Raw genomic sequence first — 143,720 nt, forward strand, 5'->3', positions numbered from 1 at the left:
CAGACATGCAAAGCCTCAACAGTTCTCTTCCACACACCTTTTCTCAGGAAGCTGCTAATGGAAAATGTGCACTATAGAAATGAGGGAATAAACCAAAGAAGTAAACACAAAGTCCAGCAAATGGAAGGGCCAACCCAGGAGAAAAAAGAAAGATGGCAAAGAAGTTCCAAATGGACAGCTTCCTGGCAGCTGGGAGAGCAAAACAGAGCTTCCTCAAGTAATGTCTTGAGACAGAGAGTGGGCGAGGAGATAGAGAGGAAACCAACAGAATTTCTGTTGGGTTTGAATATATGAAAAGAATTTTAGTTCTATTGGAGAGGAGGAGATAAGATGGTATTACGGGAGAACTGTGTCCCTTCCAAATCCATATGTTGAAACCCTAACCCCTGATATCTTAGAATGTGACTGTATTTGGAGATGGGGATTTTAAAGAGGTTATTAAGTTAAAATGAGGCATTATGGTGGGGCCCAATCCAATATGACTAGGACATTAGGACACAGACAGGCATGAGCACGGAGGAAAGGCCATGCGAGAACATAGTGAGAAGGCAGCCATCCGCAAGGTGAGAGGCCTCGGGAGAAACCCAACCTGCTGATACTTTGACCTTGGACTTCCAGCCTCTGGAACTGTGAGATACTACACTTCTATTCGTTAAGCCACTTAGTCTGGTATTTTGTTATGGCAGCCCTAGCACATTAATACAGATAGGTAGGTGTATAAATGGGTACACAGAAATACAGATGGGTATACAGAAAACAATACAAATGAAAATGTGAGGCTCTTATTAACTTCATAAAAAAATAAGAAGTTGTACAAAAATGAAATGCAGTCATCATACAGTAAGTGTCTCAGCAGTGAATAATATCTGCAGTCATAATCATGTGAAAACTGAATACTGATTTAATTTTATTGAAGGCTAGGAGGAGGGGAAGTGTGTATATACACGCACACACATAGGCACATGCATGTGTGTTAAACAATCCTCCTCTTCCATAATAGGAAGTCAATAGTTAACTGCCTATGACTTAAAAATCAAGAAATAAATATATACTAAAAACATGGAGATTAATTTCAGAAGAAAAAGCTAAAGTAATTTAAAAGTTGTTCTCTCTGAAGGAGCATAGAATAGAGGGAAGATTTTATCTGCTTTTTTTTTTTTTTATCTATATCTTGTTAACTAGATCCTGTATTACTTTGATGGAAATTAGTTTTAATTTATGGGAAGAAGGAAGGGGTCAATCTTTACACTGGCAGTTCCCTTACAAAGCATGTGTATATGACACACTCTCCAGGAACCTACAGTTCAGCTGGGGAGAGAAAATGCACACGTGAAAAGACATAAGGTGTTCTGGAACAAAAAAGGGTAAATTGATATTGGGGTTCTTTCTCAGGGACGCTTCCTGGGAAGTGAGCTGTGGGCAGTTGCTTTCAGGATAGATGTGAGGGAAGTGAAGTGACATTCTCTATACCAGATTTTGGTCCCATTGTCTTCCTGATCCTTCCGATAACCTTGTTTCTCTGAGCCTTACCGTAAGGGGTAAAATGGGTGTCAGATCACCTTAAACTTTACCTTCACTCAGAGACGTCACCACCCTGTTCACAAAGAACCCCCCCCTCCAAGCCACTGCTAACCCCTTATCCTGCTGCTGCTTCTTCACAGCTCTTACTTGGCACTGTGGTATATATTTAGTGTTCGTCTGTCATGGTGGAATATAGAGTCCACAAGGGCAAGGATTTGTTCTGTTTAGTTCATGGCTGCCTTCACAGATCCTAGGGCAGTGCTGGCTCAGAGAAACACTCAATATCTATTTATTGAATAAATGAATGAATCAACAGCTTTATCTCCTCAGCCAGTCTTGCCAGAGGAAGACATGAGCTATGGTTCAAACTCCTCTTGTACACAAGACTGAGAATATACATTTCTTATAGAATCATTTGCTGCCTTTACCATGGAAAGAAATGTTTCATCCACTGAGTCCTTGGCTTCCCCATCTGTAACATGAACCTTTCTCCCCTGCCATCCCCGAATCATAGCACCAGAGGCAATTGGAAGCCCATGGAGACAGGGTCCCAGCTCCCCACTTGGAGACAGGACCCAGGTTGGCCCCCAGTCCTCCTCGTCCCCCACTGCCCCATCCTGCAGGGGAAACAGAGCTGATGGTCCCACCCTGCTGCTGCCGTACATTTCTGGATCTCCAGGACCTCGCTGGGGTACAGCTCCACCTCCAGGCGCCCATCGGCCTGGTTCTTGTCCAGCCAGCGGTTGGCAGGGAAGGTGTACTGCTTGCCTTGGCGGGGCACGCGGATCTGGACGCTGCCCAGGAACCAGCCGGCGTGCATGCCTGTGCCATCATGCCCGACCACCAGCCTGTTGATCTGGAAGGAAACTCAGGGTGTGAGCAAGCAAGGACCAGTGTGTAGAATTATTCAGACACAGACCTCGCCAAACACTAGTGCCAACTGCTCTCCTAAACCTGGGCCTCCAGTTACCGCAGAAAAGGTAGACTCAGCAGGAGGAGGCTGGGTCCCAGTCCCATCACTGTCAGGCAGCTGGGGGACAAGGGCACCACCTCTCCTGCCTGGGGGCTCCATTCCCTTCTCTTCAGTCCAGCTCACCCCCCAGGGAAATTGTGAGAAGCAAGCTGGGGAGTGAGTGCAGCATGAACTTTGAAATGTACTTAATAATGTTCAGTGGTGGCTATACAAGAAGGCAAACATTCAAAGTGTTAACCATCTGCTTCCGACCTATGTTAGTAATTTGGCATTTTTTTGCTCTGAACAATACCCTACTGGACCTATTTCTGCATTTCTTCTCTGACATGCTCCTCCTAGAGGTGACAGTGCTCTCAGGACTCTGTAGTTCTGTGCCCAATTCTTCTCACTCTTGGACCCAAGGAACATTTTTCTCCAATAACCCTCAACAGTCTACCTGCTTTGCTATTTTACATTTTAACCTCTTTGTCCATGGGCAACAGAGATGACTGCGTAGATGATCACGTTACCATCCTTGTAAGGACTTGGTTTTTCAGTGTTCAAACTGCTTTAATGTTTTTTTTTTTAATGCTGTATATAGGGCAATTCTAACCTCAGGTGGAGCGGTCATTTGGCCTTTGAGATTCCTTCTGTCCTCCATATTTTCTCTGTGAAGGTTTGGAGGGGTGATGCTAGTAGCCATGAGTTTGTTGCTAAAAGGCCAGATTTAGAAAATTGTCTATGCCAGCCCTGCTCTTGCTCTCAGGAGTAGTAAGTGCCTCTTTGCAGCTGGTAATGGAAATACCATCATAGCTGAATGCATGTATCCCAAATCCCCTGGAATCTTCAGAAGGAAACCAGCCATGTTTATAACATCTAAGAGCCAAGGACACGAGAAAACTTTGTCTTTCTGTAATGCTGGGATTGTGTTAGTCCTCTGGAGGGACTGGCTGAAAGGGTAAAGACAGGGACAGATGGCTTCTATCTGATGTGACAGGAAGCTCGTTAAGGGCAGGGACTAGTCTTTCAATTCAACAGTTAACATCTGACACAGAGCAAACGATTCAAATAGCATTTATTGAGTACTTACTTCGTGCATGTGGGCGTTACTAACATAGTCAAGTGCTAATAACAATCCCATGGGATCCCTTGTTGTTATGAATGAGGAAACTGAAGCAAATAAAGGTAACTCATTTATTGGCTGGCTGCTGCCAGAAATTCTTAGTGACAGGAACAGCACTTTACTCTACAATTATTAATTCAGCTTAAGATGGAAATATATTTTGATCAAGGAAAAACTTAATTTAAGCTCCATTACCATCCAGGTATAAATGACTGATGTGAGAGCTTCCCCCAGAGTGCATTTTGCTGGAGTACTTGAAATAGGGTAAGGCTCACAGAGACGGGCAAGGGCAGGACAGGTAGGATTTCAGAAGGGAGCTTGTCACCAGCTCAGTCCCTGCAACCACACCCCGAGCGGGGCAGGTAGGGGCACAGAGTCCAGCTCAGACATCTCTAGAAAAGTTTCCAACACTCAGGCTGGACCAGTGCTCTGCCAGATGAAGTGCTCAGACACCTTGCAGCAGGGCCACCTGCAGCCTGGACAACGGGAGACTCAGGTGCCATCTTCTGAAGGGTGGCCTGGGGTGTGCACTGCAGGAGGCTGCCTGGGGGCACTCTGGATGCACACTTGGGTGTAGAACTGGAAGTAATTTCAACTCCCCTTTCCAGTTCTTCCCTCTCCTTTTTCCTTCCCTGCATACCAGTGTCCCCTCCACTAGTGTTGGGGACCCGGGTACATTGGTCCTGGCTGTGAAGGTAAAGGAATGTTGGGACTACAGCCACTAAAAATGCACATTCCATCCCCAGAGAGACTCTGGAAGCCTAACCACTGCTCGCATATCTTCTGCTGCTCTAGATCATGCTGGGAAACAACATTCCTCGCTAACCCCCAACTGGGACATTAGTTTTCCTTAAAATGGATTCACCTGTGTGTGTGTGTACTCATGTGTGTGTATGTGCGGAGGGGAGGGGTGGGTGAGAGATGTCCCAGGGTCCCAGGAAGGAGACTTACAGTTCCAATGTTCAGGGTTTCAAGGGTGAACTCGTCCACTCGGTGACGTTCAAAGTAATCTTGCAGGTTGTTGTCAGAGACAAGAAGAACTTGCTTGATGGTGTCAGATTTTTCTCCATAGAGTTTAATGTAGACTCTCGAATCTGTGCTGGCCCCAGAGACATCCCCAGTCTTCAAGCTGATGTGATAGCGAAAGTCTGAACAGTCAAGGAAGCAGGAAGGGAGGGGTTAGTGCAGGGCGAGTGGCAGAAAGCATAGGGTAGGAGGACCCTTGCTCTCTTATCTAAGTAGCCCTGAGACCTGGGCAGGACTCCCACCATCCTCGTCTATGGTGTTGAATTCTAATACCTGCTCAGCCTGTCCACCAGGTGTGGAAGTTCCAAACAGGAAAGCAGTCTGAGAATATTAAAATGTAAGGATCTAAGCAACCATCTTGTCCAATTTCTCATCTGATGGATGAGGAAACTGAGACAAAGGAAGCATCAACCTTTGCAGACAGTGTTGATTAACATGATATATACACAGTATTATTGCTAAGTATTCAAATCTTGGCTTTATAGGTGAGGAATCTGAGCCTCAGAAGGTTACATGTTTGGCCTAAGATGTCAACAGTTAAGAAATAGCCAGCTAGGAGTAAAATCCTCATGTGACCTAAAGATACTGTTCTAACTGGGACTTCATATTGATGTTACTCCCTTTATCACCTGGAAAGGTCTGCATTATCAGTGTACAGGGATGATAAAAACATCTGAGTAAAGGCTCAACCTTTTAAACTACTGTTATTGTTTTTGTTGCTCTTATTAGCAGGGGCCCATCTGTGTTCAGGGCCCCACACTCAAGGCCAAAAGAGACTGCACACAGTGCAGACAGATGAGAGCATTTCAGATCCTCCCTCAGAGCTCTTCCTCTCCACCTTCCCCATCGCCACCAGGATCATGGGCTTTCTCCACGGGCTTGCTTCTCTGCAGTCAGGGGAGGACGCCTGTCTTGCCAAGAGGACACTCACCTCCTGGTCATCAAGAACACTTACTCTTCAGGGTAGCATTGCTGTCACTGGGCAGCAACTCTCGGACCAACTGCCCATCATCCTTATCCTTGTCCAGCCATCTGGTGGGCAAACAAGGGGTTGTTAGCTCTTTAAGTGGGGTAGGCCTAAAACCAACCAAACACAATTCGTTCAGGGCCACCAGGGAGGCCAGAGCTTTGAAGTGAGCAAAGGAAATGGTTCTACAGGAGCTCAGAACAAAGGGTCCCAACCCAGACTGGGGAGGGAAAACTGCCCTGAGGAGGTAATATTTGACTGAGCTGGGGAAGAAGATCAGAAGTTAACCAGGAGAAGAGGGAGGAACATTCCAGTGGGAGTAGCATATGCTGGGATGGAGCAGAGCCCTCAGGAGTTGACTAAAGGCCAATATGATTGGAATGCAGCCAAAGAAGGTAGTGTGCCCTGGTGAGGCTGGAGAGATAGAAGGGTCACAGGATGTGGGACCTTGGCAATCACATAAAACATTTGCCTTAAAAGCCATAAAATACCTGTGTCATCATTATAAAAAACAACCACCTCTTTTTCTAAAAGCCTACCATGTGCATGGCACTGTGCTGAGGGCTCTAGAGTAGACAGAAGGCAGAGAAAATACACTTAGATCAAGAAGACACAACCCAGCCCTTAGAGAACCTGCCTAGTCAAGAAGCAGGAAAGACTGGCCGAGGCACTGAAGAACAAGACAAGGATGGACGTTGGACCAAAGAAAGTGCAACAGGAACTTAGATAAATGAGAAGGGCTCTTGGAAAAGGGGGCTTTGATCTGAATCCTAAAGGATAAACAAGATTTGACAAAAAGGAGAAGTTGGGTCTAGAGCCTACAGAACTGGGCTTCACAGCTATGACTCATCAATACACCAGAGTGGACCATGGCCCCAGCTCTCTGCTGGTCATCCACCAGGAAGAAAGACGTTGGACTATCTGCCTAAAAAGCACCATTCCCACTGAGCATGGAGACCCAGCCCGTGAAATCAACAACTGTGCAAGGATGAGTTGTCCAGACCTCACTGCTAAGATGGTCTGTGATATGCAGTGATGGCAACAGAGGAGACACTCCCATCCAATATTTTCCAGTGCAATGGGGAAAACAAGATACTTCCTCTTGACCATTGTCTTGCCTGAGGGTTTCAGCCCCTGGCAAGTTCACTATGAATTCAGTGAGACTGGGAAATGACAACGGAATGTTCTTGGGGTAAAAGGGTTTATACCTGGCTTTATTCTCACAGTGGTAGGTTGAGCACTAGAAGCACATCTGCATCCAGCAGTCTGCAGGTCCATAATCCACCTCCATCTCTGCCTCTGCCCAGAGCACTGGGCAGAGCTCTTTATATAGTGACTCAGTCAATAATAACACATTGCTAACAGATGTGGAAGCATTAGCCTAGCAGTAGGCCAATTACATCATGAAGTAGTTTAGGGCCAGGTGAGGATCCTGGCCATAGGAACTTCCATTTATCCCACAACTATCTTTGTCTATGTCTTGGTTCTTGTCTTTGCAGCTAACCCCTATTATTTTCCCAAGAGGAAGGCAATTTCTGGGCCACAGAACCTATCAAAGGAGTCATGGCACTGCCTCCTCCCCAGCCCTCCTGGCATGGAGCTCAGGGCTCCCTAAACCACAGTCCTCTCTGCCAATAGACCCCCACCACTCTGGAGTCAGTGCAGACAAGACACAGCTGTGTTCCCATCCCCTCTCCCGCCCACCCTCCTCAGGCACAGGAGCACACATTCCCCTGGGACCTTGCCGTCAGTGGGCTGTTAACTAGCACTTAAATGTTACCCTTTAGTGGAGTTGTTCTACTCCCTATGGGCTTTGGTGCTGTGAGTCTAGAACACCAAAAAATGTTTTCTATTTCAAGACATGTAGGTATAATTGTGGAATTCTTGGCATTGGCAAAGAGAAGGGAGAGATATTTGGGAGAAAGGGCTGTGGAATAGAGCCCCTCTGATGAACCTTTTAGGGGCCTCCCCTTTGCCCTGCCCAGGTCACTCCGGCATCTCCCACAGACATGGAGACCTCAGAGCAGGCTGGGATGCAGCATGGCCACGGACTCACGGGGGCGGGAGGATGGAAGTCAGCCAGCCCCTGGCCACTGGCAAATCCCATCTGCTCCCCTTCATTTCCTCCACCACGTGCCCATCCCCAGGCCCTCCCCAGCAGTAACAGGAAACCATGACTTGTCATTTCAGTCTCCACCTAAATACTTGCAGGGTATTAATAGATATTTCCAAATATAGCCGTTTTCTTTCAGCTTCAAATCCTTCAGCCCAGTTTCAGAGTGAGGTGTTGCTAAATGGATAAGCCAGTCTGCTGGTGATTTTATTACTGTTCCTCTGGGCTCTCAGGAATATACAAATATGCACATGTGTGTGCATACACATAGACACATAAACATGTACATGCTTGCCATAGCTAAAATGCTTACCACTACCTGATTCTGGCAGAGAAATTTTGATAAATAGGCCTGGTTTACCCTCCTTTCTGTTTAAAATACAGCTCAGGTGAAAAAAAAAGCAGTGTGTGAGCTTAAGCTCCATCTCCAGTTTCTCCAAAGTCATCCTGGGTCCTGAGTCGGCAGCCATTACCATATATCTTGGCAAGATATAAGAAACTATTTTCTAAGAAGTGCATGAACTCTTTGTGTTTGGGGACAGGGAAGGCTCTAGGGTATTTGGGGGCTCAGCTCCTGTTCTGCTTTGCTGTCAGCATCACCTGGGTCTTTGGCAGACTTCATTCCTTTCAAAGTGCAACCACATTTCACTCCAACTATCACAAGACACTTGCTGGTTGGAAAGGCACAAAAGACCAGAGAAGTTAAGAAATGTGCCCAGAGTCACACAGCAGGGAGGTGGCTAGACTCCTGGTCCCACACTCCCCCTTTCTCATGCATGTGGCAAGCAGGCAGTGTGGACATACCCACTTCTTCCTCATCTCCTTTCCAGGTTCCCCTTCCTCTTCCTGACCTGTCAAAGGGCTCACTCCTCACCATTTTCTTTATCCCCACTCTTCCAAAAGGATCCTACCCATTTCCCTCACTTTAAATTCCATCTTTTTGCTCTCATTTTCTGAATTTATTTCTCAAGGACTGCCTCTGCCTACGCCATTGACACACATCTCAAACCTATGATGGACTCTACCTCCAGGAGCCATCTCTGCAGTAGCCTCTTCTCTCCACCATCACTGCAACCATGCAGGGCCAAGCTTCCATGTTACTGGTTGAACTGTGTCCCCCAGGAAGATATGTTGAAGTCCTAATCCCTAGCACCTCCAAATGTGACCTTATTTGGAACTAGTGTCTTTTCAGGGGTAATCAAGTTAGAATGAGGTCTTTAGGGTAGGCCCCAATTCAAAATGACTGGTGTCCTTATAAAAGGGAAATCTGGACCCAGAGACAGACATGTACTGAGGGAAGGTGATGTGAAAAGACACAGGGAGAATTCAGCCATCTACAGGCCAAGTAATGCATGGGGCTACCAGAAGCTGACAGGCACAGGGCGGGCCCTGTTCAGAGCTCCTCCAGAGGGGGCGTGGCGTCGGGCTCAGCAGGTCTACTGACCCAGGTCAAGCACATTGCTTCAGCCTCCCAGTCACTGCTGCATGTAAACTGAATGGCCGACCTAATGGTGCAAACAACACTGTTATCGCTCCTCATTCCAAAAATTCTCTATTAGGAACTTCTAGAAGTTGATGGGAGCCCAAACTGGCTATGAAAGAAATCCAAATGCTTAAGAAAAAAGAGAAAGGAAACCTTACCTCACCAGTAAGCTGGAGACAGGAAATGAAAACAAAGATACCTTGAAAGAGTATTAACAGGGGAGAGATGTGGTCAAAAGGCTATCCAGAGGGAAAAAACACCTTTGATTCAAGAGTTTAGTTTGGGGTGTCACTAACAAGGTGACTCTCAGTTAAGCTCTGAGGTGTTCCTATTTTGTCACGTTTGATGGACACAGTAGCAGTGTGCCGGTTGTCAGCACACCTGGTGCTGGTGTTGCATTGCCTGGTTGAGGGGGTGCCAGGCCTGGCCTAAGCACCACCAGCAGGCCCACCTCTTTCTTCTACCAGTCACATCCTTAGGCCACTATTTTGCTCCCTTGTCCTGGTAGTAGGGCCGAGTCTTCCCCCCAAAGCTAGGGCCCATAATCTAAGCCACAGAAAATCCAAAGCAGGCAGGACTCACATACCTGAGACATGGGAATTCCACGTTGTCACTCTCAGGCTGTCCTTCCTCCCTCACGAGGACCCGCTCCAGGAACCAGCCGCTGCCCACGCCTTTGCCATCGTGTCTGATGCGCACCCTCCTCACCTTCCGCATGGTGACTGACTCAATGGTGAACTCATCAGCCTTCAGGGGAGGCGAGGGGAGCACAGTCAGCTGGAGGGCGGCTCCTCTGGGACCCAAACCCCAGGGGAAGACACGGGCCCAGGACTCAGCAGAGCTGGGTCTTCCACTGTGGGCCGGGAGCTACTTGGAGAACACAGGTTGCAGCCCTGCCCCTTACTTCTCCCACTGGAATAGCATTTGATGTCAAATTCCCAACAAGAGATCTGTATTTTTTGGTTAAACAATGGCCATTCCCTATGATCTCCTTCTGAAAGGCAGATCCCCCAGAGAGATGAACATGCCAAACTGTTATCAGGGACTAACCATTAGTCATGAATTAATTTCTTAGCTAATCTCCTGGGGCTTCTGGCACAGGAAGATTCTGTCCCCCTTCCCAGGAAGGGAATGATCAGAAATGACAGGGGGTGAGGGGCACCAGTAGTTTTGCTAATTTCACAGTTTTGCCTGCCACTGGGGCACCAGAAATGCAGAGGGCCTGGAGAATTGCCCAGCCAACAGGACCACACCCAGGGGCCTCCAGGGCCAGAAATACAGAGGGTGGGATTGGTGGATGAAGGAGCCAGAAGATGTACAAGGAAAAGAGTAGGAAAGGGTGGAGAGGAAGGTGGGTGGGACAGGGAAGAAGAAATTTATAAATCTATGGTAAGTAAAGTCCTTCCCTCCTCATCTCCCCAAATGAACTGAAGTCCACCCACAGTACTCAGATTATTTTTGCCATCACAGCCTTCTTGTGCCCATAATCCCAAGAACTGGGCCAGCCTGGGATGGCCTTGGGGACAGACCTCTGCTCACATTCCAGGGCCTGCACCGCTCTCATCCAGGATGGGGCAGCAGAGGTCCACATTAATGTGAGGACAGTCTGCAAGTCCCCCTCACCTGGTGAGCAACCTTGAGCATCACGTTACTGCAGCAGCTCTCTACTGAGCACCTACTGAGTGCTGCGGGCCAGGTCTGCGGGCAGGGGCAGTGCTCCTGGCATCCCTAATGCTCACAGCAGCCTCTCCTCCCTCACCTTAGACCTGAGAAACTGAAGCTCCTGAGTGGAGTGACTGGCCCTAGGCTGGGTTTGTCCCCAGACCTGCCTGGGGGCCCCACTGAACCCAGATGGTTGGGAAAAACCAGCAAACACCCAGCATATGTGTAATGAGGCCACAAGCAGAACCCAGTTCTCCTATCACCACATTTAGTGTCTTCCCTGGTTTCTCTTCCAAAAAGGAAATGAATACATTGTCCCCGGGGTTCATGCCTGGTGGAGAGGGCAAAGTCTCCAGGTTTGCCCTCAGGTGTCCAGCTCTCCGCTGGCCTTGGTGCGTCATCCTCCCTGCCTGTCACCCCTGAGGGAAGCAAGGTGCTGTTCCTGCCTCCCCCAGTGGCCTCCTGCCCTGCCCTGCCCTCTTCCCACAGCTCAGGGGCAAGTGGGGACCACGACCCTCCTGGGGCGGCTGTCCAGGCCCCAGACGGATAGTCCCAGCTGCCTAACTGGTGTCACGCATGTTAGTTCCCTGTTGCCCTCATCCAGAAAGAGCCTCTCTGGTGGCCGAGGCCCCAGTGCTGGAGTCAGCTCCACTAAGCAGAGCAGGGAAGTGAGGGAAGGGAGGGAAAGGGGCGGGGTGGGGGGCATCACTGCCACTTACGTTGCCCTTCTTGAACAAGTCGGTGTTATTCCTGCAATTGTAGAGTGGCCGCTCCCCCGTGTCTCCCACATCCCCAAAAAGGCAGAGGTAGACATTGGCATCGGTTCCCGCACCTTCAAGATCCCCCGTGCACACAGTCACACGGTATCGGGCCACTGGCAGGCAGAGAAAGGGATGCCACTGGCTGTCAGCCCCATGCTCCCAACCCTGGCCCTGCCACTCCCTACCTCTAACCACTGTCTCCCCTGCCCACCAGCTCCCACCTGGGCTGACCATGCTCCTTCTCCAACTATCCAAATTCTGCCTTTCACTAGCCAAGGGTCAGCTCATCTACAAATCCCTTGCCCTAGACAGACCAGAGGTTCCCAAACCTGGACAATCATCACAATCTCTTAGGAAACTCTTCTAAGAATTTAAAACTGCTATTTACCAGCTCCACCAGGGGACTGTGGCAGTGTTGGGGTGTTTGAGAACTACAGGGCTAATTAAAACATTTTGGCATTCGATTCCATCCAACTTTTGGCTTGTTGTTCTCCAATTCACTTGTGTTTCGTCTTCCCAAGTAAGACAACTTTCCTGCGTGAACAGGACTGAACTGCCCTTTCTCTTTAGAACTTGCCAGTGCTAAGGACATGCCAGGAAGGGAAGCAGAGAGAAGGCATGGAGTGTAGCCCCTGTGGGAGGGCAGGAACTTTTTCCCAGGTTGAACATGGACAATGGACGAGAGGCAGACCTGCGTTCTTGCACATCACAGCCTTACTTCCCACCTAAAATAAGCTGGAATGTGAAATTGATTCATTCATCTACTCCTTCCTTCATTGGTTCCTTATCTGTTGACTGAAGCCTTGCAGGTGTTTGGCACCATGATAGGTACAGAGATTCTGCAGTATTTGAGCAAGATGGGCAGACCCCTGCTCCTATGGAGCTTCTATTAGATTCAAGAATTTTTGAGTGGAGAGGAGAGATGAGCAGTAAAGTCCTAAGGAAATTATGAACAGGAGCGTTTCTGAGTTGTAATTGGTAACAGACAACATTCCGGTGTGATGCCAAGGAGGGGAATGGGAGTGGGGAGGGGTGTGCTGTGGAGTGGAGATGATTTAGAGACGGAGGAAGGAGCCTCTGGAGGAAAATGCTAATGATGGGAGCCAGCCCCAGGAAGCTCTGAGGGTGCGGAGGAGTGTGAGACCCCAGGTGGGGAGGAGCAGCACGTGACCCAGGAGCACGGAGAAGGCCTAGACGGCGGAGGGTGACAGGAGGCCCAGAGGTGGACAGGGTGAGACGGGTCCAGGTAAGAAGTGGGGATTCCCTTGTTTTGTATTTTTTTAATACAATGGGAAGCCATGAGATGGCTTTGAGCAAGGAAGTTCTGATCTCTGTTTTAAAGAGCACTCTGACTGCCATGTGGTGACCCAACTATAGGGGAGGAGGAGCAAATCCTGAGAGACAAGTTAGCAGAGCAATTACATTTGTCTAGAGAGAGGCACACAGGACTGGGGTGCAGTGGAGCTTCTATCTCCACTGGTAGAATCAACAGTACTTGCTGACGGATCATGAAGTAATTGACAGAAAGAGAGGAATTGGAGATGACTCCAAGGTTTTTGGCTTTGACAACTAGGTGAATACTGTTGCCAGCAAGAAGCAGGGATGCCTCAGGGAAGAATGGGCTTGGAAATAGCAATCAATGGTTCTGTTTATTACAAATTTGAGATGTCGATCAGATGTTCCTATAGGGTCTGTAGCAAAGCACTTGTTAGAAAGACTTTTCAGAGGGCCAAACCCTCAAAGGTCAACCACAGCTGCCTTCTCCAATCAACTCCGCTAAAATGCAAATGCTAAATGTTTTCAACCTTCAGCCTTCACGTAAATGTAGCTGACATATTTGCGTTGAGCTCCCAATGACAGAATGTGTCCCCAGGAGGAAGAGGAATGGATAGTATTAACTGGGGTGAGCAGTGAACAGGGAAACACAAACGGAAGGGAGAGAACCAGCCTTGCTTACTCTTCATTTTGGAGAAGGGCCGCCTGCTCTTTCAGCTGTGACTATTAGGCAATTCCCGGAAGCAAGCTGACAGGGGAATTTAGAAATCCCTCCTCCTGGGAATTCTGGTCCTCTCTGTTCAGCAGCAGTAAGGTCCATTTGGTGGAAAATTCTCAGGGGTCCCGATCCTCTCTAGGGGCCCCTCTCAGCCCACAAGCCACTGAGGTCCCAAGCTCCTTCCTGGCAAGAAGGGTGTAGACAATTAAAAATAATTATATTGCTAGCCATCAATACTGATGTTAGGAATGTTAGATAGAAAGACAGACATGAGCACCTGGAAAGGGAAGCTAAAAATTTAAAGAAAAAGCCCCCCAAGCCCTGCCCAGGTAGGGGATCCCATGTGAAGACAACGGCTGTGCAGGGGAATAACGTCCTTCCGCACCAGATCCCAACGGGGGCATAATGGAATGGAACTAAGAACCGCCCACATCACCCCTCAGCGTGGGGAAAGGACATGCTCACAGCGAGGGATGGCGATGTAGATGGACCTGTAAATCAAATTACCCCACCTTGTCAGTCCAAGAGGCGCCTCGTAACCAGAATGCAGTATATAAGCCTCCCGCCTATCAGATCGAGCCTACCTTGACTCTAGCCCGCCCCTTCTTTGGAGTGTACTCTAATACAATTTTCACTCTGCTTCCCTAGTGTCTCTGTCTTTCAATTCTTTGTTGTGGCGGGGACAAGAACCGAGGAGAACAAACTCAACCCGTAACAGTGAGAGACTTTAAACAGATGGGTAAGTACCAAAGCCTCTTGTACTTTAATTTAAAAATTACAGCTCAGCCTGATTAACAAGAAGCTGCGGTTTCCAGCACTCGAGTCCAGGGCTACCCGCTCCTCAGTGGTATGTAATCACTTCTGCTGGGCTCACAGTGGAGAATGCCGAGCTCGTTGGTCTTACTGTCTCACGGAGCTCCTGAGAGAAGGGCAAGGGAATTGTGTGTGCGGCTGTCCACATCTCCCGGACTATGTTAATCAGTGGAATCGCTCCTGAAAACCTCTCGGCTCTTAGTCATGGCATTAATTGCTTATTTGGCTGGCCCTTACTTTTTAAGTAAACTAGAAATATACAGTTTCAAACTCAGAGAATTGGCTTTAAATTGGTATTTACTCATTTTATATGAGCCCAGGACTCTCCACTTGAGGGATTTTCAAAAGCTCTGCACATTATTCACTTTACCCTTGTACCAACTGGGGATGTGGGACATCGCCACCAGCTCTATTTACTGTTACTAAGAAGAATCCAGACCAGGAAAGGAGATCTGATCTCCTGTAGAGGTGAGGACACAGGTGTGTTCCAAGCACAAGAGAAATTTATGTGGACCAGAAAAATCATTTGGAAGAAAGAAATACAAGTTGGTATGGGCCCCAAAGTACTGCTAAGAACCCCAAGAAGCCATCACATTGCCTGTACAGCCAGGACAGGCAGCCCTTCAATCTAATGCCATTCACTGGAGTATTTTTTCCAATGAAATGGGTTTCTAAGAATATCATAGAAGAGAAAAACAACAGCTATGGTAGCCCATCTTCTATACTGTTTGAAACCTTACGAACATGTTTACATATGTAACCTGTAGAAAATCTCTTCCTCCCCGTGCCTCCCACCATGATCTCTCCTTATCTGTCAAAGCCCTGCTCAGAGCAGACCTAGCTCAAGGGCCACTTCATCTGCAGGTGTCCTGACTTCCTTGACAGGAAGTTTATTTTGCTGCTGTGTTCCCACCGCATTCATTCACCAAGTCCTGACAGTTCCACCTTCGAAATATTTCTTGAATTTCTCTTTCCTTCTCCAGTCTACCTGAGCCCTGCTCAATTTCAGTACCTCTTTTTCTCTCCCCTGGATGACTTCTTACAGGTTTGCCGCTAGAATCCATCCCCCACACATCCATGAGACCGACCAGGAGAAGCTGGGGAGGATGGATCTGGAAAGAGTTCAAGGACGGGGCAGTGTTTCCAAGGTCATGAGAGGCCTGGGTGATGCAGGAGCCTGAGTCAGAGGTGTGGCGTGCTGCTCAGAGGAGCAGCAGCTTCATGGGATGATCCCATGAGGTTCCAGGGAGGGGGGACAGAGTGGATAAGGGCCAGGATGCAGTGACAGGGTCTCCCACATGGACATTGAAAGATGCAGGACAGAGGAACAGAAGTTTTGATACTCATAAAAATTACCTGGTATGCTTAATAAAAATACAGATTACCAGGCACAGGCCTCAGACAGTCTAATGAGCATATCTGTGGTTGGGCCCAGGAATCCTCATTTTAAAAACACGCCAGGCACTTGTGATAAAGGTGGGCCCTTGGCCACCCGTTGAAAGGTACTATCTGCTTTGGTCTGACTTGTGTCCCGTCCGAATTCATGTAGAAGTTCTAATGCAGAGAACCTCAGAATGTGACTATATTTGGAGGTAGGGCCTTTAAAGAGGTAGTTCAGGTAACATGAGGTGATGTGGGTGGGCCCCAATCAATATGACTGGTGTTCTTCTCAGAAGAGGTGGCTTTGCACACGCAGAAGGAAGACCACGTGCGGACGGCAAGCAAGCCATCATCCTTAAGGCAAGGAGAGAGCTCTGAGGGGAAACCACCTCTGCCAACACCTTGACCTTACACTCCCCACCTCTGGAACTGTGAGAAAATCTATGTCTGTTGTTTAAGCTCCCCAATGTGTGGCATTTTGTTCTGGCAGCTTGGACAGTCTGGTACACTGTCCTGGGACAATGGTAGGAGTTGCGGTCTAGCAAATGCCCAAGGGACACGTTATACCACTTCGGTGAAAAAGGCGAGTGACCAGAGGCCAACAGAAGATGGAACTGACCTGGGGCAGAGGCAATATTGCAAGATATGTGAGCCTCAAAATTACAGAGGGCGTCAGGTACAGAGGGCATCAGGAGAGGCCCCACAGTTTGTGAGGAGAGAAAACAGGATTTGAGGAATGGCTTCGATCCAGGTAAGGAGGAGGTGAAGGTAAAGAAAATTCTGGGCATTCTAATTAAAATGGTATATTTCTCTCTGGAAAAACCTCACTAAAATGCAATATACAGCTACTTAAAGTGTTAATCAAATGAGGTGGTTTCACCAATAAGGCTAGGGGAGACAAGTATAGACAATAGTAACAAAATTCTGGAAGCTAGAGAGCATCTAGAAAAGTGATTAATGCCTTAGCACATGGTTCTTCACCAGTAGTATGGACATCACCCAGACATTTGTTAGACAAATTCCTGGGTCCCACCGCAGACCTACTCAATCAGAGACTCTATGGTTGTGGTCCAGCAATCTGTGTTTTAATGAGCCCTCCAAGTAATAACACACATGGGAGCTTGAGGATCCCTGGCGCGCATGCAGAGGTTTGAGGATCCCTGATGTAACAGACCAGAGAGAACCGTCAGAGCCATCAGTTTTGAAATTTGCGAGGTGACTCCTCAGGGAGGCTCAGGAATGACAGTGCTAAGTAACTTTAGATAGGGGGGATAACAAGGTACAAACTTCCAATCAGGAAATAAATACATCACAGGAATGAAAAGGATAGTATAGGGAATGTAGTCATTAATATTTAATAACTTTGTATGGTGACAGATGATAACCACCCTTGGTGAGCATTCTATAATGTAAAAATGTGTCCAATCACTATGTTGCACACCTGAAACTAATATAATACTGTATATCATCTATATTTCAATTACAAAAAAAGAAATAGCAAATGAGAAGCTAAAATCATGAGAATTTGTGAGAAGGGTTTAGAAAGCAGTAGGTCTCAAGAGCCCTTCCCCAGCTGTTCATGTCTGCAGGCCCAATTCTGGCACACAAAGGATACAGATCAGAGCAGGCACATTTCTGCTCTAATAAGCCCATTTCATAATTGGGCTACATATTACATAAAATCCTAATTTGGAGCAGAATCATGTTCTTCATCATTTTTACAGGGAGGTGACTGCCTTGTTGCCAAAGAAAATAATACTGAATGTGTAAAGAAAGAGTACCACCACTGACCCAGAAAGCAGGAGACCCTGTTCTAGGCCCAGCTCTGTCTCCACCTAACTGTGCAATCAGGGCAAGAACGTCCTCAGTTTCCTTATGTGCATCTAGCTATTTTAAAGGTTTTTGAGCATGAATATTCTATGGCCATATTTTTAATTAAAAATGAAGAAGAACCATAAAACAGAAGATACATAGTGTTAATGGCAAGAATTGCCTAGATTAACAAAGTAGGTAATCTCTTATTATATATTTGCTGTTTGGAGTTTCTATGCTTTTGAGTATTTAACTCTATCCAAATCAATTCAACAAACATATGCAGAGCTTCCTCTGGACATGCAAAAAGCCTGAAAAGTGACACCATCCAAATATTTAGGAAGACTGCTGGAACTATGAGTGATATCATTTTCAATATATTAACTTTCTGTAATTTTGCAATATACTATACTATTAAAAAAATTAAGGACTATCACAATGACAGAAAGTAGGTTAATTATCTCAAGTGTCAGTTCTGATCAGTTGCTAATGTCTGCTTGGAGTGCTCTACTGAGGGATCTGACACTTATTTCAGACTCAATGGGAGAGAATGCTGTGATTACTCAGTAATGTCTGCCAAGCGAAAAGGATAGGACATATGCTATATATTTGCCAACACTCTGCTACTATAGCCTAGAGACAAAATAGTCCCCCTTTACACCTTTGAATGTGGATACTAGACTCCAGATTAAAAGCTTAGTCCCTCTCTTACTAGCCTTAAATAGAAACAGAGGACTCATCAAGAGCAGCCAGGATCCAGCCTTCCTTTTGGGGGAGCACCTCATGCCTAATTTGAAGAAGAGGTTTCATTTAATTTCAGGGAGGCTTCTGGAGAAATATTGCTTAGGGTGGATTCTTTTCATCCCCCACAGCCTACCTGAAGGCCTGTGAAGTCTCCCTTCCCTCTGCCATGTCCATTAAAATAGAGCTCCAGCATCATGACTTAGAGGTGGGTCCTTCAAGCCAGTCTTGAGGCTGGGACCTTCTAAATCCACCCTGGCTTTCAGAGGGGGCCTGATGATGCACAGTGGACAAGACCATCAGCACATGGGCCAGAACGCACTGGCACGCCAACTAGGAGTTCCATTGCCTCTCCCAGGATGGAGAGTGGTCAGTACTCACTGCCCATTATCCTCCGCACTGTGGGGCCCTCTGCAGTCATTTCCCTCACAATCTCATTGTCATCCTCATTGGCATCCAGCCAGCGATTGCAGTTGAAGTTATACTTGTCCTTGGTCAGAGTGTTCATCAGGGTCATCTGGAATGAAGTCCTGGAGTGAGCAAGTGGGTGCACCAGAGATATTCACGCATGTCCTGGGGTCCCCCTTCTGCTATCTCACTTAGGGCAGGCAAGGCCATCCCTAGAGATGGCCCTTGGGGAAGGTGTAGTGCCAGATTAATACATATCCCTCTGGTCCCTTGAAGACTCACACCTATGTAGCACTGGGGCAGAATGCAAGTCTCCTGAAAACCTGAGCATCTCTTAGTCTACTTCAGAAGCCCTCTCCTTGTCAGGAAGTCCCTGTTTCCTATATCCAAATTCGGGTCTCACTATAACCCTTACCTAACTCCACTCCCAACAAAGACAAAGGCAAATTTACATGCATGACAAGATCATGTAAAGGGACCATTCAGGTTCCTCTCCTCCACCTGCCAACCTCCAAGGTAGCACATCTCACCTTCTCTAAATGCCATCCAGAACCAGGACTCCTTTTATTGTGCCATGTCCGGATCTTATAAAACCTGCCGAGATCTGGAAGCTCAAACTACGGTGAAAAATAACAAGATTTGAGTGGACATAACCAAGTGAAATATGTTTATCCTCATAGCTGACCCCCTGCCGGGAAGTCACCCACTTTGGGCTGTTTCTTCCGCAGTGAGGATGGGTTTGCTTCAAACCACCCTCATATACTCCATCCTCTCAGACCCTTGGAATTGGTGGCATGTGAGGGCAAGACAGCCACAGAGAGCTAAGGTTCAGTCAAACTGAACAAAAATAACTGACCCACAGTAGGATCCAGATTAAAGAAAATCTTCCAAGCAATAAACTTCCAGTAACAAAATCCATATGGCAACCCTGCAAATTAGCACAGGCCCACAGCCCCAGGACTCTTTTGGGCTCTGAAACAGACAAAAAGATCAATACAGTGGTCATGCCCTTTCCCTAGGGGCTCACAGTCTAGCCAGGAAGACAAATACGTAAAGAGCAATGGACCGAGTGGTGTAACAGAAGCACTGGTGGGTTGCTCTGGGAAAAGAGCTGAAAATTACAAATTATTTTCACCTAAAGGTCAGAGCACATATCTATTGGCAAAATAAGCCCTGTTCTAGTTATATACATACTGGAAACTGAAAGCTGAATTTCTTTAAAAGTGTTCTAAAATTTATACTTTCCATTTAATTTGCCCCTCACTTCCTAATTCAGTCCAGATTGGGCAATTTGACACTAACTGTGTTCAGAGGCTTTGTTCTATAATGATTCCCCAAGTTGCTAGGCTCCTGGATACGCAAAACCATCCCATATTTACCTCTTCTCCAGCCTTGTTTATGGACCATTTGACTGAAATGAAGGGCCAGATCTAAACTGAACCCCATTCAATACATTGCCTCAAATTTGCCACTCCTTACAGAGACCTGAAGTCTCCATTGTACCTTTTTGTCTTCAAACTTGATTCAAAATCTGGCTTAGATAACCAGAATCCCCATGACAAATAACTTTTGCACCCTTTCTCCTTCCTCCCTGTTATCCAATTACACTTCCATCCTACCCTGAACTTCTCGATTACGCCAGGTCTGAACCACTTGTTGTTGGGATTCAAGAGGATTTCTTCTGTCCGCCCCTTCTGCCCATAAATCTGGATGAAGATAGGAGAGTTGGTACCAGCTTTCTTCAAGTCAGTTGTCCAGACCCACAGGGACCAGGGAAATTCTGCAGAGACAGGTCAAGTTTACTTCAACAAGTAAAGAGATTTTCATGTTATCAGTGGGAAAAAGGAGCAAATCAAAGGTTTCAAGACTGAAGCAGAGGTTACACAAAGGTGTGCCTCACTCTCAGAAACCCATTATAACAAGTGCCAATTTTAGGAAGCCAAGAATTCCTTGCTATTTGAAAGAAGGTGCCTGAATGTTCCTTTCAATGGCAAAAGCCTACTCATATGTTTTAAATAACGGAAGTTGACTCCATGCACCCTGTGAAAGTCAATTATGGCAACTCATTCAGTCTGGGGACACTGGAATACCAGCCTTCATGCTGGTGTGTAACTCTATGTGGTCTTTACCTTGAAGAACTGAGCTCCCTGGAAACCTTTTATCTCCCTTTGTGGAGGAGAACTGAAAAGCAGGAGTGGATCCCCTCTAACCTCTTGCCCAAGTGGTCTGAGATTCTGGCCATGGCTGGGCCCCCTGACCAGGCTCTGGGTCCCCTCCACCTACTTTTCAGCCTCTTTTTCCTGAGAGACACCATCTCATAGAGTTGCCTCTCAATCAGCCCATCCATTTTCTTCTCATCCAGCCAGTTGCTGCAAGGGAAGGTCTGCTGGATGCCGGTGAAGGGGCACAGAATCACCACCTGTGGGGGGCAGAGCCCAAGAGTCTCTTGCAGCAGGTCCCTGGTTGGGACCAGCCTGCAATGCTCAGCAGCTTCCTCAGCCCATGTTAAGGGTCATCTGCATTAGAATCCTCCAGAAATGACATTTTTCTTCTAGTTGTCTATCTCATTATTTTAGATCAAGAAATACCTCCCCAAATATATTTCCAAGTGATATATCCAATAAGGGGCTAACATACAAAATACATAAAAAACTCTTAAAACTCAACAACAAAAAACCAGAGAACCCAATTAAAAAATGGGCAGAGGATCTGAATAGACATTTTTCCAAGGAGACATACAGATGGTCAACAGATAAATGAAAAGGTACTTAACATCACTAGTTATCAGGAAAACACAAATGAAAACCCCAATGAGATGTCACCTCATACCAGTCAGAATGGTCAGTATACAAAAGACAAGAACAACAAGTGTTGGTGAGGATATGGAGAAAGAGAACCCTCCTACACCACTGGTGGAAATGTAAATTGGTGGAGCCACTATGGAAAGCTGTATGGTGGTTCCTCAAAAAATTAAAAATAGTGAGTATCATACAACCCAGTAATTATACTTCTAGGAATTTACCCAAAGAAAACAAAATTTCTGATTCAAAATGATATATGCACCGCTATGTTTAATGCTGTATTATTTGCAATAGCCAAGATATGGAAGCAACCAAAGTGTTCATCAATAGATTAATGTGTAAAAAAGATGTGGTACATACACACAATGAATATACTACTCAGCTGTAAAAAAGAAATCCTGCCATTTGTGACAATATGGATGGACCTAGAGGATATTATGCTAAGTGAAAAAAGTCAGGCAGAAAAAGACAAATATGATTTCACTTACATGTGGAATCTAAAAACAAAACCAAACAAAACAGCAATAGATACATAGACACTGAGAAGTGACTGGTGGTTTCCATGGGGGAGGAGTAGGCATGTGGAGGTGAAATAGGTGAAAGGAATAAAGAGGCACAAAATCTCAATCATGATATGAATTAGTCATGGGGATGAAAGTACAGCATAGAGAATATAGTCAATAATTCTGTAACATCTTTCTGTGTTGACAGTAACTACACTAGTAGGGATGAGCTTTTAATAATGTAGATAACTGTTGAATCACCATGTTGTATACTTGAAACCAATATAAAATTGTGTGTCAACTCTACATCAATAAAGAAAAAAAAACAAAAGAAAAAGAAAAAAAAGAAATACCTCCCTAAGTAGTCTTCCCAAGTAGGTATCATCTATCCTCCACTTTACTAGCCCAAATCTTAAACCTTTTCATCCATACATAACACCTTCTTTAACATCGTGTTTCTTTATGCACCGAGTAAAATCTTGGTCTGAACCAAATGAACTAGAATACTAAATTAATCCCCTATATTTGTCTTGCAAAAGTCAGTCACATAAAAGGTGATTACTACCTAGAATTTAATACAAAAACTAACTGCCCTTTTCTAGGCTACAGCCACATTCAACCTTCTCTCCTACACCTTCTCCATGTATGAACTCACAGGCTTAGAACATGGAAATCTATCTAGCTCAGGCCACACAGTGTAGATGTTCAAGGAATGTTCCTGGAACACTACAAAATCTGCTATCATAAAGAAATTTTGACTATTCACATTATTAAATTCTCAGCTTTACCTCCTTTTTAAATTGAAACTAATTTCACCCTACCATTGGTCAAGCATTTTGACTAACTGCTGTCTTACTGGGTGTTTGTTGTCAGTTGTTCATGGTTACTACAGATTACTATAATTATTTGAATTATTACCCTTAGAAGTAACCAGATATCTCTGAGAATTCCTACTACTCACTATCTGACCATCACAGCTACAAGAAACCTTAAAATAACTTATAAGCACCAAGAATAAGGAAGACAAAAGATGGATGGAGGGAAGCATGCACTCCCCCAGCCTCCCAGAGAAACTCTCCTCCCTGGAGATGAATGATGGCTCATAGCCTCAGGCAGAAGCCCCCTCAAATGTTTTCATCCTGTGTCACTAAAAGTATTGGCAAATAATACAGTCCACTCCAATGTGCACTCAACATATGAGAAAGTTGAGGTCCACAAAAGGGAATGAAGTGCCCAAGTTTACTCAGTTAATGTCAGAAGTATAAATGCTCTTGACTCCTGGTTATCAGTCTTGGGCCCCTTATACCCATCAGCAAGAACCTCAGAATTCTTATTATGGCTGAGGTCCACTGGGCTCCACTATAGTGCTCCATCTTTATGCTGAAGATTCTCAGTGACCATGTACTCAGAAGTGGACCTCTGCATAGGCAAAGGTGGGGGGCACACATGCAGGGTGATCCAAAGACTCAGAAGGGTCTAACTGCCCACAATTTATTTAAATGTCTTTCTTTCTTCTGAACAAATCCTGAAGTTGTTTCCTCCTAGTTTACTCTTGAGTTGCTCTAATTACTACATGAGTATTGGTTAGTCCACCCCAAACTCCTGAAAATCTAAGGCTGTGTCTTCTCACACCTTGTAGTTCCCCTGAACATAGTTCTAAGCACATAGAAAGCACTTATAAATACTTGTCAGAAGTTCTACTTCAGGACTAGGTAGTCCAGAAAAACAGGTAGTCAGTCTGAAAAACCTCCCACCAATGCAAAATACCTGCAGGCTGGATAAATAACAGCAAAACCCTTTTATAAACATTGCTGAACTGCCAAGAACTTATAGAAAAGTCACAGAGTCAGCAAAATTTAGTGAGCAGGAAGCTCTTGAGAGAATGGGTAATTGTGAATGCTAAAGTTGGTGCTACACCAGAAGCAAAAGGCAATACCACCCGCCTCAAGGCCAGGAAATTAATAGCCACCTGAGCAGCAGGAGATGAGGCCCTGGCCTTTGCAAACGGGCATCTGAATTGTAAACCTTGGATGAGCAGAAATGCATGAAGAACCTGCTCTCTTAGACAAAAAGTAGATAGGGAAAGATCTGCAAAGCAAGCTTCCAGGTGATTCTCAACTTTACTCAAGTTTTAAAAGCCCCTCTATAAATGTTGCTGAGACATTTGGATATCTATAAAGAAGAAAAAAATGATCCCATCTCACACAAAAACCAATTCCTAGTAGATTAAAGATGTAAATATGTCAGTGGGAACACCAAACTTTATAATTTTTAGAAGATGATATAGGCAAATGTCTTTTTAGCTTTAAGGTAGGTATGATTTCCTTCAATAATACAAAAAATATTAACCACAAAAGAAAAGATTGGTAAGATAGATTACTTTCAAATTAAATCTTATCTTCCTCAAAGTACACTGTGAACAAACTATGAGCAGATATTTGAACATATACTATCAACAAAGGATTAATATTCAGGTTTAATAAAGAACTCCTAAAAATAAATCCAAAGATAGATCAGTTTTTCCAAAGAAGACAAAGATGGCCAGCAGGCACATGAAAAGATGCTCCACATCACTAATCATCAGGGAAATGCAAATCAAAACCACAGTAAGATATTACCTCACACCAGTCAGAATGGCTGTTATCAAAAAGACAAGAAATAACAAGTGTTGGCAAGGATGTGCAGAAAAGGGAAGCATCCTACACTGTTGGTGGAAATGTAAATTGATGCAGCCACTGTAGAAAGCTGTATGCAGTTTCCTCAAAAAATTAAAAATAGAAATACCATATGACTCAGGAATACCATTTCTGGGTATTTATCTAAAGGATACAATACAAAATATTGTATCAGTAATTTGAAAAGATATATATATCCCTATGTTTACTGCTCCACTATTTACAATAGCCAAAATACAGAAGCAATCAAAGTGTCCATCAATAGATGAATGGATAAAGAAGATGTGGTACATAATGCCACGGAATATTATTCACCCAAAAAAAAGAATGAAATCTTGCAATCTGTGACAACATGAATAGTCCCAGAGGGCATTATGCTAAGAGAATTAAGTCAGACAGAGAAAAACAAATACCATATGATTTCACTTATATGTGGAATCTAAAAAACAAAACGAATAGAATAACAAAACAGCAATAGATTCACAAATACAAAGAACACACTGTTGGTTCCCAAAGGGGAGGAAGTAGGGGGATGAGTGATATAGGTGAAGGCGATAAAGAGGTACAAATTTCCAATTATAAAGTCAGCAAGTCATAAAAAGTACAGCATGGGAATATAGTCAACAATACTGTAATAACTGAATAGTGACAGATAGTAACTACACATCATGGTGAACATTCATAATATGGTCAAATCACTATGTTGTACACTTGATATAATATTCTATATCAAGTATACTTTGGTTTTAATAAAATATCAGTGAGTAGAAAAATCAGCAAAAACATGAACAGGCATTTTACATAAAAGGAAACATGAATAACCAATAAAGGAATGAAAAGGTGTTCAACTTCAATAGTAATCATGAAAATAAAAATTAAAACCACAGTAAGATCATTTTACAACCTCTGAAATAGCAAAAATTAAAAATTCAGGAAATATTAAGTGATGGCAAGGATGTATGGAACAAAATGTCTCTTACTTATGGCTGATAGGACAGTAAAATGATCCAACTGCTTTGGAAAACAATCTGGAATAGTTTGGAAATACAATTATCCTGCAAAGCTGAAGATTCACTTACCTTATGACCTAGCACGTCCGTCCTAAGAAGCTTCTGCACATTTGTACAATGATGTATGTACAAGAATTTTGTGGTAGCATTGTTTACAATAGGAAAAATCAAGAAAGAAGCCCAAAATGTCCACCAATAGAAGAATGGACAAATATTTCCAATTTATTCATGCAATGGAATAGCTGGGAAATGGATTCAACTGTTATCAATTCAGTTGAATCTCTGAAGTATAATGTTAAGGTGAAAACTGCTAGTTACAAACAATATACACACAGACAAAATTCATAATAATGTACACTTTTTGGGGGGAAAGAGGACTATATGATTGGGGAAGGACACAGAGGAGTTTTAAGATCATTGGAAATGTATTTCTTAAACTGGATTGTAGACGAAATCGATGTTTGTTTTTTACCATTCTCTGTGCCTTGTATTATGTATATTCTTTAAAGTGTGTAAGTGTTCCACAATACGAGCATTTATTTGAAAATACTTGTTGATTGAGAGATATAAGCTGAAGTGAAACACCACATCAGGAATCAGAATAATCTATAACCATCAACTGAGCCCCTCCTGGTCCCCTGTGTGTAGCCCTCAGACACACGTGCACAACAGCCCTCATTCCTGACCATCAGCAAAGCCAGATGGGTGGGCACACTATGCCCAGTGAAAGGGCCTGCCCATGAGCTCTGTAACTGGTCCAAAGGAAACAGGAAGGAGGATAGAGTTCATATTTACAAATTTAAAAAGAGAGGGGTTGGATGGGGAAAGGGTCTTCCCAGGGGCATCCCTTACCTTCTCACAATACCAGCCTCTGTTGACTCCAACATTGCCATGCCCAATGGAGACCCGACTCAGGGGGCTGAGGAGGACAGCCAGCTCGATGTGGAAGATGTCTGTGCGGGCCCGGTCAAACACTCCACCCCCCAGGAAGATCTTCCCGCTGTTCTTACTGCCTTTGGCTCCGTACATGACCAGGTAGATTTTGGATTTGGTCCCAGCCCCCCGGACATCCCCAGTGAAGACGGTGACAATATACGAGATAGCTGGTGAGGAAAGAATGGGGCGGGGAGGATAGGGTTCAGTGCCAGCTGCTACCACGTCCTACCCCTTCTCCCTTCCTGGCTACCACCTCCCCGGCCCTCCCCGTCGTACAGCCTCATTCCACCCTCCACCCCACCCCCCGTCCTCCTCCGCAAGCTGCCGTTCAATGCTCCTCTCAACCTCACTGTGTCTTTTTTCAGTCTGTGTGTCATTGTATCTGAGTTCAGGAATATACTGCAGGTATTATTACAGGAAGATGCCAACCCTGATTACAGGAAACTAACAAAGAGAAGGAGGAACTTGAATAGGCTAAGAATAGTACTTATTAATGTTAATTACCATGTGCATATTATTAAAGCTGCCGGATGAATTCTGTTATGTCTAATTTAATTATAATAGTCAACTCCATTAATGGAGATTTGTGTTCAGGCCTATTTGATTCATTTAGCTTGCTCTTTTGCTCATAACTTTAAAACATAACTTTTAAAGAGGTCACTAATGTCACCCGTCTCTGCCCGACATGGTGGGACAGGGGAAGACTGAGAGAAGGAGAGAACACTGTGGGTTGGCCCGTTTGGGGTTTTGATCAGTCAGGAGGCTGTATGAGGACATGGAGTTCTGGGGAAGCACCAGCATGGGGAGATTCAGCTCTGAGGAGACAGAGGAAGAGAAAACACCAAAGACAAGCATTCAGACAAGAAACTGCTGAGGTCTGGCCTCATTCTTTCAACAGGTCCTGGAGTCTAAGGCAATGGAACTTTCGTTCCTGTTGATTCTCCCCACCTACCGCAGACCCAACTCTCATCCCCTGACCCCAGAGAAATAAAAATCCTGGGCTTCTTTGGGAGCTAGCACATGGAACTACACGGATTCCTTATGCACTCATACATTTATACCTTCCTTTGTTCAACAGCTTGTTGCCAAATGCCAGGCCTCAGGGAGAACACGAAGATATAAATGAATGGCCACTGCCCTAAAAGAATGGGTCTCCAGCTTTATTTCTCCAAAACACACAGGTAGATGGTGTTCTCACAGAAGACATGCCACTGTGGCCTAGATTATTGGCAATTCCCAGCCTCTGACTCTCATTTCTGCTCTTCTTCCACTGGAGGCAAGTAATAGTAATGTGGTTAAAGGGGTCATAGGAAACCCATTCTAGTTTATGTTTTTAAGTAAATAATTTGCCAACTTTAGTTACAAATGACTTGTGACACACCCAGCAATGGTCAGTCCAGGCCAGAGTGCCACAGTGCTAAGACTGGAAGTGCTGGAGCAGAGGAACTACTGGTTTCCTGCACAAGGGCAGTCAGGGTCTGGCCAAGATGTCCGGAGCAAAACACGGGAGAGCCTTCTCTGTGCATAGGAGGTAGGGATGGCTAACAGGAAGGGACTAGAAGCAGAAAGAAGGGAACGGGCATTACAGGCTGAGGAGAAAGCATGTTCCACAGATACAGGGAGAGAGAGATGAAGACAGGCAGCTGAGGGAGGGAGAGAGGGAAGGCATGCAGATGAGGCAGGGTCAGGGTGTAGGTACAGGAAGGAGCGGAAGGTATGCAGATGAGGTGCAGGACACGGAGGGTGTGTGGCAGTGATGGGAGAAGCTTTTGAGTCTCTGATACAGGAAACTGGAACCAAAGTGTGGAGCAATTTGTAGACTATACCCCAGAACTTGGACTTATTCTCTATGCAGCAGTGAGCAAAAGAAGGTTCTGCAGCAAAGCACATTCTCAGATGTGCACATTCACCAATGCCAATTTCCTGGAACATTCATGCATTTCCATGCTGGGAGTTGTAGGTTTTCCATGGAATTCACACAAGGTAGAGATTTTGAAGGCAGCCCCAATCCTGGATCTGTCACTTATTAGCTGGGTGACCTTGAACAGGTCTCTTAACAGCTATGTGACTCAGTTTCCTCAACTGTGAAGTGGAAACCATAACAGTTCCTATATTATAGGGTCATTGTGAAGATTAAAGGAGATGAAACTGGTCAGGGCCTAGTAGAGGGCCTGGCACATAGCAAGCACTCCATAGTAGGAGGACTTAAGAGTAAATCAACATCCTCATCAATGTCCACATGCATGAGGAGTTCACATCCGGGCTTCATCCTGCAGATGCTTCTTCTGCCCTGGGAAGTTAATACCTGCTCAGGGCACCTCCCCTTCTCTTCTGGCATCCCCAGAGCCCCAGCCTCCAGCGCAGAGAAACAGTACAAATTCAAGAGCAGGAGGAATGTTGTCTGTAGACCCAGATGCCTCCCACTTGATCGCAGGCCTCGAAGCACACAGATGAGAACATCAAGCCTCAGGCAGAAAGGGAAATGTTAGCTAATTGGGCCTCCCCTTTCTTTCATTCTACCTGTGGTCTCTGCTCCACCCACTAAGATATCCCTTTGGATTTTGCCATCGTCCTCATCCAAGGCCAGCCAGCGGTTAAGAGGAAAGTCATATTTTCTTTTGTTCCCAATATCTTCAATGACAATCTGGGAAGGAGAAGAAAGGGAGGGAATGTTAAGTGTCACTGAGGCCACATCTTGTGATTAACTGCAGTTCCCCCATCACTTGAGTGTCCTCTGCAAATACACTCTTGTTTTCTTAGTGGCCCAAGGAAAGCTTATCAGAAGGACACACCTGTTGCCAGGAAAACCTTGCTAAGTCACCCTGGCTGACTGACAATTACCCTCTACTTGAATTGCTGAGCCACTGTTCCCTCCTCTGCTGCAGATCGTTTAAAGAACCAAATGCAAGGAACCTGGCAGGACGTGCCTGTGAGACAGGGTGTAAGCCCAGATCTGCAGTTGGCAACAAGCTCACCACCTTCCTCACCTGCTGAAGGTTGGGAGGCTAAGCTTCTCGGTGAGAAACAGAGTCTACGTACAGGGAACTGCAGGCCCTGAATCAGGCACACAGAACCCCAAGACCTGGTGATCAGGTCAGAAGACAGGCTAGTGGAATTGCCCATCTATGAAGCTTCTGTGGGGGACTCACACGTGGGCTAAGTTGGCAAGGCTGAGATAAGTGTGTCTTCGAGAGCTTGCCAAGGAGCTGAGAAGCCTTCCCAAAATGTCCTGGGGAAGTGCAGCTGAGAACTCACTGTAAGGTAAGTGGAACCATCAATCACTAGAAAGGGTCCTCTAGTCACAGCACTGTGCAGGAAGAAGCATCTGGTGACAGACAGGGTAAGCCAGAGAGGAAAAATGTCTGCCCAGGTGTCCCAAGGCTGCCTGAGAAGGGAACATTTTGATTGTCAATGAAGGACTCACTTCCTAAGGTCAGAGTGTCTGCAGTGTGGAAACAGGGCATTTTGGGGCTGCCAGAAGGCATCTCACCTTGTTCTGATCTAGTACATAAAGGAAACTTCTGCATTAAGAACTGTCTTCCTAAGAACACTGCCTACCAAGTGGAACAGTGACCTGAGCCAATGACTGGAATCAGCTATCCTACCAGGCTTCTCTGCCCAGATAAATCAGCATTCCGGCTCTGGTTTATAAACCAGCCCCTTGTGAGTTTTGTTGGTGTGAGTCACCCTGCTGATTTTATTATCTATACTTTTAAAGCTGAGGGCCTGAAGAGCACTGTGGCATTACCCAGAGGAGGTTCTGCCACAGAAGTCCATCCTCTCTCAACTCATGTATCTGAGCAATCTGGGAGGCTGAAGGGTCTCCTCCTTACCCGCCATGTGCCAACATGCCTGAGATGCAGATAATCTCAGCAATCCACAGAAGGAACCTCTATGTGCCGGCCATGAGGGTGGGGAATGAATGTAAAACAAGTCTCTCTTGTCAAGGAGTTGTCATGGCTTCTTTTTAAAAGTACACTAATGTAAAGCAGTAAAAATGGCCCCTAACCCATGGGCAGTCATCACCACATTTCAAGAACAACCACTGAATTGTGTTTTCCTTTTAGAGTTCTATGACCATAAGGCAGGGAATGAGTATGTTTCTATACAGGAGTGAAAAAGGAAGACTTGGAGTTTATGAACCCACTTCAAAGTAAATCCCAGAATCCAGGAATTAGCAGGAAAGACCTGGGCTCAGGGAAGAGTAAGTGGAAACTGAGGCCCACCAGAGGAAGACAGCTTCTTCTCCTCCCTGTCAGGAGGCTGTTCTTCCCCACATGCTTCATGTCTCACTCATCCACTGAACTACTATGTCATATAATATGTGACATACCATAAATATAAGTAACTGTACACAGCAGCATTTGAACGGTGACACTCATTATTTCCTCTACACTGTCTTCCTCTCCTCGGTGCCCACCCATACACCCACTCCCTCATATCATTAGCCTCCATGAAGACCTTGGCGGCTTATTATCATCAGGGACTGCTGGTGGCCTACTTCCCTAACATTATCTCCTGCTTCTCAACTCTCTGAGCCCTTGTCCTCCGCCCTGATCCATTCGATAACCCTGCCCCACCTACCACTCTCTCTGCCCAAAGGAGTCCTCCCTGCCAGTCTCGGCAAAGCACAATCCATCTTCATGGGCCATTCCCCTGGCCCCCCGAGAAGCTCACCCCCAAGCTTGTTTGTTCCTTGTGCCTCCTCTTACTTTGCATGAAAATTGTGGTGACTCTGTTTTCTGGTTTTCAAACTGGGAAATTTGGTCTGGTCAACACTACTTGTGGGACCCTGACGACAGAATGTTTGTTCATTGAAAGCTGGACTGTCCCTGAAATTTTGGTATGTAAGGTTACAGCAAGTGGTATTAGATACTTGTTATCTCTTTTAGAGGCAGAACCGTATACATTGTAACAGTGGCAGTTGGAGCCTAGTATTAACTGGTTACATGAGGACATGTTGAGCTTAACATTCCTGAAATCAACTCCAGGAACCTCAGTCTCGTCTTTCTATCACAGGCAGTGTGCACGGTGAGTGTACACTCCCTACAGCATGAAGCAGGTGATCCACCCAATTCTGAGCTTTCTAATGCATGGCACAGTGGAGAGAATCCAGACTGGAGCCCAGAGGATCTGGGGTAGGTACCAGTCTTGCCACTGAAGAGCTGTAGGCCTTGGACAAGTCTCTTTATTGAAGCCGATGGACTGAAGAAAGGCCCACTGGCAGCATAAAGTTCCATTGTGTGACTGTTGCTCTTTTGGAACGGTCTCTGAACTAAACAGACCATTGGAGTTGATCACAATCATTAGAATAACCAGACATGGGGACCTAAGCCATGGTGGGGAGGGAAAAGCTGGCGGGGAGGAGAGGATGCTGGCCCCTGGGGATGGTGAAGAGCAGGGGAAGGGGTATGCCAGTCACCCTGAGGCCCTCAGCTCGGCTGAAAAACACACCTGGGAAGCTGACCTATGAAGTGGTTAATGACGCTGGCTTTTAGGTTTATCCCTATCCCACAGACCCTTAAACATAAATACCAAGGAGTCATTGTCATGTGAAGTCCAGGGCAACTGGCCTGGCAACTTCGAGGAATGAGAGCACTTTCTGTGCAAGTGTTAAGTCTAGAAAGGTGGTGGATTTCACAGCCCCTTTAATTGGGTTCCCCGGGGAGCTGAGGGCAAACTGGGGAGGCGCAGTGGTGAGGCTGATGCAGGGGCCGCAGGAAGTTAGGGCGGCTTTCCATGGGACAGTCACAGAGTGGCGACAGGTGGCCCTGGGGTCCCCAGGCTCTGGTTTTCAGCCTATGCCCACCTGCCTGGGACCAAAAACCCTCCTCTCTCAGCACAATTCTTTCCTCAGAAAAGTATCTAGAAATTCAGTTCACTGACCTACAAAATGCTTGAATTATTTTTATGTCTTATCCCCTGGGAGCATTTTGGTTTGACTTAACTTAAAAGAATAGGCTGTTAGGAATTTTGCAGAAGCCCATGAATCCTGCTACCAGGCCCTGAACTAACCCCAGTATATAACATGGGCCCCAAAGACAATAACAAATCTCATGTGGAATAGCCTGCTTGGCCTTCTGGTTTAAAATAGTGCTTGACTAACAAACAGTAAGGAGAAGAGAAGAAGGAAGGGAGGGAGGGAGGAAGGAAGGAGGGAGGGAAGAGGAGAAAAGGGGAGAGGGAGGGAGGGCTGGGGAAGGGAGGAAGGAAACATCACTCTTAAGAATTGGAAGAAGAGCAGAACTCTGGAAAGGACATAATACAGGACACAGAAAAAGAAGTCAGAAAATGGGTATGCTTAATAGAAGAAGATTTGGTTTTTATGAAACAGGAATAAACATCTTTAAGGAGAAGGGGCTGCAATGAAAAGGCAGTAAGATAACATTAAAAGAGCATAAGATTAAATAAAGACATCAAGAAAAGTGAGACTATATAGCGGCACATATGTCAGAGTTCTTACAATTCTGCATGCTCTTAACTAACTCCTAGGAATTTATTGTAAGAAGTAATCATAGATGTACATAAAGATAAGTGACACAAATGTTTGTCACAGCACTAGTTACAGTATCAATAATTTTAAGGAAAAAAATGTTCAATAAAGGAGGATTGGTTTAGTAAGTTATGGTATGTCTGCATTGAAATACTATTGTAGTGACTAAAAAATTGCATTGTAGAATATTCACGTCATTCCATTTAAATAACATGGGAAAAGATGCATATTCTGTTTGAAAGTGAAAATGGAGTTTGTAAAACATTGGGTTTACTATGCCCCATTTAAAAAAAATTGTATACGTATATTAATTCATAGAAAAACGACTAGAGGATATGCATCAAAATATGAACACTGTCATCTTTGGGTGGTGAAATTATGGTGGCTTAGAATATCTTATTTTTTGTTTATTTATATTTCCCAACTTTTTAGAATGAATATGTATTACTTTTGTAAGAAGAAAAAAATAATTAAAAGAAACACTGAGAATTAAAATGCACAATTGACAGGAGAAACAAATGGAACTAACAGTATGGAAGAGCAGATCAGTGATGTGTTTGGGGGAAGTGAGGAGGCATTTGATAAGTTATCCTGGAATTCAAAGAAAATACAGACCAAAGGAATAAAAGGGCAGCTGAGAGTTTTGGAAAACAGAGAATGGAGATCCTATAAATGGATGACTGGTGTTCCTGAAGAGATCAGAACAAATGCCATCAAAGCAAGAATCTAGTATATATAGTAGATCTCTTTCTGAGCTATACATAAATAAAAGTAAATTATAAATAAATAAATATCCTATGCAACATAGACAAGACTCATCATGTTTCAGAGTAATTAAAAACAAAAAAGGAGGGAAAGAAGGAAGAAAAGAGGAAGGAAGTGTAGAAGGAAGGGAGGAAGGATGGAGGGAGGGAGAGGGGAGGGTAGGATGAATGAACTAACATAGGCCCCACTCCTAGACATTGTCTGGCAAGGCTTGTAAATTATAAATATAAAGAAAAAAATTCCGCAAGCATCCTGGCTGAAAAAACAAAACAGATTATCCAGAAAGAAATAAAAGTCTTTGTGGCCTCAATATCAAATATCATAAGGCAATGGAACAAGATTTACAGCGTCTTAAAGGCAAAGAATGTTCTCACCCGCAGGTGTCGCATCTTGCTCAGCTGCCCTTTCCTTTGAGCAGGAAGATAACAAAAGTGCCTGTACTGATGTTCATGAACTTTCCAAGCCCTCAGACCCAGGGTGCACTGGTGCAGCTCCTTCCACTAAACCTTCCATTTTCACTCAGCCTGTCTTTCTTCCCAGAATGAAGGAACTGGGCTTCAAGGTACCTGCTCTGGATCCCACCCTGACTGAGGTCATAAAACACATCTGCCTTTTCTCCCTCCTCTGCCCTGAAGATGCACTTCTGCTTGCACGTTGGCTATTTGGGTTCTGGACTCCTACTCCATTTACTCTCTAATCCCAGCAGCATTTAGCCTCCTGGAACCTTGTTCCACACCAGACTGGCTGCTTTTAGGGTCAGGCAAGTCCCTCCTTTCCAAAGGAAACTTGACCATTCCTTGCTTCACTGATTCATGCCCACCCCAGGGCAAGAGCTGGGGAAGTGCCCTCACAGAACTTTCAGGTTAGTTATGGGGAGAAGTGTGACAGACACTTTAGGATGCTCACTCAACATTTTTCCTAATCACCTTTTAATCCTATTTCTACGATAAAGGCTAGAAAGCTAGCCAAGTGATGTCCCAGTTTGCAGTGCAACTAGGGTGGCCCCAAGACACATTTCTGACCAGTGAAATGTAGGCAGAAGTCCCAAGGACGGCTTTACCTCTGTGGCTAAAATTGCAATATTTCCAGAATCTCTCCCCTGGCTTTAGTGCATCTCCATATCAACAGGTGTTTCAAGGGGTGGAAAGAAGTAGACCATTTCCATATCAGTGGGTAGTTACATGGGAGAGCAAGTGAGGGCTTATCTGGACCTGAGAGGTTGGAGGGAGTATGCGCCGGTTTCTGCACAGGAGGAAAGAGAGACATGGGGCAACTGCTTGTAAGCAATAAACGGGTTTTAAACTTTATTTCTCCTTTTGGTGGATTTCAGTTTCAGCTAGGTATTTTGCCCCAGGATTTCCCCTCCCCAGAGTTACACTTCTCTCAAAATAAAGCAAAGCTTTCTGGGGAGAGGGGCGGGGGCAGTTGTTTTCCCTTTTGGTTTTCCCTTATTTTTCTTCTTGGAACACAGATAAGATGCCTAGAGCTTTGGCAGCCATCATGTGATCATAAGGCAACAAGTAAGAGAGGATGAAAGTCAGTGCTGAGGATGGGGACACAGAAAGAGAGCAGTCGTCTCAGCAGCTGCACAGCCCTGAGCTGACCACACCTGGATTTTGTGTGAGATGAGAAAAATAAGCCCCTGATTGTTTAACACTGCACTTCAATTTTCTGATACTTCCAACTGAATACTGCTGATGTAACAAGGTAAATGAAGTTAAGCAATAACAAAATCTCAACTCTCAGAGGTTTTTCTATTCTCTCAACCTCACTCTCTATAGTCAAATTGTTTTAAATCTGAGGGTTTTCTGTTTTAAGCAGTAAGACCTTTTACAAATTATTTTTTAAAAATATATTACACAAGAACCTTTTCCTATCATTCCACAATGAGCTGAAATATTCTGATAGCCTTGTAGTGAAGGGAAGTCTTTGCAAAGTGCTGGTAGCCTATTTTCTAAGTGACCTCAGACTTCTGTAGATTTTAATATTCATTTGGCCTTCTATATGTTTCCTGACTCTCCATTAGGAGAGTTCCATAGTTCTCCATAACCCTACCTATTATAATGCCTCTTTCCCTCTCTTATTTTCTGCTATGGGCTTAAAATTGCAGGTAGAAAGTTTGTTGTAGGTAAGCACTAGGCTGTGAGTGAGAGTCTGAGGAGTCTTTCCTTCAAAATAAGGTCAGGGCAAGACCGAGCCAAGGGCATGAGCTTTCCTCCCAAACTTTAAACCTGATATGTTTTAGCTTCTCAGAAGCCTTTTTGATTCTTAACTTTGTGCTGGGTAAGTTAAAATCATGTGGCACCTGAGATCCAGAAATTTGAGGTACAAAGCCACAGCCCCAGATATGTCACAAGAAAGCTTATGATTAAGTCCAATGAATGGTCTAAGCACGCATAGGAGGGAGAGATCCTGGTGGGCCAGAGTCAGGGAAGGCTCCGTGGCAGAGCCTTGAGGGGTGATCAGGCCCAGGCTAGGTAGGTTCAGACAAGAGAACAGGGCTTTCCAGAAAGGTGATAACGTGGCCAAAGTCTTGCGGGCTGTAAAGAGGGCAGCATAGTTGGCCAGCAGGCTTCGGAAGAAGAGTGGAGACAGACAGACCAAGAAGGGAAGTTAGGGCTGACATCTAACCTCCCAAGGGCCAGAATCCCCCCTTCCAGGCCACAGGGACCACAGAGAGGCAGCCAGACCCACCGTGGACAGGAACCAGCCTGCGGACGCCCCCTTGTTGTTGTGGCCGACATTGATCTTCATCAGCTGCCCCAGATCTGGGGCATCCAGTGTGAACTTGTCTTCAGCTCCCTTTTCAAAGTTGTCCTTTTCATTCTCCAGCCTACGTTCCCCTGTATGCACAGACACGCAGATAAAATTACAAAGGAGTCCAGAGGAGGAGAAAGAACCAGTCACAAACCTGAATGGTCCACCCACTGAAGGATGGTCTCAAAGTCAACAAGGGGGAAGGCTGTCCAGAGGAGGGGGACAGGCAGTATGTGGGCACACCCTGTACTTCAGTTTTGCTGTGATTTGTTGTGAACTTAAACCTGTTCTAAAAACAGATTTAAAAAAAAAACCTCGGCAAAGATGGCTTCACCCTGAGATCTATGGGCACCTTAAACGCCTCTAATCTCCAGTCAAGGCAAAGGCTTATGTGTGGCTTCTGCCCAGGTGTCCTAAGTGGGCTTCTTATTTCTGCCTTTGTCCAGCATCCCCATCCTAGGAAAACAGTTTGCATCCCCCATCCCAGACTGCGGAGTCCCTGCCTGGTGGTACCAGTTGCTTGTCCTGAAATGGAAGCACAGCCGAGGCAGCTGGTGTGGGGGATGTGACTGGGACCCTGACATCAGCCAGCAGGCCTCCTTAGGCCTGAGTCCTTTCTGGAAAACAGTGCTGATAACTATCATCAGACTCTGCTGGTTGTTTAACATAGATTTTTTTTCTGTTCTCACTTATTCATCGCCACAATCCAAGAGGGAGATGTTATTAATTCTGTCTCGCGGATGAAGAAACTGAGAGAAGTAAAATAATGTGCCAAAAGTCACACAGGTATTAAGCACATACTTAGGACTCATTTTAACCTCTTTTTCTACTTTCAACTTCCCATTATTATTTTCCCAAGTCTACAGGTCACATTCATCCTTATAGCCCCATCTAAGCACCAACTTTTTGCTTACACCTTTCTGTTTTCCTTCATTTCTAAAATGTAATTCTTCAAATTTTTCTAGATTTTAAATTGTGACAATGCAAACATGTAGAAAACATAGACATTCATGTACCTCCCACCCGGATTTATGGGATATAGCAAATGTTAACATTTTGTCTAATTTGCTCAGAATTTTCTCTTTTTTAAAGGAAACGAAACATGACAGATGGGTCAAAAGTCTCACAGCTCATCCCTTTCTCCCGCCCATTCCCTTCCCTAAATAAACACTATCTTTCATTGGTTTGTATTGTTCCCATAAATTTTTGTTTGCACATGGATCTATCCATTTAAAAAAATATTATTTTTGCACATTTTAGAATTTTACATAAATTCTGTATAAATAGAATTACAATACATAAATACCATAGTGCACATTGCTCTGTCTCCAGTTCCTCATTTACACAGCGGGGATGATGACAGCACCACTGCCCAGGGTCCACTGTGAGGATCAACTGGTCCGTCATAGTGCTTGGAGCACAAGTCCTATCAGCGGTTTGCTGCTATCGCTCCCGTCATCATCTCATCGCTATCACATACCCTTGTGCAACTTGCTTTGGTTCAGTTAATATTATGCTTTTATATCGATGCTAGTAACTTTATGTGTCCAACAGCTGTACAATAGTCATCAAATGAAGGAAACACTGTTATGTACGCAGTCTTCTGCTGACTGACATTTAGGTTGCTTCTGGTTTCTTGCTCTTGTAAATAGCACTGAAATAGACTCTTCTGTAACCACCTCCTGCTGCACATGTACAAGAACTGCTCTGAGTAGACACCTGCAAACAGAGCTGCTGGGTTCTGGGGTGTGCTGCTCTTTAGTGTATGAGATGTTGCAAAACTGCCCTCCAAAATAGTTGTACTACACTAATTACCACCAGCAGTATATATGAGGGTCTCAATTCCCTACAATTATTAATGTACGTATTTTTAAATTTTGTTCCAGTGTGTACAATGGTATCAAATTGTGCTTTTAATTTGCATTCCCTTGATAATGGGAAGAGATTAAACATATATATTGTTCATATATATTTTTTGAGATTGGTATATATATATATGCCATTTAGAACTTGCTCTTCTGTAGTTTTTCTGTTCACATACTTTACTATATATTTATATTATTTTTCCTTTGTCTATGGTGTCTTTCATCAGACATTTTTCTTGTTTTAATGAATTCATCAATATTTTCCTTTGTTGTTTGAGACTTCAGTGAATTGTTCAAGAAATGTCTTCCTAAATTAAAATTTAAAAGACACTCTCTTAATGTTTCTTCTAAAAATTTCATAGTTTTTCTTTTTCACATTTAAGACTTTAGTCCATCTGGAAGTTATTTTCATTCATGGTGAAAGGTAAAAAGATTTTAACTTTTTCATATGGTTAGACAATTGTTTGCATACCAGTAATTGAATATTTCATCCTTTTCCCTCTGATTTATAATACTACCTCTATGTGTGTTTCTAGACTTGTTATTCTGCTCCATTGATGTATTTGTTTATACTTCCATCAATATCACACTGTTTTAATTTTTAGAGATCTGAAATGTGTCCATATCTGGCAGGGTTAATCTCATATTATTAATATTGTTAATATTATTTTCATTATCCAAAATGGTCTTGGCAATACATAATCTTTAAGGACATGAATTTTATTAGCAGCTTAAGTTGTGGGATATTGCCTTATGGAAATGTGACTGAAATTACATTGTATTTATAGAATAATCTGGGAAAATTTGACTTCTCAATGAATTTGAGTTTCTTCTTATTCATGAGTATAACATATTTCTCCATTTGTTTAAGTATTCTTGTATATTCTTATGTAAAAATTTATATTTTTTCCAAAATGCTCTTTATAGAGTTTTTCTTAGGTACTTTATAATAGTTATTACAAAATATATATTTTAAATTAAATGTTTGCTTGCTATTTTTATTAATATTTGTATATTAATCTTATACCCAGCATCTCTACTAAACTTTCTCTCCTTGGCTCTAAGGATTGTAAATTCTCCTGGATTTATAGATGATCATCCTTTTTTCTGAAAATTACAGTTTGTTTCTAAGGAGCAAGAAGGTGAAGTTTCTTCTAATTTCACTGACTTATGAACAAAGAATGTTGTCTCTATGTTATTGATTCATTTGAGTTTATTAAGATTTACTTTGTGGCTTAGTATGTGGTGATAATGTGTTTGAAAGAAATGTGTATTCTCTACCAGTTGGACACAGGAATCTACATGCTTACATTAGATCAAGCTTATAAACTATAGCTAAAATCTTCTGCACCCATACTAAACTGTTATCCCTTTGATTTATCAATTTCTGATAGTGTTGTATTAAAATCTTCCACTATGATTATTTGTCAAATTTCTCCAAAAATTTTAATTTTTGCAGAACATATTTTGAAAATATGTTTTTAAGTTTATACAAATTGCATTATATCTTCTAGGTTAATTGTTCCTTTTGTCATTGCCTGGTATACTTTTATTTCTAACAAAGTGTTTTGCCTTAAAGTTTAATCTGCAGATGTTAATATAGCTACACCAGCTTCTTTTCTATTGATGTGTTCCTGGCATACATCATCCAATTTTACTTATTCTCAGCCTTCTGTATCACATATTTTATTTCCTTTCATTTAGTATGACAATATCTCTTCTTTACTGATGAGTTTAGTTTATTTCTATTTATTGTAATTATTTATACATGTATCTTACTTTTCGCTATTAGCCATGCTCTTCCTTTGCTTCTCTTTCTTCATTTCCTGCTTCTATTGGATTGACTGAGTCTTTATCCCCTTTTATTCCTTCTACTGGTTTAGAAGTTATACCTTTCAAATATTTTTTGGTGGTTACTTTTATAATTGTAATATGCATACTTGGCTTATTAAAGCCTAAGTTACTCAATATCTTTACTCTTGTAGGGGCTGAGGAATAAGCTGGGATCTAGGAACTTATATTTTAACTCTCATTATCTACTTCCCTTTTCAATGATGTTTGTTTTTTTAGTGTTTGGGGTCCACATTTCTCATGCCCTGATAACACTCATTATTAATTTTTTTTAATATAGTCAATGTTTTCTTCACATTGTTACATAATTATCCAGGGATTTTTGCTTACCTTTGTTTCTTGCACCCCACTCCTTTCTTCTTGGTACAATTTCCTTTTTGTTAAAGTATATCCTTCAGTGGTTGTTTAAACATAGATCTGAGTGGTGAACCCTATTTCTCTTCGTTTACATGGAAATCATTAATTTGCCCCCACTCTGGACCAATAACCTAGCTGGACATAGAATTCTAGGTTGACCTTCTTGCTCAGAACATTGAAGGTATTATTTCATGGACTTATGACCTCTTATTGGTGGATAACTGGAATTTGCTATCAATCTAATTTTGTTTTTATAGAAGATAATCTGCCAAATCTAGTTACTTTAAGATCTTTCTCTTTGCCGTGGGTTTTACCACAAGTATATATGCCACATGTATCTAAATGTAGATTTGTTTTTATTTATCCTGTTCAATGACTTATTTTGTTATAACTGAAATTCCTATCTTTGCTCAATTTTGAAAAGTTTCAGCTATTATCTGATGAAATATTTCCTGTCACCTCTTCTATATTCTCTGTTTGGACCTCCTATTCAACATCTACCAGAACTTACTTTCTCCTCACAACTCATGGCCTCTCATTTATATTTTCCAACTCTTTTATCTCTCTGCTACATTTGAGTATTTTGATCATACTCATCTTATAGTTTACTAATTCTCTGTTCAAGTTTCTGATTGTATTGTTTTATACATCCATTAAGTGTTTTATTTAGTAACTATATTTTCATTTCCTATATTTGTTTGCTGTGTTTTTCATGGTACCTTGTTATTTTCTTTGATCCTTTCATGTCTACATTCCATTTAAACATATTTAAGTTACAGCCCTTCTCATAATACTCTAGTATCTGAAATTCTTGAGGATTTTCTCTTATTATTTGTGTGTCCATTCATGTTTAGTGATCATGCATTGTGTCCTTGAGTGTTTTGCAGTTTGGGAAAGTGAACTCATCTTCAGTACTTTATCTGTGGAAATCTCATACAGACTTGCAGATGCTTCTGCCAAGCACTCAAGGATATTACTGGCACCAATTTTCAGTACTTCAGGGGAGAGGGGTTCCCAAACCACACTTACATTGTAAAATCAGACCTCAAGCCCACAAGCAGGCAAACCTAAGGTATCAATTTCTTGGAATTGTCTTTTTAGTCTTGAGCTCTTGCAGAGATAAGTTTACTCTACTGATGAGCGTATTTTTTTCCTGGTCTATTTTTTTCACTTGAGATGTTCCCATGAACCATCAGGGCTCCTAGCATTATGCGTAGTTCTAATTTCATATATCTTGCCTCATGCAAGACGAAGATCTCACTTTCTGACCCCAAATGGGTAAGAAAAACCCATTCTGTAGATTGTTGAACATGAAAGCTCCCTCTTTCCAAGAGTCACAGCATCAATTCACAACTAATACTTTGGTTTTAAGGTACCTCTTCATTTCTGGCACCTGAAGATCTTTTTTCTTAAAAGTCCAGAAACACATTTTGAATTCTTTAATATACTGTGTCCAAATTCACATATTCCAGTAGCTTTTTCAACTCCTTTGTTATTCCGTTCAATTGGAAGAAGCAACAGAGAACCAACTGCCCAGTTTTACTAGCCTGAGAATCCTCCTTACACCTGCAGTGGGTCTTTGCCCTCAGTTCCTGCTTTACCTACAAGGCCAAGTCTAATTCTATTCCCTCCCATTCTGGTGTGCCCCAAACCACTGCACTGAACCAGGCCATTCCCAGCCACATCCCAAAATACAGCTCAAGATGGGCATGCTGCTTGGGGAGATAAAGAGCATAAGTGAGAATAACGTTACCTGGTGATATGGACCTTGGTTCAGTTCATAGTCTAGGATGCAGGACAATTTCAGATCAACCCCAAACCCAAGCACACTTTATTCTGAAAACACATCACACACATAAGTTTTATAAGATGGTCACCTTGCTGGCCAGGGGAGGCCATTACAAACCACATCACATGAAGAACAAGGTGTTCAACAGAGGAGACCGGCCCTGCCTTCCTCTGCCAGGAAGGCATGGGGGAAACAGCCCACCTAAGAGGCGTTTCCAGGCATGGCTCAGGGAGAAAGGACTTCAAACCCATTACCTGTGTCTCCATACTCTCCAAAGATGTTGATGAAGACATCAGCATCAGTCCCTGCACCAATGACATCGCCAGTGTACACCTTGACTTCATACTTATTACCTGGAAATGAGGGCAGAGAAAGCCTCAGATCATTAAGATTCTGAAGACAGAAGAACAAAGCCCTGAAGTGGGCCTTTTCACTTCCCATGCCACCCACCTTTCTCTCTAGCAATGCATGAATTACCACCATCCATAGCTATCAACGGAGCAAGAACCAAGTAGCCTGACATTGTTTCTAAATGGCCATTGATAACATATAAGTGTATCAAACCAACAATTATATACCTTAAACATTGTATGTTTTATGTCAGTTACAGCTCAGCAAAGCTGAAAAAAAGCAAGACAAATGGTCATTGCTAAACTGCATGCATAGCATGAATCAGTAGGGGGGCTTCTGTTTTCACCTACTAACAGGTTGCCTTGGGATGCATACACCAGCCCAGACCCAAGGTACTGCACTGAACCCACCCAACATTATCTCCCTTGGAGAGTGAAATGTCTCTAATTGGGCCCCCTACATCTACTCTACCCCTTCTCCAATCTGTTCTCCACACTTCACCACAGTGTAAAAATTCTAATACACTGGGGGAAATGGATTCTGCAAATAAAAATGAAAGTATATGTGAATTGTCAAGGTCATAACCAATGCAAAGTCTAGAGGTACCAGTAGTAGCCAGCAAATGAATGTTTAGGGCTTGCTTCATTTGAAGACCTGTATCTGCTTGCTGAATATTTTCTGCATTCATTGAACAGAAACTGACTCTCTGTAACCCCTAAATGCCTGAGCCTCAGCCATGGCCTTGAAGGGGGATGGAGCTCAATGTAAACTTGACAACATGCTGAACCCTGCCCAGGTTCACCTGAACCCACACAGATCTGAAGGCTGGTCTTTGACCTGCTAAGAGCTGGGAGGAAGCAATGTCTTCTCTTTCTCTCTTCGATCCTTACTCAGTGAGACACATCATGAGGAAGAGAAGACCTTCCAATCCTTGTCACCATCCAAAGGCCCAAGATTCCTACCCCCTCTTGCTTCTCATGAAGACCCCTCTGAGGCAGGAGACAGAACCAGGGCCTTCAGAAGAGGCCAGACCTAGGCAACCGCAAGATCATGGGCCACATTCAGGCTACTTGGGGAGCTTAGGAACGAGGCAGACTTCCAGGTTCTCCCGCAGAGATCCTGAGATGCATGGTTATAAAGGACCAGGGAGGCCCTGGCCAGGATCACCCGGCTCTTGCTCACCTTCCAAGCTGCAGAGACCTCCCTCCAGAGACCTGGTTCTTCTGCCCATGGCTGCCACGGCCTCTGAGAACCATCATTTTGGTTCACATCCTTTTCTAGGTCCAGTCAAGGGCTCAATTCTCACTGAGGCAAGACCTCTCTGCAGCATGACAAGATGCCCGGGACCCCCTTCACCAGTGATGCCAGGCTGGGGTAGGGGCTGGGGGTGGCCCTGAAGTCTGCTGCCAAGCACTGGTCAATCAGGAAGGGCATAGGACTCCAGTCAAACTGGGCACAGTGAAGCAGAAGAAAGGATGAGGGGGCTGAGGAGCATGTGTGCAAGGAGCAGCAGACATTCTGAATCATTTCAGAAGGCAGAATTAGAATTAGTGGGTTGAATTATAAAGAGAGATATTTTAACTCACCAAACCAAACATTTTCTGGTAGCTAGGGCTATCTAACAAAGGAATAGAATGCCCCTGGGGAAAACGAATTTCCCATCCCTAGGGATATCCAAGAAGTCACTCTGTGCCCAGCACACTGGTGGAGAGCCATCTGTCAGGGAGGCTGTAGAGCAAATGCCAGAGGTGAGACTGTGAGAACACTCAGGGTCCTTTTCAATCTGCAATTCCATGACAAGTGGGCAGGAAAGGCAGACCTGCAGACACAGAGGGAGACCAGATCAAGGACGCATCTCAGAAGATGGAGGAGGTACCCAGGGTCCGTGCTGGTGAGGTCTGGGGAGCAGGAGCCCACCTAGGGCTGGGAAACACACATCATCCCTCCCAGAGAAGCAGAGCATCAGGGACAAAGTGAGGCCAAGGGTCGGAGATCAAGAGGCCAGAAAGTGCTGGAAGGAGCTTCCAGGGCTTTCTGGCTGAGATGGACAAGGGATCCAAGCCCAGGGCGGACAGAGTATAGGAGGAAGTCGGTTCTGTAAGGGCTGACTTATAACCTCTGTGTAGCTTTCTATGGCAGGATGGGGCCCTGGGCCCCCATGTAGATGACCTATGATCCCACTGAGGAGCGGCTGAGAGCTGCAGTGGGGGTGCACAGCACACCTTACAAAACCACCCTTTAAAGAGCCCTGTAGATGGACAATGAGGCCTATTCTATTACTATTCTCCCTCTTTTGTTTCCACATTTCCTCTTCAAGCAAAAGCCCCTACTATCTGATTAGCCATTTCCCAAACAAGGCCTAGGGCCCAGTGCCAACCCTAAATTGTAGTTAAGTGCATATACTGATGAAAGAATAAGGCTGAATAGAAGCAAGGCTTCATTCTCTCATGGTTGGCAACATGTCAACGCAGGCCATCAAGCCTTCTCCCTAAAGGGTCATCTGAGATCCCCCCAATTTCCTGTGACCAGAATTTCAATGATTACAAACTTGCAATTCCAGTCACAAGCGGTTTTTAAAGGTGAATTCACCTCTTAGATCTGGTGATCAGTGAGAAGGCAAAATGCCCACATGTGAAACATGGCTGCCCTCCTGGTAACAGGAACCAGCCAGAGGGAAAGATGAAGGGCCAGTAAAAATCCCTGCCTTAGAGGCCAGAAGGAGCAAGGCAGGAGAGAGAAAGATGGTGAGAAGAAAGTGCTGATAGAGCATGGCTGGGGCCTGCCTTCCAGGACCAGTAATATTCAACATTCACACAGGCCGTGCAGTTCAGAAGGCACCTGTGTGTCCTTGCTGTTACCAGATCCTCACAGTGGCCACATTAGATAGGCAGTGCAGGTACTGCTGACATTCTCATTTACAGATGAGAAAACTGAGGCTCAGAGGGAAGGTGGCTCTCCCAAGGATACACAGCTGCTAAATGAGGCAAGAGGGGCTCAAGGCTAGGTCTCTTGTCTCTAAATCTATGGTTCTTTCTTGAACACCTCATGGCCTCTGAGAATCTAGGCCAGGGATCCAAAATTTTTCTGCACAGTGACAGACAGTAAATATTTAAGCCTTAGAGGCCACTTGGTCTCTGTTGCAACTACTTGACTCTGCTGATGTACTGAAGCAGCCACACACAACACCGTAGGCCTGCCTTATCCTCTGGGGGATGCCTTCCAAGACCCCCAGTGGATGCCTGAAAATATGGACAATACTGAACCCTATATGTATGGTGTTTCTTCTTTTACATACAGACCTATGATAAAGTTTAATTTATAAATTGGGCACCGTAAGAGATTAATAGCAGTACCTAATAATAAAAGAGAATAATTATAACAATATGCTGTCATACTAGCTGTGTGCATGTGTCTCTCAAAATATCTCACAGGACTGTACTCATCCTTTCTGTGACAAGGTGAGATGGTAAAATGCCTATGACAAGATGAAGTGCAGTGAATGACATAAATGTTGTGAAGTAGTTAGGCTACTGTGGACGTCTGGTTTTGACCCCCTGGCAGGGGACTGAAACGGAGGAAAGTGAAACTGCAGAAAGTGAAACAACAGATAAGGGGGTGGCAATACCGTGTAAAAACAATGTAAACAAATGGGCGTGGCTGTGTTCCAATAAAACTTTATTCATGGACACAGACATCTGAATTTTAGATAACTTCCCTGTGCCATGAAATATTCTTATTTTGATGTTTTTCAACCCTTTACAAATGTAAAACTCTTTCTTAGCTCGAGGTAATCACCAAAACTGGCGGCAGGCCAGGTTTGACCCACAGGCCGCACTTGGCCACCCCGTGCCCTGTGCTGTCTTGTGCTCTTGGGCACTGTTCTTTGTGTTTTCAGGCAGGGGACTGTGGTGGTTCCGCACTCTGTGGCCTGGAATGGGAGCAGAGCTACCTGGAGCAGGGTTGGTCAGCCGATGGTTGCGGGAGAATCACAGCACACTCTAACCCCCTTCTAAGGTTCGAGGCTCTGAAGATCAGGGAACTACTGCCCTTCCACTGTTGGACTGCAAGGGGTGGGAAGGAGCCTGTCCTCCCCAGTGTGGGCAGCAGGACCAGCTTCCCCTGTCTCTGTGCTGTGTGACTGGGCTGAGTCTGATGCCCGCCTGAGTCCTGGAGAGAAGGTGGGGACTAGGTTTCCTGAAGGTGGGGACAGGTGGCAGGCCCAGCTCTGCAGCCTTAGGCATTTTGCCTTCAGCTCCTTGCCTGGCTGAGAGCATGCACAGAGCAGAAATGGGCAAAGAGCAGAAGCCACGGTGGAGGAGGGGCCAGCAAGGAGTTCATCACCCTTCCTGAGCAAGCATGATGAACATGGGCCTCATGAGGGGTCACAGGAATTGTTGTCCAAGCCAGCTCTAGGGCTGGCCTGAGCTTTACCCATCTGACATATTATTTGTTACAAAATTCTCCCTAGGACTGACTTTTCTCTAGCCTTTCAGCCAGGCTACCTTTAGCTGACAGGGTGCCTTTGTGCAAATTAGAGAAAAGGATCCCTTCCTTGAGACACTTTACTGCCATCTGTTGGAGGATTGTCATAATAAATACACAAATCTACAACCTCTATAATGTGAAAAGTGGCTCTTTACATAGTTGAATTTGTGCAGTGCACGACCTGCATATCTGAACCCAGCAACCCCACCTTTCAACCTTATTCCACTAAAGGTCATTGTGAGCTCACAGAAGCCAAACTAATTTGAGATTAGTTCGATTGTTCATCTGAACAATATACAATAAGGGATATAGACCAGAGATTAAGCTAATCACATGGTGCTTTCCAAAGCCAAACAGAATTGAGATACTTTATAACCTCAAGATAGTTGCAACCTAAAGATAGATTGCCCCTCCAGGCTGCAGCATAGGGTTGTCTGTGTCCTTCTTGCCCTGCCAGGAGATACACAAACTCAGCCTTTCCCTTTCCCTCCTCTGCAGGCCCCACGGCAGAGGTACAAGGCCAACCCCTTCAAACAGGAAATCTGTCCCCCTTAGGAACAGCCGGAAGCTGCCTGCGTGGGCTTCCAGAAAAGGCAGGCACTGGCAGGCCCAAGTGCCAGCCGCCTCCACAACCTCCCCTGCGCTGTCTGGAACAGTCAGCACACAGCAGCGATAGGACACATCTCCAGAGAGCCACGCTGGGCGGTGGGGGGAGCCACAAGTGTGCCAGAACCCCCATATCTTGGTGCTGCTGAGCTGCTCGTCATGTTCCTGATAAAAGAAATTAAGCAAATGCCCCATAACTAAGCCTTCAATCCTCTTGCCAAGGAGGGGCCCATCCCGCGCCCAACATGATTTGAGCCTCAGAGATGCTCACGTGGTCCGGGCTTTTTTAGGAAGCAGACTCATGAATGAACCGATGGTGAACTGACGCACAGTGTCTTTCCCTTGCCTGTCATCCATTCCCAGATCCCGTGTAATTAGAACAGGGCTTGATTTTTTTCAGCAGGTGAGAGGTGGGGAGGGGGTGTTGGAAGGAGGATGACTGGACTTGATTTTGCCCCACCCAAATCTGCACTGTTCACACCCTGACACCCATCACTTCCGCTCACTGAGAGTCAGAAGCTGGAGAAGTGAGATCTCACAGGCACTGCGTAGGAGGAGATGAAACGGTGAGGACAGGATTTCAGCGGGTCTGCCCTGGGGATGGGGGATGAGGGGGAATTTTCTCCTCCAGCCAGGTGTGGGGAAGGGGTAGTTTATGGAACCCAAGGATAGATGGCAGGGAGCTGGGTGGTGGCCACGGACCAATCAATGCCCCCCCAGGCCCAAGGACGTGAGCTCTCCCTTCCTCCATGCTGCTGCAAAAGGCTTCCTCTTCCTCCCCTCAGGTCCAGAGAACTGAATCTCTCACCCAGATCTACCCTATTCTTCAAATAGGACTGGACCTTCTCTGCTCCCTCTAGACAAGCCCTCAACCTTATTGCCCTTCAGACACACCCACTTATAAAATAATAAGAGCTTCTGATGCTTACGGAGGACCTACTGTAGGCCAGTCATACCTATTGTCTCACGTACTCCTCACAGAGACGCCCCTGTGGCCTCTGTCGTCACCATTACCTGATGAGGTCATGGAAGCAGGTTAAGAAATGTAATCAAGTTCCACAGTGGGGTGAAGCCCAGATGTGGGGTCAAGGGACTGGAGCAAGAAGGTTCCTCTTGGCTGTCATTTCACCCCCACCCCCACCCCTGCCAGCTCAAGTCAAGCTTAACCCCCCTCTCAGGCAACTGTGCTCCAGTCCAGAACTTCTGGGGCCTGTATGGCTCATGTGGCACTGAGCCTGAGCTCAAACACAGGCCATGGGTTGAACTCAGCTGAGCCTGGTCATGCAATGACATCACCCAGTCATTAACAGTTGCTCCTAGGTGGTAACCAAGACAAAATGCTGTCCCTTTCATCATCCCCAAGTAAATATTTAGCTCCCATGTTTTCCTAAGAAACTGCAGTGTCAGCCTGGTATCATCAGGGGTTGAAACAGTATGGAGCAGGTAAGCTTTCACCCCTTTGAGCTCACCCTGCTCACCCCCTCGTCCGGTTCATTGCCAAGCCCCACAAAGCTGTTTCCACCTGCTCCCAGTCACTCATCTTCCTTGGCTTCCCCCTCCTGCTGCTCCACAGAAAACCCTTCCCTTCACCTGCACCCCAGCAATCTTGGCTCCATTTCTTCCCTTGCCAACCCAGATTCCACTCCACTGCCGGATGTTATCCTCTGTTGGCCATCAGCGTACTTTCCTCTCAGATACTTCTGGAGGAGCCAGAACGTCATGCAGCCTTCCCAGAGGGCAAGAGAGTAATATGTGTCAAAAGCCTTAACATTCTGCAAAAACCCTGAACCAGCCATTTAATCCCTGTGCATAACAATCAGTTTATACTAGAAAATAATTGTGTTCATAGGTTGCCTATAAAGATGTCTGTCACAACATTGTTAATAACAAAAAATTGAGAACAATTGAAAAATATCCAAAATGAGGGATTTTGTGGTGAATTATGAATTCACAGAATAATTTAAAATAATGTTCAGAAGATTATTCAATGTTATAGTATTAAATGAAAAAACAATGTTGAGTATAATAACATTTTTAATCAATATATATAATCAATAATCAATATAGAGTGTGAATACATTTGTTCATAAAAAAAGAACAGGAAGGAAGTTCACCAAAGTATTAACAGTGGTGTCTCCAAGGATGTCCTACACAGTTATTAAGTTCAAGTCCCTGGGTTCACCCTTGACTCTGTCACTTATACTCAAATTACTTAACCTGTCTGTGCTTCAGTTTCCTTTACCTGTAAAATGGGAACAATAATAATACCTCCCTCACAGGATTGTTGTGAAGATCAGATAGATGATAGATAATACATAGATAGATAGATATCAGAATGATGCCTGACATTGAGTAAATGCACAGTAAAAATTAGCTATTATCATTTTGGGGTGATGGGGTTATGGAAGATTTTATCATTATTATTATTACTGCTTATTTATACTTTTGAAATTTTTTACAACAGCCCTATTTTTTTCCCCCTGTAATCGAAAGCTAAAGATTGAGGTCACTGAAAATCAATGCTTGAAGAAGTCAAGCCCATTGTGGTCCAGAAGAAACTTTTGAGGACCCCTGTGAGTCTGTGGGATGCACCTAAAGATAATCTATGCACATGATAGAGACTCTTACACCCTCAAGCTGGCTCTGTCACCAGAGACCTTTGAGATGGTCAGAGTGGCAATGAGGCTAGACAGGATTGAGGACTGGCTAAAGGAAGAGAGAAAACAGCAAGGACCACCAGGTAGACATCCAGCCCCAGGCAGGTGGGAACTTCTCTGATACCCACCCGGCTCACTCTGGCCAGCCTTGCAGCTCAGGGGAGGGGTCCAGCAGGAAAACACTGGTGGCTGAAATAGACGCCCACAGCTGAGTCAGGGCCAAGGCAATGTCTGTATCATTAGTTCAGATTTCCATGCATACAAAATGCAGTTCTGAGATAGTAATATCTCCACAAACAGAAAAAAAAAAGGCTATTATGAACACCTATTTGAACATAAAAATGACCACGTATGCAAATACCCAGTCTCATGCATTTCCCAAAGGTTCTGGCTGCTGCGTTAAAAGAGAGCATAACTAGCAGTGGTCCTAGGGGGCCTAAGGCCACAGTGAAGCTGTGAGCTGGAGGGCTTGTTCACAGCTGTGTGCATGAGACGCTGTGCCATCAGAGCCCATCAGTTCCCCAAGCATCCTCTCTGAAAGCCTACCAGACTCCTCAACCGTGACATCTCAGCTTGGGCATCACCTCCTCTAGGAAGCCCCTTTGATTTCCTCCTTGCTCTACACTTCCACTGGCCTAGGTCATCCCCCACTTAGAACATTCTACCCTTTTGCACTGTGATTATTTACTGGCCTCGCTCTCTCCTCTTTGGACTCTAAGTTCCTAGAGAAAAGGGCCTGTACATATTTACCCTGAGCAGAAGATCTGGTGCATACATGATTCCTAATAAATGCCCACTGAATTACTGAATGACCGTGGAGGAGCACAAGCTGGCATCTTGAACCTGGGGCTCTAGTTCCGCCCATATTAACTGTGTGACCAAGAGCAGGTGGCTTAACTTCCCTGAGCTTCTGTTTTTTTCCTCTATAAAATGGAGGAAGGGTATATAAGGTTCCTTTTGGTCCTGAAATTCTCTGATACTCCTCACTGGGGCCTCATTTGAAATAGTTCTCTTCTTCCCACTCTTTCCGGAGATGATTTTCTGCAGTGCTAGGAGGGAGCAGATGGGGTAAGACGGAAGCTGCTCTGAAGTTCAGGGAGTTGAGCACTTCAGGACTGATCCACCCTCCCCACCCCAAAGCCCCTGCCGCCATGAGTCTGTGGTCCAGAGGGTCTGAAGGAACCATGACTCCCAAGAAGCACCCACAGCAAACAGACCTCAGAGGGCCCCAGAAGGCTGAGCTGGGGTAAAGGGAGAGGAAAGAGTTGGGAAGAGAGGTGCTCCCTATGAGCTTCAACTGCCGTCAAGGTCGTGAGCCTGTTTCCAGTTATCTAAATGAGCCTCCCGGATTCTAAAAGGTATCCTGGCACTGAGTCCAAAGTCCTTCTCTATTCTGTGAGCCTGTGCATATCAGAGTCAGAGCAGGCCTAGCCATAGGGGAAGAAGAAGGGGAATTGTCAGGATCATAGCGATAGCAGCAACCACTACAAAACCTGAGTCACTCAGGGAGCGCCTACTCTGCACCCAGCACTGCCTTAGGTCCTTCGTGTTCATTTCCCCAGGTAACCAGCTCAGCCACTTTACAAAGTGGGAATTAATGTCATCCCCATTTTACAGATAAAGAAATAGAGGCTCACACTCTCAAAACTGACAGAGTAGCAGAGCCAGGTTTTGACCCCAGAGAATGTGGGTCCAGACCAAACTCACGGTGCAGAGATGGGAGAGATGGGCACTGAGCAGAAGATGGATGTATGGAAGAGGGTGAGGTGAGGAAGAAGCACCCACTGCAGAAGGGAGGGCACCGACAGCCAGCCTCCTTGCACCCGGCAGGCAAGGGCAGCTACTAGACCCGCCCTTCTTCCTCTGGTTGGGAAGGGAAACAATCTACTAATCCAAAAATGATTCCAGGAGGCCACCTAGGGTGCCTGCTCCACAGAGGAAGAAACTGAGGATGGGAGCGGACCTGGCATCTGCCCCAGGACTCACCCCTACTGGGAGGCAAAGCCAGAACAAGAACTCAAGAGTGCTTTCTGACCCAGAGAGTTGTATTTTTCAATGAATGATTTAATTACATTATGGTATCATCTGTAGAATGTGGGAATAAGCCAGGGCTGCTGGTTCATATGGCAGAGCCCTCATGACACGCCCTTTTTACATCAATCACCCAGGCTGCTTTCATTTTGCATTTCCTTTTCTACCAGGCAGTTCTCTGGCTGGTCTGTAATATGCTGCAGGTCCACCCAATTTGCACATGTCCTTAATACATTAACCACAATCCCTTTCTTATCTCATCCCTTTATCAAATGCACCCTGGGCACTGGGAGCAACATGGTCTTGCCAAGAGAGGGTGCACATCTGGAGCTGTGTGACAATCATTATGCAGCACCATGTGGACTGTAATGAAATTACAACCCATTTACCTGATGAGATAACTGGGGACAGAAACAGTGGTTGGTAGGACAAGCACAGTCTCATTTCTACCCCTTCCCCAGGGTCTGTCCCATTTGGTTTACTTTAAAAAACAAAGCTGATCTAGACAGGGAGTCTGGTTGACAATGCTGTCTGCCCTCTCCAAAGCCCTGTGTGCTCCCAGCCCGCCCAGGCATTCCTTCTTGTTTTGAGCTCTTTTCCTTCAACAACAAGCCCCTGGGTCTCCTTGGAACACAACACAAACTGGCTGCAGCCATTTTTATTATGAACCCACCAAAGAAGATAAATGCTCCTTAGAAGAAGGGTTGTACCAAATGAAGCCTATGGGAAAGACCCAGCTGAGAGCAGTGGGGGGGAAGGGACCCAAACGAAATGGGGCCCTTCTGAAGGCAAGCCCCAGGCATGTAACATTGATGAGCTGTTGGGCCTGGGCTCTGGCAGCCCTGGGGTATGCACAGCCCCCAGACCAGCTGGAACTCATCTCTTGGCTTCAGACGCCTGTCTCATTGCCAAGCTGGAAGAGCTTTCCTGAAGCGATATGGTGTGGGTCCAGCACCCACTTACACGACGTGATCATCCTGATGCTTTTTTAGGTGGGAGGGTTTGTGGGTTGGTGATGGAATGTGGGCAATGACTTGGCCAGAAGGCAGGAAATGACATCATATCAGCAGTGAGAAGGCCAGGCAGGGTCTGCCATAAACAGGTCTGGCTCGCCCCTGTCAGGGATGGGCCCTGAGCCTCCCTGGGCCAGAGAGGGAGGTGTAGCCTGGCCCTCAGCCTGTGAAGCCCTGCAGCATATGGATCAATTGCACCTAGGTGCTGTGCCTGTGAATGACATCCCCAAAGTGACAACATGAAGGGAGGGGTAGTGAAATCAGGGAGGAACCTGGAGTCAGGAAAGGGAGACGACGAGGCACTTAGCTAGCAGAGAACCAGCAAAAGCCAAGACTACAAGGGACCTGAGAGAACATCCAGTCCAACTTTCTGGTAAGAAGAGCAAGCAGCCCAGAGAGGACCAGTAACTTACCTGCCTAAGGCACACAGTTATGAGGTGAGACTAGAAGCCAGGTCTTTGCCCCCGAGTAGAGCCCATTTCCACCCATCTCTGCTGCTGGTCTTAATAAGTGGGTGTGTCTATACTGACCCCACCCCCCATACACACACCAGCACACTCACCAACACCCTTGTTGGGTTTGATGGACCAGGGCCTAAAGCCCAGAAACTGCTGTCAGCAGTCTGGCTTCCATTCCACAATCTGGGGGTAAATGGGGAGAGGATGTCTCATCCTTGGTCCCATTTCCCATGGGTCCCTTGAAACCTCTTCATGGCTTTATAAGTGCTGGAGAGAACAGCTTTCAGAGCCACAGTCTGCCAGACACGGGAGCCAACACAATCCAAGCAAACAGGTGAGAAATGGGATCTGCTAGTCTGAGACCAAGAAACAGAGGAAGAGGGTAAAAGATGTCCTATGCATGCTCACCTCAGCCTTCACTGCAGGTGCAAAGTGGGGATAATAATAGACCTTACCTCCCTGGGGTACTATGGCTTGTAAATTAGATACTAACTGTAAAGTGTATGTGCATGAAAACACAAGGTTATGGAAGTATTTGTCCAAAGGTCACATAGGAAGTCATTTTTGGGGGGTTTGAATCTAGGACTGCATGATTTGAGACATGGAGCCTGATGCCCACCATCCTTGAGGGTAGCTTGTGCTTTGGCAATCTGTGTCCCCACTGGATTGTGAGCACCTTGAGGGTAAGGACAGACCTAACATTTAAAAGCAGCTCAGGGGAACATCACCAATGGCAGTTGCTAAAAGTGATGCTTCAATTCAAGGCCTAGGAGACTGTGCTCACATTCTGGCCAGAGGCTGCCATCAGCGTATGAATGCCAACACAGCTGCTTTGGGTTCTGTTGTCAAGAGGATGAACCATTCTAGACGGAATGGAAGAAATCATCCAGGAAGTGAGTCAGGCATCCATGACAATGGGGGATGGGGGTGGATACCAAAGGCAGATGGCAGGAAGGAAAATTCACTACACTTCTGGAGATATTTGATAGCCAAGACTGTGTTCCCAAGGATAATCAATGCAGATATGCTGATGAAGCAGCTGCCAAGCCCCAGAAGGCGCCAGGACCCCCGACATCCTCTCTAAAAGGGAGACGAGCATAGAGACAGCTGCTGACTCCCTATTAGGGTGCATGTATGTCTGAGATGCTTATCAGGAGGTATGATGTCTGTCTGGACCATTCCATTGAGATGGGGGTTGGTGGGGAGCCAACCAAGATGCAGGCATCCACGCCTGCTGACTCGTATGGGCATGGGTCAGGAGAATCCATGATGTTTTGCCAGTAACCTTGAAGTCCCAGGCAAGAACTGAGGACGTGGGGGGAAGAGGGCATTTTCATCTTCTCTTCCAGGTGAATGAGAGCCCTTTAATCGCAAAGTCAATGTGGGGATATGGGGTGTTATTACCATTAAAAACAGCTAATGAAATTAAGGATGTATTTTAGGAAGCAGGATATCAAGTATCCTTGAATATCCAAAATAATCCTAAAAGAACAAAGTTGGAGGTCTTATACATCCTGATTTCAAACTTCCTATAAAACTAGTTATCAAACAGTGTGGTACTGACATAAGGGAGGGCATTTAGACCAATAGCTGTGTCTTTAAGCATAATATCTGAAATCCCCTGTAGAGGAACCATCTAGAAACCTGGTCAGGGTTCAGTCCTCTTTACCCCTGCTACTAGCTGCTGATCACCTTGCTCAAAGGGTCAGTGGTCAGCCTAGAACACTTACCTTCCCCGAGGAGCAGTAAGGAAAGAAGCTTCCAGCTGATTATTAGCCAGAACTTTGGGAGATGCTCCTCAGGAGTGGGGAAAGGGGAACAAAGCTACCTACATAACTATCTGCCCTCCTTTGGGAGGATCATGATGGGGAGGGATATACACTGAAAATGTCCCCTTTCCTGTCTCCTCCTCCCATTATTGTTTACATCCCATGGTTTCAAATATATATACATATCAAGTTACACAGATGAAAAAATAATTATTTTCCCCATTCTGATCATTAAAGACCTCCTGTAGTGACCAAACATCAAGTTGGTATAATTCCAAGGGAAAAACAAAGCAAGTTAAACTCTGTTTACCAATGCAGTCATTTGAATATCTGTAGATTCTGATTTTCACTCCCTCTTGCAGAATCCAGCCTGGAAATACTAAAAACCCAATACCCTTCAGCTCATAAAGGGGCAGGGGGCCAAGGCAGCCAGGGACAGGCCAGCACATGTCTTTGTTCTTTTAAGAGGCAAGCAAACACTGCCTTCGATGATTCTTATAGAAAGTGGGAGAAGCACTGGGTTGTATTAATTCTTTCTCAACATGCTCTTCTCCCAACACTGGGGCCATAGATTTTCATATGACCAAAGCAGAAGGTAGGATGAAGAGCATGGGTGGGAGAGGCCAAGAAAGGGGAGACTAAGCGAACAGGGGAGGAAGATGACAAGCTTGACAACTTGCTAAGAATTGATCCTGATAAAGAGTCAGAGCAAAAGTTAAAGATGCTTAAGGTCTATGATGAATCTATGAATTTCACCCCAATCAAAGAGACAGGCACAGGGAAAGGGCAGACATCTCACAAGCACACAATACAAATGGCCAGTATACAAAAAATCTTAAACTGCACCAATAACCAAGGAGAGAAATTGAAAGGCCCCTTTTCCTATCCACTCAAATAATTAAATAGTACCAAGTGTTGATGAGGGCAAGGGTGGTGAGTGCTCTTGCACAGCTGGTGGGGTTGTACATTGATGGATCCTTTCTAGGGTAATTTGGAAATGTTCATCAAAAACCTTAACCATGTGCCTTCTGTTTGGCTTAGAAATTCCACTTAGGCATTAATCCAAAGGACAGAAATCATTTGTCTTTGCAAAGATTTAGGTGTATTGTTTATAATAGTATTATCTATAATAACAAAAAAAACTTAAAAGGGACACAATATAAATGCCCAACAATAAGGGATTTGGTGAATAAATGGTGGTATCTCCCTCCACCAGAACACAACACTGCCATTACAAGTAGGGGTGTTGAACAATATTCACTGGCATAGAAATACAGATGCTCAAAAACAGGAGATATTTTGTGAGACCATTCTTTCAAATTATATATGTATAGAAAAGACTAGAAATGAGTATACAAAAATGTCACCAGTGATGTTCACCCAGGTGAAGGAATATAGGTGTTTTTTTTTTTCATGTTCTATTTCCTAAATTGTCTGCAGTGATCAAATCTGGCTTTTATAATAAGAAAAACAATGAGTAACATAACTTTTTAAAAAAGGAATCAATGAAGTTGCCAGTTGTTATGATGGGGATCACAGAGGAACAAGGCAAGTCAAAGCCGGCTCAAAGCCAGCTGCGAGATGGGAAATCAGACAGAGAAACTGACAGCTGAAGCCCACAGGGACAGAGGACATGTCTATTTCTGTCCAGATGGGTTACAAGAGAGGGTGGAACTTGAAGACCACAGGGTGCGTGTTGGAGGCAGAATCCGAAGTGTGTCAGTTGTGTCAGCTTTCTGTTGTTCTACTGAGTGACCACGGGAAAGTCATTTCTCCTGGCTGCCAGGTGCCTTACCCTCCAATGACCCATGCCTCTGAACAGGGTATTTTGATGATAGTACCACATGTGATGTCCCTGATTTTGGAAAAGCAGGTATGTTCAGTAATGGGGTGAAGTGAGGTCAGAACTTTGAGGGACAATATTGTGATAAATAAGACATGGGATATACTGTGTGGTTTTACATGCTTTGTTCCCCTGCCTCCTGTTGAGCCAAAATGACTGAAGTTAAGGCCTTTAGCCAGAGATGCACTTGAAATAAGTTGTTTCACTCTATAAAATCAGGAGGAGTTGGGGGCAGCACAGAAGTTGTGAGTTCTGATTACCATCCACTGTACTGTGGCTGCAACTCTTCTTCCTTGAGCATCAGGAGAAAGGCAAGGCAACAGGAAGACAGGGAACGCTGCCTGTGAACTTGCACAGAACCCTTGGTAGACACCCATCATTAAGAGCTGGTGAAAGCACAGGACAGGCTCAGGGTTGTGCCTGTTCCTCCGCCACACCCTTCGGCGCTCCTGCATTTCCCACTTTCTTGAGCCCTCAGAGCACATAAGCCTGCCCTTGGGAAAGCCACACAGAAAAGATGGTGCTTCACCTGGGACCCAGCCAACAGGAAGACCCTAAGTGTGCAAGGGGAGATGGGACAGCCCAGAGCAAGACAGAGGTCCAGCCCCGGCAGGGAGGGACAGCAGGCAGCCTCCACACTGACCTCGGGGCATGTCCATGGGGTTGAAGCTGGCCAGCAGGTCACGGCACCACTGGCGGTCACCTTCCACCTTGCTCAGCCAGTTGTTGCAGTTGAAGTAGTAGCGGAGGTGGGGCCGCTTCATGTCAGTGACAATCACATGATCCAGGTACCAGCTGGCATTTAAGCCTGTGTTGTCATGCTCGATCCTGGGGCAGAAGCAGACACCCACACCATCTTTGGGAGAATGGAGACAACGCCCCTGCCATACTGGAACACCTGAACATTTACTCCAAAGACAGGTTCCATCATTTTGCCTTTGTTTTTACTTCACCTCTTGAACCTCAGTTTCCTCATCCACAACATGGAACACCTTGCCGGCTGGATGTGCTTATTGATGAGTGTCACATTGTCTGAAAGGAAATACTGCCTTCCACAGAAAACCCAGGATAGCCAAGGCTTGCTCTCTCCCTGACTCCTAGGCCGCCCCCAGATACTCTCTTTAGTCCCACCACCCAGAGGACCCCCCCCATGGCCACCTAGACTGATGTTGCCCCATAGAAATGTCACATGAGCTGCTTGTGCAAGCAACATATGTAATTCTAGATTTTCTAGTGGCCACATTGCAAAAGAACCAAAGTAACCGGTGAAATCAATTTTAATAATATATTCCTCTTAATCCATTTGTCATTTCAATTTGTAACCATGTAAAAACATATTAATGAGATAGTTTACATTCTTCTTCTTGTACTAAGTTTTTAAAAATCTGGTGTGTTTTTTATACACACAGCTTGGACTAGCCACACTTCAAGTGTTGGACAGCCCATGTGGCCAGGGGCTACTGTCCTGGGCAGCAGATCCACACTCTTCAAGTCTGGGTCCCCAAATTTTCTCCCACATCCTACAGGCCCCCTCATCCTCGGCAGTCCCAGTTTCCTCTTTCGGATCAGTTTCTTCCCCAGAACTCGGCCCTTGGGTAACCTCACTCTGCACCAGGCGTCTCATCTCTGCCCACTACAGTGAGGTCTCATCCTGGCAGGCCCTAACAGGACAGCCACAGCTCCAGACAGCACCCAACTCCAACCGATGGTGGCACATGATATGTACGAGTGTGTGTGCCTCTGCCTGGCACCTAGTGGGACTTCAGTGTACTGGTTGCCTTTCTGCTCACACTGAACACCAACACCCTCTTCCCAGCCCTCCCCTGTAAGAGTCCCTGCCCTGTTCATCACCCCTGTTCCCAAACAGCCAGTGTCAGGGCCCTCAGATGTCCCTTATTTCCCAATAAAGAGAGTCCACAGTCCTATATTTTCCAGTAGGAGGAAGAAAAGTCAGGACTGAATTGAGGCAACATTTGACTGGTGTCCAGCCCTAGTCTAGTACCATCAAACCACAGATGATCTCAACATCTGACAAATGGGCATAAACTTGAATGGGGGTGGGTAGCAGGGGCAGGAGGCGATTTAAGTCTCTTTCTCAGCAACCAGGTTGATACAGTTATCCCTCCCCATAGGCTCACAAAACTCCCCCAGAGAGAGACAAGATTGGGAGCTCTCTGTCAAAAGGCATCCTGCAACATGACCTGGCATCTCTCACCCTCACTGAGTGCCAGTTACTAATCTAAGCACTAATGGCTGAGTCCTCACTAACCATAGGAAGTCCATGATTGTAGATGAGGAAGCTAAGGTTTGGAGAGGAAACCTGTACAGCGTCTCACAGCTAGCAAATTGAAACCTGAGCCATGGCAATCCAAACTCAGAATCTGCTCCTAATCGCTGCACTAGTTTCTCTCAGGATACATTTCCTAAGTTTGTGAAAGATTGTCTCAGATAGTCTTAAGCCAAAGGAGTGAATCTCTAATGGACAATTCAGAGTAGGAGGGAAAGATGTGGGCCTTGGTCACCCCTTAAATGATACCAAGAGAGTAATCAGCACCAAGAAAGTGTCAGCAGGGAAGCCAGTTCCTACTCTAACCCCCTACACCTCAGCCCAGCCTGGTCAGGGGCCCCATTCTCACCTGATTTTGTAGATGAGGCCCACATTGTTGGTTCTCACCCGGAAGACATCCACATTGGCTTTCTCAAAGGCAGATTCGCTCCTGAAATGAATGTGTGCACGGTTAGCAGCTCAGCCTTTGGCTCACAGGCCTGGGAGAAGAGCCAAGGACTAGCAGCCCCTTCTTCCTCCACTGTCCCACCCCTGGGATGTGCTATGAGTACCCAGTCCCCCTCTGAGATTCCCTTCTGACATGGTTTGAAGAGGTAGAGGTCAAGGACGGTTAGCATGCATTTCTTATTTTCATACCCAGGCTCTAGTATGGTCCTTTCTTGTGGGTCACTAATAAGGCAAGCATGGTAGGCAATATTAGTCCCATTTTACAAACAAGTAAACTGCTAGTTAGTAGCAGCGCTGGACCAGAGCCCAGCTCTCCCAAGTCATGATCCAATACCCTCGGTTGCTCTGGGCTGGGACAGTGGAGGAGGGAGGACGATGTGGTGAATGCCGCGATGCTCTTGGGTCTTCAGGCCTCCTGGCCTCTCGGCCCCGGTTGCCTCGCTCTTGCTGGGGAGAGTTGCAATGGCAGCCCCAAGCGGATGCAGACTTTTGGTGGTGGTCCATGGTCTGGCCATTCCAACAAGAAAGGAAACACTCACCCCAAACCAGCAGCCAGGGACGCGGGGGCAGTGAGGGAATGCATATCTGGCATCCTATAGACGGTGTGAACAGAAGAGGGTACACCTGAGATGTTCCTCAGTGAGGTGCCCGAGTGAGTCCGGCCAGGAGCGTCCTAGAGATCAGCTCAGACACAGAGAGCTGGAGCAGCCTCGCTGTGGAGTCGTGCAGGAGTGGAAGCCTGAATCTCATCTGCTCTGTCCTGTGTATGCCATGACTCCTGCCACTAGAGCCTGCTCACAGCAGTTCCTGCCCGCACAGTGAAGCCCTCCAGGGCCTGAGAGCTGTGGACCTGTCTCCCCACCAGGGCTGTCAGCCCAGCACACAGGCCACGGGGCAAAGAAAAGCACAGAAAACAAATGCCTATGTACTGGCCATCATCAGTATGTTTCCACATAAAGAGGGAGGCAAAGGGCCTTCTCCCCAAGGCAACGAGGCTCAGATTCTCTCAGTAACAGAAGGTTTTTCAGCGTCTTCAGACTCAGAAGCTGTGACTGTACAAACAGACCCACTTCAGCAAACAGTCTGTCCTGGGGGGAAGTTTCCTTAAAGCAGGCACCCCATGAGGGCCTGAGGCCCTCCTCAAGCACCACAGAGCTCATGGAATGAGGTGGAAATATATGCAGAGTCAGCCTTGTTGGTGAAAAGAGGCCCCAGAAGTGCAGTCTGGGCACAGATGGTGAGGAGGAGAGAGTGGTAGAATCTTCTGGGTTTTGCTGGAGGGAAAAGTCTCCCTTCCAGGCTTGCTGCATGTGCCTGTCAGAATCTCACATGTGGGGGAATAACAATACACCCCAGGTTTTGTTTCAGAGTCAAAGCAGGTGTTCAAGGACTTGGAAAACACATGAACATTGACTCTGAAACAAAGAAATGAGTAAGAGGTATTTTCTGTTTCAATATATAAGACAAAGAAACAAGATTTTTAGAATAGACAAGAGTCTGCATCAAATAAATAGCCTAAGAAACAGTTGCCTGGGAAACTATATGATGGAATATTATTCAGCCATTAAAAATCCTATTATAAAAGATCTAATGAAACAGAAACAGATTTATGATACAGGCTTGAAAGAAAAAAGCAAATTACAAATAGACTGTGTGACCAGAATGGCCAATACAAGCAGGATACCAGCTTCATTTAAAAACAATAAAGAGTGGGAGGATTTTCACAAAAATATCACATCTTCATGGCAAGACTGTTTGAAGTGTTGGTCATTTATTCTTGTCTGTATGTTTTTTTAGTTTTCTGAAGGAAGCACATCCTGCTTTGCAATTACGAGAAAAGCTCAGCCTCGCTGTTTCTGCAGCCCCACGCCACCTGGCCGACCACAGCCGGTAGGGAATTCTTTGGACTGAGTTTGAGGATTGCCAGGCTTCATCTTCTGAGCAGCATGGAATTTGGGAAACAGCCGATGCCAATGAGTAGGGAAAGAGGAGAGTGATTTGAAAGGAAAGACGAGGTGCCATATGGAAAGAAAGCAGCTGGCTTTCTGAGGTGCCTCTGACAGAAGTCCCCAAAGAGAAGGCTCCACAGCGTGTCCTGCGGCTTCAGAAAGGCCCCGTACATATGCCCTGGGGAGAGGTGGTTTCGTCCACTCCAGTGTATTGTTCAATAGTTGACCATGGTGCTTTACAGTCACTCAGAAAGCCATTTTTAAAAGTGAGGTGAAGAAGGGAGAAAAATGGAGACTAGGAGAGAAAGTTCTACCAGCATAGGCAGAGGTCGCGCTCCCCGCCGCCTCAGAGCCACGCTGGAGCAGCCCTGCATATGAAGCAATGCTCCTCAGGGTTTCCTTGGCAGACAGTAGGATGGCCGTCTGCATCACAGGGCTCTCTCTCCTCAGAGCAGGGAAAGGAAAGGACTGCAGAGATGTCTATATAGACCCTCTTTTCTTGGGGTCCGGGGGACAGACAGGTAATCCCAAACAAGCCCACCCCCTGTCCGCTCAGGGTCAGATTCTGAAATCCCCACTTCCAGCAAATCAGAATGCAAAGTAACACCAGTGGATTTCAAAAAACTGACTGGGGGTGGGGTGGACATAGTAAAGGACAGAGGGTCCTTGGTCTAAGGAAACATTAGAGATCCAGCCGTCTTCTCATGCCTTGTGGGAGACTGTAGCTTCACCGTGGCTCCTGGTCAGTCTGCAAATGAAGGTCAGTGGAGCATACAGCGCTGTGCCCATGCCTGCCCTTCAGTGGGGACCGCCCCCACCCCAGGAGAACCTTTACAAGCTGCACAAGGCATTTTAGCCGCCAACCAGGCAGAAACAGCAGGCTAAAATGTCAGGCATTCTCTGACACTCTGTTGTGAATTCTCAACAGGAGAACCATGTTCCAGAAGATACATGAGATCCCATCCTTTTTGCCATATTCTGGAAATGTGACCCAATGTTGGGGGTGGTCCTGGGTAACAGAGAAGGGAATCCGAAGATGGGGGCTTCCTCTGCAAGCCTCGGCTCTTGGCACTTAAGTGGTGTGGGGCTCAGGGTGGAGGTTAGCCAATGGGGGCAGTACACACATCACACTCTTTACTGCCTAAGAGGGGCCGGTGTGCACTGGGAAATTTGGACACCAGACCGGAGTGAGAACAATTAGCATTTTAACATCAGTCCCCAAAGTTCATCTTGCAGCAGAAATTATTTTGTATTGGAAAAAAAAAATCCTGAAAAGCCATTTGGGAGTAGAAGGTGAAGCCCTGGGCAATAGGAGAAAAGGCCAGAAGGGGCAGGAATTGAGGGGAGACAGAGAGAAGAGGATGTAGGAGAGTCAGGGGAGAAAGTTGGGGTGGGAAGCCTGGCCAGAGGCTGAGGAGAGAGGGACCAGGAAGAAAGTCCAAGAAGGGTAGTGGCTTAACTCTAAGACCAGGGCTTCTAATATTCCATTTTAAGTTGCTTGCCTTGACATGTTGTAAACCCTCTCTGGTGCCTTGAGTGGAGCCTGGTACACTCAAAAATGCCTTATAGTCTCTCTGTGTACACACATGTGTATATGTGTGTGTGTTTGTATAAAGCCAAGGAAAGGGGTTCAGTACAGTGACACATGGGTTTGGGCATGGGGTGACGTGGAGTGGCAGGCAGGAACAGCAGACAATGAGATGAGAGGAGGTTCAAGAGCAGCGGGCGGTCTGAGCCAGCCCCCAGGGCCAGGCTGGGCTAACTGTGGCTAAACCTGACAGGCAGGTGGCCTCTGCGGCCTCTGCACCTGGGTCACACAGCCACCCTGACCTCCTCCGACAGCAGGGCTCCCATCCCAGGCCCGGGGTCTACATCTTGATGGCGAGGACTGTGTCCATGATTCTCACAGACATCTTCTCGGGGTTCTCAGCAGCCAGACTCCGGCCTCCCGTCCCCATTCACCTGCTCACCACGTCAGACTCCTCTGTCCTGGCTGTGTGATAAGTCACGTCCTCCACTGGTCCACTTTCAACAAAGCCTTCTACAGTCTGCTCCTCCCGTCCTTCCCACGTTCTCCTCACACCACTTGCTGCCTCCATGCTTTTTCAGGCTGTTCCCCGTAGTCTAAATTTTTCTCTTTCTGCCCCTCTTTTACCTGAGTCCTTTTCACCACTCAGAGCCCAAATTGCATGTACTTCCCTATTAAGTCCCATTCTAACCACCCTGATACCACAACACTGACTGAGCTCTGACTATCTGCAGGCAACTGGGATCAATGCTGGACCTCCCCTGGTCCTCGTCTCCACCTGGCAGCTCTCTGACCATTGCCTCCCAGCCCTCCCAGGGCGTACGGCTGCTGCTGCAAACTGTCTGGATCTCTGAACCACCCTCCCCATCTGGCCAGAGGATCAGGGTTCTGGCCAGACCTGTGTGCCTGCTGCCTAACCTAGACGCAGATATAGGAGAGACCACCCCCACCAGCAGACCTGGGGAGAAACTGGGGAGATGCTGACTCATATGTGGGGCTAGCCTGGAGGGGTGGCTGCTGCACAGGATGTCAGCAGTGCCTGGAGACCTCGGTCCTGCTGGCTCATTCCTGCCCTAGACCCCTCACTGTGAGGCAGCCTTTTCCCTGAGAAGGATGCTGGGACTCAAACTACCGGGCCAGGCAATCCTTCACACTGGGTTATGAAAGGTGACTCTGGGTGCCTTCCTGAGAGGATGTTTTGACAAATGAAGAAGGGGAGGGGGAGGACTCTGAGGATACTAGATGCTCAAAGAAAGATAGACAGTGAGAAACCACCACGAAGGGGAAAGTGGTCCTTTTGTTTAAAAAAGACAGGCTGGGGACTCCAGAAACCAACTTCCCTAGAGCAGGGCACCCTGGGAGGTCACATGGCAAAGAGGATGGGCATTTCATGTATTCTTTGTACCGTGCCCACATCACTGGAGAGAGAGAAACTTCCACAAGCGCGTCCCTGTGCAGTGTGAAAAATACAAGAAGGCGGATACCCTGTTCTGTGGAAATGGACAAAAGAGGACGTTATGCCTGCTCCAATGCTGCAACATTTCTGCCATAGCCTGCATTTGGGGTCACCATGGGACATGGGGACTCGTCATTCTGCTAAGCACAGCATTCAGGAACATCCTGGCTGGCGGGCCCACCCTTGAAGGTGTCAAATCAAAATCCCAGAGGTCACAACCTGGAGCCCCAGGAGGCCTTGAGGGGAGTTGCACACACACCCCAGGGCCATAGGCCATGTGCTCATGGAAAATATCTGCATCAAGAACCTGGCATTTGAGGACCAGCTTTACCATCTAGAGGGCCCATGACTTAGAGCTACTCACTACTCTCTAGCCCTCAGTTTCCCCCATAATGGGCTGAAATAGATTTTGTGGTTTTCAAACTTTTCTTGGATGTGGAACTCTAGGCATAAATAGAAGCTGACTCAGAGATTCAGTGGGTAAGACAACCATAACTTGGGCTGCTCCGGAGGAAGGAAGAATGGGGGCCCAGGGCCTAGAACTAACTGATGAATCCTTGGTTCCATTCAGCACAGACTGGAAACCAGCTGTCTAGACCATCCCTGCAGCCCCTAGACATCTCTATGAGATTCTGTGGTTCTGCTATAATGATCCCATGTTTTGCTGTATATATATCTGTTGTATGCACATGTGCAGCTGGGGGAGAGGAGCAAAGGGAAGAGAGAGCAGCCTGTCCTCTTAATATGTTACGATGAAAGGGAGGACATGGGGCATACACATGAACACACACATACACATAGCACGTCTACACAAACACACATGTAGAATCCACATGGCTGGCTGAGTGTGCATTAGCTGGCAGGCAGGTTTAACATGATGGTGGTCCCCAGGAGAGACGTAGGCACAGCCTTTTAAGCTCATAGCTCCCTCAAATGCATGATCTTGTCTCCTCCCTTCAACTGCCCTATGAGTTTGGTAAAAAGGGGATCATCCCTTCCAGATGCTCTACAAGGAAATCAAGACTTTGGATGCAAAAAGATTTGATCGAAAGCTCATGGCAACAGAGTGGTAAAGCTGGACCCAAGCCCAGGTCTCTTGGTCCTGCATGTTTATTCCTCCACATCAAGGGACATCTCATATGATTCTTGGGAATTCTGAGACCCAACATGTGGGCATTACTGCATACCAAAATCAAGAGAGGAGCTAAGGAAGGTTGACAGGAGGTCACTGGGAAAGACCTGGCTGTCCCATGGTCTGCCATTAGCAGGGGCCTTGTGCATTTAATGAGCCTGAGATCACACATGTCTTCTTCCTGGGTTCCAGAACAGAATCAGCTTCAACTAACAGCCCAGGACCCCACCAGGGCCAAGTTGGTACTCACTTGCTGGTGAGATGGAGCTTTGGAGAGAGCCCATTCTCTCCAAAAATGGTGATGAAGACATTGGCGTCTGTCCCTGCACCTCGAACATCCCCTGTGGCTGTGACCACCTCATACACTGGAAGGGAAAAGGAGAAGACAGATCACAGGCTCAGGATAAAACCCAGAATCCTATGTGGACTTGGAGAAGCCATAACTCCTGCCAGCCCCGCAAGTGATCCCCGGCCACCAAGGACTCTGTGAATGCTGCTACAGCCCAAGAGCCTCTGGGCCAGAGTCAGGCCTGACCAAGTCCTGCTGTAAGGCCAAAGCCTCCTGCTTAGTGCAGCACACTCATCCTACAGCCATGGAACCTGCAGGCAGGGGACAAGCCCTGGTCACATGCTACACAGTGCCAACACCAGAGCCCGCCCAAGGCCTCTGGGTACTCAGTCTGGGGTCTTTCTAGCATATCACATGGATATCCTCCCAGACATGGTCTTCTTCAGAGCCTGCACCTGGCTTTCATCTTCTTCCCTGCCCCCTACACAATGCAGCTGCCTTGCCAGCCTCCTCTCCCATGGCTTCTTGCACATCATTATTGCAACCTCAGGATAAGCCATCCCGGGGCTGGTGGTGCAAAACTTTGCCAGGGGCTGCTTTTTGGCAGGATCACTGATTGCCCCCACCTGCCCAGCTTTGTCTCCTTGAAGCTTGTTCAGCTTGCTGTTGATGCCCTTTCTATTGATGTCCCTGGTTCTGATAAAGGTCCTCATCAAGGCACCGTGATGGGGGGAAATGAAGTAAGACATTTGCAGGTCTGCCTGTCTCTTATGATAGCCAAAGTCTTAATGCTTCAGAGTCTTCACCACAGGGGGGCCTACCCTGCAAACAACCCCTGGAGCCCTCTCCAGGGCAACTCTGGAACCTGCAGCATTGTCCACACGGCTTGCCCATACACAAGGGCGTTTCCAAATCAAGTGTCCACAGGAGAATGATCAGCATGGTGGAAATTCTAGAACTATATCACATAAGAGAAACCATAGAGGCCTGGAGATGCTTGATCTGGGGAAAAGGAGAGTCTGGGGTGTGAGAGAGGCATGAGGATATTACCTCGCAAGCTGATTCAAGGGCACAGCTACTTCTTAAATAAGACCCTTACCATAAAAAGTTGATAAATTGTACTTAATTAAAATTAAGGCCATCATGAGAATAAAAGGCAAGTCACAGACTAGAAGATATGTGGAATGCTTATATCCAACAAAGGATTTGTACTCAGAAGGTATAAAGAATTCACACAAACCAATAAGAAAAAGAGAGCCCACACGATTTTTTTTAGTGGGCAAAAAATTGTTTAAAAAGATAAACATACACTTACCATAAGACACAGAAATTCCATTTCTTGGTATTTACCCAAGAGAAATTAAAAACTTGTCCATTCAAAGACCTGCACACAAATGTTCATAACAGCTTTATTCATAATAGCACTAAGCTAGAAGCATCCTAACTATCCATCAACAGGTGAACAGACTGTGGTACATCCATACAATGGAACATACTCAGGAAAAGAATGAACTATTATGTGCAACATGGAAGAACCTCAGGCATGTTTAGCTGAGCAAAAGAAGTCATGCATAAAACTCTACACACTATAATGCCATTTATATGAACTCCAGAAAAGAAAAACCTAATCTATTTTAACAGAAAGCAGGACATGGCTGCCTGGAGTTGGGAGTAAGTGGAATTGACTGAGAAAGGCACAGGGGACTTTCAGGGGATAACTTCAATATTCTATATATAGATTGTGCTAATGGTTACACAGATGTATGCATTTACCTCTATTCATCAAATAACACATTTAAAATAGATATGTTTTATTGTAAAGTAAATTATATTTCAATAAAGTTGAAAGATGGACAAAAGACTTAAACAGCCATGTCATAAAAGAGGATATCCAAATGGCCAATAAGCATATGGAAAAGTACTCAGCATTTTTATTCATCAGGGAAATGCAAATTAAAATTATAATGAGATACTCCCATAGACCCACCAGAATGGTGAAAATTAAAAAGACTGACAATTCTAAGTATTGGCAAGCATGTGGAGCCACTGGCATCCATACATTGCTGGTGGGAGTGTGAATGGCATAAGCACTGATAGCTAATAATAGGCTCATCCAGTGACCTAGCAATTCTACCTGCAATAAGAAACCCAAGAGAAATTAGTGCAGGTGTCCATCAAAGATATGTACATGATTTGCAGCAGCTTTATGCATAGTAGCTAAAAACTGGAAATAACCCAAATGCCCATCAACAATGCAATGACTAAATAAATGTTGTATTTATAAAATGCAATAATATACAACAGTAAAAAAAAGCAAACTATATAACATCACAACATGGATAAATCTCTCATATATAATGCTGTACAAAAAAGAAGCTAGGCACAAAAATGTGTATGCTATGTGATTCCTTTTATCCAAAGTTTAAGAACAAGAAAACCAAATCTATGTGGTGGAATCAGGAGAGCTGTCACCTCTGGGAAGGACAGTGAGGGAGCAGCCTAGCGGTTGGGAATGTCTGTATTCTAATCTGCATCACAGTTACACCGGCCTGCATGCATGTAAAAAATTCATCATGCTGGACCATGAGTTTTGTGCTATCTATACATTATTCCTCAATTAAAAAATTTTAATTTAAAAAACCCAACTCAGATGGTTGAAGAACTATGCTCTGGAAGACAATTCTACTATTGCTGGCTATGTGATTTCAACCAAATTTCTTACTGAGCCTCAATTTCCTCATCTCTGGAAGTATAATTTCTTCCTTGATGGATAATGGTAAGGATTACATCAAATAGAACAAAATTTTCAACTTCATATTAATTGACATAGCATTTCCATATCTGGGAATTCATCATACAGAGACTCTTCTACTAGTCAGATGAAAGATGCACATTCTATTAGTGGCAGACTGTCATCGTCACCACATCCTCACCAGGCTGCAACGTGGCTCTTGGGATGCAGGACCTGGAGAGCGTGGGTCACTATGGTTCTAGTCTATTCTGTGCCACTAAGACTCTGTGACTAAGGGCAGGCTGCCTTGTCTGTCTGACAGTGGGCACCTGAGCGTAATGCCTGCTGTTTACTCCAAGGGGACGTAATACAGACACAACAGATAATCCATGAGAAAGGGAATGAATTGGGACCTGAAACTCCTCCCTCAAAGCAAGAGACAAGATGCTACGCCCCCAGACCAGGACTCCCCCCGACTCCTACTCCCTCGCACCTCTGGCCTTGTAGTACTCATGCTCCAGCTCCTCCCTGTCGTCTTCAGAGGCATAGTTCAGCAGCTCCTCCTCATACAGGGCCAGGAAGTCGATGTCTTTCTTTCTCCTCTTTTTCTTCTGGGGCATCATTTTGCAGGCTGTCCCTCCCTGGCACTGGCTGGCTCACTGTGCCTACCTCCTCACACTTCCTTGAACCCGCAGCCCTCACCTAAGCTCCCGCACCCCCAGGCCTCCTGTAGATTTAGTTCTGGTAGACCAGAGCCCCTGCTTGGGTCCCCCCGCCTGTCACTCTGTCTCTGCCCTTCCGGCTCCTGGCCCCTCTCTCTGACACCCTCTTGACACCCTCCTCCTGCACCTGACCAGAGGTTTCTCCATGGGCCTCATCACTTATTCATGGAGACTGAGGGCAGGCTGTCCTCCTTACCCGACCCCTCCCACCCTGCCCCCTGTCCTCCCTTCATGGAGAATCAGGTGACATTGGTATCATTTGCCACCTGGCCTCACAGCAGGGGAGCCTCCTGGGGCCCCTCCAGGCTACCCCAGAGGCAGGGGACGCCTCCCCTCATGGGGCCTCACAGCCACAAGGGCTGTGAATGATGCCCTCAGCACCTGGTACCTGAGGAGGGCAGGCCGCCTAATCAGCCACGCTCCAAGGACTCAGAGGCCTCTGTTTCTCTCCATTATTCATGACCTCTGATCATCTTACAGAGCAGGCAAGGTTCTTACTGGACGCTTCCATTTTCTCTCTGCTTCCATCACCTCAGGACTGCTGGCTTCTGGAAGTGGCCATTCAGCCAGGGGAGACTGCTGCCCATAGGAGACACTAGGAGACACTGCCCTGACGAGCGCTCAGCCCCCAAAACACTTACTGAGTCGTGAGTTGGCGGCATTGCCAGGCCAGAGCCAGAGCCCCACCATGTCCCAGGTGACCGCCAGGATGCCCACACAGGCTGGGCAAGGTGAGCCAGCACCTGCCTTAATAAGAATTCTGTTTGCCCATACTGCTCTCTGCACTTTCAAATGAAATAATCCAAACCCTCAGAGCCCAGCCTGGACGCCAAGCACACTTGGCCCTTAGCTCGTCACCCGCACCCCCACGCTGAGTAGGAGCAAGAGAACCAGGGTCTGGCGGCCCCTCCACATCCTCAGTCAGCAAGGGAAGTTTCCCTTAGGGAAACCAGACGCCTCTTCCTTGACAATTTTATTTTATTAAGATTTTATTAAGGTACTTAATTAAAATCTTGATGATTTCTTATAACTTGAGTTGTAAGATTTCTATGTAAATCCTGAAATGCTGGTGATTTTGGATCCACCTGAACTCTCACCCTCCGCCTTGGCCGGGTGCAGGTGTTAGACCTGCGCCGACTCACCACCTCCTGGCTTCATGGCCTTGGACTCACATCTCTCCATCCATAAAAAAAGGGGTAATGACCTATTAAAACATATTGAGCGCTTGGAGAAAGTGCTTAGTAAGCAGAAGCCTCCAGAGCACGGTAGAGGCTTAACAAATGCTCATGGCTCCTAATGAGGATTTCTCTTTCTTGTTTTGCATGGGATGATTTGACGCTTTATTATCATCTCAAATTGTTCCAGAAGCTCTCCTCTGTGTCCTGTATGCGAGGCCTGGCCCCTAGTGTTCTCCTTCCTCTATGGGACCCTGCCCACAGTAGTGCATCAGAGGCCACTAGTGAATGAGCTAGAATGTCCAACTTCCTGAGGGACTGTCTTGTAAGGGCCTGTTTATTCGTTGGTCTGGCCCCTGCTCTCCTAGCCATGAGCTTTTTGTGGATGGCATCATGCCCCCTTGTTCACTGTGAGGCTCCCAGCACCTATAATATGCCCTTCACATAGAGGGCTTCAGTAAGCATCTGCTCAGGGAATGAATGAAGGCCTGCATGCGTGTGTACATGAACACGTTGCAGGCCAGTCTATAAAGCAGCCATGAAAACAAGGCCCAGTGTTTCCACAAGGAAAACAGTATGGGCTGAAAAGAAGCTCCCCTTTAAGTGATCTATTGGTAAAGTGAGTATTTCAAAATGGAAACCATTCTGAGCATATCTGGCCTGGAGGAGAGGACATTTCGAGGGTCTACAAGCACTGCCTTCACAAACATGAATGACTGCCCTGCAGAGAAAGCACGACACTAATCTGTGTGGCTGAAAGGGCAGTTTTACAGCTGCGGGAGGTGATGACAGAAGGGCAAATTTCAACTCAATCCAGGGAGAAGGATGAGTTGACAGGCAGATGGCTGCCTGGGATGACAGAGGCTGTGGGGTGACTGAGAAGTGGGGGCTGGGTGACATTGCTCGTCAGTGTATGGCAGGGGGTGATCCCGCAGCCCCTGTGGGTTTGGACCGGACAGCCCTCCATCTGACATTCATGTCATGTCCGTGACATGGGCAGCAGGTGCAGCAGACGGTGGAGGAGCCATGACAGGTCACCCAGCCAGGGGCCAGCACGATGGGCCAGAGGCCAGGGAACAGGGCTAGTCAGCTCCAGGCTCTGCTGCAAAGCCCAGACCAGAGGGATGCTCTGTCCCTGAACCACTGGGGACTGAGAGGAGGGCCAGAGAGCCTCTGCCAGCCATGCCTTGGGCCCCCAGCCTGAGATGGGATTGAAACAGAACCGAGCCCACCGAGTGTGCCCTTAGCACCTGGGACCTCTGGCCACCACCTCCCCTTCCCTGTTCTGCATCTCCTCCCTTCTGAGAAGCTCTCTTTCAGAGTCAATGTTTCCTAAAGTGGCATTCCAGGATCACCCGGAGTAGGACCCTGCAGAAGAACTCATCAAATGCAGATCTGTGCCCACCAACACCCAACCCCTGACCTACTGAATCAAATCAAAATTTAGGAATCCACACTTTCAACAAGTCACTCTCCCAGGGCAGAGGTGGGTTGAGAGGAGATTATAAATATGAAAATATGGAAGTCAGAGTGGCCTATATGCCCTAGGTGAACTTGCTAACTTGATCAGCTCCCCTGGGCAAAGGGGACTTAACAAACTTCATCCAGGGGACGCAGCCCTGGCTGCACATTGAGTCACCTCGAGAGTTTTTAAATGCTGATGCCTGGGTTCCACCCCAGAGATCCTGGTTTCCTGGGCCTAGGACAGAGCCTGGGCACTAGGAATTTTCAAGGCTCACAGGTGATGCTAAGGGGCACCTGTGTTGAAGATAGCTGTGCTCTCTTCCCAGGTAACTGGGGTGTCTAGCAGGAGACTTCTAGAAGTGTCACATGCTTCTGATGCTTTTGTGCTCTAAAGCGGAGTAAGGGGAGTCTCTAAAGGGGGAATTTCAGATAGAAAGGAGAGGATTGCTCAGGAATAGACAGAGGAAGACATCTGAACAGCAGTCAGCACTCACATCCCTCCCAGAAGCCTGAGGCAGCTTTGTTCTTTCTGCTCTTTGGAGCCACCCAGGTCCCCACCAGGGGAAGGTATCCCCGAGCCTAAACACTGTCACCCAGGAAATATCAACTTCACCTCTTCTCTTGTTCTGCGACAGGACTACCCTCAAGTCCTCAGAGACGGCCTGAGAGGGAAGTTTAATTGTGAGTGACACACGCCCTCTGCTGGCATCATGTGGTTTAACCTCTTATTAATCACACACGTGGGTTCTTTAAAAAACCTTACGATTACTGGGAAATAACTAGGGAAATACCATTTTACATGAGGATGCATTCAGAGAAAATATCCTTAAAGTGTTCATTTTGCATGAGATACTATTCAGTGAAAAAAAAACAACAAAATGTTTATTGGAATGTTTTTTTCAAAAACTGAAATATTTCTAGAGATTCCCATGGCATTAAAACCCAATGACTAAGAGAGCAGGATCTGAAACAATACCAAGTGCTGATACGGACGTGGAGCAACTAGAACTGGCGTACTGCTGGTGGCGGGGTAAAATGGCACAGCCGCTTTGGAAGAGTTTGGCCCTTTCTTGTGAAGCTAACCAGACACTTCCCACACACGCCTGAAATTCCACTGCTGGGTATTTACCCAAGAGAAGTGAAAATATCTGTCCCCACAAAACTTCCTGTGAATGTTCATAGAAACCTTAATCACAATAGCCCAAAGCTAGAACCAGCTCAGATGCTCACCAACTGGCCCGTGCTGCTCAGCCACGAAAAGGAACGAAATAGTTACACAGGCAACAATACAGAAGAGTCTTGAAAGCATTAAGCGACGAGAAAGAAACCAGTCAGAAACAAGCATACATTGTCTGATCGCATTTAGTGACATTCAAGAAGACATAAAACCAGACCCAGGGCTGACATGGGAGGAGGGCACCGACTGCGGGGGAGGAGGCAGCGGCAGTGCCTGGCCTCAGGGCTCCACCACGTCTCTCTCAGCCTGGCCTCATTCCATTTCCACGTGAAACCCTGTCTGGATCAGAACCACGGTGCAGGCCTGGCCACTAACATGAACCCCACCCAAGTTCTTGGTGCGAGGACCCTGCTTGTGGCTGGCTCGGAAAGGGTGCTCAGGATATACTGAGCAGGCCCACCTCTCACACCAGGCGGGGCCAAGTTCAGGGCCAGCCATGTTCTCTGATGGAGGCTTAGCAGGAGGTCCCAAACTGTGGAGGGTGGTTATCTACCCTAATTGTTAAAGCTGACACTTGGCTCCCCATCTGTTTTTTGTGTGCTGATAAAATGCAAATCGCTGACAGGATAACTGTTGGAACGCCCAAACCTCTGATTACAGAGAAAGGCCTGGAAAAGTGAGTACTTGGCATTTTCAACTCTTTCAATGGGAGCTGTGCACTCCTCAAACTCTTTAGAGGAACATTCAGATGCTAGGTCACCTAAAGGATAACAAACATCCCCGATACTAATATAATTTTTGCTCCTCGATCTGACATTGGTGGCCCTGTATAATCTGATCCAACTTCCCCCTTCAGAGACCCACACTGTAGTTAAACTGAAGAAGTCCCTGTTTTCTAAACATGCCTGTTTTCCTTCTGCAAGCCTTAGTTCACTCTGACATTCGAGCTAGAGTGCACTTCTGTATTGCTACCTGATAAGCCACTACAAACATTTCAGTGGCATCAGCATTATTTCTCACCTGTGGCTTGGCTGGGGTGACTCGTCCATGCGGGGCTCACCTGTCAGCTCTGCATTGAGCTAGAGGACTGGCTCTTCTCACAGCCACGGGAGAAGGGCAGGAGAGCATACCTGAGGCCTGTGCACATCTGCTAACAACCTCCAGCCAAGCCAAGCAACCCAGGTGGCTGAGCCCGGGAGTCCAGGGTTGTATTTACATAGCAAAGGATGTGAGCATAGCGATGAGGAATTGGGACCTAAAATTCAATCCACCCTATCACTTCTCTTCCTCCATTGAGCAGTTCCTCCCAAGTGTGTCCTGTGTATCCCCAGGGCCTAGCAGAGCATGAATGTGGCTCTCAAGAAAGGTTAAATGAATGGAAAATCACAACTGTGTGTGTTGTGGGGAGAGGAGTAGAGAGCAATAAACATAAGTGCAAAGAACGTGAGTGCGTGTCTTGGCAGCTGAGCCTCCCCACCCACCACATGTCCCTGATTCCTCTTGCAGGTAACCAGCTGGTCTGCTATCTCAAAACAAACCACCTCCTGTTCTGGGAGCAGGGCAGGTGATGCAACGTGGTGAGGTTGGCACTTCTCTAGTTTCCCTGAAACGTTAGTCCCCATCGCCATTCTAAGCAAACCCTGTCTCTGGTCCAGCTACCTGGAGTACTAGAAAAGCACACCTTCAACCACCTCTGCTCCCTTCGATCCACTCTGCTCAGAGCAGCCAGAGGAATTTTACTTAAAAATAAATCAGATGGTGTCACTCCTCAGTGTCTATGTTCCAGTGGTTTCTAATGCACTTAGAATAAAATCTGGACCCCTTGTCTTGTCAATGGGTTTCAGCCCCAGGCAAGTTCACTCTTGACTCAGTGAGACTAAGAAATGAAAATGGAGCGTTCTTGGGTTAAAAGGGTTTATACCTGGGTGTAGTCTCACAGCGGCAGGTCAAGTGCTAGAATCCCCTCTGCCTCAGGGCAAGTCTGCAGGCAGCAAGCAGGTCTCTGCCTTCTGGCCTCTCTGTCCCTGCAGCCGTCTCAGTCTCTGTTCTCACCACTGCTACCACTCCAGCCTCTGCTCTCCTGCAGCCGTGAGCACTGGGCAGAGCTCTTTATATAGAGTCAATAATCATGTACCGCCCACACGTGTGCAGTGGCAAGCCAAGCAGGGTCAGGTGAGAATCCTGGCCATAGGAATTTTCATTTTTCTCTACACCCCTCCTCAAGGCCCTTGGGCTCTCATTTCCTCAGCCCTCTCTCCCCTCTCTCAAGCCACTCTGCCTCCACCTGCCCCCATTTCCACCCAGTCCCACTCCTCTTCCTGTCCTGGTCAAAGGGTACACCCACCCACCCCACTGTCAAGAAACCCTTAGACCCCCCTTTCTGTTCCCAGTGTCACCTTCTTAGTCCCCCCCCTACTCCTCTCTCCCTGGAACCAAGCCCCTTAGCAGGATGCCCAGCAAGCATATTGCCATCATCCTCCCGGCCCTGCTGCCAAGTCACTTTCCCAAAAAAATGACCCAAACTCATTATTCCCATGTTGCCTGATCTCCTAGAAAACAAATGACCAATTCCTGAGCCCCATTTACAAGCCACCCCAAATCTGGCGCTACTACAGCAGTGAGCCCCCATCCCCTGGCCACACTCTCTGAACACTCATTCCACGCTGACTTGCACATCCCAGGCAAGGGCCAGTGCATAATCCAAGACAGTCATATCTGTCTATTATCCATAATCTGGGCCCTTGCTCTCCTCTGTAAAACCTGCCTCATCTCCTCTGCACCGCTTCTGCTTTGCTCTCAGCTCAGTTATGGCATACAGTTCAGTGTGTTGTAATTTCTCCTATAATTCTGGTACATACAACAAGCAGGACTCATGGCTATGACAAAAGGCACCTTTATTGTTGGCTTGGTCCTTCCCTCCACACTAGATAAAATCCCAGTAAGGCCCCAGAGTTTTCTGGGTACCATCAGGTAATTTTCAAGTTTTGCACACACCGTGAGTGACAAACACTCTCAGGTCACACTGGTGGCCCACATTCAATCTTCATGGCACTCTGATTTCTCTGCTCCTCTTCCCCAGCCAGGCTGAGCTGCTGCCATTTCGGGAGGAGGTAGTTGCCTTCCACCCTGCTGACCTCCTCCCTCTCTTGGGATCTGGGGTCTGACCCTCTCCCCCATTGCAGGTCTGGGCTTCCAAGATGCTGAAAGGCCTTCTCTTCCATGGGAACCTGTGGGTAAAATTGCAGTATTTCCAGAATCTCCCCCCTGGCATTAGTGCATCTCCACATCAATAGGTGTTTCCAAGGGGTGGAGAGAAGTAGTTGTCTCCATATCAATAGGTGATTGCAAGGGTGGGGGGAGCAAGGGTATATCTGGACCTGCGAGGTTGGGTGGGGCCCCTTTTTGCAGCCTGGTCCTGAAGACATGAGTGAGCAGAAGTGGACGACTGCTTGTAAGCAATAAATGGGTTTCTCCCATTTTATTTCTCCCTTTGATTTTGGCTTCAAAGGTAATTTGTTCCAGGCTGGGAACTTACTTTACCCCCGGTGTTACAGAACCTATGTGGGCTCCCTCCCAATCAGGCTTCCATCTGCCTGGCTCCCTGACAGGGCCATGCCTCTCCTTTGGGTGGGCAGTTCCCGATCCTACCTCAGCTGCTGCCCCAGCAGCTCCCTCTTTGAATGACCTCTGGCTGAACTTTCTGTGACCAGGCTCCATCAGAACTTTCCCAACTCAGCCCAACTCTGCCACCCTGGGCCACTTAGCTTCCCCAGGCCCAAGTGCAGGGATCTCTAGCCTGCTTTCTGGGTGGTCCCAAGGAAGACCCTCTCACTAAGCTTGGGGCCAAGAGGTAGCATGGACCCCCACCTCACCCCTCTACCTTGAGGGTGGGGTTCACAGGCCTCTTCACTGCAAATACTTTTCAGAAAATTCTATCAACTCTCTGTCACCTCTTTTATAATCTTTGCTCTCCATGAAGGGCCCAAGAACAGTTTAACTGGTTTTCAACTTCATCTGAAAATTTTGTATGTGGTCTGGCACCTCCTGTGGGAAGTGGCAACCACTGTAGCTTGGTGCCTTGGCTGAAATCAAAACTTTGAGTTTGTTTTGTCATGCTTGCTGATTCCTCTCTCCCAAAAAGCAATCCCATCCTCAGGGCGGAGTTGGCATTTCAGCCTTCTGTGTATCTGCTAAGAAAGTGTCATCCTTGACGTCTCCCTTTCCCTCTCTGCCTCTATCCAGTTGTGCTCTGAATCTGCTCCTTTGTCTGTGTCTTCTGTTCATCTCGTGGCTTACTCTTGCCTCTGTCCCTTTGCTGCTTCCCCACCACACCCACCTGGTCCTCGTCCCCATCAGCAGCCTCCTAACTGGCCCTCAGCAATTCCACACTGTGTGTCCCAGCCAAGGGAATATTTTTCAATGTAAAGTTGATCCTGTCCTTCTGAATATCCTCAAGGGCTACTTGATTCTCTTAGAAGAAAAAAAAAAATCAGAGTCATTAGCATGGTCTACTTCTTCCCCACAGAGTCTTGCCTCTGTCCAGCATTCTGTCTCATTGAGCCCACCCTCCCTTCCCTGGCAGCAGCCCTCCCCAGGGCACGAGCCCTCTCCCCACATAGGACCTTGCCTGGATCTGCTTCTTCCACAGCCCCTGCCTTTCACCTGGTTCCCCTCCTCCTGCAGCTGTCATCTCAACTGCCTCTTCTCCAGGGGCATGCTTTTTGTGGCTCACTCTCAGTTCGGGGCGACTTGCTGAGACACTCAGCCTTTGTTGGCTCCCTTATAGCACAGTCTATAATTAAACACTGAGCCGTGAAGTTTTTTGATTACCTCTATTTCTCTGGCCAGGCTCTATGTCCCATGAATGCAGAGATGGCCTGTGCATTTGCTCACCTTTGTATTCCCAAATCCTCAAGTAGCCTGGTTCAAAGTAGGTGCTCAAGGAATACTTGAATGGGGGGTGAATGAATGAAAGAACAAAAAGTGTGCATCAGATATGTTTTTCTTATATAATAAATGAACTACATTCAACTTCTATCCCCAAGTTCATTAAGACTTCATTCATTTTTTCAAAAATATGTATTGGAGTCCCCCTTCTCTGACCCTTAGCTCTTGTTCTTTCTGTGTTAGACTAGAATACAGTGCCCAGGTCTCAGGGCTAACCCTCCAACAGTATCCTTAGGTTTCACAATTGCTTGCTAGAGTGTGTGGCATTTTACAATTATAATAAGGAATGTTTCAACATCTTTCAGCTGCCACCAGAAAAATTCTTGTGAGTTGGAAGGTGGGCTGAGATCCGGGCACAGTAGGAGACCAAGCGCACAGGGAATGCTTACAGCTCCAAAGAGAAGAGGGCAGAAATGTGTTCTTCACTGAGAAGGAGTTGGGGAGATGAGAACAAGGAGTCAAGGAGCTGGAAAGGCAGGCTGAGGCTGGGGCCCAGGGGAGTGTCCACCTTGGGAGGTTGGCCGGTTGGGGCCAGTAGCCTGGGGACGCCTGACATCCTATTTGAGGTTGCTTGCTTAGTAGTGATTTCCATCCCTTTCCCATCTCCTCCCTCTCACTCTGGAAAGCACTATGTGACCATCTATCAAGGAACGGTCTTGATACCAGCATGGTTAAGGGATATAAAGCAGAAACCTGATCAAAGCAGGAGTCTGAAGGCAGAGAGACCATAAAAATGCCAGCCTGTGGGAGCTCGCAGAAATCACAGGAAAGGCTTTGGATTTCCCCAAGATGCAGATTTGGGGGATCCAAACAGTCTTCTCTACATCTCATGGGACAGGACAGACTCAGCCAGGTGGTTTGTGCATGAAATAAATTTTTTAAAAATGTATGTAATCCTATTTTGCACACACTAATGGAGATTGGCATTAAGAGAACTTCTTTCACTTTTTATAAGAGGAAAATTTGTGCTTAGATGACTTTGATGTGACTTGGACCTTGACAGGGCTCCTTTGCTTGAAGAGACGCAGGTCTGCACAGCATCCGGGTCTGAGCACATCTCAAACCCCACCTGCTCCTGCAGCCCTCCATCCCTCAGGGACCCTTCTTCCTCTGTGGGAAGTCTGTGGTCCTCTCCCCATGTCCTCCTGCATGCTGTCATTTCAGCACTCCACCCAGGTGGGTCTGCATCCAGTCTCCACTGCTTACATGCCACTCCTGCCAGACATGGACAGGCCTCCTGATCCCCACGTATGTCCACCCTCATCACTGCCTAAAGATGTGCCTAGAGTGGCCATGCCTTCCTCAAAAGACTTGGCAGCCTCCCCACCCTGGGCTGTACGGGGTCAGCTCAGTCCCCAAACACACACACACAGAGTCTTTGCTTGATGAGCCATTTGATTGGTTTTATTGGATGAAAATTGAGAGCCTTTCAAACACAGTGACAGATACAAAGTACCCTGATTATGTTCTGAGGCATAAGTCACAGTCAGCACTTCAGAATCACTCAAGGACAGCCACACACAAGCTGGAGTTCTGCAAGTTTGTATGAATCCACTGCTCTTGACCGAAATTTGCATGAAAGTAAGGTAAGATCTTTAGCCTCACCTCCCCCGACCTTTGGAAAGGTGCAGAGCATTCTCTCCAGGGCCATGGGAGGGAGCAAGTGAACAGAGCCAGGGAGGGATCTTTAAGTTCTGCTCCTGCTCCACCCACAGATCCAGGGGGTCTCTATGTCCCAGCAAAGGATTTCTCCATCATGCTTTTCTTCTCTTAAGGGAAAGATTCTACGGAGCACAGTGCAGTGTGATTCCACTCTTGGGAGAGGAGAAAGCAAGGGAGGGATAGAGCTGCGGAGGAGCTTACAAAGATCACGTCCATGTGACCACTGGGTCTTCACACCCAGAAGGTCACTCAGGGAAGAGTCGCGCCACCAACCCCTCGGGGGCAAACTCCTTGGCCTGTGTGTGAGCCTGCAGGCAGGCTTCCTGGAAACTGACAAGCTTGGCTGAAGCGGTGAGCAGGTGTGGGGCAGTGCCTGCAAAGGAGGCCAAAGGGCAGAAGGTTTCCGCTGTTCCTCTGCGGACCTCTCTCGCTGGCCCTGGCTTCATTCGCAGAGTGAGGTGACTCCCAAACTGTGGCACTGAGTAACCCATTGTACTCTTATTGAGATAAAGTAGTAAGTTAAAAAAATACGTGCACATGTATTTCACAGTTAACAATACGGCTTTGAAGAAGAGTTATGGCTTTCTGAAGGGAGGTCAGTTGGGTCCAAAGACGAAGTTTGCAGGCCACCAAGACCCTGCCACATCCCTAAAACACATGTACCAAGTGTGGGAGCCCCAGGGAGGACCAGCTGCACTCCCTCCCCAAAGCAACCCTGGGCAGAGAGACTTGCTCAGAAGCCAGCCCCAGTGGAGACCAAGGCTCCTGCTGGAGAAGGGAAGGAGGGCTGGCTCCCGGGTGGGCTGGACGAGCTGTCACTTGGGACGCCCCAGTCTCCTCCCAAAGAGCCACAGCACCAGGGGCTGCACCTCTGGGTCTGATGCCAGCGCCCTCCACACTCCTGCTTTGCTCAGGCCTGTGGCCCTGGGTGACCCCCTGCCAGGTACAGCTTCCTTCCCTCCTAACCACCAGGTACAGCCATCCAGTGCTCTGGCTCCGAGTGCCCTGAGCTTGGGGCCCAAAGAGAAATAAATACCAAAAAGACAGACAGTAGGCAGTGCATGAGGCCTGGGGTAGAGCCCAGGCCTGGATCGGACTCCAATCAGCCTGACAATCCCAGAGGGAAGAAAGTAGAAGGGCCTTAGGGGGTAAAGCAGAACATGGCCACCTCCCCCGACCCCTTGGGAGGCTTGGGCACCCAACACCAGAGCGTCATCCCCCATCCCACAGGACATGGGGCACACCACTGTCATCTTTCTGGGCCCCAGTCAAGTACGTATGCCACTCACTCTCTACCTTCCCACAGGCCCCAGGAGGAAACAGATGGGGAAGGTGTTTAAAAAGTAGAGGTGTTGTTCCCCTAGGGGGCAAAAAAAAAGTCATATTTTCAAATTCACAAATAATCAGAGTCACCGCAGAGCCTTCCTCCACCCCAGCTGGATCCTGATTTGTGCTCCCGCGTGTGATAAGGACACCACAGTGGAAGCAGAGGTACAGAAGAAGCGTGCCCTGGTTCCACTGACCACGCAGAAAGTTCCCTTTAAGATGGGAAGACAGAGGCGGTGGGTTTCCCCCTCCTCCTGTACTTTCTTCTTGGGGGAGAGTAGCAAACATCCGAGGGAAAATGTAAGTCCAGGGAGTGCTCCTACCATCCCATTTATCCTGCATCATCAGATAATGAACTATTTTACCCACCCAAATTTCAAGATAGCTAAGGGCTAATCTTTGAAGTACCAGGATTTCTATGAATAGGTTTTAAGTGTTTGGGAAGGGAAGTATTTCCAAAATGAGTAAGATGCTTCTCTTCATGCAGTATACCAAATGTTGTCTGAGTGTTTTGTTCATCTATGTGGTTGCAGATGTTGCACGGTGAACCGATCTGAAATGCCCTCGTTGCCCTCGGGTTTAGCACAATATATGAACCCCCTGCCTTAGGTCACTGGGTGTTTTCTGAGAATTAGAATTTTGGTCTTTTAATGCCATTACTATTTAGGCTATTAGCTGCCACTTCATGCTATATCTAGCACCTTTTATGATTCTCTTAGCATATTTTATTATTAGAAACCAGAATCAAGTTCACTAGAATGGGATTTAAAATGAAAACGAACACCATGAAGGATTTGCTATTAACAAAGTGTTTGGTCTAAAGCATCTGTTTCAGGAGCTCAAAATTAGTTTTCCTTCCCTGGAGTCCCCGGCTACCTAGGGGCTAAGCTAACCTGCTGGGTAAGTGGTCCTGGGAAGTGAGGTGTGCTTTGACTTTGATTCAATAAAATAGTAATCCTTTAATAAGTCTTGAAAATGTTCAGGAGTTCTAGTAAACTCTGTGGCTGAATGCAGAATTCTGAGCTGTGATGGGGATACAATTCTCACTGGGACCACACTGCTGGGGACATCTTCAGAGGGAAGGGGCAGGAGACTTGCATTCAGTTGGAGGGAGAGAAGATTGAGGCAGCATCCTGGCACTAACTAGCTGGTTTCAACTCGAGCCTTTTCCAAAGGAAAGTGGAGAGGGAAGGAAGAGCACAATGCAACAGGGGGTGAACCCTCATCCCTGGGTCACCCAGGCATTTCTGAGGAGTATTTCTTCATCACCTCCTATGTTTGTTTCCCACAGGTGTGGTGGGGTGGGCAGAGTGCTGGGCCCAGCTTTCAACCCCCAGTGGATCTGGAACTCCCTGAGCTGGGGAGCACGATGTGACACTCGGATCCTGCCCCAGCACCAGTTTCAACATGCCCCTCACCTGGTCCCAGGCTGGTGGTCCCAGGCTCTAGAGACATCAACCCCTTAGCTTTGATCACAAAATGCATCCGAATCCTAAGCACAGATAAATTCTTAATTCAGGCACGCTCTGAGCCTCCTCACCTTGTAAGAGGAAATCTGCATAAATTTGCTTTAAAAATATTTCATGTTTACTTAAATATTGAAAACGTTCAGAAAAAGAAAGGCTGTTTGGTACCTCAGGCTTGAATCAGATTCTCCCAACGCCCAAACAGGACAAAATGCAGCAGAACAGGGCCAAGCTAGTTAGCAGGTGATCAAGAGCAGAGATCCTCAAAGAGTAGTCCCAGGACCAGCAGCAACACTTGGGAGCTGGTGAGGGAGGTCCCACGCCGGGCTCCCCCAATCAGAGACTCCAGGGTGGGGCCCAGGAACCAGTGAGCTCCCCTAGTGATTCTGAAGCAAGTTCAGGTTTGAGAACTGCTGATTTTTGAGTAGCGGTTCTCAACCTTGGCTGCGTATTAGAATCATCTGGTGAGTTTGAAAAACCCGAATATCCAGGTCATGCCTCAGACCAACTGGAACAGAACCACTGGGGAATCAGAACCTATTATCCAGGCACAAGTATTTCTCAAAGCTCTTCAGATAACTCCAATATGCAGCCAGAGACCCTCTGCCGTAGGGCAATGAATCTCAGCCACTGCACAACTGAGTCATTTAAGGAGATTTAAAAAAATAAGGCTATGGGGTCCTATCCCTAAACCAACTGAATCAGATTCCTGGGGAAGATGAGGACCTTGCATGTTTTTTTAAAAATAAAGATCCCCAGGTGATTCTAATGTGCACACAAGGTTGAGAACCACAATTCTAGAGGAAATAAAACTTTTACACCAAAGCTGAGCCAGTGCTTTAGTTGAAGGAAGTGAATTACTTGGTTGCCAAGGGAACCATCCCCTGACTGGTAAGAGAGACAGTCTCTGATACCAAGCTTTTGTGCCAAGAGCTAAGTCATGGTAGTGTATATTTCTCTTTTTGAAATGAAAAAAAAAAAGAAGGTTCACAGAAGAAACTACGCAAGGAAAATATCTCAAGGCTTATAGAAGTTGAGCAAAGCTATTGTCTCTCAGGACACAGGACGGTCAGAACAGCTGAGCCCAGCGGGCAAAGCCGGCAAGTCCTCTCTGACCCTCGGCAAAGGTGTCAATGTTGCCAGAAGCCAGGAACCTACCCAGGGCTCAGGACAACAGCTCCGGGCAGAAAGGAGAATCAGAAATCTATGACAGGGGCAGTGTCATTTGAGAACAGCTTGTACATAAGTGATTCTATATGCCAGTCACAGAAAGAAAGCTACTGGCTGATTCCACTCAGATGAGGTGCCTAGAGTAGTCAAATTCGGAGACAGAAAGTAGAAGGGTGGTTGCCAGGGGCTGGGCGAAGGGAAATGTGGACTTGTCCTTTAATGGGTATAGAGTTTTAGTTTTGCAGATGAAAAGCATTCGGGTGATTGATTGCACAGCAATGTAATGTACTTAACAGTACTGGACTGTACACTTAAAAATGGTTAAGGTGGTACATTTTATGTTATGTGTACTTTGCCACAATTAAAAATAGAAAAAAGAAAAATCTGGTAGTTTGAGGACAAGACACATTTTGTTAATGTTATGGATTCCTATGCAGTTAATTTTTGTTGCTAGTTTAATTATGGATTCTATTTTATATTCCTGTTTGTAGAAAATGCACAAGTTGGGCTATGTGCCAGATTCTTTTCGCTCTTTTCACACTTAAGACTCCAGTCTGAATTTCAAGCCAGACACCACCACTTACCCAATGGCAGTCGCTGAACCACAGGCCCTGGGCTCTGCAGCAGGTGGGGGCTCCTGGCCCACCTGCAGATGTCACACTTGCTGACTGCCAGGCATCATCACCCCTCCCCCGGGTTCTGAGTTGATAGGCCAGGGTTTTAACAGGCACCCAGGGGACTTTGATACTGGTGACTTACAGTCCACCATCTGAAGAATATCTGCTTTATCAGGATGTCTTGCAGGATGTAATCAACCACCACAGATGCACCTGGCTTGACGAAAGCTTCCAAAGAACAATAGAAGGCACACCCTGGCCATTGTCACACCCCTAGAGACTGGCCTCCCCTGACACCTGAGCCAGTCAGTTCCCTCCCAGAGGGATGCCCTGGTTACTGAGAGAGAGGTATGTGTGTTGAACTCAGAGCAGTGCCATCCCCTGTCTCTAGGAAAGACCCCAAGTTCCTGGCCTCCAACTGGGCATCTGGAACAGACATATTGCAAAGCTCATCTCATCTGTTCTCAGCCAATAAACAAAGCATTTTTCACTAGTTTTTAAGACACTATTGATAAATCCCTGGTACGCTGCTTCCCAGCCTGCTCCTCAGGACAGTGATTCAAGATTCTGACAAATCTGTATGGTTTTGAGGGAGGCTAGGGAATAAAGAGAACATCTTTCCCCCTTTTGTTTAAGCTAGAGAGAAAGAGGGTTGGGTTAGCCGGCAAGAAGCAACATTATAATGGGGAGAAACAAAGAGAGGGTAGCAGAGAGTGGGTGATGGAGCCGGGGAGCCACCACAACAGACTTTTCGGCCTCCTGGGCCCCAAGCTCTCCAAGGACAGGAAGAGCCTGCATAGCTTAGTGGTTCAAACACAGAAGGTTCTCAACAAAAAAAACAATCAACAGAGAACTCCCTAAGCTGGTCATTTCCTCAGGGTGCTTCTCAGTTTACCAGTGGAGGCTCTTGAACTGCTGGAGCCCAGTAGGTAATCAGAGCCCCCACTGTTACAGTGAACCTGTGGCTCTGTGCCAGTGCTGGGGCACAAAAATGAACTAGATATGGTCCTTCCCGGGAGGAAAGACAAACTCTTAGCCAAGGACACAGGGACACCCATGCTGTGCCTAAGGATGTCCTGCCAGAAGTCAATGATGGTTGGGACAGAAGCACAGAGGAGAGAGTGCCCAGCCCAGGGTCACAGAGGGGAGCATGCAGGGGTCATAGCCTGACACTGTCTGCAAAAGTGGCGGGATAAAATGGAGAGAGGGGGACGCAGGAGCGAGGGGCTCTTCCAGGCATTTCCAGTAGCTGTGCAAAGGCACAGCTCCTGGAGGAGTACTGGTGGGGAGGTGGGGGAGGTGGCAGGAGGTCTCTGGGAAGGTGGGCGAGCCAGTGTGGGACGTGCCCTGCATACCTGGGTAAGGAGTCTGGACTAGACGGTACAGGCAGGCAATGGGCCCCACCAAACTTCTGGAAGCAGGAAGATTAGCCAGAAGGGCCTGAGATAGGGCCGGGGCAAAGGGCTTGCAGGTAGGGAATGAATTCAAATCAGTCTATGGGTCAGAACTGACAAGATCTGATGAACAAATCATCACGGAAAGTGAAGAAGAAGAGCCAAGGCCGACCAAGGTTTCGGGCTGCGTGGCCAGTGGTGGGGCAGAGCTGTTCGCTGGGAGGGCAGGGGAAGGGAGGAGGCGGAGGGAACCCACTTTCCCCGAGTGGGGCACTGTGCTGGGCCTTGGACAGCCTACTCCCTGGAACCCTCGCCACAGCCAGGGCGGCTGGTGCCCCAGCCTTGTTCCTCAGGTGAATCAGCGTCCAGGGGCTACGGCAGCAGCCCAAGGCCACACAGCTGGTAAGCAGTAGGAGGTGCCTTGAGCCAGATTGTCCTTTTAACCACCAGTCGGACATGTTGAGGTGTGAGATGCCATGCGGGTGCAGATGGTCAAGGCCTCGGTGAGCATGCTTCTGATGCTCCGAGAGAGAACTGGCCCACGGGGTAAGGGGTTTGTGGGGCCAGGACAGCAGCGGCCTGAGCTGTGACTAGGACAGTGAGAGGAGAGAACCCTGAGGAAGCTTCACAGATGAGTCAGCCATGGGGCCTGGGAAGGAGCGTCCAGAGGCAGGAGGGAAGTCAGGGGAGAACGTGTGCTAGGAAACAACGCAGGAGAGGACTCAAAAAGAGCAGCAAAGCCATCCTGTCACATGTCACGGGGACGTCAAGGATGGGGCCTGAGAAGCTCCCACTGCTTTGGCAAGTGCCAGCCTTCAGAACCGAGAGCTGACTCCTTGTCCTCCTCTCCTGGCAACTGTCCCTGAGCTTGCATGTGTAGAAACCCAGCACAGCTCCTGTGTGTGCTTGTGGGGCCCTTGGCTCAGCCTTGGGATACGGCCCCAGACTAACAGTTCCAGGAGGGCGGGGGCTATGTTATGTTTGTCACTGGTTCCCCAGCACCTAGTACAATGCCTGGCACAAAATGACTGCTCACAGGCATTTGTGGAATGCCTGGCTGAAGCCAGCTCCATGCTGCCCCTCAGCTGTCAGGAGGCCCTCCCTCTGCCTACTCCCCACATTCAGCAAAGTCAAGAGCAACGAGGCTCTCTGGCCTCGGCAGCAGCAGGTGATGAGCAGCAGAGTTGCCCTGGCAACACTGCTGAAACTGTCTCAAGTGCACCTCTGACCTTGAGCCACCTTCCATTTTGCTTGACTAAGCACAGAGTCAATTACTTGTTTCTGCTGCCATTCAGCCCTGGGGCAGTGGGTTTAGCACAAAGGAAGACATGGTGGTTGTTTTGTTTGTGGGGGAATTGATTTCCCTTAAATAAGAATTTCACCAGCAATCTGTACTGCACAGTGTGATGGTGACAGGGCTGTGAGAAACATGGTGGGGGCTTCTCGAGTCAATGCCCTGGACTCCCCGTGCCTTTGAAAAATTTGTTTCCCTACAAACACTGGCTGTGAGAGAAAGAGTGTGGTCTGGAAATCAGGGGCCTGGGGAAGTCCCAGCTGATGCACCAGTTGGCCATGAGGCCTTGGACAGGTCACCCAACATATTGGTACATCTAACATGTACCCTTTCTGGGCATCTCTTCTCACCTGCAAAATGTAGAGGTGTCCTCAGCTCATCCCCATGCCCCCACCCGCAGTGCAAGAATGGCATATGCTCTACTGGTATGAGGCGGGAGGAGGGGAGGGGAGGACACTTACAAGCAGAGACAGCCTCCCAGACCCGTGACCATCCCCTAGAGTATTTGTCTCTAGAGCAGGGCCCAGCACCACCATGCAATTTATCTCCATCAGGATCCCTCATTTCCCCCTCTGGTGACACTGGCTGAGAAGCAGCTGAGAAAGAGGTTTGGAGCACAGGCATGGGATTCTACAGACCTGGGTATAGTTTCCTTCGCTGGATGCCTGACCATGGGCAAGTCAGTGAATCACTCTGAGCCTGTCTCCTTACCTGTCTGATGGGAGCCTTCTTTCCTAAGGGGGTTTGTTATGATTATAAGAAATAATGCAAAGAAAATGCATAGTGTAGAGCCTAACACAGAATGAGAACCAATACATCTTAGCTATTATAATGATAAATATTATTTATGGCTTAGATCCATATATAATGAATATCTTCCCCAAAAATTGAGATTATAGAGACCCTAGAGATCTTTTCTAAACCTCTAGTTAGAGAGATAGGGAAACTGAGACCCAAAGGGGGATGAAGAAATTTACTCTAAGAACCATAAGCAGAAGTGGGACCATGAGCCAGGAGTCCTAACTCCTATGTGGGAACGGACCCTTCTGCCCCACCCCCAGATGCTGTAAGGGCCCTGGCTGGGGCCAACACAAACCCATGACACCCTCAGTGGTGGGAACCCTGATGTCCAGAACCTCTCCTTCCCCTAAACACTGCCCCTTCTGTCACAGAAATATTACCCAGAGGACTTCCAATAAAGCCTCTGTCCATGGCAGGCACTCAGAGGATCCCCGGGCATGCTGACCCAGATCACCTCCCTGTTCTGGGTCTGTTTCCTTATGTGGGACAAAATGGTCTTAAGAGCCTTCCAGTTCTGACATTCCATGGTTTCAAGAACTGGGCGCAATTAACCACAAACAAGTGGCTGGAAATTTCAGTTAACGGGAATCTCTCCCACAGTTCCTTCCTTGGGATAAACAGGAAGAGCTCAAGAAAGCATCACCACCCACCGTCCTCATGTAGTTTCTCCTGGTTTGCCACGTATCTGGGCCTACTCAGCCTCACTGGCTACTTCCCCACTCTCCAGACAAGCAGCCTGAGGCTCAGAGCAGCCTGAGCCTTCCCCAGTCAGGACGAGAGCTCAGAATAGAGGTGGAAGGTCAGCATTTAGTGGTGTTATGCATGGAGCACACGCTCCACAGCGACCCACCAACATGAAGTACAAGCCAAAACACAGGATTTTTGCCAAGAAAGAAGCCCTGGATCAGGAGACTGGGGGCCCGGGACAGGGCCTGAGCTCTCCTCTGTCCCTCACTGAATGGGCCTGCTGATCTGCCTGTGAAAGCAGGGGGCTGGGGTGGGCCCTGCTCCTGCTGCACTCTCCCAGCTCTCCATCCTCCTCAGAGCCCCAGGATGCCTGACCATGGGCTCTGGCCTCCCCCCAAGAAGACAGAGGTGCTGCCTGTATTTGTCGTCATGTCTTCCCAGCCCAACCTGGACCAAAGTAGAATAGGCTTCTGGAAAAGTTTAAGGGAGGGAGGGAAGAAAGGAAGATGGGGAGAAGGGAGAGAGGCAGGATGGAAGGGAGGGAGGGAGGGGCTGAAGTCTGTCCAGCATGAGCAGTCTATGATTCCACAAAGCTAAGCTCTAAGGCAATTTACCAAGGGTGTCTGTGAGAACAGCTCATTAATGGCGGGAACACCATGGGGGAGACAGAGGGAGCAGATTCTGGATGTGACATGTTAACCCCTTTTAGCCTAGCCACAGCTCGCTTCCCGAAGCACTAGCCCTGCAGGTCCACGTGTGGGAAGGCCGCCAGGCTGTGTGGTGTGAGTAGAAACCCCAGTGATGCTGGTGTGGGAGACCATGGTGTGCTAAGCTCAACAGTCAGTTGTCAGCACTTTCTGGCCTGGAGCCTTACAGTCCCGTTTCAGGAACATGAGATAGTGGGAGTCTGCAGTATTTGGGAACATAAAGAGGAATGGATCTGTTAAATAACTCCTGGTCAAACAGAGCTGAAAACAAGGTGACAAGAGGAAGCAAACTGCAAGCACTTGAGTCGGTAACATTGGCTTGAAAACCTTAGTGCAAATGGCTGGTCCTTCTCATCAAAAGATCAACACAGGACAGAACACGGAGGCACCCAGGCTGTGTGTGTCTGAGGACATGTTGAAAAGGGAGTGGCTCCTCTCAGCTGACAGTGTCTCAGCCAAGGTGCTAACATGGAGGCTTCACATTAGACGGCAGGGCTCGGTTGGAGTGACCTCGGCTGGCAAGGCCCTGGACCTCCCTGAACCACTCTGCTTCCCAGGAAGTTCTGGCCGCTGGGTTGGTATATAAGCTCTGCGATTCTAGAGAGCAACTCATGGCGGAGGCCTCAATATAAAACTCAGGCGCCCAAAAGCCTGAATAAAATCTTGAGGGTGCTCCATGTGCAGTCTCCCTCTTTTCCATTCTCTGCAGGGCCTTTAGCTGTGACAAGGCCGCTACCATTTGTGCTCACTGGGATGCTAAAATTGAGTGGAAATGTGCCTTGTTCACTTGCAAGTCTCGAATCTTGAGGAGTGGCCCAGCAGCATGCTGCCCGTGCAGGGCCCTGAGGAGGCCCCGAGCGCCTAGCTCAGAGCTGACGCTGCCCCGGCCCCTATCCCTGCCTCCCGACTCTCAGGACCCAAACAGAGGAAAGCGGACCGACCGAGGAACTGGCAGCCTCAATGCCAGGAGGCGAGGGGGAACGAGGTTCCATTTGCCGGGTGGCTGGCGGCCAGTGCCATGCTCAGCAGCAGCTGCAGGTGCCCGTGTGTACGCGGAGGACGCCGCGGCTGTGCAGGTGCAGGAAGTTGAAGATCTCAGAGGGCATGGCGTGGAACCCCGGGCGGGGCTTGACATTGTCATAGTAGTGGTGGGTGATGTAGAGGCCCGAGGGGTTCATGGGGAAGGCCCAGAAGCCAAACAGGTGCACCTCCTCGCAGAGCTCGAGCGCCGCCGTAGCCAGAATGAGGCCGGTGCTGATGCGCTTAGCGCGCACGCCCAGGCTGAGCCAGTAGCGCGACACGTTGACGAGGTACTGCGGATGGAAGTAGTAGACGGCCTGCGGCGACTCGAAGTCGTCCAGCACGTACTTGACGCGGATGGACACGTCGGTGTTGCGAGTGTTGTAGAAGGCGGGCAGCAGCACCGAGGCGTTCTCGTACACCTGCAGCACCCGGTAGAAGGGCCGCCGCCACTTCTCCAGCTTGTGGAACCTGGGCGGGCGTCAGGGTGGGAGGGTTGGCCACCCACTGCCATGCCCTGCCACCCCCTCCCCACACCGTGGGGTCCCACCCCGCCTTCTTTCACCTCCTACACCTCTCGTCCCGCCCTCCTTGAGCACAGCCATAGTTTTGTAAGGGACACAGGGGAAGACAATCTGGATGCAAAGGGACACACATCCAGGGAGGGCAACGCTTGACTCAAATGGGTGAGGGTGTCCCAGGGCGGATTCAGAGAGAAATGGTGAGGGTGTGTGGAGGCTCACCCTGGAGCCCTCAGGGCACCCACCCGTCGGCATTGCCTACCCCCAGCTCCACAAGAAGGACACAAACCCAATCTGCCTGTCCTTGCATCCTCCTGCTCAACATTTCTTTACTTGCAACAGCCCCCTGGGTGGCTCACCTCTCACCTCTCACCTCTCACCTCTCTGAATGCTCCCTCACCCTACTGCATCTGTAAGTGTCTCTGGGCCTCTCACCTAACTTACCACCATCCCCTCCACTCCCCTGCCACTGGCCGGCCCTCCTCTTACCCTTCGTCTGATCTAGATATGTGACTATGCCTCTGGTTGGAGTTTTAACACACTAAACCCTCGCTTGGAGCCTCCCAGACAGACCCCAGGAGGGAATCTGGGTGTGGGGGGGTGAGATCTTTGCATCACACAATGGAAGGCTCTCTGGCCCATCTCTAGGTGAAGAAAGTCTAGACCAGCACTGTCCAAAAGAAGAATAATGCAGGCCAAATATGTAATCTTAAATGTCCTAGTGAGCACATTTAAGTAAGTAGAAAGAAATGGGTAAAATTATTATATTACATTTAATTTTTATAATATTTTATTTAAACTGATAGACCCAAAATACTACCATTTCAACATGTAATCAATATAAACAATTACTGAGATGTGGTCCATCCTCTCTCTCATATTAAGTCTATGAAATTAGGTGTGTGTCTTAAGCTTACAAAAGGCACATCTCAATCTGGATAGCCACATTTCCAGTGGCCAGCAGCCATGTATGACTAATGGCTACCATATGGGACAGCTCAAGTCCATAAAGAGGGCCACTGACCTCTCTGTGATGATGCTGGGGTTCACAGTGACTACATCCGTCTTTACCCCCACATCCATGGTGTACTTCTCCGAGATGGGGGGTAGGTTGCACCTGCAGAAGAGAAGAGGCAACACTAGAGACATGGGGCCAGTCATTCTGGATAGAGCTGGCAGGTGAGGGTGTGGAAAGAGGGGTGGTGATCATATGGGCAGGGTGGGCAGAGGCAGCCAGCAGAGTGGCATCGTTGTGGCTCAAGAATGAAGGGGCAAGTTCAATCCCTTCCCACACCATCCCTGAGAGGCCCAGTGATTGGGGATCCATGACCCATGAGATCCCACTGCAGCCTCAGAGGAAGTCTCTTTGTTTGAAGCTGTTTTTTTCAACCAGGCTTTATCCATCTTCTTTATCCAGGTTAACGGTGTGAATGAAGATCCCAACGAGATAAGAGGGGGCTCCACATAAGGAAGAAGAAATCCAAGGAACAGTCTCTAGCTTAGTTAAGTCAGGGTGAAGCCAACATTGCTGCCAGCCACAGGCTGCCCTGGTTTCAAGCACTGCTTCTGGAAGGGTAGAACCCTACCAGGGAGATGGCTGCCCAGATGGCCTCACCAGCAGATCTGCACAGCCCCTGTGAGTCCTCATCTGTTATACTCTTTCCTCACCTCCCATTCTGCAGATACAGAGGGTAAGGACCCAAGAGGTTCAGCCACTTTTCCAAAGGGTCAGGGCTGAAGAGAGAAAGGAACCACCCAAAGCAGGAGGGTCTGCAGGTGTGGGAGTGGGGGGACAGATCACTAGAAGGGCAGCATCTGAGCACTGGAGGTGGAGCACCACAGGAGGAAGGGCATGAGGGGAGGGCCGTGGGGGTTGGAGCAGCAGGTGCAGACCTAGGGGATTCTTTACCGGAAGACAAAGTCAGCGCTGTTGATCTCCCTCCCACAGTGGCTGTTCTTCAGGATGCCTCCATTGCCCACCACTGCACACTTCTTAAACTGGGACCGGTAGTAGGGCATGTCCTGCGGGGAGACAGGAGCACAGCTCTCAGAGTGGAACTCGCCTGGGCCTTCATCTGCTGCTCCCACCTCTGGACCCACAAGACAGCCTTGCAGGAAGTGTGAGAGAAGAGTGGTTATTCCACTTTACAGATGAGAAGAGACACTTGTTCTTAGTTCCATGGTCAATTATGAATGAGCTGGAAGCAGAGGCCGGGTCTCATAGCCTTTTTCAGTAATCCCTGGGATGCCTCAGGTTTCCAGAAAGAAGAGAGTATGGGTTATGGTGAGTCCTGTTGGCCTTGATTTGGGAGCTCATCTTCTGTATGACTCCTAGTGTGCATTTTTTTATTGATTAATGCAGATGTTTTGGGGGCTAATGTGGCAGAGATGGGGGCAGGGCCATCCAGGCACCAGGGCCCTAAACAGTCCCTCACCCTTTCAGCTCAGGGCAAGGTGCAGATCCTCTCTCCACTCCACAGCAAGGACATAGGGCTGGAACAGATGCCAGGACTTGGCAGTGGCAAGGACATGGGACAAGAGACCAGCAGGTGAGCAAGCGAGGCCACATTAGGGGAGCAGTAAGAAGCTGGGACACCTGGGGTCTCTGCAAAGAAAAAGCTCTGGGTTTAGGGGAGCCCAGGACCAACTCTGAGTGATGATGGCACTCGAGCGAGCCCTGGCAGTGACCATCTCACAGTACTTTGTCCTTGTCACACCTTAACTGGCAGGGCCGCCTTGGTTTGGGCCCTGGCTGCCCACAAAGGTCCCCTGGGCATGCCTGGGGACCACAGGCAAGTTGGCAGGAAAAAGCAAATACTGGCCTGAGACTTAGGAGACCTGGTTCTGCCACGTCCCTGCTCTAGGTCACAGTCCCCATCTGGGCAACCTGAGGCAGACAGAGCTAGATAGCCATGTGGCCCAGGGTAGAACTACAGACCTGGAGTCCAGCCAACCACCCTGGTGTGCCCAGCCCCTGGATGCAGGACTTCCTTTTGGCCAAACCAGGAAAGTCCAGGGCAAACCAGGATTGGGTACTACAGGCAAAAGACCCAAGTCTAATCCTAGTTTTGCCCCATAGTGAGGTGAAGCAACCATGCACAAGTTTTTTGAGCTCTCAGTGACTCAGTTATTCCATCTGTAAAATGAGGATAATAACATGAGATGATAAAAAGCAGTTTCTCAGCATGGCTTATTGGCCTGTTGGACCAGATCATTCCTTGTTGTGGGGGTATGGCCTTTACACTATAGAATATTTGGCAGCATCCCTGGCCTCTCCTCATTAGATGTCAAGAGAAGCCCCTGGTCCTGACAACCAAAAATGTCACCAAATATTGCCAAACATTCCCAACCCCCCAGCACCCCCCACCCCACCCCAGGTTGAGAACCACTGGTATAAATGAAAAGTCTACCCACGGCAGAGGAATCTCAGCTTGGAGACCCAGTTGTTACTATTGGGTGGCCCCAAGGTCCCTCCTGCCTCTGACAGCCAGGAGCCTGCTGTCCTAGTATATGGGGCTGATCAGCTCTGTGTGAGCAGCCCTGGGCAGCACCTGGGGCTCCAGGGAGACCAACTGCCAGACAGGATCATGGACCATCCCACCGCCATGCATTCCTCAGGAATTCGGCTAAACCTGAAGGAGATGCCGACTCCATCTGGGGGAAGCTGTCCTCTGTGGCCCATTGCCCCTGGAGGCACAGGCCCGTGGGCCAGGATGGGGAACACAAGGGTATCTCACGGCCAGTGGGGAGAACTGCATTGTTTGACTTTTACCAAAGAAAGGAAAAGACTAAAGTCACCTTTGGAGAGGTCATCAAAGGCTTTTTATGTTCTATGTCAATGTTTCCCAAACTTCTGTAAATCAAGAATGACCTGGGGCACTTTCTGAAAATATAAATTCCTGGGCTCCACTCCAGAACCACAGAAGCAGAATCTCTATGGTGGGGCAGGAAACCAAAAAGCTTTTACAAACCCGAAGAAATATTTACCCCTAGACAAGTTTGGATAACACTTCTCTGTCACATGCTCTAGTTCAGGGTGGCTAATTATGGTTACATCTGACCTACTGCCTGTTTCTGCAGAGCCCACACGCTCAGAATGAATTTTATATTTTTAAATAGTTAGGAAAAAAAATCAGAAGAAGAATACTTCATGACATGTAAAAATTATGTGAAATTCAAATTTCAGCATATAACAGGAGTTACGGTTATTGGAACATAGCACAGCACTCATTTACTCATGTCCATGACTGCTTTGTGCTAAAACGATAAAGGTGAGTAGCTGTGGCAGGGACCATATGGCCTACAAAGCTTAAAATATTTACTCTCTGGCCCTTTCCAGAAAACATTTGGCAACCCCTGCTCTAATTCCCTGGCCTCGGTGGTCTGTATGTGTGGCCCTCCTTGGACCCGTATGTCATAACAGGCTGGGCATCACCCACTGGCATTAACCTGCATGAGATGCGAGTCCACCTGCTGTCACCAGTTTTGTATTCCAGGCCTTGCAAGACCCACCTCATAGGGATGGCTTGCATCCCACTGTCCTCCAGCACTGTGATGACATCTATCCACATTCAGCTCCTCTCTGGTGCCCGCATGCTACCCAATCTTACCAGTACCCGCTGGTGCAAGTAACCGAACACAGGGGAACTATGGACTTTGTTTCATTGGCACTTTCCTGGGGCAGGGCAGGCCGGGCCCTCAGATTTTTATCCAGAAAGACCTGAACACAACCCCACTCAGCATTTCTATAAACTCAGTCCTACCCTGGGCCCCGCGCTCTCCAGGAGGTGGTTATGAACAGCTCTCATGAATCCTCTTCCTCTTCAGATGGTAACTAACCATCAGAATCAGCTGACATGCAGCTGCAGGGCCCCTTCTCTAAGTCTGATGCAGTGATCAGGCCAGAAGAGAGTGTGTGCTCCTGAGCATCAGTGATCTGAGCAGTTCACTCATGTGGATCGCTTACCCAGTGGTCCCCAGTGACCAGGGGGCCACCGTGCTAGCGCTGAATGAACAGCCTACCTCCAGACTTTATATGAAAGGAAAAAAATAAATGTTTATCTTGTTGAAGTCCCTGATATTTTAGATTTTCTGTTGTAAGCAGCCAGACCTATTCTTAGTCCAAATGCCAGTGTTATAGACTGGGAGGCTGAGGCAGTGGCAGACATGGTAACTAGCCAAGGTCATCCAGTGCAAGGTTAGTCTTTCAGTTTCAGTGCCTGGCTTTGTATTGGTTTGGGATTTCTTGTGCACACACCTTCATGTGTATGTTTTTGCTCTTTGCCTCTCTCAGGTGGGGACAAATGCTTAATCATTCTCTCAGATAGCTTCAGGATGTCCTTGCAGACAGTGCAATAACCAAAATTTTGCAGCTACTTTCTTGCCAAAACTCACTAAAAAAATAACCAGATGGTGTTTGCTGTGCCCAGACTGAACCCCAGGAAGCCCAGAGGATAGTCTGCTGAGCCCCAGAGGATAGCCAAGCAGGATCAGGACAAGAGGGTGCAGAGGGCACAGCAGAGTGATGCCAAATCACATGGGCAAGGCCACTGAGGGCCACTGAGGGCCGGCGTCATCACCGCCCCCCAACAAGCCCCCCACCCCAAAGCCACACCTTGGGAAACATGCGGAAGATCTCCTGGTTGATGTGGTAGATGCCACTGGTGTCCACCTCATACTTGAGCTTTGTCCCCAGGGGGGTGTTCTTCTGAGTGGTGAAGAGGAAGGAAGGGGCATTGCAGCACCTGGACAGAGTGGACCTGCCGGGCAGGAGGCAAATAGGGGCACTGGTGACACAGGGCAGGGAAGAGCTTCTCTAAGAGTGCAGGGGTAGAGGAACTGCGGGCCCACAGGGACAGCAGGGAGCACCGTTCTCTGCCACCCAGGCCTCCCTGAGCTCATCCCTCCCCCACACACACCTGTGCTCATGCTGTCCCCTCACCCTTTGACTCTCCGCAGGCACCCGGGCCTCTCTTCTCCCGATGCTGGCCTCTCATGCTCCAGCCAGGTTTGTCTCTGTGAGATCCCAGCTACCCCGCCCCCACCGACCACACAGGCTCTGAAGGGCTGGGCACAGACTGGATACCACCCATCTCCTTAGCTGCCAACTCCCTCCCTGCTTGCATGAAGCCACCTGATGGCAGGGACCCTGCCTCTCCAGATGCTGCACAGTGTTGGTCATGCGAGCGTTCAACAACCAGGTGCCTGCTGACTGCAGGAGGAATCATTCCTCAGTGGGCCTTTCCTCAAGGTCACCGGGGCTTTCACCAAGGTCACTGGGGCTTCCACCAGGGTCACTGGGGCTTTCACCAGGGTCACTGGGGCTTCCACTAGGGTCACCAGGGCTTTCACCAGGGTCACTGGGGCTTTCACCAGCATCACTGGGGCTTTCACCAGGGTCACCAGGGCTTTCACCAGTGTCACGGGGCTTTCACCAGGGTCACTGGGGCTTTCACCAGCATCACTGGGGCTTTCACCAGGGTCACCAGGGCTTTCACCAGTGTCACGGGGCTTTCACCAGGGTCACTGGGGCTTTCACCAGGGTCACTGGGGCTTTCCTCAAGGTAAACAGGGCTTTCACCAGGGTCACCAGGGCTTTCCTCAAGGTCACCAGGGCTTTCACCAATGTCACCGGGGCTTTCATCAACATCTGCTGTGCATCTTACTGTTTCCTGGAAACATGCTATTTATTCAGCCCTAAAGGAAAACCCATGGGTGCAGAACCCTTCCTTAGGTTCTTGGCCCCCATATCAGACTCCACACAGGCATTCACCTTGTCTGATGGGGGCAAAAAAACAAAGACAGACACAGTCAACAGAAATGTGCAGTTCCAATCATTTAGAAGGAAAGGGTCAGAAACTGGGATGTCAGGTCGATACTGGATGACTTCCTGCAGAAAGTAGAAGCTGGCTCTGAAGAGTTTTCAGTTCATTATTTTTAAAAAAGAGAAAAAGACCACTGTGGTGTTCACTCACAAAGACACTCAAACATGAGCTACAGAAGGGTTAAGGCTCAGATGATGCAAGCAGGCTTAAAAGAAAAAAGAAACCCTTCAAGGAGAATGTGGCTGATGAGGTGGGCCTGGGAGGCAGCCAGGCCAGAGGAGCCCGTTTCTCCTCTGCAGCTGGTGCTCCACCAGCTGTGCCTCCTCTGAGGGGTGCAGAGAGGCTTGGTGATGGGGTCGGATTCTGGGCACATCTTGCTTCTCCTGCCCTGGGGCCCCAAAGCCCTCCACCCTGTTTGCAGAGGAGCTGGACTTGACTGCCACCCTCTCATGTCAGGGGCTTCGAACCCACACGGATCCACTTTCTTCTAAAACAGCAGCAATGGGCTGAGTCCACCCTGGCCTTCTTCCCCCAACCAAGTATGGTCACCTCTGGCATCCAGGCCGCCCTGGAAGACAGGAACGCTTTCTCCACAGAGCCCAGATGATGACGATCAACAGAAGCTGAGAAGGAGCTTTCCGGAAAGTTCACACCCAAGGATGACAACTTGGGCTGCCAGCCTGGTGTCAAGAGCCCTGACTTCCAGTTTCTGCTCTGCCGCCACCACCAGCTGTAGGTTCTGGGCAGGTCTCTTTCCCTCTTGGGCCTCAGTTTCCTCATATGTATAATGCAGGGTTGGCTCTTCCACTGCTCCCCCTGTGTAATTCTGGCTCCAGGTTGCCAAAGTCAGGATGATCACACAAATTATTTTTTACAACTTCACCTCTAGCAGGGACCTCACTGGGGAGCTCAGCTGGCTGCTGGGCGCAGAGAGCAGTCTTTCCTGTAGAGTGTTGGGTTTCAGAATATGGCTAAGGCTTCCCAGTAGGGAGGCCAGAGGCCTGGCCACGCAGGGAACATGGGTCAGCATTACAAACTAACAGCTAAACCAGAATGCCAGTGTGTCCATCTGCAGGCAGTAGGGCAGGGAAGGCCTGTGACAGAACATTCCTGTAACTGGAATGCTCATGTGTGTCTTCCAACGCACTCCTCTCACCACCCCCCAATTTCACTGCCCCAGGTTCTTATAAACCTGAATTAAGAATCTCAGCACTGTTCAGTGAACTTGAAATGAGAGCAAAGGGAGGCAACCCACTGGCCTTGAAGGTTTTTCTATTTAGAGCAGGGTCAGACCAGAGGTCACCTCCCTTTCCTATACCTGAAACCGCTCCCCACCTCTGCCCCAAGCAGGATCTCAGCTTCCCTGGAGCCTCTGCCTGGACAGTGCTGCTGGCTGAGTCCTGTCAAAGGCCCCCATCCTGATCTCTGTTTTCCTCTTGCCACATCATCTTCCTATTGCTTTGTTATTTCCTTAGGGGTGTGTGAATCCCATTGCTGAGGCTTCTGTCCATCTCTTAGTCTGGACAACATCAGCATCTCATTGACCCCATCAGTGCTGAGTGCCTACCAGCCACACCCACAGTGTGCTCAGGCCTCGCCCACCCCCAGGATACCTGCCTGTACGGTGCCCACAGGAACACTTCTAAGGGGTGGATTTGGGGCTGCCCTTGCTACTCAGCTCTTGGACCTGTTGCCCCATCTCCCAGCAGTTTGTTCAAGTTCACATTCTACTTTCATAGTGGGTGGGTCTCTGCAGAGTACCAGCATGTCTTAACTGGGAATCTGCAGTCTCACCGAGGCCTCTGGTTTGGGGCTCCTGGACCTACTCTTCACATTTCTAAAAATGCGCTACTTAAAACTACTACTCCCTCTCCACACTTAGCCTGGAATTGCAGCAAGCTCTTACAAATGCCTTATAAAGAAAATACAAAATATTTCATGGTATTTGTTTTTCATAGCCTGCCATGTAGGATTCCTTCATGCCAATGACTCCTCAGTATATTTAACTATGACCTGAGTTGCCTAAATCCAGTTTATACACATTCTCAAGATCCCGTCAATTCCATTTAGTGCGGTCTATCTGCACTAAAATACTACCATAAACTCATAGGATTTTAGAGGTGGAGAGGACCCTATAGTTCGCCATGAATCAAAAGAATATTTGGACAGCTGCTAGCTGCTTAGCTCTCAAAGACAGGAGAGTTTTAAGATATAGCTCTTGCCTCTCTGGGCAGAATTTATAATCCATCAATTCTGGATAGAGAGCAATTAGAAAATCTGCAGCAGGGTTCCAACATCCGGGGCAGGCTGTAAGAAACTAGGAGGCTGCCGAGTTGGAGCCACTCTCCCAGGAGTGAGGATAGAGCAGGGGAGGCAGCCACAGAAGACGCTTAATGTGCCTTTACACACAGGCCTGCTGGAGCCCGTGAGCAGATCACTGTACTGTTACGGAACTGGACTGGAGACAGCACCACCGCCCTCGCAGGGCTGCTGCCAGGGCAAAGAGCGAGATTATGGAGGACAGCACCCAGCAAGGTGCCTGCCTCAGCCTGTGCCATGCCAGAACCTCCCTCTGCCCAGATTCCAAAGCCCTGTGGGGCCCACTCCAGGTAAGATGGCCCTGGGGGCTGGGCCCTGCAAGATGGGGAAGATCTGGAGAGGTGGCAGGGTGGAGAACCACACAAGCAGCAGGGCTGGGGGACAGACGCATCATAGATACTTGAACTGGTTGGCTTCAGAGATGTTCATTGCCCATTTGCACATCTGGAGGCTCTTCCACCTGTCGAACAGCTCCGACTGCTTCACCCTTTGGGAGTGGAGGACAGAGAGGGCATGAAAGGACCAGGCTGGACAAAGGGTTGCCATTCCCAAACATCTCCTACATATGCCAAAGCCAGTCCTTTGTATTAACTGTATTTTCTTATTTTCTGTATTCTTGATGCTTTGATGTCTGGTCCTTGCCAATTCCTAGAAATAGCAAATAACTGCAGGTCTGCCTTTCACGTGCAAACCAACCAGTCCAGAGCCCACATCCTCAAGTGCCTCCTTTATCAACTGAGCCACCAGTCAGTCTCTGGGACTAATTATCTCAGAGCCAAGTGTCAGACAACCAGGGGTAGTACCTATGCTCCAAGCCCACCAAATTATTCAAACAAGCCAATCCTAAACCTTTCGACCCTGCCTTGCCCATTTCTTCCCATGAAAACCAAGATAAGGCTCTGGCCCATGTTTTCCCCTTGCCCCTTCTGCCCACGCTCCAACCCTGGTGCTTCTCCATGTAGCTCTGCATGGTGTTCCTGGCTTCCTGTCTCCAGGGATTTGTGAATATAAAATCTTCTTCCTTCATGATAGTTATTTCCATGTCTGTATGACTTTCCATGTCTAATTAAAACAACTCCAGATACATTTCAAAACATTCTGCCTCCCGTGACCACCCCCAAGGACCCCAGGTTCTTCCAGGAACACTGTCTATAAAGGGCATGAGACCACACCCCCTAGTGGAAAGTCTGTAACTCACTCCAGCGGTGCTCAGCACACAGTAGGGCTCACTACAAGGGCACGCCCTTCTCTTTCTCCTTTCTCAAGGTCAGATGACAATTTCCAGAAGGCAAAAAAGAAGAAATGAGAAGCCTGAGACATGCACCTTTTGTGAAAAGCCATCTGCAGAGCTTTATGCCAGTCAGTTTTAAAATATCTCAGTTTCTGATATCCTAAAGCACTCTCTGGAAAGGGAATGTCTATATCATGTAGTGGTTTCCCTTTGACTGGAACCAGCATAGAGAATTGGGTCATGGAACCCTTTTTCTATTGAGTAGCACATCAGACTAGAGTTCCCCAGAAATACTGGGAAATGCTGGATAGCTCACAAGTTCCTTAAAGGCAGAGCCATGATATCTTTCTGTTAGCCATCCACAGTCCCCATCCCAGGGCCAGGAATTCTATGGATGTTCATGTTGCCTGGCTATGGACCAGTTTAGGAGCTGACTGGTCTTGGGCACTGGTAGACAGAGCAGCCCTTTAAATAAAGTCACTTTGGTTTGATCATAAATGGGGAAGTGACCAGCCCCTAGATGCTGGGCATTTATCAAAAAACTACTGCCAATGTGGTTCTTGTTCTAGGGTTCACTAAAGGGCTTATGGGAACTCCTGAGCCCTCTGAATTATCGGCAAGATCCCATGTCTACTCACTGATGTGCACATCTTAGCAAGAGCATGAAGATTTCATTAGCTTCCCAAAGGGGTCCACAATTCCAAAAAAGGCAAATACTCACTTAACCATAAAGTGAAAAGGGTTCATTTTGCTGAGCTGTATCTCCCTGTGTTTAATCAGAGGGAAAAGAGTTGTTCCCAAATAAGGGAACATATGACTGGTGGAAGGAGGGATGACTGCAGGAAAAGTCCTAAAGGATAGTGACTGGGCACATGAATTTTGGAGCCAGGAGGGGATTTGGGCCTCAGACTCAGTTCAGACATCTACTAACCATGGGACCTCTGGCAGATTATTTGACCTCTCTGAGCCTCAATTTTCTCAGCTATAAAATAAGAATAATAGTAGATTATTGTTCACCCACCTAACTTTGTTAAGATTATTCAGTAAGATGATGCAAGGAAGGACTAAGTGTGTTGACACATGGAAAGTGCCTGATAGTTATAAGTTATGATCATTGTTAGACTGAACTGCCTCACTGTGCTCACTGATGGTCCCCTGTACTTCCCCCTTTCGTAAAACCCATAACCTGTCATAACTTACTCCTGATCTTTCCCACTAGACAGGAAATACCATGGGGACAGGAGATCATGCCTGAGTTCACTGAAAACCAGTGCTAAGGAACATAGCAGGTGAGTGGTAAATATCTGTTGAGTATATCAATAAATTAATGAATGATTTAATAAGTCTGAGTTCAAATAGAGTCTATGACAATTTATCAAATTCCTCTATATGGCAAGAACTGGGGATACAGTGGTGAACAAACTCCCTGCTCACATGAAGCTTAAGTACCAGTCGGGAAGGCAAATGGAAAACAGATACATATGCATATGATTTGAACAAAAGCACAGCAAGAAAGCAAGCATAGACAAAAGCATAGAGCACATCAAACTAAACAGCTTCTGCACAGCAAAGGAAACAAGCAACAGTGAAAATTCATCAGACGGAATGGGAGAAAACATTGCAAACCATATACATGGTAAGGGGTTGATAGCCAAAATATATAAGGAACTCCTACAATTCAACAGCAAAAAAGCAAATAACCTGATTTTAAAATGGGTAAAGGACTTGAAAAGACATTTCTCCAAAGACCTACAGAAGGCCAACAGGTACATGAAAAGATGTTCAACATCACTAATTGTCAGGCCAATGCAAATCAAAGCCACAATGAGATGTCACCTCACACCTGTTAGGATGGCTAGTATCAAAAAAATAGGAGATAACGAGTGTTGGTAAAGATGTGAGGAAAGGGAGCCCTGGTGTACTGTTGGTGGGAATGTAAGACCGTGCAACCTTTATGGAAAACAGTGTGAAGCACACCTCAAAAAATGTAAATTAGAGCTATCATATGGTCCAGGAATCCCACTTCTGAGTATATATCCAAAAGAACTAAAATCAGGATTTCAAAGAAATACCTGCACTCCCACGTTCCCTGTAGCATTATTCATAATAACCAAATATGGAAACAACCTAATGTGTACTGATCAACCAATGGATAAAGAAAATGCATCATATGCATATAACAGAATATTATTCAGCCTTAAAAAAAAGGGAGACCCTGGCATACATGACAACTTGCATGAATATGGAGGACATTGTACTAAGTGAAGTAAGCCAGTCACAGAAGGACAAACACAGCGTGATTCCACTCCTATGAGGCATCTGAAATAATCTATCTCATAGAACAGAACAGAATAGTGGTTGTCAGGGGTTTGGGGAAGGGGAAATGACGAGTTGCTGCTCAATGAGTTTAAAGTCTCAGTTATATCAGATGAATAAATCCTAGAGATCTGCTGTACAACTAGTGCCTACAGTTAGCAGCACTGTATTGTGCCCCAAAAACTTGTTAAGAGAGTATATCTCATGTTAAGGGTTCTTGCCATGATTAAGAAAAAGAAAAAGAAAAAGAAAAAGACAGGTATTAATGCCATGTCAGGGAGTGGTAAGTGAAGAAAAATGAAGTGACCTTTTCCAGTTAATCCACTTCCTGGAAGAGGAGAACCCTGCACAAAGAACTGAAATGACTCAGGAAGTGAGCCACACAAATATCTGGGGAGAGTATTCCAGGCAGAGAGAAAAGTGAGCACAAAGAAACCTTCTTGGCAGCTTTAAGGAGTTGGATGGAGCCCGTAATCTCATCCTGACACCTTCCTTCTGCTTCCCCAAACCTCCCACAGCAGCTCTAACTTCTCAAGCTCATGGGACACAGGGGAGAGGTGCCATAACCCAGCAGCACCCTGGCTCACCCACAGCTTCTCTCCCTGGCTCCCTGCAACCCTCAGGCCCCTAGAGCAGCCCCTGCTTGCCCAATGACTCAAACACCTCCTAGAAACAGCCCTGGCAATACTGCAGGTTGGTGTCCCAAGTTCAACTGTTAGCAGTGTCTAGGCCCCATTCTCTGTGCCTCCAGTGCCCTGTCACACACTGGACCACAGTTAGGGCCCAGACACCCAGCCTTGAATCCTGGCTCACATTTCTAACTTGCAATGTGACCTGGGAAAAGTCATTAAATCCCTCTGTGACCCTCTGTCCTGCCAATCTTAAACGTCATTATAAAGATCAGATGAGATAATATGTGTAAAAATATTTTACAAACTGTTTCATAAAAACAGAGATCCTCTTTAAAGTAAAGGGTTAATCCCAGGCACCATCTCCTTTCTCCCAAGACACCATTAACATTCCAGAAGAGGAATAAAAAGGGTTTACACCTGCCAGACAAATAGAATGCCAGGAGGAGGTGTCTCCGTGGAAGAAAGATGACAGTGAGTGTTGGAAGGAGGAGGGGTGGCCTAAGGAGGGGTGGCACAGCCCAGAGAGAGAGTGTCGATCCACATGGAAAATTGTAAAGGGGGGGAAGGAGGTGGGGAAGGACATAGTGCTGAAAATGGGGATCTGTTGTATGTCCATACCCAAAACCATTAGCCCCGACCTTCCCTTCTGGCAGTCAAATATTTAATGCCTAACAGAGGGAGAGGAGGGCTTAAATCAGACTGCCAGGTAGTTCCTCCCCCCAAAAAAATTATCAGCAAAAAGATCTGGATATCCTAGCAGCAAGAGGAGCAAAATCTTGAACAGCCACCCTTAAGGAAGGTCTGCTCTCAGACACAGAGCTCCTGTTAGCTTTTTATTGTTTTAAATTTAAACAGGAATCAATAACCAAGGGTAATCTGGCCAACCTGAAAGAAACAGATGAAGATAAACCATCTGATAAAATATCCAGAGAGAAAAATATTGGAGGAACAAAATATAACTTAGGCATCTCCAGAGATATTTAAGGAGATGTGACATCCTTACAATAGGAACAGACTGCTCTGAGAACAAAACAAGAGCTCCTGGTGGGGAAAAGGTTCATTCAAAGAACTGAAGCTGAAGTTAAGGAATTTTCTTGGGAAGTAGAAGCAAAGGAAACAGAGATACAGGAGATGAGATTAAAGCATGTGAGAGCGAACGCAGCAGTCTGCAAGATCCAGGACGCGCCTCTCAGTGTACCACACGGAGGAAGTCGAGGCAAGTGGTGAGGAGAAAACATAAAGAAACCCCAGAGAGAGTTCAAGAGGTTGGACATGAGCCCCAGATGAAGAGGTCCCAGTGGGTGTCTAGTCTGAAGCCAACTATTGGGACATTTCAGAACTGTCATGATCTGAAAAGACATTGGAGAGAAGGAAACAGATCACCTCTAAAGGAACAACTAGTACCGTGCTCACATAGCCCTAGATGCTGGGAGATGGAGGTCGTCAGCATTCCGGGGGGAAACAATTTTCACCTAAAACAACAACCTCACCAAAGGAACAAACAATTAGCAGGGAGGAACTAAGTCATTTAGCCACAGAAGGACTCAACCTTACCTCCCACCCATCATTTTGGGGAAATTTCTTGAAGATGGGTGGAGGAAACCAAGAAAGAAGCAGCTATGGGTTCTAAGCAGAGATGAAACCAACCTCAGGAGGCAGAGAAGGGAAGTCCCGGGACAACAGTGTGTGACCCACCAAAAGATCAGCCTGCCCAGGCTGGAGCCAGAGGATGAAGGGAGGCCCTTGGGGGGAAATGCCTGACCTATGGAGATGCAGAAAAAAAACAGGGCATAATATGCACAAAGAGGTCAAAAAAGAAAAGATGATAACTAGAAGCTCCAGACAAAAGAGGGGGAAATGTAAGAAAGAAAGAAAACGGAATCATTATTTTCTGATGTTCAAATTTCAGAGTCAACCACTAGAGAAAACCCCCCAAAAAAGGCTGGCTATGCTTACAAATAGAATGTAAATGTTATCAGCCTTGACATTTTAAAGGTAAACTGATGGATAACTGAAGTCAGAGGTTGGAACTAAAAAGTAGGGATAATTTTAATAGTCTCATCTTACTAAGTACAGGATCAAGAGATACTGCCAATATTTGGAAGGACAAGAAATAGGCTACTTAGGCAATCTATAGATAGAAGAACTAAAAATATCCATAACCCTCGGCTGGGAAAGGTGGGGAGGGGGTTGGGTGTGGTGAAAGGGAGCCCAGTCCTCACCCAGCGAAGCAGGCCATGAATGTTCCCTGGGTAAACGTGGTGTGTGGAGAAACAGCAGCATGCGGGTATTACTGGGAGGCGTGGAGGTCATCACCGGAATGAACAGCTGAGAGTTGGAAGGAGCAGGGTTTGGGGGAGAAGTGTGGGGCAGAGGACCGTCACTTTTTATTATTATAAGCTTCTGTGTTCTCCTTCATTTTTCCAGCCACGTGCAAGAGCTGGTGATGATAAGGAGAAGGTCATCCTATCATCACCTCATCATTCTTCTTTCTCCCCCCATTTCTTCCACGGCCTCCTTGGTTTTCTCTGGGCTTGTCCACTCCCTCTGCACATTCATTCAACAAACACATCCTGAGCCCCACAGAGTCAGACTCAGACACAGATGCCTCAGTGATGCCTCTTACAAAGGGGCCCTGCCCAGGGGGCCCTGGCTCCTGGCCTCTCTCCTGGGCTCAGTCTGGGGTTCCCCACCCAGAAAGATGGGAAAGGGTTAGCAGGAGAGGCCCAGGTGAGGTCCCCAGCACCACCCCTACGTAGGGGTGAGCAACAGCAACAATAGTTTACAAATCAAGACTCTAAAATAACTACAATTAAGCATAATTAATTTTTATAAGTATTAGTGACAATGCATTTTCATGACAAATCATCACAGAGAAATTCCTCATATACCTGACATTGTCAGGGAACGAGGCTTTTCCATGTGGGAATTTGCCAACTGGGTGATTTTTAGCACTGACTGGAGTGATCCTGGATCAAACCCCTTCCGGATGAATCACACACCTCCCTGTCTCCTCAAGAGAACGCCAGCTGACATCCATGTGTCTGAGGGGCTGCAGAGCATCCGTCCCGCCCCTCCATTCACAGATGGGGATCTAGCCTTCTCCCATGACTCAGGGTCTCCCCGATGAGCACCGCACACAGCTCTGGGCTGCAGCACAGTGAAGCCTGCAGGTGTCCATGTGGTGTCAGCACCACTCAAATCAGAGCCGGCCTCTGGGCTCTCAGATTTTGGCCCTGGAGGGCTCACTGACCTGCAGCTTGGGGACCCAGGAAGGGAGGCACTGGGCTTGCTGCTTCCTGGCATCCACAGCTCGCATGGTGATGCCCCATTTGTCTTCTCTTTTCAGACCTCCAGTACCACCAGTGCCCAGACTCCCAGGCCTTGGGGACCACAGGGAGGGCAAGAGCCACAGAAGACCTGGGCTGGTGTAAGGCCCAGAGGTCACCATCCGAGATGGCTGCTCTGCTCAGGAGACCAGAAAAGTGCCCGGAGGAGATGAGAGCAAAAAGTAAATGTGCAGAGAACCAAAGGCCCCCAACCAGAGTCCCTGACAAGGTGGGCACAGACCACGGGGAAATCTGAGGTTCCCCATCCCACCCGCCACTTGTGATTTAGGGCCCAGGTACTTTCTAGTTTGGTCCCTAAATAGAAGCTGAGATGGGGACTATGATGAGATGAATTGTGTCTCCCTCTAAATTCATACATTGAAGTCCTAACCCCCAATATCTCAGAATGTGACTGTATTTGGATATAAGTTCTTTAAAGAAGTGGTTAGGTAAAAATGTTATCACTGGCGTAGGCTTTAATCCAAGATGACTGGTGTCCTTATAAGAAGAGGAAATTAGGACACAGACAGGTACAGTAGGAAGTGTACAGCATGTGAGGACACAGGAAGAGGACAGCCATCTATAAGTCAAGATTGGTTTCTTCTGCGATCTTGATCTCAGACTTTCAGCCTCCCGAACTGTGAGAAAATGGAGTTCTGTGGTTAAGCCACCGGGCCTGCGGCATGCTGTTATGGCAGCCCTGGCACACTCATACAGAGACTGATGCGAACGGACAGAAAATGTATTCAGAGGGATGGGAAGTGACCTAGAAGGATGCCCTATTATGGGATCTCTTAGATCTTCCTGTCCAGACCTTGAAGACACCATGAAGAAACTGCCATGAAGAAAGTTTATTATTTAAAAAAGCCATTTGCCCTTTGAAAACTCTCCGACATGCTCTCAGCGAGTGCTGTGGCCTTCCTTCCACAGTGCAGCTCCGAAGGGCCTGAGACCTCTGAATTCTGAGAAAAGACCAAGGCCCTCTACTGAGGAGCTTATGAATCTGCTCCTGACTATGGTCTGGGAGGCCTTCTTTGCCATCAAAACACAACTCCCAGCAAAATATATCCAACACCAATCATATCGCTGCCCGCCCCACTACTACCTGCTTAAACCCTGCCCATGGGTTCCCTCTGCCCTCAGATACAAATAAAATCTAAATCCTGGCCCACACTGCAAGGCCCCACCTACTTCGGCCACTGCTGCCCTCTAACAACATGGCTCCCACTTCCCTTTTCATGCTGGCATTCAAGCTGCCCTGACCCTTCAGAGCCTGGGACACAGCAGGATCTCTCCTGGCACAGGGCCCTTGCACACACTGTTCCCTCCATCTGGAATCCTCCTGACCTAGTTAACCCCTTTCACTCTTCAGACTAGAGCTCCAGTGTCCCTTCCTCACAGAGCCCTGCCTGCTCACCCTCTCCCTGCCCCAGCCCAGGTCAAGTTCCCTGTCACCCCTTCATCTCCCTATGGTAATTAGTAATTACTGTCTGCTTCCCCACTGGGCTGTGAGCTCTATGAGGGCAGGGACCACAGAGTGTGCTCTGTCAGGGCTCAGGGGGAATGGATGGGAGGGTGTTACCCTCGGGAGGGAGGACAGAGCCCCTTGGTTAGCACAGGCACCATGAACAACGCAGCTAATCCCAGCTGGCTGGGCCTTATCCTTGCAGCTTTTCTGCAACTACTAAGCTTCTGGAGTCTGAAGAACAGCCCAGAAAAGCTGCTGCTGACTCCAGAGGGGAAAGAAGGACAGGGAAGGAAAGGTGGAGGCACATGAACACGTGTAAGCACCTATTATGGGTGCTGATATGGACGTGGGCTGCTGGGCTATCTACTTTCACATACACTGTATCAGCAAGGATTTATAGCAACCCAAAAAAGCTAGGTAATCGTGTCCCCATTTTTATAGGTAAGGAAAAGCTCAGAGAGGTTAAGTAATTTGTATAAAGATGCAGAGCTGGTAAGTCCCAGAGTTGGCTTTGGAGCCCCTGTTCTCCCTCCGACCCCAACTTCCCGGAAATCATGTCCAATGGCTAAAGGAGCAATGGCTCCTGCCTGGGGGCCCTGGACACGGTCCTGAGGATCATGGCAGGGGACTCTTGCATCCACAACAGCATCCAAGACTGCTTGACTTAATTATATTTCTTCTGCACTCAGATATAACTGCTTTCAAATAAATATCAATATATCCTGTCATGGTTAACGTAACACAGATTCCTCTCAATGGGTTTACTCAATTCCTGGCAGTCCCGTGAGGGAGGGAAAGCTGGGCTGGGCACAGATGCTGAAATGTTTTACAGGTAATGAGCTTTCCCCCACACAGGTCATAAAAGAGCCATAGGCGATCCACTGTTGAGTGGGGAGTGGGGAGGACAGTTCGTTTGCCATTTGTGTAAAAAAACAAGGAAAGAATTTCTGTACATTAGTGCTGGTTTATGCCCAGACTGTCTGGAAGTGCACAAGGATATTTGGGGTGCATCTGAGGAGGAGAACCAGGCAGCTGGGTGCAGGACTTGTCACTGTATACCTTTTTGTACCACTTGAATGTTGTATCATTTAAATAATAAAAAAATTTTAATGAATATAAATTTTTTAAAAGGCCTCAGCATGAAGTACTGAATTTCAGATGATGACAATCACAGAGACTGGTAACTGAGCCAGGGACAGAAATGCCCACAGTACCAGAGGTGACCTTGCACATTTGGCCTTTTTTCATAAAACATACAGAATCCTCCCTGCGTCTGGCCCTCCAGGGCTCTCTAAATGCCAGGCCCCAGGGAAGTAGACCTAATTCCTGCTCCGTTAGGATCCACCACATTTCCTGCTTCCTTCTGCCTGTGCCCCTACCTGCCTCCAGCAGTAGCCCAGCCCTGCATGCACCCCCCACCCCACCCCCACCCCCACCACACTCACATGGACAGCACCTTCACTTCCAAGATTTCATGCCTCAGCTCCAAGCATCGTGTGGAGTTATATTCAAAAGGGCCCTCGTAAAATTGAAAGTACCTAGGAACCAATGGGGACAGAGGTTAATATTCAGAGAAGCCAGCCAGACTTTCAGGGGCCTATGGGGTTCTTGTCTGGGGGACAGGGTCTGTCCTGGTCAAATAAATAAAGCAAGCCAGCCCCACCCCATCTGATGACCTGGTCTGGGAACTCCAGAACCTCTGGGGCCCTCTGGTTTCATCAGTGGATGGCTGATTTCTCAGAGCATCCCACTACCCTGGGAGTGTAAGCATTTAGGGGTTGTGAACCCATTTCAGCAAATCATGACATTCTGAAGTTGATTTGGTGCCAAGCTGGTGGCTATGAGGGGGCGGGAAGGAGGATGCTCTGTGCGTGCGCCTGTTCCCACCCTCTGTGATCGGTCAGTGAAGGAGGCAGCACTGGGAGTGAGACTCAGTCCTTCAGCAGGTCCTGCCCTTCCCTGCCCTTTTCTCCTTCCTCCTTCTCTTGGGAGTGCCACACAGTGACAGCCACGAGCACAGCTGAGATCGGTTTTTCCATTGTATAAGCATTTCCTTTGCCATTAGCTCACTTGATCCTCATGCTCAACCTATGACTGGGGAGACTGATATTTCTTTCTCAGCATTTGGCAGCTAAGAAAATGGAAGCTGAACAGATGGAGCTTCAGGTCACGGTGTCAGTGCAGGGCAGGGCCAGCACAGGCTTGGTCCCACTGCAGAGGAGCTCTAGCCCTTTCCAACACCAGCTGGCTCCAAGCAGGTCACAGCCACCTCACAGTCCCTCCTGCAGCTTCCTGCAGAATAACAATACCAGTCTCAGCAGTGCTCCCTGAGGCTTACCACCTGCCAAGCACTTGATACCAATGCATTCGATTTTGGATTTTATAACAGCCTACTAGGAAAGCAGTTATCAGAAGCATCAGAACAGGCTCTGGGTGTTAACTCACTTGCCCAGAGCCACAGAGATGGTAGGTGGCACAGCTGGGTGCCCACTCACCTATAGCATGCTGGTGCCCCTAGGAAGGGCCCTCGGGCTTCCCTTAGCCACCGGGTGAGGAGACCTTCAAGGCACCCCTTTCTCACCCCAGACAGTTCAAACCAGCCCAGGGAAGAAAGGGAAGTCTGCCTGACTTGGAGTGGGTGGAGTGTTCTGGCTGATATAAAACATAGTAGTTCACTGCTGGGCTCGGCCAGCAGTGCACCCCCTCCTCATGGCCTCTCTGGAGGTTATTCAGAAGTGACTGGGGCACATTAAGCTGGGAGAGTTGGACCCACGATGGCCTTGATGCCTCAGAATCAGGAAGCCTGCAGGGTCAAGCCATTCTGACTGTGGGGTCAGTGGCCTTGAGACAGGTAGCCCTGGAGGAGCAGAAGTGGGAGGGGTGCCCAGGGCTGCTGCTGGGCCCTGCCAGCCATGACCAAGGATTTAAAATAAAGTCATTCCTGGAGCACTTCCCAGAAACCTTCCCAACATGTGGCAGCACTACATTCACATGAATTCTCACATGCCTGACGTACATGTACAAGCTTACATATGTGCTGCTTATGAAGACATTTTACCCAACACACTGGCTTCTTTTTAAAAGTTTTGTATTTTAAGTACCTTTAAATATAATGTCATATTTAACTCATTAAAAATATATATCTAAATATTTGTTCTTAATAATTTAAAAATAATTTAATAATTTTGAAGTATCTTAAGTACTATATTTAAGTAATTTAAAATAACATTTTAAAATATCAAAACACTTTATACAGCAAATTGTATCCTTGTTCTCCTGTCATAAAAGGGTTGAAGCAGAGTTAATAAGATCTAGGCATGGAGGGGCCCCAGAATATAACATTTACCTTTTTTCTCTGTTTCCCCTGTGTTTTGGAATGCCTTTCTCATCTTTCTCATTTAGAAAACCCATACTGATCCTTCAGTACCCACTTCAAATGCCCCCACTTCTGGGAAGCCTTCTCTGATCCCCACCCCTGGGGTCTCTCTTACTTTGTCTCTTAATTAGAGCAGATAGCATTGGCATTATAATCGTGGTTTTCTATATCTATTTCTCCTTCCAAACTGTATCTCAAACACAAGGCCTCTGTCTTTGTTATCTCTCTATACCTGTTGTACTACAGAGTCCAGAGAGCTAAAAACAATCTTTCCCAGACTCTCTTGCAGCTAGGATTCTGGATGCAATATAGGTTCAAGGAATCAGAAGCATTTGCATGAGACTGATTCTGAGCTGTGTTTTCAGTGAAGAATAACAAAGCTCAGGGCACTATTTTGCTGGTCCAGAATGCAGCAGAGGAGGGGTAGTGCTGAGCAACTGCTGTGGCGCCAGCACCTTTGTGATTATATCGGAGGCAGCAGCTTCCGCAGCAGCCCCATTTCATTATGCAGGTTGTGGAAACCTTCCTGGAGAGCAGCCCAGGGTCTTTCTTCAGCTTTACCAGCAATGTTGAGCTAGTTTTACCCTTAGTAACTCCCTTTCTGCTTTAACTGGCTAAAATGGATGTAGTTATCTGCAACAAAGAACAAGGGTTCAGCCTAGGACCACACTCCATGAACTTGGCTCTAACTCACGTCATTTTCCAGTCACACAACAGTAAGTGAGATCTGATGTCTTATCACAAAGATCACCGTTTGCAACCAGAGCCAGTGGCACCAAGCCCTTTGGAATACACTGGGTCATCTGAAGCCATGACCTCAAGCTACTAAGAAAAGCTCCAGATTCAAATGATGCAGGAGATAAGTAGGAGGACACTTACCCTAGAGTTCTCAGGGAGTGGGAGGCTTATAGACACCTCTTGAGTATGCCTCAAAAACCAGCTGTGTGACTTTGGCTAAATCACTTCCCCTCTCTGGTCCTCTTCTTCTCTTCTTTCTCCATCTTAAAACAGTCTGTTTGACTTAGGTGATATTTAAAGACCCACCCAGCACTGAAATATGATCCCAGGGTTCCCTCAGTGTTTCCACCTCACTGACCAAGCCAGAACAATACTGTGAATTAATGATTCACAACAAACAGCAGGAAGAAACTCTCAGAGGAAGTTAAACCAAGCAGCAGCCAGCCCCTCCACTCCTCCACAGGCTGTCTCTGCCTTACCTCCACCCAGTCCACTCAGTCTCGCTCTCTCCTGCTGAATCCCTAACAGCACTCATGCACAGAATGAGGCGGTACAAGGATTCCAACTGGTTCTGTGCCACATGGTTGTTGGCCATTAGGTGGAGAGGCTCTCCAAACAGGGTTCACATCCCTTCTCTGCCTCCCTTCAGCCACCTGAGGCCCATCCCTTTCAGAGCCTTAGTTTCCTCATTTGAAAAATCAGCATATAAAAGGCAGTATGTGTTTTTCAGAGTTGAGATCAGATATTGATGAGAGTTTCTGGGAAAGCACTAGAACATTCCTGGGCACACAGAAAATGCTCAAGGTATGTTCATTCCCTTTCTTCCTCTTTCTCCTGCCATTCAAGGGTAAGAGCTGCCAGTGGGTGCTCAGGGAGTCAGAGATTTGCCTTCAGTCCCTCAGCTGATTGATAGCAGAGCGTCAGGGACAAATAACTAGGGAAGCTTCTCCACCATCTACACTGGCTGACATCCTCCTACTGCTGTATCAGTAAACCTCTCCCTGACAGCCAGCACTGTGAGCACACCTTTCATATGCAAACCAGTGCATCCAGAGTTTATACTCCACCACCAGCAGCCCTCCTCCTCTCACACTCAGGGCCACTCACCCCATGCCCTAATCACCCCAGGGCCAGGTACCAGACAAGTAGGGACAGCCCTACGCCCCAGAGCCCACTGCAATGATTCATACTAACCAACTCCAGGCCCTCCCAGCCCTTGTCTCTCCAGTTCCTTCCATAGAAACTGCAAAAAAGGCTCTTGCCCATGTTTTCCCCTCACTCCCTCCTCCTCCTGGCTGACCCTGGTGCTTCCCGCGTGGCCCCATATGGTGCGGTGGCCCGGTATGGTGCGGTGTGCCTCCTGTTTCTAGGGATCTGTAAGTATCAAGAGTCTTCCTTCACGACGGTCATTTCCATGTCTGCACGTCTTATCATACCTGATGAGCACAAACCCCAGGTATCCTGAAAATGCTCTGTGTGGTACCTCAGGCAAGTCTTCAAAACTGTTCCATGCTGGGTCTAAATCTTCAGTTTTCCCACCTGAGAAGGGAGCTAATAGCCCTGCTTCCTTCTCCATCTGGCCTGGGCTTTGCTTTTTGGGGGGCTGTCCTGCTCCATCTTAGTCTCCAGAGATGACTAACTTGAGGAAACAAGATTGCAAGAAATACTGCCAAGTGTCACCCTGAATTCTGCTTCTGACAGGACGCCCAGGGACTACATTCTGGAGGAAGCCATGAAAATGGCTGTTTGGTCTGGACACAGGCCATTATGCAGACGTCAGAAACGATGCTTAGATTCTTTTGTATAGTGACATGGGAAGATATTCACATGACAATGTTGAGTGGAAATGCCAGCTACAAAACTGTAATCTCCCAAAATGATATATACATACGTGGATGTGTGGAAAAAGGGACTGTAACAAAAATATCAACAGTGGGTGTCTCTGAATGGGATTATGAGTGATGCTTGAAATTCTTCTCTGTATTTTTACAAGTTTTCTGTACTGGGGTTCTGGTTCTTTTATGATTGGAAATCACCAATAAATGCCCTTTTATTTTAGTTATAGAGCTCCCACTAACTAGTTCAAGTTTCTCCTTAACCTACAAGAACACTGAGAGAAGCAGTTTCTCCAGCCTTCTTAACTCCATTAGCTGCTCAAGATGAGTTGTAACTGTCTCTTCTTTCAATTCTTGGAAGATGAGCTCTACCCAGCTCAAAGGGGAGGGGACCCTGGCATCACATTAGGGTACCTCCCTGATATAAACAGTCCCAGCCGGTCAGATCAGAAGCCCAGCTCATCTCAGATGCCACTTGGCTTCCGGCAGCCGAGTCGGATACTGGCACCAGGGTGCATCCATCCTGCCCTGGTCTCTGTGCCCTCAGGGACTGTATGCGTGGAGAGGCAAGAGGGCAGGGCAGCCCTGGCTGCCTGATCAGCAGGTGATGGCTTCCACTTGATGAACGCAGAAGGAAACACGGCAGTCCTGGACAGTAGTTCTCCTCCTCCCTCTCAGACTTGGGCTCCAGCTTTGTAGGCTGAGGTGGCCTCATCTCAGCATGCCCAGGGGCCCCTCTGCAGAGAGTCTGGATGTCATTCCTGCCAGCCTTCCCACAAACCTGCCCCACAGAGGGTTCCCCAGCTGGCTGATCCCCCTTTCTGAGCATCTTCAGGACCATGGGACCTTCCCTGGGGGCCACAAGACTTTGAGCTGCAGCAACCACTTGCTGGTACAAGAAAAGGCACACACATAGCTTTCTCACACTTCCCTTCCTCCCCAGATGCTGATGGTGCTCAAGAGAACAGGCGACCAGGGAGGTCCCTGTGTTATGCCGGAGCAAGAGCACACCTGCTAGGCCTCCACCCGTCCCAGAAGCAGGGAAGCTGCCCTGCTCAATAACCTGAACCCCTGGACTCCTGTCAAACCTGGTGCACAGTCTCAGAGAACCACAGAGTGATTTATTTATTCCATACATTTATGACACCTCTGTGCAAATTGGGAAAAAGCCCTTTTTACTCCAGAGGAATTAAGCCACATGCCAGGCACACAGTTTATCAAGTGAGAGTTAACTGCATTTCAGCCCCACTTGAGCACTTGGCTGGGTATCTTTGTGCAGTGCCCCCCTGCACAACTGTATGTGGCAGCCTGCTACTAGAGTCTTCAATGCTGTCTCATTTAATCCTCCTGACAGCCCTGGGAAGTAGGCATTGTTTTTCCATTTTATACCAAGAATCAGAATGCAAGAGGTAAAGTAACTTGCACAAAGTCATTTGGCTAGTAAATGGAGGCCCTGCAAAAGGGACCTCAGGCTTTCAAGAGCCCAGAACCCATGTTCTTAGTCACTTCAGTGCACTCTCTCTCCCTGACTCTGACAAGCTGCAGTCACTGGGGGGTTTGCTCTTGAGCAGCCCCTTCCCCTTCCAAGGCCGACAGCCCTCCAAGGAACTCAGTGCTATTTCTAGAGCCAAAACAGCTGCCATCTTGAGATAGCACACTACCTGCCAGAGCAAAAGCACAGAAATCAGAATCTGAAAATTGCAGCCTGACAATTCAAAGGGCTGAAACGTCTTCCCAAACAGGAAGAGAGAAAGGCAAGAAGGGCTCAGCTGTTAACAGGTCACAGCTGCCAGGAGGAGACCCTGCCTCTTCCAGGTGGCAGGGAGACCTGGCCCAGACCCCTTCCTGAACCATGGCCATCTCCAGGTCATGGTTTCCTCATCTGTCCACAGGAAACCCCAGAGCTGTTTTGAAATATCAGAACCAAAAGCTAAAAAGCCTGAAGTTCTGGATGCAACCCTTGAGAGTCTTGTGATTCATGTGCTCCTGGAGTGAACTTGACTAGTATCATTCCTGGCATGTGGTGGGGGTGGGGGCGGGGTAAAGTCAAATGCTGATCCACTCCTCCTTCCTTCAACCAGCGGTTCTGCAAGGCCCTAGACCCAGTGTCTAGACATTCTCTGCAAGAGTGCATATGCAATGGCCTTATTTTCTGGGCCAGACCAGGCAACCTTGAAAAGCTTCCCTTTGTAAAATTTGGCTCAGTAACCTAGACTGTTCCATGTGTCTAAACTGGCACAGGTCAGTCTTCCACACATACCTCGCCCTTCTGCTCCTGGTGGGCTTCCCCACCATCCTTCCAGGTGCCCAAGCCAAGAGCTGCATGCTAGTAGCCTCCTCCTACTTCATCTCCCCCCAGCCTGCCCCCTTCTGCTTCCTTAGGAGCCCTCTTCTCCCTCCCAGTGCCAGGGTCGTATTCGGTCTTCTTTTCTCCCTGCATTAGTCTCTGTCAGGAATCTTCCTCCTCGCTGTGTTTTCCTGATTCCTACCTGCTCATCCATCAGAGGTCAACCCAGGTGTTAGTTTCCTTTGGCAGCCTTCCCTGCCATCCTCCTCTGGGCCCACAGCCCCTGGGAACCCCTCCAGCCCAGCCCTTATTACACAGGGCTGCATGCAGTTCCTCCATTGCCTGGCAGTGCCCCCCCAGTGGATAGCTTTTTTCCTCTTTTACTAGCTGCAGATTTACTATCCACGGTTATGTGCCAGGTACTGTTCTAGGCCAGGATGCAGTGGGGACCAAGCCAGACAAAATCCCCACCCTCATGGAGCTGCCATGGGAGGAAACAGATAAAATATTAATTCACATGGTGCCAGGCAGTGATGAGCTCTCTAAAAGTAAAGCAGGTTAGGGGTGGAAGGGTGCCTGCAAGGGTGGTGGGAGGTCAAGGAAGGCCTCTCTGACCAGAGGGCACGAATAGAGTGATGATGCACTTTGCAAAGTGTGTGGGAAGAACATTCCAGAGAGGGCATTGGGAGTAAATGCAAACAGGGCAGCAGCAGCCAATGTGGCTAGGGTGAAGGGGGCAGAGGGAAGCTAGAGGGACCAGGGTCAGAGATGTGAGCAGCACCAAGGCAAGATGGGCCACCCAATCCCACAGAGCAGTGACACGATCTGATTTAAAAGTTCCCTCTGGCTGCTCTGGGGGAGAATGGACTGTAATGAGAGAGAAGAAACAGGGAGACAGACCAGGAAATAGGTTAGGGTGAGAACAAGTAGGACATGCTGATGGCAAGATTTAGAAAGTGAGAGAGAAAAATCACAATAACTCCTCGGATTTGGCATGGACAACTAGTTGGATCACAGAGCCATTTAAGGGGTGACAGAGGTGATCAGGTTTGGGTGTGACTCAGAGGCTCTTGGGCCATGTGAAGCTTGCTTTGACTCTCAGACATCCAAGAGGACAGAACGTGCAGTCAGACATGCACATCCACAGCCCAGCACAGAGATGAGGGCTAGAGGTAACACATTCCAGAGTCAGGGGACAAAGGATGCGATCAGCTCTTCAAGCAGAAAGCAGAGGAGAGAAGAGGGCAGAGGACAAGGCTGCGGGGAGCCCTGACCATTCAGATGGTGCCAGGGAGGAGACCAGCAAGGGTGCCTGGGGAGGAAGGTGTGTGGGAGGGAGGAAAACCCGGAGAGTCCAGCAACAGGGACGGCAAGAGCAGAGAGCACCATCAGGACAGAAGGGCCAGCTCTGCCCGGTGCTGATGGAGGTCAAGGAAGAGCAGGACGGAGAAGGCCCTGCTGGTGTAGCAACTTGGAGGTTGTAGGTGGCCTTGATACAAGCAGACTGAGGGGAGCAGGGAGGCAGAAACCCCACCGGCATGAGCTGAGGCAAGTTGAGAAGCAGAGATGGTGACCGTGTAAGTCTCAGTGCGAAGGAGAGCTAAGTGCAGCGGACCGAGTGCTTGTGTTCCCCCCAAATCCATCGGCTGGCATCCTACCCCAGTGTGATGGCAGTAGGAGGTGGGGCCTTGGGAGATGATGGTCATGAGGGTGGGGTCCTCAGGAAAGGGATCAGTGCGCAGAACAAAGGGACCCCATGGAGCTCCCTTGCCCTTCCTCACATGTGGGCACAGCCAGAGGATGGCAGTCTGCAATCTGCAAGCAGGCTTTCCCAAAACCTGAGCATGCGGGACCCCTGATCTGGGACTTCCAGCCTCCAGACCTGTGAGAAACAGCTGTTTGGAAGCCACCAGCCCATGGAATGTCGTTATGGCAGCCCACGAGGTCTGAGACGGTAAACGTGTGAGACATGGTCCCAGGACAGGTGGGGAGAATGGTATTTCCCCACAAGCAAGGAACAGCTGGAGAAAGAAGGAACAGACTAAGTGTCCTGTGAGGCTCCAAAAGACGAACCTAGGAGCCCCCACTGAGCGGGAGGGAGGGAAGGTTTACACCCCACACAAGGAGGCCCGTATGGTGGAGGACAGCCTCTCTGCCAGGCTCTGAGGGCGCCGTGGCCCACCATCTGAGCCCAGTCTGCCTGGGCTATCCTCATGGAGTGGGAAACTGGGACAGTCTCGGTGCATCCCCTTCTGGGCACCCCTAAACTGTGCACCACGTGGAGGCTTGGTCCTTCTGGCCCAACTCCAGCCCCTGTTTTCTTTCCATTCTCCATTTCTTTCCATTCTGGGGACTCACCTAGGGTGGGGCCCAGACAGTTGCCCAAGATCATCTGACCTGGAAATGAGGCCCAGAGAGGGGGCACCTCCACCAGCCCTGAGTCAGGGCCAAGCTGGGGCCCAGCTCCACCCAGAGGACCCCACCAGGGTCTGAGCAGGGCAGGAGTTTTACAGATGAGGAACCTGGCTCTGAATAGCTCCTGTAGGTGCTTATTTGCCCAGGAGACTCAATTCAGAGTCGACTAACAGCCCCAAAGCACAGGGGCCAGGGGAGCTCATTGAAAGCCACAGCTGAGGAGTCCCGGGGCGCAAAAAGCCACGCCTCCAGCCAGCCTCCTCTGTGGGCTGCCAGGGGCCCACCTCGGGTGCGTGGGAGGCAAGGGGGGAAGCCGTGCCATCTTCGGTTTGTTTTTCCAGCGCCCAGTCCAGAACACTCTGCCAAACTTCACTCTCCAAATTCTAACCAGCTGGATGGAGCTCAAGAGTTCTGTCCGCTTTTTTATTTTTATTTTCTTGTCCTTTTCCGCAGGGGTGAAAATTGACCAGCAAGGCTTATGCTAAGCCAGCCTGAACCCACAAGGCAGGTGTGTTGACCCACTGTGCGCCCACCCTCAACAGCTGTCACCACACCTGGGGAGTCTACCCTGGAAAAGTCTTTCCCAGGGGGTGACCTGGCCCCCAAAGGGCTCCTCTGTGAAATGTAGACTCCCCAGGAGCAGGTGGGAGGAAGCATTTTTCAGGGATAACAATCAGGAAAACATTACATGTGGGTGGTGGTGGGAGAGGACACACAGAAGATAGAAGTGAGAGAAAGACAGGAGGCGAGGATGGGGGACCCCCCAGATCATCTTGCTTATAGTGCTGACAACAATATTGGGTTGGGAGGGAAAATACACACCACTACCTACTTAACTACTATGGCATTTTATTATGGCTTAGCAGCCAGGGGCTGAAGGCATGGATATAAAGTACTGGAGGACTTGGGAAAAGAAACCTAAGACACCCCCACCCAAGCCTGTCCACAGCCCAGAAAGAAGAATCCCTCTGTCTGGCACAGCTCATTACTGCCGGGACTCCAGAGTCACACGGGATGGGATGGGTTCCAGCTCTATCACCCACCAACTGGAAGTAGTGACTCCGTTTCCTCATGCCAAACGGAAGCAATGACAGAACCCATCTCAAAATGTGGAAGGTGAAGATTAAATGTGGTAATGCGTGTCAAGCCCCCAACACAGGGTCTGGCACAGAGTCAGCCCCCAGCAGCCTTTGGCCATGGGCATCACCTATCAACAGATTCAAGCCAAGTCTCTCCCCTGCACGGAAACACCTCTGACTTCTACACTGAGTTTCTGGAGCACTCGCCATCTGTACCACACAATTTATTACCTAATTATACACTGTCTTGAAACAATTAGGGAACAATTCAATACAGCATAACAGAGTGCTAAATTCAATTCAGTCAAGTTCCTTCCAGCTCTGATACATGACAATTCTAAGCCCCATATTGCACAACACGTGCTAGAAGCACACACATTTCCTGACCCAGAGAGAAGGTCTCTGGCCCACACGCCGACGCCCACTGGGCTCACTCTTCTGCAGAGAGGAGTCTCTTGGTCACCACTGTGGGGCTTGCTTTTCTTCCCCATGGCTGGTGCTACTCTCTCACCAGGGAAGTCCCCTGCACCCCAACCTGGGAAACCTAGTGGCCCAGCAAGAATGCTTTCACAGGAACAGGCAGCTTGGGTGGCTGGCAGCCTGGGCCAGCTCTGCTGTAGATGTGAGAGAAGCGTTCCTTGGTTGTCTTTGCACGCCGCCTCTTGCCATCCCATCCCGGACCAGGAGAGCCAAGGCTGTGTGCAATCTGGGAGAAGGGGCCACAGCCGGGCCATGTGGGGGCTGTGTCTGAAGCTAGAGGGTCTGGAGGGCCCTGAGGATATATGCATGGACAGCCCAGCCGAGTTCTCAGGATCTGGGGAGTACCTTAGCAAACATGGGGGCTTCTGTGCACTTGCTGAAGAGGTCTCTGTGCGAGTCATGAGAGAAACAGCCTTCCGTGCAGACTCTTCCTAGAGACCATGGCGTTAAAGAGGCTATCAGGGAAGTCTTCAAGCAGGAGGTTGGGTGGAAGGTGGGTGGTGGCAGGAGGACAAGGACTTGGGTGTAGAGCAGGGCCCAGTTGGCAGAAGCTGAATGAAAGCTTCTGTGCTGTGGCTATGGGCCCTGCTGAGCGTTAGCACTCAGGGGCCCCTGCCCCACTGCCCTCGCCCCTCCAACTGGGTCCTTTCCCTGGGATGTCCTTTGGCAGTGGACACAGCACTGCCCACCCTGCAGGACTGAGGCCGCCGAGGGCGCTGCCGCCTTCCCCTGGCCTCCAGGCAGTCACCGAGCAGAGAGGCAGTCGTGCAGGCCAGAGGGTCAAAGCACAGAGTTGGTCATGGAGGACAAACTCTCTCTCTCACCCTCCCCACCTCCCCTCCCCAGATTTACAATGATGCTTTGTGACAGCCATTTGGGAAGGTTTCTCAGTCAGTTATTGCAGAAGTATTTAATCTCCCTTCATTGCCTTCTCTCTACTTCTTACACATCCACCTCCCTCCATCCTCAGTCTCCCTTTTCCCACCCAGCTGCCCCAGACTCTTGGACTACTCTACTACCTGCTCTTCTCACGAGAAAATTCTCTGATCATTCCAAACTGTGAATGAGTTGATGACTCCAAAATGTTTCCCCTTTCTGGGGATTAATTTTCAAAGACAGTGCCAGGAGAGGGTAAAGCTTAAGCCAAAGAAATAAATCTCTAAGGGAGAATTCAGGGACACTGAAACTGAAGTTCACTTTCTTACCAATAGCCTTTACTCTGTTACTGCTTAATTCATTCTTTTATTCAGTTAGCATTTATTGAGTACCTACTACCTGCCAGTTGCCATACTTACTGGGTGCTGAGATTTCAGAGATGAAGCACAGTCACTGTCTAGTGGGGGAGACAAACACAAACACATATTTGAACAGGACGAGAACTGTCTTCAAAGACCTTTCTGCTAGTTCAAAGTACCCACTTATATAGAAGCATATGCTGATTAAAGCTTATTCCTATCTGCTGGCTCAAGAAGCTCCCGGAGGATCCTTACTGGACAACACTTTTAGACCTAGACTGAAAATTAATAAAGCTGTATGTCAATGTATATTTTATAATGCACATACTTTCCAATTTGGCCTGGACTCCCCCTTGCTCATGTCCATTAGGAAGACCTGAACAGTCTTTATGTATACGATCTGGCTTGGATTTTCTTTGTGGTCCTGTTTGGAGTTTTCCAAACCAAGTATTTGGACCTGCTCCTTCTCCTCATGGCTCCTGGGGGAGTACACAATTTATGAGTCATTTGCTTTTTTTGCCCCGTATTTATCCTCTGGCTACACATGGTATCTCCTGACTTCCCTTCATGATAACAGGTTGTACCATAGTTGAACACACACCCAACTAGAGACACCAAAATATGGCATGTGCTGAATTATTCAATAGGTGAACAACACCACAAAGCTCATCATGTATTCCAGGCACAGAGAGTTGTTAATCAGGGTGATGTACTTTCCCTCTGCAGGGCTTTCCAGTGTCATTAGGTATGTGGGAGCCCTGCGAAGCTGCTCCCAGCAGCTGTCCTACCATTTTGAAGAAGGCAAAAGCTGCTCCTACACTAAGGTAGAAAAGTTCTAACACCTGGGCCCTGCCAAGTACATTAACCATTATTTCCCACATGGAGGAACTATAAGTACTATGGTTTCTCACATATGTGGGTACTTTGGGGGCCAAGCAGCAATTGGGATCTGAGATTGGAATTGTCCCTGAAGAACTTGGGCTGTATGGTCATCGTGTTTATTCTGTGACTGAGGGAGTTCCTGGGTGAATGGCAGTTCTCCAGAAGGAAATCAGCTGGGATGACACTGAATAAAGGGTGCCTTAGCTCCAAAAGCAAACTGATAGAGGCCAGTGATGTCTCTGACCCTGAGGGATCCCAGCTGATGGGGCAGGGGAGGCTGGCCTGAGTCACTGAGAGAGGGAGGGGAGAAGAAGGGAAGAAAGAGGGAGTAGGAAAGGAAGGAGGTGGAGGGGAGAGGCACAGGATAGGGGCCAAGAAAGAAAAGTGGACCAAGGAAGGGTGGCAGGAAGACAGGGACGAGAGAGAACAGGTGTGGCAAGTGAGGCAGAGAAACTGAGAGACAGGACTACAGAAAGAGGAGGAGAGTTAGCAAGAGTACTGAAGGGTGGTCTCAGCCACCACCCAGGGGTGCCTGCCTGGATGGCCTCCCAGAGGCCTGGGCTGTCCTGCTCAGTTGATTACACTTTCTAGCAAAAACCTCTTGGTAAACTGTTCTAAGGGTCTTTCCCAAGGAGGCAGACACCTGCAGACTTACCTAGACTACCTCCGATCAGAAGGGAGTGGGGTGGGTCCCATAGCAGAAAAGCCAACACTGGAGGCTCAATATTTGGAAGGGGCAACTCTGGACTGGCCTCCTCCCTCTCACTGGGTGACACCCAGCAGTCAGGCGGCTGGCCAGGGCTCCCACCCCACATATACATGGAAAGAACTGTGCTCCTGAAGGCCAGAATAAGACCCTGTTCCCTGAGGCCACCCCCACACCCTAAAACAGGTCTGTGGACACTGCCCTGACTGGTTTCTGACACTGGAACTACATTTACTTTTTCAAAGCATTAAACAAAAGCATGTGTATAGGGGGTTGGGGAAAGGCATCCCTGAAAAACACATTACTTCTCCTCTGTAAGGTCAGTTTAATGTTTTGGGATCAAATTGAATGACAATGAAAACCCAGACTTCTTTCCTAAGGAAACAGACCTGAGAGTTAGCTTGTATTTAGAAATGCAAAATTTAAGGAACCAAACAACTTGATCAGCCTCTTGGAAACCCTTAGCTGGCAGGTTCCAGCCATACCCAGCTCCAAGCAGAGAAGGCATTCTGCCTTGTCTGAAAAAATTTCCCACAATGCCCTCCCTGCAATGACAGTGCCCTGCCTGGGAATATTCCATTTTCATTTATCCAACAAATATTTACTGAACTCCTATTCCTGGATATACAGAGTGCCCTTAATTACTGACTTTAGCTCCAAACTCTACAGCAGAATCAAAAATAAATAACCACATGGTGGTGTGGCTGTCTTGATGGACATGGTTCTTCCCCAGCCAAGGTCAGCCTTGCCTATGGGCAAGGTAGGGACTACCTGCTCGGTGGGATCTCAGCGGAGCAGGGGGGCCACACCTGACACCCACCCCCGATGCCAGCAACTCACATACCTACACCTGCAGGCTGATTTCTGAAACCCCTATGGCAGGGATGGAGCTCAAAGACCCACTTCAAATGAAGTGTCAAGACGCAGACTCAAGTGCACCTCCCCCAACACAGAGGGGTCAGGGGGTCCCTAGTTTGTTGCGTTGGGTCCTGTCCCTCACCTCTATGTTGAAGGAGACAATGGTGGGGGTCCCAAAATGCAGTGAGCTTTGGGTCATGGCGCTTAGCCTGCTTCTTCCCTGAGGGGCAGGGGCTGTAGGGGCCCCTCAGGACAGGCTTCCTCCCTCCCTGGTCATTTTCTGGGGTCTGTACCTGGAGCTGGAGTCACTGCCGCTCTGCACTGCTGGGTCGTCCGTGACATTAAAAAGCCCCGTCCAGTTGGCCAGCTGGTCACCATTCTCCCAACCAAACTGGAGGCCTCTGGCAAGAAAACGAGGCAGTTGGTACTCAGCACTCAGGGCCTGGGTGAAGCCTGTCTACCAGCCAGGTGTCTGTGCCAAGTGACGCATTGCTTCGATCACCCACTTAGTGGTGACAAGGGTGACGTTCAGCCAGGAGAATGATGGTAATAAACCCCAGCCCCTTACAGTGTTCTTCGCTCATCCACATCCATCCCCTCATTTCACTTTTGTACATAGAGGGAAACTGAGGCTTGGTGAGATCAAGGTCACGGAGCTCTCCTACATCCTGTGTGGCATGTCCCTCATGCCTGACTCTGGAGACTTACACCAGAAGAGCTCTTCCTGAGCTCTCTGCCATCCTCAGAGGCCAGACACACGGCAAAGCTTTTAATGAGAGATCTCACTTTCCAGTGCATGAGGATATTCCTCCTGGTCTAAGGTGACTGACTTAACACACATGGTTATCTCTGCTCCCCTCCCAAAACTGGCTGAAATGACAGCAAAGGAATAAATAAGGACATGAGCTTGCAGAGGAGGGAAGAGAAGAGGACTAGTGACAACATTTTGGGAGATGAAAAGCAGATGAGTAATTCTCTTCAGCCAGAGAGAGGAACCAACTGCTGGTAAGAAGCACATCTATTTGCTGTGCACAACTCAAGGAGGCGCAGGAACTGGGGGGTGGGGGCCACTGTGGGGCCACTAAATTGAAAAGAGCTAAAGAAAAAAATTTTTTAAATAAAACCCTAACAAATAACCCCTAAGATAAGGGAACAGGACAGTGATGGCTGCTGGGGCTGGGATCTGGCCCACCAGATCAGCCACTAATGAGGTGAGTGACCTTGGTCAAGTCTCCACAGCTCTCTGCTCCCATCTTTGAATGGAAGAGAACTGTCTTGGGTGTCTGTCTCCAAAGTCCTTGACCAAAACTATCACAGAGAAGCTGTTCCCTCGAGGCCCACCCAGGAGGGCCCCTTGGTGTGCAACTAGCAGAAGGCTGCACACGCGGTGCTCAATCATTGCACTGCTCAGTGGCTGCTGGTTCACTCCCCACCTGCTCCAGTCCACAGCAGGAGGCTCAGCCTGGGAGCAGGAAGGGCACAACCTGCCTTGGTGTATGGCTGGTCTGGGGCCAGGTGTCCACAACTGCCCACTTGGATGTCAGAATCAGCAGGGAGGCTGGGCCAAAAAAGCCTGGATCTGTGGGGCACTGGGTTTTCTGACGTCAGAGCCCAGGACCCAAGCACTGAGCGCTCCACCCCATGGGGCACATGAGCAGCCCAGATCACAGGTTTGTCCAGGTGCCCTAGGACACAAGGAAAGCCGCATCCCATCCTCACAGGCCACCTCTGAGGAAGGTCCTGCATTAGGCCTTGGCCTCCTCAGGCCCTGTAGGGGAAACTGAAGCCACTGTCATTTCTAGATTCTTCAGGTGAGTAGAGGACAGAAGGCAGCAGCCTCCTTAGCAGGTCTCCTGGTTTGCATACATTCCCCATCCGGATTGTTCAAACTGCTCAGTTCCAGGCAAGGCTCTGAACCCGCAGTTCAGGGGCCCTGCCAGCAGCTGCCCTGAGCTTTATCTGCACCCTTACGCAAACCTCAGCTTCAGGAGCCCCCACGGCATTCCCCACCCACCCTAGCCCCATGCCCCCACAAACCTAAATCCCACCCAAACCTTCAAGGTCCAGCTAAACTGCCTCCTCTTCCCTGAGGCCCTCCCTAAGCCACTAAGCCCAGCCCCCGGGCTGCCTCGGGACCAGGTCAGCACTTTCTGGTATAATTACCCCCTGGCACCGCTCGGGCTGTCCTAGTCAGTGCGCCCCTTCGCCTGCCTCTCAGTGTGCTTTGTCCTTCCTACACACTTACAGTCCTTTGTAGGGAAGAAACTAGGCCTTATGTCTAAAGCTGATACAAAAGTGCTTTACACGAGGTCCCTTAAGCAAGCAGAGCAGGGAAAGAAGGCTGACTCAGGTGCCTTTAGGGTCCCCCACTCGGGAATCCTGAATGCTTCCCTTCCCAGGGTTCTCCCCCCCTGAGGAACCTTAGAGCTGGAGGTTTTCACCTGTTCCAGAAAAGAGGCAGAAATGGGGGCAGGGGGCAGCTGGGCACACAGTCCAGATTGCTCACTGGGTCAAACCATCCTGGGGGGGCAGCAAAAGGGTTGTGAACACAGAGGATGTTCCTGAACTCTCACCCCAAGAGGTAGGTTTTATGATGGGCGATCTTAGGAATGCTAAAGGCAGGCACCAGGCAGGGAGGGCCATGATTTGAAGGGCCGCAGGGGCCACTCCCTGTCCCTAAGATATCTTTACTCACTGATCTGTTACTTATAGCAAAAGAATGAGTACTTGTCTTTCAACCAATACTTACCTTCGTGGGGGCTAGGGGACACTGCAGTTACTCTCAAGAAGTGACAGTCTATTCTTTTAAAATGGCCACCTGTGCACCAGGGGAGGAGGTGGGCTTCCAGGGAAGCAGTGCCAGGGGGTCTGAGCTGGCCTGGGATGGGGAGGAGGCAGGGCCAGCCTCGGCTTGGCACTGCAGGGCTCACCTCAGAAACTGCCGGTTCTCAGTGAGAAGCCGATGCCACCAGGTGCTAAGCAGCCTGTGGCAGAATGTCAGGCAGCAGCACCTGTCTGACGAGGGAGAAATTTCTTGAGGGATGAGAAGGCATTCCCAGTACCTCACAGTCACCAATGCCTGCAACTGCCATGCTCCTTTAACCCTGGCCCTGAAGGTGGCCACTTTCTTCAGAGCTTTGCTGCCTGTCTTCAAAGATTCCCAGATAGAGACCCTCCCAGAGCTCACAGCCCGTTGTCTGCTACCTGTGCCACGCCTGGCATTTCACCTCTTGAAGCCTCAGTTTTCTCACCTGTCAAAGGGGAGGAATAACTTTTGACCTATAGATATAAAGAGTCCACAAGAGCAGGCATATAAATGCTAGGAAACATATAAAAGCTTAAATCTAATAATGTAGAATTTAAATACACGTAACTCAAATGTTCTCTTCCAAAGAAAATAACCAAGTGCGTGGTAAACAAAGTGAGGAGTCTTACTGTCCATTTCCATACCCTTTCGCACTTTTTGAATCTGACACCTTTTCAAAAATTGCAAAGTAAATTTTGGTGTGGGTTCAATCTCATTTTAACCTATCAAGTTGGCAAAATATATATAATGTTAATACCAAGGCCTGGTCCTTGGTATCGATCCCCATTCTAGAAGAGAATTTGGAAATATATATCAAAAGGCTTACGAACGCTTATACCTTTGGTTCCAATGCTCCCCCTCTAGGAACTGATCCTCAGGAAACGATCAACATCACAAAGGGGTTTGAACCAGACAATTATCTGGAATCTCTTCTTAATAGACAAACATCCAAAATACCCAATATTGGGGAAAGGCTAAGGAACTGGGTGATGCTTTATGACAGGTGGCCATGTAGCCTCCAAAACATCATATCTATGAAGTCATTTTAAATGTTATGGAGAAATCATTGACTTTCAGTAAAACAAAAATTAGAATGTGTAAATTTACTATGATCTCATTTTTTTAAAAAAAACACTTAGAGGAAATCCAAAAGCTACTGTGTCTCTGAGTACGGTATGATGAGGGACTTTTTCTCCCCTATTCTTTCTTCTTCTCCGTCCTTTTTAAAAGCTTTACAACAAACATGTATTATTTTACAATCACATCAAACAGTAGTACCAATGTAAACTCAAAGTAATAAAATAATAATAATAAAATCAATCCCAGACACCTTTATAGACTGGAGGCACACAGTAGGTCCTCAGTGAGTGATAGACTTTCTCAAGCAAGAGACTGTAGATGCAAAAGCCTCCCAGTAACTCTTTTTGTGTTGCACAAACAGGAGGCGTGGTGGTAATGAGAGCCGGTATTAACACCAAAAGAAACAGCAAGGAAGATAACGCAGGGGCAGCTTTTTTATGCTGAGATTTGAGAGGCAGAGTTGCTCCAGAGATTTTCATGCACCTTTCCAGGTTAACAGTTGCTACCCAAGCTTCTCAGGGGACTAGTGATCCGCTGTGTGGGTCACCCAGTCCGTGGCTTCTTGTCTTCCCCCTCCCCCATCAGAGGAACCCAGGCCCACGTGGAGACCAGGGACCGTAAGGATCAGCAGGCAGAAGTGGCTGCAGAAGCACATCTGAAAGCCCTCCTTGACCCAAGTCTTATCCAAGAACAAAGCTAAATCCACCTCTTTTCCTTCAATCAACTGTCTCCAGTCAGTGGGCCACCAAGAACATGGTGCCGTTACCTTCCTGGTAGAGCCCCATGAGAGGCCACTCTCATCCTATGACATTAATCTCTAAAGTCAGGGAATAATGCCCTTATTTTCCCTCAACAAGTCATCATCTTTACTCTCCTTGGTTCTTTTAACCTGTAACACATCCTGGCTGAAACATCTGATAAAAATCCGACTGTACATTAATACTTTGTGTTCCCACAAATGCTTCACTTCCACCAGGAAACAAGGTCAAGCGCCTGGGGGGACAGAGAGAGAAGGGGCAGCAAGAACTGAGGACTGTGTGTTCTGCTTGCCAGCGCAGGTACCCTGCACTCCAGCCCACTGTTGACATATAAGAAGTTAGTCCTTGTGTTTCCATTTTGTTTGTTTTCTAAGAGATGTTGGAAAATCCAGACTTTTATTTTGAATTTCCCAATTTTTAAATGTTGCCTAAGAATTCTAACTTGAAACACTGTGCAGACCACATGCACCAGTCTACAGGCTGTGTACAGCCTGGAGACCCCCACTTACAGCCTCTTGCTTGATCCTGACCCCAGTCCAGTGAGCGAGGAAGAGTGTGCAGTCCTCAACATAACTGAGGAAACTGAGGCACAGAGTGGAAAGTTGCCTATCAGCCAGCTGGTGGCAAAGCCAGACCTGGAACACAGGAGCCCTCATTCCTAGTTCAGGACTTACTCTGGATCCCATCCCGGGAGTCAGCTGCATGCAGCACACCTTGGCCTCTTCCCTCTTGGGGACTAGGGAGCAACCCTCAGCATTTTTTTTTTCTTCCTGCATAGCACACATGCGCACCAGCACAAAAGACACCCAGAGAGGAAGCCCAGGGGAGTGCAAATCCAGAGCCCAGCCTGTAACCACCGCTTTCCCTCCCACTCATTGAAGCACATTATAGGAACACAAAGGCTAAACTGCTATTACAAGGCAGTCATCTCCATCTGAAAAAATAGTACTAAAAGAAGTAAATCATTCATAAAACATCAGTACTTAAAATTCATGGGAGGATAATTTATTGAATTATTCACTTGTATTTTCCCTCCCCCATTCCAAGAAGGTAGTGGGGCCTCTTTATCCTCTTACTTCAAGGCCATGTGGATTGTGGGGGCTGAAAGCTTCCCAGCTCACTCAAGAAATCGTGCAAGGCCTTCCTGGAGGGAGGCAGGAGGACCTTTGGGCCTGGGGAGGGCTGGGAAGAAGTGGTGAGACCTCACTGAGCAGAAAATTCCTCAAGCCCAGGAACCTGGCAGTCTGGAGTCCCTCCCCCATGTCCCCCTCTAAATGGACAGCAGGGCCTCAGAAATACTGATGCTCAGGGTACCTCAGGAGGCTGGTGCAGGGCTCTAGAAGCCTCCAGACCAAGTGAGCACACTGGCTGAGGCCTGGGTGGCCTGGGAGTCCCCCAGCTGTTCCACACGAGCCCTCAAAACCTCCACACAACCCTGGGGGGTGGAGGGAAAGAGCCTGGATAATGATAAACTGAGTTTCCCAGCTATTAGGTAAGATTTAGTCTTTTTTTTTAATTAAAAGAAATAAGGATAAAGGGACACAAAAATTCTCAATTATAATGTAAGTTGGTCATGGAGATGGTAGTACAGCATGGAGAATACAGCCAATGATTCTGTAACGTCTTCCTATGTTGACAGATAGTAACTGCACTAGTGGGGGTGAGGATTTAATAATGTGGGTAACTGGTAAACCTCTGTGTTGTTACTTGAGACCAATATAAGATTGTATTTCAACTATACTTCAATTAAAAAGAAGAAGGAAATGAACCATTTCTTTCACACCAAGCTTGTGAAATAAAATGTCTAACCACTTTTCTATTATTAATGAGCAAATCGCTTGCATGCAACCTCACAGCTGACTGGGGATATCTTCCCTTTATCCATTCAGGCTGTTTTTATTTTATATTTTATTATGTATGGATATATATCCAACCTTTATCTTTTATATTTTATTCTTTCTTATCAAACAATCATGCCAGGCTGGGTGCTCGGGACCCACAGTAAACACACTAACAGTTACACTTAATGTCTATTGAGGGAGACAGATATAGTGACAATAAGCTAATAAGTGACACAATATATCCTGTGTCAGATGGTGAAAAGTGCTGTGGAAATAAAATGAAAGTCAGTGAGGAAGATAAGAAGGTTGGGGTGGGTGAGAGGTAGTCACACAGGGTGGTCACCTCTCTGAGAAGGTGACATCTGAGCAGGACATGAAGTGGCTGAGGAGGGACAGATGAGTCCTGAGGAAGAAAGCCCCAGAGAGACCCAGCTCCTGCGGTGGCCCTGAGGTGTGAATATGCTGGCTTATTCAGGGGCTGGCAAGATGGTCCGTGTGGTCGGGAACAAGTGAGCCGGGAGCAAGCAGTCGGGGATGAGGCATTAATTCAGAGAAGCAGTGCCACCTCTCTGCGGTCCCTTGGAGTTATCTAAGAGGAAGAGGCTCCCAGTGTTGTCTTCTGAGGAGCAAAGGACTCAGCTGGGCCACCCAGAAGTCTGGAGGGCAGGGCCCTCCCCACCTCAGCCCTCCTCAAAGGGAGCCAGCATGGGTGGTCAGGAAGGTCCTCTCCTTTCCTACCTGGACCTTCCCACCTCCACATTAAGGTGGAGATGCCTGCCCACTGATGGGCATAATTAGCAGGTTCCCCCCAGCCACTGCACCCCAGAGGAACCCAGTATGCTCAGGCCACATCTAAATGCCTTGCTCCCTGGCCAGGCATCCCAGACCCCCACTGCCCAACATCCCCTGAGGGCCACATGAGTGGGCATCCCAGGCCATTCAAATAACATCAGGTAAGGGAGGGACACGGGGTGCACACCAGCCTTCACTCTCTTCAGTCATTCAGGTCCCAAACAGTATACCGCAGAGAGCAGAGTGGGGCCCCATATCTCACCAGAGGGCATGGATTTGTGTGGACATAGCGGGGCCCTCATCCAAGCAGTCATTCCAACTACTCTCTGTCAAGAGCAACCACTGGTTCTGTTTTCTCCATCATATTACATGTCCAAGATCCTGTGTGTACATGTGCCTCTGAGTTAGGAACAAACCTGTGGAACCCCATCCAGCCAGCCTCCCAGCACTTCACTGCCAACTCCCGCTAGTTCCTCTGACTGCTATAGGCTGAACTGTGTCCCTACAAATTCGTATGTTGAACTACTAAGTTCTTATACTGAAGTACCCTGAAAGAGACCTTATTTGGAAATAGGGTCATTGCAGATGTGAGTAGGGTGGGCCCCAAGTCCAAAATGACTGGTGTTCTTATAAAACAGGGAAATTTGGACAAGACGTATACATAGGCAGAATGCCATGAAGATGAAGGCAGAAATCTACAAGCCAAGGAACACCAAAGATGACCAGCAAACCACGAGAAGCTAGAGGAGAGGCATGGAACAGCCCCTCTCTTACAGCTCTCAGAAGGAACCAGTCCTGCGAACACCTTGATCTTGGACTTCCAGCCTGCAGACCAGTGCGACAATAACCCTCTATTGAAGGTACCCAATTTGTGGTGCTTCGTTACAGCAATCTTAGCTGACTAATACCCTTGGGGTTGCCTCTCCAGTCCTCTAGGGCAAAATCCTATTCTTCCTTCAAGACTCTATTCAAATCCTCAACCTTGTCCAGTGGTCCTCAAATGCAACTTTGTGAAGTTGCATCTGCTCTCCCCTAGTACAAAGTTGAATGGGCATTTAATGGGTGTTTGTGAACTACTGAAAAAAATCTTCAGATGCCCTTTGTGTGCATCCATTCATTCAACAATTAATGTCAGGCACTGTGCTAGGTCCTGGGAATTCAGAGATAAGTAAAATACTGCTTGTATGGTCCTTACAAGCTATGTGACCTTATATAAATTACTCACCTTCTCTGAGTATTCAATGAGGATTAACAGGACTATTGTGAGGATTAAATTAAGTAATCCTTATTTAGGATTATCTGCTTAGGCCAGACCCTACTTGATGAATCTTTAATGAATGCTAATAATGAATATTAACCTAACAATCCTTCACCTCTTTGTGTGTGAGGTGGGGGGTGGGGCTCCCCATAGGGTTAAGAGCTAAATTAGAGAATTATTAGATGAGAAGGTTTTCAGTGAGAAGTGTAAAGGCCTGGATAAATCAAAGAGGAAACACTAAATCCTCTAAAGGGTAAAATTTCCCTGGAAGTATAAATGTCAAAAAGAACAGGGTAGGAGGTAGAGAGATGGGCAAGGGAGAAGAGCGATAGGGCAGCGCTCTGCTCTGAGGGACCTCTCGGGGGAGGGAGGCAGGAAGCTGGCGTCCGCCACCTATGCAGGCTGGGCACGCAGCAGGCGAGGGTCCAGGCGAGGGTCCAGGTGAGGGCAAGGCAGGCGCGGCGCCCAGGGCACGACACTGAAGGCGGACCCATTCTCAGGCTTGCCAACAGCCAAGAGAGAAGCCTCTTTATATTTTGTCCCTCCCGTGGCTCCCTTGCTTGCCCCATCCTACTCCCAGCCCTGCAGCAGGTGCTCAGTTCTGCTCTGATCGGCAGAACTGTCAAGTTGTTCTGCCAGCACAGCACACATACCAGCCACAGTCTACACCCCAGCTCCTACCGAGCACCCACACCCTCAAGGACCACTCCTTAGCCAGACCCTTCAGTCCCCATGGACCCCATATCATGGGGTGGTACCTGTTTCTCAGGGCAAACAGAAGGCTTGGTCCCCCGGGTTCAGGGTGGGTTGGTTCAGTGAGGAGAGCCTTCACATACAGCACAAAGTCAGGTTGTACTTTTCCTTGACCCAGTTTCATATCCTCAAGTCTCAGGCCTGCACCACCTACATGCAGGCAGCCCAGATCTGTACCCTCGAGGCACAGGAGAGAGGAAGGTGGAGAGAAGAGTTCTCTCTGCGCAGGTAGGATGAATAGGCACAGCAGCAGCTCCTGCGCACTGCGCAGTCACACAGAAGCCACAGGACAGGGCATACAGACAGCATGGGCGTTATGAATTCAGAGCAGGTAAAGAACACTGTGGGCTAAGAATGGAAGGAGAAGCAGGATTTGGATTAGCAGAAAGATGGCCAGGAAGGCACGGCAGGTGGGGACACAGTGTGGGTAAAGGCACAGAGTCAGGACAGATGTGATGTGTGTAAAAGACCCCTGGCTGACAGGAGGGAGGCTCACTTTTAGGAGTGGGACTTCAGGAACAGACTGATCATAGGGGTGAGACCTGTTTCGGGAGGGGGGAATGGAGAAGGCATGGACTTCCCTTTCTAGTTAAATGGCAGACTGAAACGCCCTCTGTGGCAGGTGCCCCTTCAACAGTGAAGGGTTCCTTCCCCACCTGCTGGGGGTACCAAGGGCTGCCAGCTCTCAGCTCTTAGTGCCCTCTAGGAATTGCTGCATGTGAGCAGAACTACCTTGGCAAAGATTATGCCTTCCTCTGGATGCATCCCACATCTGATGATTGTCAATATAGACATATTAAGGCCTGGCTTCCCCTTCCCTGAGAAGCCTAAACCTCAGGGCTCCCTATGGTGTTGGCTAAGGCCTTCCCTGGGACTGCACAGCAGCTCAATTTCTCCTTCCGCCCAATCTTACTTCCTCTTCTCTCTTCTTGAGGTACTGATTCCAAGAACATTTCTTCTTTTTTTGATATTATTTTATTGAAGTATATACAGTAAGTTGATATACAATATTATGTTTGTTTCAAGTATACAACATAGTGATTCAACAGTTATGTACATTGTAACTAGTGTAGTTACTATCCAGAGATGTTACAGAACTATTGACTGTATTCTCTATGCTGTCCTTTCAACCTTGTGACTAATTTACATTACAATTGAGATTTTGTGCCTCTTTATCCCCTTCCCCTACTTCAACCCCTTCCCCATGGTAACCACCAGTCACCTCTCAGTGTCCATGAGTCTACTGCTATTTTGTTCATCTTGTTTTGTTTTGTTTTTAGATTCCACATGTAAGTGAAATCATATGGCATTTGTCTTTCTCTACCTGGCTTATTTTGCCTAGCATAATATCCTCCAAGTTCATCCATGTTGTCACAAATGTCAGGGTTTCTTTCCTTTTTTGTGGCTGAATAATATTCCATAGCATATATGCACCACATCTTCTTATCCAATCATCTATTTTTTTATTCAAAAAAATTTATTAGCAACTGTCTGTGTAGTTTGCTTGCTCTTTTTAAGCTGATTAAAAAAAACCTCCCAGACCAGAGCAATTCACCAGCACCATCCCTAAGTTAAAAATCTGTCCTTTGTCACAGAGCAAGAATATACTTCAGATCAACTCAAGAAAATAACTTTAAGTGTTTACAGAAGGAGTACCCACATCCATTTGTCATGCATTCCAGTGCCTCACGGCCCCCTTTTCAATTGTCTAACTCCTAAACCAGTTTCTTTTTTATACTCTGAAAATGAGGAATTACTCAAGTGAGAGATGCTTTTAGAGCATTGCTGAAAATACATTAAGATAGATGTATCCCAGATGCCTGTTCTAAATGTGAAAAAATATATTAGCACATAGGGAAAACATCTGTAGATATTTTCTATTCTAATGAGTTTTTGTTTCTTCCTTTTTGATAATATCTTCAATTTCTTCTAAAACTCTCCTTTGTAGTCATTTGCTTCTATTGCATTTAACTTCTTTGATACTCCAGTGGCAAACCTTTCTCTTGCACCCAAGCAAATGAAGTTTTCACACTGGGGTGATGGGGTGCACTCTCAAAGTTTTTCATCTGATGACTTCAACAGGCTATTTCTTTTCCTTCTTGAGGGTAAACATTAACTTCTATGAGGACATATGTTCCACTTTTAACCCCTTCTTGCCTCCCTGACAAGTTTCACTTGCTTTGCCTTGGGAATTACCAAAGTCAAGCTTAAAATCCTGCAGGCACGCCACACGGCTGAATATAGCCGGGGTTGTGGAGGTGAATTCGCTCCGTCAGCAGGCTACTGCCATAAGCAAAGTACAAAAAACTCTTCTCCTCTTGGCCCCGTTGGTCCTCAGAGCCCAAGTTCGCCCTGTCCTACCAGATGTCTGCATAGCCCCAGGGTTGGAAGAAGGGGAGTGAGCAGAGGATGACCAGTGACCTCAGTCCAATGGCTGCCACACCAGCGCCTCTGAGTTAGGGGAAAACGCTATCCGTTCATCTACTGATGGACACATAGGGTACTTGCATGTCTTGGCTATTATAAATAATGCAGCAATAAACACAGAGATGCATATCAAGAACACTTCTTGATAAATATCCCGCACTCTAACCTCTGGCTCAGTCTCTTTCTAGGGAATGCATTCTGCAACATCTCCCACTACAAAACACTAAAATAACTATTAAAATATGTGTAAATGGATTAATAATCTGGCAAGAGAAGAAGTAGTAAATGAGTTCTAAAGCCAGCAGCTGACTTCGGGGTGTCAGCCAACCCCCATGATTCATGCTTCCCCTGTAATGGCCATTGTGCCTACCCAACATGGAAGGTCTCATTGGAAACCTCCTCCTAAAGCCAGGAAAACATGAACAATCCAAAAGGTCAGACGGGAGAAAAAGCAGAATACATAAAAAAACACAAAGTATGATAATAGGAATAAATCCTTAAGTCACTGGTAATCAGAATAAATATAAGTACACTAAACTTTAAGGGAAAAGATACTGTCAGATATAAAAATTGTAACTATATGCTGGCTACATAGACATGGGATGAAAGACATACAAATCTTGGGAATAAAAGAAACAGTTGGAGCAAGCAAACACTAACCAAATGAAAGCAGTCTTGCTAAATTAACATTAGACAAAATAGACTTTAAGACTCCAAGGATTACTAGAAATAAAATCATACATTATAATAGAGGATTCAGTTCAGTAGAAGATCCTCTATCTAAACTAGTATGAACCTAATAATATCACTTCAATATATGTAAGGTAAGAGTTGACAAGGAGGAACTGGTGACTCTACTGTCACAGAGGAATATTCCAATACACATCTTTTAGAAATGGATAGGTCAAACAGACCAAAAATAAAAATCCATAAGGACACAGAAGATTGAAGAATGCAAAACCATTTGACTGAACAGACATGTAAGAACAGCAACCCTAATAATAAGAGAATCATATTTTCTCAAGAACACACGTAATAACTTTATATGAAAATAAACCACACAGTAGACCTCAAAGAAAATCAAATTCCAAGGAGTCAGCATCATAAATACCACATCCTTTCACCACTATGCATTTGAGTTAAAAATTCAGAAAAGATACAATGAAAAAAGAAAGTATTTAGATATTTAAAAACATTTCTAAATATGAATGAAAAAACAAATCGTGATAGAAATTGGAAAATAATTGGAATTGAAGATAATGAAAATATTTTAAGCTGTATGAGCTTGAACAAATTATTTAACATCCCTGGGCCTCAGTTTCCTCATCTATAAAAAAATGAGAATAGCAAAAGTATCTATTACTTGTTGTTAGAATTTGGTATGTTAATATGTAAATCATCTAGACTAGTACCTGGCACATAGCAAATGCAGAATGATTCTGAGCTGTTATCATCACCATCATCCCCAAACTTAAAGGACATAAGTAGAGAAGTATTTAGAGGAAATCTTACAACCTTAAAAGTTTACATTAGAAAATACAAAGACTGAAAATTAAAGATATAAACATTCAACCTAATAAGTTAGAAAAAGAATACTAGACTAAAACCAAAACATAAAAATCTATGTAATAGAAAGCAAAAATACAAGAGAAAAATCCACACAGCCAAAAGATGGTCATTTAACAAAGATCATTCTAAAAAATAGAAAAAGAAACAAATAAATAATGTTAGGAATGAAGAAAGGAAAAAGCTATAGATGTAACAGATATAGTAGAGGATATTATGAACTGTGTGCCAATAAATTTTTAATTTTTTGAAAATTTTCTAGAAAAATATAATAGAAATACCATTTGACCCAGGAATTCCACTCCTAGGAATTTACCCAAAGGAAACAAGATCTCAGATTCAAAAAGACATATCCACCACTATGTTTACTGCGGCACTATTTACAATAGCCAAGATATGGAAGCAACCTAAGTGTCCATCAGTAGATGAATGGATAAAGAAGAGGTGGTACATATACACAATGGAATACTATTCAGCCATAAGAAAGAAACAGATCCTACCATTTGCAACAACATGGATGGAGCTGGAGTACATTATGCTCAGTGAAATAAGCCAGGTGGAGAAAGACAAGTGCCAAATGATTTCCCTCATTTGTAGAGTATAACAATGAAGCAAAACTGAAGGAACAAAATAGCAGCAGACTCACAGACGTGAAGAAGGGACTAGCAGTTATGAAAGGGGAGGGACAAGGGGATTAAGGGGCACTATAATTAGCACTCACAATATAGGTAGGTCATGGGAAGGCAGGACAGCACAGAGAAGACAAATAATGACTCTGTAGCATGTTACTGTGCTAATAGACAATGACTGCAATGTGGGGCGGGGGGTGATGAGGACTTGATAATATGGGTGAATATTGACCACAATGTTGTTCATGTGAAACCATCATAAGATTGTATATCAATGACACTTAATTTTTTTAAAAAGGAGGGAAATATTGATAAAAAAAACAGATTGAAGGAGAAAAACTATCATTCAATAGATGTAGAAAAAGCTTCTGATAAAATTAATATCCAAACACAATAAAAACAAAATGGAAATTCTTAGCACACTACAAGGGAATCTTCTTTATCTATTAGAGGATCTCTATTTAAATTAGCAGATATACTCAATGGTGACAGTTTACCATCATTCCCTTTAAAATCATATTTAATCACACCCTATACAAAAATCAACTCGAATGGGTCAAAGACCTCAACATAAAAACTAAAACAATAAAACTCTTAGGAGAAAACATAGGAGTAACCTTTGTGACTCTGGACATAGGCAACGGTTTCTCATATATGACAACTAAAGTGCAAGCAACAAATAACAAAAATAGATGAATTGAAGTTCATAAAAATTAAAAACTTTTATACTTCAAAGGACATGACGAAGAAAGCAAAAAGACAACCCCTCAAGAAAAGTAATGTTTCACAAATCATATACCTGATACATTTGGAATCTATAAAGAACTCTTACAACTCATTTATAAAAAGACAAGTCATCCAATGTAAAAATGGGGAAAGGATCTGAAATAGACATTTCTACAGAGAAGATATAACAAGTGACCAATAAGCACAGGAAAGTATGTTCCACATCATTAGTCATCAGGGAAATGCAAAATCAAGCCCACAATGAAATACCACTTCACAACCACTAGGATAGCTATGATCAAAAAGGTAGATAATAATGAGTGTTTTCAAGAATGTGGAGAAATTGGAATCTTCATGCACTGCTGGAGTAAAAAATAATGATATAACCACTTTGGAACACAGTCTGGTAAGTCCTTAAATGGTGAAACGCAGAGTTGCCATCGGACCCAGCAACTCCGCTTGCAGTTGTATATCCAAGAGACACGAGAATGCATGTCCACACAAAAACTTGTACACAAATGCTCACAGCAACATTATTCATGATAGCAAAAACAAGGAAAGAACTGAATTTCCATCAGTGGGAAAATGGATAAATCAATGTTGTATATCATAATTAGAATATTCATCAATAAAAATGAATGAAATACAGATACGTGCTACAATATGGATGAACCTTGAAAACATCATGCTTAGTGAAAGGTGCCAGTCACACTGAACCACATATCATATAATTTCATTTATAGAAATGTCCAGAACAAACTTATAGAGACAGAAAATACATTAGTGTGTGCGTGCATGCCTGGGAGGAATGGGAGTACTGAGGAGTGACAGCTGACAGGCAGAGGATTTCCTTCTCCAGGTAATGAGAATGTTCTAAAACTGACTGTGGTCATGGATGCACAATGGGTGTGAGTGTACCAAAAGCCATTTAATTGTATGCTTTACATGGGTGAATTTAAAATATACATAACATAAAATTTACCATTTTAACCATTTTTAAGCGTGCCATCCAGTGGCATTAAGTACATCCACATTGCTGTGCAAGCATCACCACCTTCCATCTCCAGAACATTTTTTTATCTTCCCAAACTGAAGCTCTGTACCCACTGAACACTAACTTCCTGTTTCCCCTCCCCAAGCCCTCCCTGAGCCCCTGGCAACCAGCATTCTATTTTCTGTCTGTTTGAATATGACGACTCTATCATAAAAGTGGAACCATACAATATCTGTCATTTTGCGTCTGGCTTATTTTACTTAGCATGATGTCTTCACAATTCACCCATGTTGGAACATGTATCAGATTTTCTTTTCTTTTTAAGGTTAAATTTATTTTTTAAGGGAAGTAGAATAGAGAATATTGAACTGCATGCCTTGTAATAGGCCAAATACTGTTTCACAAGATGTTTGTTTCAGATGGATGTGTATGTGAGTGTGTTCTAGAGCCCTGGGTGTAACATATTTCTTACTGTGGATAACAATTATGAAAGTCAGAAAAACACTGATTTTGATGGTTGGTGTCCACAAAATCTCCATCACTAACCTGACTCTTCTTCACCCACAGTTCTCGAGCTCATTTCCACGGAGTGTTGGGTAGTTTCATGTGGACCTCCTTGTAGTGTCTAAACGGATCCAGACTCAAACGTGTTACCCTCTTTCCTTCCCACATTAGTTCCAGAATCTGGCTCTGCCTGCTTCACGCTGCCCCCACCTGCACAGCAGTAATACTTGAGTTACAAAGAATTACTCAGCTCTCCTCTGCACATTTCTATCCTTGTTCAAGCTGGGTTTCATCCCCCTCCCTTCCATCACCTCCTCCTATCAGCCATTCCCCTTTCTTCAAGACCTCCTTCAAATGCCTCCATATACCTTGAAGCCATCCTGATTCTCTGTGGCTCCCTTCTTATCCTTGGAGCCCCTTGCCCACACCTCCAGTGTGTTATGTATGCATTAGGTGCTTTTCTGTCTTCCCAATAGACCGAGAGCAACCTGGGGACCCTGGACTGTGTCCATCTTGCACTCCATTGTCCTCAGCACTGAGTGTGGTGTTCAGTGTATAGCAAATATTCATTAAATCTCTGTTCCATAAGGAACAGGCATGGGGAAGCCAAGAACATCAAGGGCAAACCTCATAGCTTGTTTCTTGCCTTTCCCTCCTAAACCACATAGTGCGCGCTTTCTTCCGTGGAGACAAGGAGCCCACTAAGCCATCTGCCCTGCCCTACCATCTCCCCTCCTGACCACCAGGGGTGTTTGCAAGAGGGGTCCCCAGAGTTCTGACTGCTCCTAATGGGCACTCGTGGAAGCACCCACTAAACAGCACAGGGAGAGGCTGGGGGCCCAAAGAAAGAGCATACATTGACTCACATCCTCCACTTTCTTCTGGTGTAAACTGTCCCTGAATCTCACTGGAAATATCCTGCCATCTTTGGGCCCGTGAGCTGTGTCTGAGGCGGCAAACAGTGGAGGCTTTGCTGGATATTTCAACCTAGCTCAGTACAGAAGCAAAGAATGACAGCCTTCAGGAATCCCCCAGTCCCAAGTGGATCTACCCCTGCATCATGCTCTCCTCACTTCAGACCAGGCTGTGACAATAGCCTGTTAGCCTCTCCCTTCACTAACCATTCCTTACAAGGCCCAGATAACCTTCCTTCCTAGAGGCTTTTATCTTGTCAGTACCCTACTGAGAGACCACATGCAGCTCCCTATGCCAGATGAACCAAGTTCAAACTGTCCTTCCCAATCCACAAAGCATTTCACGGGAGCTATTGACCCAACGTTACATCTGTCCTCATTCCTGACATTCCCCCTTATACCAGTTGGATCCATTTCTTCACAGTGTCTTTTCCAATTATTACACACACACACACACACACACACACACACACACACACGCACATGCACACTACTTTCAATCATTTCTCCATTATCCAATATTTATTGAGAACTTACTATGTGACAGGTACCACCTTTGATGCTCCGGCTGCAGCCAGGAACAAAACAGTGAATCCCTGCCTTAGGGCACTTTCAGTCTAGCCCAGGGTTTCTGCCCTTCAGCACTACTGACTCTTTCTCGTGGACAGTCCTTTCTTGTGAAAGGTAAACTGCACTGTAGCGTCTTCAGCCACACCCCTGGCCTCATCCCCAATGCGAAAACCAAAAATGTCTCAGGACATCGCCTAGGGGCAACACTGTCCTGTAATGAGAACTAGAGGTCTAGCAGGGGAAGCATGTCAAAAATCACCTGGGGAGCTTGTTAAAAAGGCAGGTAGTGGGTCCCACCCCCGAGAGTCTGGAATCTGCATTTTAGTCACCCTGAAGGTGATACTGAAACTGGC

The 143,720-nt window shown here is 47.3% G+C and overlaps 3 protein-coding genes, 1 long non-coding RNA gene and 1 pseudogene across 6 annotated transcripts in view; 1 reads left to right on the plus strand and 4 right to left on the minus strand.

Moving 5' to 3' along the window:
• Positions 1-1,297: 1,297 nt before the first annotated feature.
• Positions 1,298-26,964, minus strand: LOC140843477 (lipoxygenase homology domain-containing protein 1-like). The gene is made up of 12 exons (XM_073213289.1): positions 26,931-26,964; positions 26,597-26,847; positions 21,039-21,174; positions 20,375-20,535; positions 19,286-19,372; positions 18,729-18,864; positions 11,567-11,721; positions 9,772-9,932; positions 5,578-5,654; positions 4,548-4,744; positions 2,185-2,377; positions 1,298-1,308 (listed from the first exon to the last, which is right to left on the minus strand). Exons 1-12 carry the CDS (start codon positions 26,962-26,964, stop codon positions 1,298-1,300), a joined length of 1,599 nt encoding a protein of 532 aa, XP_073069390.1.
• A 1,257-nt stretch (positions 26,965-28,221) lies between these two features.
• Positions 28,222-70,212, minus strand: LOC140843478 (lipoxygenase homology domain-containing protein 1-like). The gene is made up of 8 exons (XM_073213291.1): positions 70,083-70,212; positions 66,820-66,934; positions 60,407-60,487; positions 58,414-58,598; positions 42,812-42,910; positions 36,633-36,781; positions 29,201-29,324; positions 28,222-28,235 (listed from the first exon to the last, which is right to left on the minus strand). Exons 1-8 carry the CDS (start codon positions 70,210-70,212, stop codon positions 28,222-28,224), a joined length of 897 nt encoding a protein of 298 aa, XP_073069392.1.
• A 19,812-nt stretch (positions 70,213-90,024) lies between these two features.
• Positions 90,025-143,720, minus strand: part of ST8SIA5 (ST8 alpha-N-acetyl-neuraminide alpha-2,8-sialyltransferase 5) — a 57,261-nt gene continuing 3,565 nt past the window's right edge. The window contains exons 2-8 of one of the 3 annotated variants that reach the window (XM_073212996.1): positions 126,043-126,150; positions 111,304-111,396; positions 101,283-101,369; positions 97,354-97,498; positions 93,649-93,761; positions 92,764-92,856; positions 90,025-91,689 (exon numbers count right to left, since the gene is read on the minus strand). In XM_073212996.1, coding sequence (XP_073069097.1) covers positions 91,221-91,689; positions 92,764-92,856; positions 93,649-93,761; positions 97,354-97,498; positions 101,283-101,369; positions 111,304-111,396; positions 126,043-126,150 — 1,108 coding nt within the window. In that variant the 3' untranslated portion in view covers positions 90,025-91,220. The remainder of the gene's footprint in view (positions 91,690-92,763; positions 92,857-93,648; positions 93,762-97,353; positions 97,499-101,282; positions 101,370-111,303; positions 111,397-126,042; positions 126,151-143,720) is intronic. The other 2 variants (XM_073212997.1, XM_073212998.1) reach the window with 2 other exon arrangements.
• Positions 91,376-95,020, plus strand: LOC140843439 (uncharacterized). The gene is made up of 3 exons (XR_012121213.1): positions 91,376-91,508; positions 93,157-93,375; positions 93,688-95,020. It is a non-coding gene; the product is annotated as an uncharacterized lncRNA (long non-coding RNA).
• The window catches only part of LOC140843568 (gamma-glutamylcyclotransferase pseudogene), an 8,164-nt pseudogene continuing 922 nt past the window's right edge, over positions 136,479-143,720 (minus strand).

This window comes from Manis javanica, chromosome 9, assembly GCF_040802235.1.
Source record: "Manis javanica isolate MJ-LG chromosome 9, MJ_LKY, whole genome shotgun sequence".
Classification (NCBI taxonomy): Eukaryota; Metazoa; Chordata; class Mammalia; order Pholidota; family Manidae; genus Manis; species Manis javanica.

Bases quoted from the DNA above. Each gene is read 5' to 3' on its own strand.
- LOC140843477 (XM_073213289.1), bottom strand. From the start codon at position 26,964: ATGAGGCTGTACGACGGGGAGGGCCGGGGAGGTG. The intron at 9,933-11,566 runs GTAAGTGGCAGT...CCTCCCCTGAAG, and splicing joins ACTTGTTCAAGAAGGGCAAC to GCTGATGAGTTCACCATTGA. The intron at 5,655-9,771 runs GTATGTGAGTCC...TTTGCCCACCAG, and splicing joins GTGGAATTCCCATGTCTCAG to ATGGCTGGACAAGGATAAGG.
- LOC140843478 (XM_073213291.1), bottom strand. From the start codon at position 70,212: ATGATGCCCCAGAAGAAAAAGAGGAGAAAGAAAGACATCGACTTCCTG. The intron at 58,599-60,406 runs GTGAGAATGGGG...CTTCTGCCCCAG, and splicing joins GGCCTCATCTACAAAATCAG to GATCGAGCATGACAACACAG. The intron at 36,782-42,811 runs GTAATGGGTTTG...CTGTGCATACAG, and splicing joins TGGAGAGTATGGAGACACAG to GGGAACGTAGGCTGGAGAAT.